Source organism: Clupea harengus, chromosome 9 (assembly GCF_900700415.2).
Source record: "Clupea harengus chromosome 9, Ch_v2.0.2, whole genome shotgun sequence".
NCBI lineage: Eukaryota > Metazoa > Chordata > Actinopteri > Clupeiformes > Clupeidae > Clupea > Clupea harengus.
The window spans coordinates 6675331-6792990 of record NC_045160.1 but is presented as its reverse complement, the minus strand read 5'-3'; the positions used below and the strand labels follow the sequence as shown (position 1 = coordinate 6792990).

The following is a 117660-nucleotide window of genomic DNA, read 5'->3' as shown; positions in this document are numbered from 1 at the left end:
AATTAAAAAAGGTGATACGTATGTGTCCATGTCTAGGGGTACATAACTGTGTATATGTGAATGGGTTTTGGTGTCTGTGTGTGTAAATGTGTGTTTGTGTTTTGTGTATCCCTAATCAGGAGAAGGCATGGGACGCACCATGGATGAAGCTAGAGAAGATGGCTAACACGCTCACGCTAAACTACTGCCAGTGTTTACTGCGAACGGAGGAATACTATGAGGTCATTGAGCATACCAGCGACATCATCAACCAACACCCAGGTATGTCTAAGCTATCTGATGCATTTCTGTGTGCAGTCATATTAAATTTGAATTCAAAATTGTTCTGAGGGTCCAGACGGTCCCAATTGAAGTGATGCAGAGTCCAGATCCAGAAAGTCAAGATCCTCCTTCAGAAATTCCGGTAAACCACTTGGATTCATCAATTAGCATAGTTATTGTAATATGAGGTCAAACAGGGCTGGCTTAAGCTCAGCTCAGCAACATTTCTGGGCACAGTGCATGGATTCATTCAATTCAATTCAATTCGATGCAAAATCATTTATATAGTGCCAATAACAAGGCACTTAACAGAGCCAAGAGCCTGAACCCCCTAGAGCACGCACTAAGGCGACGGGGGGAAGGAAAAACTCCCTTTTAACAGGGAGAAACCTTGAGGAGAACCTCAGCTCACTTTCTGAGACTTTTTCTGAAGATTGCTGGCCCCTGTAATCTCGTGGGTCACTGTCTTCAGCCACGTTGATGTTTGCATGAACAAATTATACAAGGGGGATAATACCTGTATACTCCTGTGTACTGTGAGCTGTGCAGCTGTCATAGCAGATTGACATACCATCAACTGCTGTGTTTCCACAGGCGTTATGAAGGCCTTCTACTTGCGGGGCAAGGCACACATCGAGGTGTGGAACGAGGCTGAGGCCCGGGCGGACCTCGAGCGGGTTCTGGACCTGGAGCCGGGCATGAAGAAAGCCGTGACGAAGGACCTGGGAGTGCTGAGCATGAGGATGGAGGAGAAGAATGAAGAGGATCGCAAAAAGTACAAGGGCATGTTCTGAACCACCTGAGAAAGACACACACACACACACACATACACACACACACACACACACACACACACACACACACACACACACACACACACACACACACACAGACACACACACACACACACACACAGACACACACACACACACACACACACACACACACACACACACACACAGTCAGACACACACATGCACACACACACACTCACACACACATGCATACACACACACACACACACACACACACACACACACACACACACACACACACACACACACACACACATACACACACACACACTCACACACACATGCATACACACACACACACACACACACACACACACACACACACACACACAGCGTACAGTCTGATGGACTAAACAAACACTGACTGGAGAATCTGAAGTACAAGGGCATGTTTTGAGAGATCTGAGAAAGATCCGACACAGACACACACACACACACACAGCATACATTCTGATGGACTAAACAAACACTGACTGGAGAATCTGAACTACAAGGGCATGTTTTGAGAGATCTGAGAAAGATCTAACGCAGACGGACACGCAGCACACAGTCTGACTGGAGAATCTGAAGTGCTTAACACAAGCCAGAGAGGAAGGTTACCCTTCACTGTGTGTGATGAAGGAAAAAGAGATGAGGACTTTCAGTGGTGTGTGTGCTGAATGTAATGGTGTTAGAAATCGGTAGTTGGATGTTGTATGTTCTATAAGAAAGCATTGTAGATACACTAAGAGATTGCTTACATTTTAGGGAATATATAGATAATATAGTCTGGGTAGCAAGAAGGTGTAATTGATACAATTTAGTGAGCATTGGGAGATTATGAACTATAGTATGCAATATTACTGAAGAGTTTTTAGTGCTGAAATCAGGATTTATGTTAATTAATTACCTAAATAATGAAAAGAGTCTTGATAATTTACACAGTTCATTAGTTAACAAGAACAAATTAGACCACGAACCTCTGCATTTAACATTAGTTATGGCTTATTAATATTGAATCCATGGATTGACTATGTTAAACAATGCATTACTAGATGAGTTAAAAGAACCTTAATCCATCATTAGATATTGCATGTGTAAATAGAGAGTATGAATGCATCTGGCATACCCCAATGTCTCAGAGACAGATTATCCTGCTGTCTGTAACCACTCCCCATTACAGATGATCAAACACTGCAATGCTCCAGTTTTATATCATCTCAAGATGTAATACAATTACAAGGCATGTTGTTTTGCTTTGAAAGTGACTGAAGTAAACACAAATAAACACAATGTATGTGTGTAATCTTTCCTCCATGTGTCCGTTATCATTTGCAGATGATAAAATTAAACAGAATTATAAAAGTCTTTGAAAACAAGATATGTTATTTAAAGGCTTAATCTCACGTAGGGGAAGATAGCGGATGATCTTCTAATCAAATGATGCCATATATATTAAATGATATCTTAATTTTAATTTAGGAACAGATCACTTTGGTGACCATATTCAGTTGACTGATGTACCTGTCACTATGGTGCTGAAGTTCCACCACATCAGCCTGTAATACTTTACTCAAACATTGTCAGGTATGGATTGTAGTGTTGGTTGTGAGTAGGCTGTGAGCGATGAACCTTTATCTTCATCTCTATTAGTGTGATTGCAAAGCAATGCTGTGCGATTGTGTGATTTTTATTAAAAAAAAATGTATCAGAGATTTTTCGGTATATGACATATCATGGAAATACAGTCCTGATGGTATAGTGGATAGTATTGTTGCTTTCCAAGCAGTAGACCTAGGTTTAACATCCAGCCAAAGCAGGATGCTTTTCTAAGTCGCTTTGGACATAAATGTCTGGCTTGTGTTAAATACCTGACCTTTACCATTTGAATGGGACAGACTGTCTATTTTCTTTGGCGAGCAGGAAAAGGAGCAATCCAAACATATTACTGCTAATCTGCTGTAATTTAAATAAGGAGTAACGACAGTCTATATTTCAGATGATGTTTTGCTCGTTTCAAATCAAATGGACAAGGTAACTTAATATCTAAGATAACTAAGATAGCCACTCAACTAGCTCCAGCCAACAGTTAACGGGGGTTAACATAATTTAGCCGATAGCCAGATGGGGCACTATCATTTATTAATGTTCACATTTTAACCCATGTCAGGAACTCTCATCTGCTGTATTTTTTAAATAAATGAAAAATCCACCAACACTGTGGATTATTTACAGCCTACATTACAGCTGACGTTGTGCTTGTGTTATGTTAAATTTAAAGTGACAAGGTAATGTCTGCGATAAGAGAGACCACTCGTCAACTAGCTAGTAATTATTACTCAGTGCCAGCCAACAGCTAACATTAACTAACTTAGCCAAAACCAAATGGAGATAGGGCACTAACGTTAGTTTGTGTCCTGCAGAGTCCTAAAATCCCTAAAATGTATTTTGTGCGCACAGGTTATTACCTAGTGGGAACAAGTTATTGTGTACAGAAGAATATGATCTTGAGGGAACAAGATAATTAACTTATCTTAAAATGTCTTGTGCACAGAAAATAATTACTTGCTCCCACAAGAAAATAAAGTTGTGCGCACAAGAAAAAGTATCACCTTTTGAGTCTTTGGGGCTCTGTAGTGTCCACATATCTAAGCATTATTTGCCTTGGACGGAAACCCATATAGTCATACATATGAGTCTGGAATCTTAAAATGGTTCCGTCTGCCATTGGCTTAGAAATCTCATTGGCTTGTAGTCGGCAGACGCAGGTAAGATTGTGATGAAAATTACAGCACAATGGGAAAGACACTTACAAATATTTAAGTATCGTGGTTACATGCCCTTTGGCAGGCATGATATTTGAGTAACCTTTTAACAGGAACTGTTAACAAGAGAGAATCAATAGTTACTGTAAATACAAGTACTGTATATAGTCTATACTGACATGTTTAGACTCGATAACAAATTAATAAAGGTACAATGGGAGATGTCTTTAAGAAAAAGTGTGTCATACCACAATACAAAATAATTCAACTAAGAAGAGCTATGTCCTTGCTTTCAAGGACAACTAGTGAAAGGGTTCACCCATCACAAAGCATTTGTGCCAGGAAAAGGCAGATTCTGAAAATGAATAGGATGCTTCTGGCTGTATATTTGATCACTATATCTTCCAGTCTACTTATTGAACACTACACAACATTTTCAGTATGTGCTTGTGTTACTGTAGGTTGCAAAACTGAAGGATATGATTCTTCCGAGCAATACGGGAATATCCCGGAAAACCACATGACTCTTTGTGTGTGTGTGTGTCTTGTGTGTGTATGTGTGTGTGTGTTTCTGTGTTATCAGGGAGCCGAGGATGACTAATGCCCCAGAGCTTTGAAAACAGCTGACTACATTAAAGGACATGAGAAGGGGGACGCAGGCTGGTCAATGTCATTACATCATATGGAGCTTATTTTCATCCTGAGGGAATTCCTTCCACTGCGATGCTGAGCGAGACACTAGACACACACCTTGGGGTGCTGATAGGAGACAACACAGTGGCATCAGTGCAGCTAATTAGCTGTTTCTCCATCAGATGTGTTTTAAATGAACCTTCTCCCTCCTTTCATCTGTCAGGATTAGTGTGCAATAAAGAACAGAGCAGGGAAAGGCAGAGGGAAGAAGGCTACATTTGACCCTTCACACTTCACTAACACTTCACCGCCACAAAAATGGGAAACATGTTCATATCACATGCAGCTATATGACTTTAACGAAATAATCACCTAACCACAAATAAATAAATAATCTTATATGAGATCTTACTTAAGGTAATAAGACGAGTCGCGCATTGCATCGCATGCCATCGTTGGGCCAAAATTTCCTATTTATACTATAACATTGAATAAATTATGACTTTATTTGTAAGTGTGCCCGTAGCTCTCAGAGAATCACATCAAGATTGAACAGCAACAAAATATGTGACGACAGAAACCTCCCTGATCAAATCTTCTAATGCTGGACGGTATTGCAGCATCCCCCCGGGGGGGTTCTGGAGCGATGATAGCGCAGCAGCGAAAAATCCGCCCCTCACGCCGTCCGCTCTTGGCGCTCCTCTACCACAGCGGTGCTGAAGCTGAGGGTGCTGTGTGCTGCTCTGCTACAAGTTCAGCCAGTCACTCTTGTTGCTGCAGCGTGGAGAGAGCAAGCCTTTTACGGCGCGGTACCGCTGCGGAAACACACAGCGCGCTCTTTGTTTGTATACAACACTGCACAGAAAGTGACTTTGATAACACATATATTTAGTGTTTACATCTTAGACGCAGGCACGTCGTTTTCACAAGGATGCAACGGGGAGAGAGCGTGTGACAAGAGGCTTTTGAGTGATTTGGTCCTGTGTGGAGTTTTTTGTCGTTGTGGATGGATAAGGCGCGTGCACGTCCAGAAGGAGATGGTTTTCTGATGACTGTGGATTGAATGGAGCTGCGGAATTGAAGTAAATTCATCACAGTTGATTCAGCAGGAGAGATGCCCAAATATCCTAACGGAAAAGCAATACAGGAGTTTTGTTTTTTCTAATTGCTCTGAAGGCTCTCGTTCATAACTCGACGAACTGTAACGAGGAGACAACATCTCAAGCTTCTAACAAATTAAGATATTATTTTTTTTAATTAAGAATTGAATAGCGAGTAAAATGGTGAGAAATATTTGTAATGCATGGATGGGAATTTAGCATAATCACAACTTATCGATTACACAAGACATTTTCTTGAAGACCCGGTGTTTTTTCATAGATAAGTCGGTTTTTGCTTGAAGAATGGCGGTTAATACAGATCCCGAGTTTGAGAAAGCCGCTTTGGGAGAGAGTGCCGCCGCGCAGGCCCCCGAGTCCCACGAGACAGAGAAACTTCTTAGCGCCACCACCACCGAGCCCGGGGGCAATGGGATGAAGATGTCAAGCTCCTTCACCGTAAATATGGGCAGCGACAAAGCCTTGGATGCTGACCAAAACGGTCACAGTGTGCCACTGAGGTCTGGGTCCGCAGGGCACATAGGGGGGGCTCCGTTGTCCCCGTCCCGAGTCAGTTTAAGTCGCACTTCCTCCGCCGGGAATGCAGCGCCAGAGCCACAGCAGCCCAAAGACTATCTTATATTGGTTATTTTGTCGTGCTTTTGCCCCGTCTGGCCCGTCAGCATCGTTGCACTGGTATATTCAATTATGGTAAGTACACGTCTGAGGGAAAGTTTCATTTGAACACTCATTACCATGTCCTATACCTAGAGAACAAAATGTGTATATCGTGCAAACAACACGAGTATGACAAGGAAGATTATGATTGAATGAATATAATAAAATCAACAATGGACACTAGTGTTCCACAAGGGAAGGTAGAGTTTAAACGTACGACTTGGCGTTCAAACACTTATCTACACCGATGCACCCATTCATACTTTTGGTCTGGAAGAAATACACACAGAACATCTGTCCGATTTCAGCCACAGGCAAATGTGAGCTCCCGTCACTTTAACTGAATGATCAACACAAGAAACAGGATAATTAGGCTAGGTAAATGTCAGATTACGAAATGAATTGTTAAATTCATTTTCATTACTAATATCTCAAAATCGCCTTTAACAAGGAAAGAACAATGACACAACTGAGCATATATAGATATATAAAATATATAAAAATACATGAAAAGTCAAAAGAGCCCTGATGTTTGGATCATGCATTGATCCTACGAAAGTAGAATAAAGTAAGAATTTCAGACACGTTATAACGGACAGGATCAATATCCCTTCATCACACTTTCTGGCCTTTACATCGCATATATTTTTGAAGACGAACGGGGCATTTTAGTACATTTAAAGTGGCCTAAATATTGACGTTAGTCTTCTGTAAATACCAGATATTAGGTGGTGTTGCCCAAGTCATGCAATTTGCTCAGAGGCAGCGTTTCGCATACAGGGTGTGGCGCCATTCAGTAGTTCCATTCAATTGGTTTGTGTACCAGTAGAGTGGGTCATTTTGTACAACCGAAATGATGTAAATGCAAAATACTGTCCGGAAACGGAAGATTGTGTGAGTCATCGTTTTCTACCACCGTGGTAAACCTGAGATATTGGTTATAAAATGGCCATGGTGCGTTCAGGTTTGCCCGGTGAAAGGGGTAGTCGCCTGGTGCACAGTGAACACTGCAACGCGAGCTCAAAGGCGTCTTGAAATCTTTTGCGAGGGAAATGTCAGTGCGCATGTACATTCGTGCTTGTATGTTTTGTCGGTGCGTTTCATCTAAACTTTCTAGATTAGTATCTTCTCTCTGGAGAAGCTTTTTTAAATCGAGGTGTACAGATATGTATGATGTTCGGGCTGAAGGCATAGTTAGGTGGTGCGTTCACTGAATATCAGAAGATAGATTAGGCTGGCAGTCAGTGAGGCATGACCCGGTGTGCAGTATTACTGACCTAGGGTTAGAGTGCAGTATCACCACAACATGCATCAGCGATTACTTTACACTTTTGAGGAGTTAACATGTCAGATTACAACCAAGTAAATGGTTTCTTGAAATGTCAAATTACAGTTGAGTTTATGATAACCTACTTATCAGACTTTCACTAAAACATCTATCACAGACATAGTTTCACTAAACAGCTATCAGGGATTTAAATCTGGATTTTACATTAATATTTCGATGAATGTACTTAATTATTGAAGGGTGAAAAGTTAATTTTCTGCTATTTTATTAATCCTTTGGGTTTAAACTTTTCCCTCAGAAGTAAATTCCAAAAAGTATGGATAATGAAACTTCAAAATTAAGTAACGAATCAATAATTTAGGATCCTTAGTGTTTCATCTTTTAAAAATATACAGGTCTGCAGCCCTGAACTGCAGATTCATCAAAATATTTTTGTCTTTACACCAGCCTTACAGTGTTCTATAATTAATGATGTCTTGGCTGGATATACGGAATTCTACACCCATTTTAATTATAACCTTGTAAATGAGCCAGCTTGGAATTTGAGTGCAAACTTCCTGATAGGTCTATCTTCCTGATGGGCAGTGTGACTGACTCCTCTAAACAATAACTTAGCTTTAAGATGGCAAAGTGGCAAAGTAACTCACACATATGCGTGCTCAGCAGAGGTAGAATGGAATGGAGACCTTGCCACTAGTGACAGTGAGGCAAACGAATGTGTGCCTCTTGTCAGTCCAGATGTGTATATGTGTGTACAATGCCTCTACCTCCTTTCCCACACTCCCCCTTTATTGGAGAAGTCCAAGGAAAAGAGAAAGGGTTAAAAGAAAGAGAGAGAGGAAATAAGAGCTGACATCTAACTCAATACAAGGTGAGAGGAGTCAATTAGCTGCTCCTGCAGAGGGAAACTTGCAGCAGTTATCCAGACACCTCCCAGATAAACAGCCTCTCTGAGCCCCCCCCCCCCCTCCCCTCCCCCACACACACATACACATATACACATATACACACATGGGCACAGCCAATTCATCGTGTGGGCAGGCAGATGAGTCAGGTGGCCTTGGTCAGACCAGAGGTCCGTGAGAAAAGAGATTTAAAAGGAGGGGTGATGCATTTGTTAGTTGCTGTTCACAGATGCAGAAAAACATGAGTCAATTATGGGGAGTGGAAGGATGGAGTAATTGGCTTTTATTGCACTGACCCAGCTCTCTGTTTAGTGCAGGCAGGATGCAGGAAACATGCGACTGCCGCTGTCGCTGCTGCGGCCTCTGCAGTGCACGCTCAGCAGATTTACATGTGAAATACGGGCCAGTGTGTGTGTGTGTGTGTGTGTGTGCTGCGTCTGCAGCCGTTTGTGTGAACATATGGGTGCATGTGCAGGATGGCTCTGCCCTAGTTTGTGTACCGTGTGCACAATTTTCTCAGGTGCGTTTATGTGTGCGTTAGACGTGCGTTGTTTGGAAAACTTGACTAAACTGATTCTTTGGATTAACTGAAGAGAGGGAAAGTTCAAAGAGGGCTCAGAGCTCTTTCACGCCTGCATTGTGCAAAGCATATGGCCTAAAGCTCATTTAATAACTTTGCAGAAAATTATTTCATAACGTGAACAATATTCTAAGCGCAAACCTGGGTGGGTCAGTGCAATACTGGGGTGTGTGTGTAAAAGTACTGGTTTGGTCCCTCTGACTGATATATTATTATCTATGATATCATTCGATTCTTGACACTGAGACATCAGTGTGTAAGCTGCATGTTATAATGGTAGCTGCTGGAGGTGGCGCTAGTTTAAATTGTTTTATATACAGGGATACGAGAAAAACCTGAGGGGTAGTGAGAAGATGAATGGGAGAGGAAAGAAGAAAAACAAAGTTCTTTTCCTTTAATTATTGATTTTTAGTGAGATATTAGATCAATTGAACATCTATTGAAGTTTAGAGGGGGGAAAAATCACTATTTGGTGAAGCTCATTGACATAAAATGTGACCCTGACTATACTGCTTTTGTAAGATGTCAGAAGCCAAAAAGATTGGAAACCACTGGTTTAATCTTTAACTATATGTAAAAGCCTGTTATATTATCCATAGTGTAAAATCTTCATATTAATTGTAAAAGCTAAAGCTAAAGCTGTCAACAAAATTTAGACATAAAAATGTAGAATAAAGTAGCATAAAATGGAAAGTCTCAAGTAATATACAAGTACAAACACTGAAATAAAGTACAAGTACAAAATTGTACTTAAGTACAGTACTTGAGTAAATGTACTTAGTAACATTTCACCAGTCATATTAACCATTCCACTTTTGAGAGGTTTACATGGATAAGGCTTTTGTTTTTATGAGCCTAAATGCTAAACTACAAGCCAAAACACTACATGATTCTCAAAATATCCACTGTATAGTCTCAATCTTGAAATATCTGTTTGAATTTGTGTTCAGGTACAAGACTGGTCAAACGTTTAGCTGAAGGATTGAGTTCGTTTGAGAACCTACTCGACATGCCCATCACTATATATCCTATAGTTGGCCTTGTTCCATTTGTTGAGTGCTGAGTGTGTTGTTATGTGCTGCATAGTATGGAAGGGCTCATGTTTCCCACTGAGCTGTTCACACACCAACAACTGAGCGCTCTGTCCCTGCTTCACACACCAACAACTGAGCGCTCTCTCCCTGCTTCACGGCTCTTAGCAGGAGCTGATTGGTTGTGGAGGGTGAGGCAACCAGGAGATGGATTCTGTGTGGCTTTGCGTTTAGCAGGTTTACCGCCTGCTTTTTACAGTCACCATAACAGGCACTAAACCCTCCCCCCCCCCCCCCCATCCTCCCGTGTGCCTTCCCCTTGGCTGCTGGCAGGCCGGGCAGCTCTCTGTATTATTAATGACTAAGGCTTGTGAGAGAGCACTTAGGGCTCTGTCTTTTCCCTTCCCTTTCCCTCTCTCTTCCTCTCTCTTTGTCTGCAGTAGGAGATACTGTGGGTGGGGGGATTTACCGGGGGTGGTGGTTATGATAGTGGTGGTATGGCAAGAGGAATGCCTGTAGGATTGACAGGAACGTGTATTGGCTATCGATGAGATGCACTGGTGGAGGAGGAGGAGGAGGAGGAGGAGGTGGAGGTGGAGGAGTCTCACATTCATAAGAAAAATACAGGCATCCCCGCCTTCCAGGCAAATCAATACGTCCATTTATCAGGACCGGGCCCACTCCCCCCTCACCTCCTCTATGTTTCACCCTCTGCTCCTCCACTCCTCCACTCCTCGCCTTGGAAAAGCCACCCTGAGACTGGCTCCATCCCACCGCCCCTCTCCATTACTCTCTGAGTGACATTAAAGCGAAATGAAATCTCCTCGGAAAGGACACGGTTCCTGCCTGGAGCGTTTGGGGGTTTGAAATGACAGCCATTTGGCTCATTTAAAACATTTCCGGAACAATGATACCAAAAAATTGGTCTTGCTGTGTAACTTCCAGAGGCATTGCAGAGAGCCGCAGAGAAAGGAGAAAGTTACGGGAGTGTAAGTGCACCTCGAGCGGACGGCTCTGTCATCGTGCTCTTGTTTTTAAGGGCCTCCATTGATTGGAGGCGCTGATGCGGCTTTTCGCTGTGATTGGACTTTGGATCAATAGAGCTTTGCTGCCCTGGCCACATATTATACCTCTGCTAAGATATCAGGGCCCGTCTGCAGTATTTGAACCGAGACTGGGGAACGTGCCGAGAAGGGGTGTATAGCCAACCTTTTGATGAAACCACGGAAAGCAAACCCCCTCTGCTTGGAGAGCAGGGCATGGCTGTGGTCCTGATCTGAACCGCGGCCAGAGAAAGATGTCAGAGAGGGGGACTCACAGGCAGGAGGGAGTTAGCCTGCAGACCCCGCCTGCAACTGCAGCTCCAAGCGGTGGAGTTTAGCAGTGTGAGTCTCAGCAGCCTTGCCGAGACACTGTGGAGACATAGAAGTCCACAGGGAAGGGGGGATGGGGAGCATGGGGGGAGAGAGAGAGAGAGAGAGAGAGAGAGAGAGAGAGAGAGAGAGAGAGAGAGAGAGAGAGAAAGAGAGGCTAGGCTACAATACCGTGACAGCTGTAATCCTGTCCTTTATTGTAAATCTTCCTGCCCTAAGCAAACACATATCAAAGCTGTGAGCACGGATAGGCCATTAGCATAAAGATTCATACGTGCTAACACAAAGGGAACTGGCAGGATAGGGTTTCATGAAAGGCTTACACTGAATGGTGCAGTGAGGTCATTGCAAACTAGTGAGTGATTGCAGGTGTTTTTAGAAAATGAAGGCTGCCTTTATTATAGTCATTTTCATATGTATACATTACTGGCAGGTTTAATGGTATCTGATTGCTTTGAATGGAGATCTTGTAAATTAAGATGAATGATGAACAACATCATAAAGTAAGATTAAACACGTTAAACAGAATTTAGAAGGCTCCCGTTGTGTAAAACAACTTCTGTCAAGATTTTCATTGATAGAAGGTGAAACATCACCTGCAAGGATATTTTAAGGAGGTTTGAGGACTTTTAAAGGACTACTTCAGAACCAGTGATATGATTTTGCCAGCACCAGGTACAGCACTACTGTCTTATTTTGCAAACCATCCCAATTCTTTCCCATCTCCTTGTAGATTTTACTCCTGTTTAATTTCAATGAGAATAGCTCTTGCAGTAAATGCCACTCCACCTGCAAATATAAATGTTCTGTCAGACTTGCTATATTTCTACACAGTGGAATACACTAAGCTTATACAACTCTCCCACCTTCCCCAACAAAAATACTTGCATAACACATGCATTATTCAGAGGTGGAGCAGGAGTGGCGTTTCAAAAATGGTGGACATGTTGGTTGGACAGTGAACTCTAAGTCACCAGCAGGTTATAATCAGAACCATGAACAGCAAACCCCTGAGGGGCAGTACAGTTAACAGGGTTACTTTAGTCAGTACAGTTAATAGGGTTACTTTAGTCAGTAAAGTAAACAAGGTTACTTTAGTCAGTACAGTTAATAGGGTTACTTTAGTCAGTAAACAAGGTTACTTTAGTCAGTACAGTTAATAGGGTTACTTTCGTCAGTAAAGTAAACAAGGTTACTTTAGTCAGTACAGTTAATAGGGTTACTTTCGTCAGTACAGTTAATAGGGTTACTTTAGTCAGTAAAGTAAACAAGGTTACTTTAGTCAGTACAGTTAATAGGGTTACTTTAGTCAGTAAACAAGGTTACTTTAGTCAGTACAGTTAATAGGGTTACTTTCGTCAGTAAAGTAAACAAGGTTACTTTAGTCAGTACAGTTAATAGGGTTACTTTAGTCAGTAAAGTAAACAAGGTTACTTTAGTCAGTACAGTTAATAGGGTTACTTTCGTCAGTAAAGTAAACAAGGTTACTTTAGTCAGTACAGTTAATAGGGTTACTTTCGTCAGTACAGTTAATAGGGTTACTTTAGTCAGTAAAGTAAACAAGGTTACTTTAGTCAGTCCGCTCTTACTCTAAAATACCAGATAAATGTGGAACCAAAATAAGTAATGCAATAAGGACACAAGAATGTCATGATAATGTGCAAATATGCATTGGGGGATATGTTACTGAGGGTTTAGAGGTTGGCCACTGTAGCTACAGTGTGTGGGTTTGGCGTGGTTCCGGAGAGTACTGTAGTTAGTATTGATTAATTTAATTTAGTCTGCTGGAGGGACACCCCCTTGGGTGCAGTGAGGGTTAATGGGAAGATGTGGTAAAGGGCTGCCAGTAGTGAGAACACAATGCCATCAGTCAGGGTCCTCTTGTTGTCCCACAGTCCCCTCTGACCTCCAGAGCCATGGAGGAGATGCTCTCTTCAACCAGGTCTGGAAGAGTCAAAGTCATTACCTTACAAGCACTGGTATAGGCCATCACTCTGTGAAACTATTTAGTTCAGCTTCTCCCTCCATACATTTGTGGATGTTTATTTCTCTATGCACAGTCTCTGCCATAGGGCTTTTCTATGTCTATCAGTGGTCTGGTGTAGCATAGCTCTTCATCCAAAATGGTTTAGTTTCATCTGTTCCACTATCGAGCAGTTTGTCTATCCTTCCAATCATTTCAGACTTCCTTCACCTTGCTAAATGAACCTGATTCAACAAGTCATAAGTAACAGCAATTAGACTTGAATTTCTTCACAGCAGTTTCTTCACAACTCTTTAACATACCTGTCGATGGTACACAGCTGAAAGACAGCTGCACTGGCAGAACACAAGTACTGGGTACACAACCCATACCCCCCATACTGCCTTATTAATAGTTTCCCATGAAAACTTTACCTTTTGGCTTAGGCAGTCACTCTCCCTGTAGCATTTGTACATAGCGTGTTTGTGTTTCACCTGCTTCTTTGTCAAAGGCTATCTGGTAGAGATCATTGCCTAATAACGATGCCTGCAAAGCTTCTTCTATGAGGCTGTGAATGACTCATCTCAAAGTGAGGTCTTCCTCTGTTCAACATCTTTGGGTGATTAAATTGTATAACTCAGCCACATACTGGTCAGGGGTGAGCTATTCCCCAATCCGTGGCAGTTTAGCAACAGTTAGTTGCCCTTACCTGCTTGAGGGGAGTAAGGCGGTGGAGGGACTCTCATGTGTTGGCTAATGGCAGCTCATTCATATTTGAAGAGGATGCACTCAGTGTGGTGGGTTTCACTGTGGTCTCATGCTATGTTCCTGCCCTGTGTGGTGTGTGTGTGTGTGTGTGTGTGTGTGTGTGTGTGTGTCCTCAGTCCAGAAACAGTCTGCAGCAGGGTGACGTGGATGGTGCACAGAGACTGGGACGTCTAGCTCGCCTCCTCAGTGTCGTCTCCATCATCCTGGGCGTGCTGATCATCGTCGTCTACGTGGTAGTTACAGGTACGCAAGAAACAGGCCGCCTTTCCCTATTTCTGCCAGCAATATGACAATATGACAGACTTAGACCTTTCATCACATAGGATATTAGTGAATATGAATCTTTTCGTTTTCTCAGAATATCTGATTGATGTAGTTTATACAGGTTTAGAGTTTGTTTTCCGAGGCATACCGTAATACAGACAGGACTAACCCTTTTCATTGTTGTCTTCTCTCTTTCCCAGTCACAAGCAGTAAAGAAAAACAGTAAAGACATGGAGCAGGGCGAGCCTCACTTCAGATGAAACGAAAACTCATCAACAGCAGCAAAAAAAGTAGAAAAAATGCAAAGCCACGTATAATTAGACAATACCTCCTCCTCAGCAGCAATCAAAAAAGGGGAAAAAAGGAAAAAAAAAACAGATGCAAACACGAGGAAATTCATAGATGCAAGTAATGCATGCTTTAGGGTTACAATATGCTTGACGAAAAATAAAAATAAAACCTGATATACTCTCCAACGTGTCAAAAAGTAATTAGTGGTTATGACTTGCATTCAGTAAATAAGCCACAACAGAGGAAAAAGCTGAAAGATGTTTCTCAGCTGAATAAGGAAAAGCAATGGACCTGATAGGAACCTGATAGGAACCAATGGTCTTTGCATTCTAACCATTTTATAGCCCCAGCTGACTGAAATATATGAATATATTTGCAGCATACATATTATATATATATACACATGAATATATATTGATGTACATTTTTAAAGAGATTTGTATGCAGTGGTTGATCTGGCTACAGGCATCTGCCTTGGTGACAGATACACTGCTGCTGCTCCTGCTAACTGTAGGATTCACACAGTCGGGCAAGATGGATGGGGAAAGGGAAAGCATGAAGATGGGGAGTGGTTTTTATTTTGGCCAATTCTTTTGTAGCATTTCATTCCAAATAGACCATATGCATGTCTCTCTCAAGCACAGCAAGCCTAAGGCCAATTTCCTTATTCAAAGGGAAACTGACTTGATGGAGATTGTTATTTACGTCTTCTGTGCCGACGGAAGAGGGTGAGGCCCCAATGATCAGTGGATAATGTACATACGGGTGAGATCAGTGCTAGTTACCCCCAATTCCACGTCTTCACGTTGTCTTTGCCTTGCTGTGCGAGGGGCTCGCCTATATCGATAGCGCATGCCGAGCCTGTATGAGCCTGATCCGCCCCAGATGCCCCCCGTGCATGGGTGCAAGACAGGAGGCATGAAGACCCCCCCCCCCCACCCTCGCCCCAGACCCAGACCCAGTCAGGCCTTCCCTACTCACAACCTGTATTTGTACGATATATATATATATATGTATATTTATATATCCACATTTATGTATTCGCACAATATATAGGCATGCTTTGAGCAAACAGTACACCATCACTCGAAAAAATCCCTGTTGCAGGTGGGCCTTCTAGCATCTGCAGGGCGGTCCCACTGGGCCTGGAGACACTATATGGTCTTAATAGTGCTGCAGTGAGCACTCCAATCTGTCACATCGTTTAAAAAGAAACCCATTTGGTTTTTTTCAACTCACGGCCAAAAAATCTCCACACCGACCCCAGCGAGAAGATTTTGTTCTATTGAAAAGGTGAATGGGGGTCTTTAATAGAGTTTGGTCAGCATGATAAATATCGCTCAGTCCTGGTTTGGATGTATAAGAACACATGAACAGCAAACACACCGATTACACTTAAGGCAGTAGCTCTCTTACTGTAGGCACTTATGTGGTGTTTGGAATGAAATTGGAGAAATATTTCCTGGGTTTATGTCTTTGAGGTCACATCTGCTGAGTCGAGCAGAGGACTCCCCATTCAAAGATCCCTGGAGATGAAGAGCCTCGGGTGTACTGATCGAATTCCTTCTCTGCCCCAAGTATAGATGACAAAGCACTTGATACTCGCTGAACATCCCCCATCCATCGAATGTCACTGGAAATGGTAGCTAAAAGACCTCAGTCACGCCACACTTTTTTGGACCAAAAAGGCACCTTCACCATGTTGTTATTCATCACTCTTCTATCTGTGAACCTCAGACATTTTCAATGTCTTGTTTTCCGGCACCAGATATTTTAGTGACCTGTATTTATCAAAGGCCTTTCCATCCTCGTCTAAAGAGCGTGAGCTGGTGAGCTGTAGTGGAATTGGAGTGAGAAATCTAAAAGTAACTGCAAAATCAACAACCTGTCAGAACCACACATTTCATTGATAGTGCATACTAATAGTTATTTTTTTTTTTTAAGACAAGGGCCAGAATAAAATGTAAGAAAATGTCAATGACGTCCAAATCATTACTATGTTTTTCCACTGAAGAGAATGATTTTGCATACTGTCTTGTACATTGCACATATCTTCGAAGACTGTTCTTGCCAATTCTTAGTCATTCACTGCTAATACCTTGAATTAAATGCATCAAGTACGTGCTGTTCAGTGTCTGTAAAACAGTGACTTTATATCCAAGTATCTTTTTAGCAGTTTAGTTCTCTTTTGGACATGTATGTTTTTCAGACCTTTATTGTGTACCTTTTGCATGTATGGAATAAACGTTAACATGCATGGTCAATGGTGAGTCTTACTTGTGTAGTTACTGTTTTAAGTACATCAAACCATCCCGTTTCCACAACATTGAGCTGATTGCTGTTATATATTAAAAATGTTGCTTTTTTTCAAGATTTCACATAATTGGCATTCCTTTGTGGCTTCCATCACAAAAGAAGATTCTCTGAGGAAATAAAAACCTCCTGAACAGTTTGAGACTGCCCAAGGTTCTGTAATCAGCTATTTACGGGGGCAGCTGTGGCTTACAGGTTAGAGAATCAGGCTTGTTACCGGTAATGCTCCCCCCTTGCTCAGCATCCACGGATGAAGTGCCCTTCAGCAGGGCACCGTACTCCCAATTTCTCCCTGGGCACTGCTGCCCACTGCTCCTAGTGTGTGCGTACCACCCCCAATGTGTGTGTGGTCAGTCACTGCTCCTGCATATTGGATAGAATGTAACTGAAAGTGTGTGAAACATAAAGAGAACCAAACTTAACAGAAGGCATTGGTGATGTATACAATACATACGGAGATCCTGGTGGAAGTTGGCAAGAAATGCTTTAAATAATGATTAACCTAAAACCCAAACTGTGCCTGGTCATTCTACATCAGCTGGGTTTACCCGTGTTTCATGTCAGGCATTATGTCAGCTTCGTGGCCCTGAGCAATGTGTTGCCCAAAAATCATTCTATTTGAACGCGTCAGAAGGTGAACCTTGCGCCCTCTCTTCAAAACCCACCTCCGTACACCAGCCTCCATATTTAATGGTCCTGACTGAAGAGGGGCTGAATAATGCATGACTTAGGAAACGGCACAAGATCTACAGCCTGGTTGGGCACTTCAGTCCACAACGCTTTTGTGATTCCTCAGAATTGCCTTACACCATCTGTTTGCACATGCACACTTACAACACGCACACTCTCACGGCAATATGGGCTCTTACAAACAGAGCCTGGATTACTGGTTTAATTTTTTATTAATAATAATCATATATAGTAGCATCACAATAAAAATGAATTACATTTTACATGGGCAGAAGCCTAAACAACCAACAGTCAGAATTTCAGACAACTCATTCCACCATTTGTTTATCCTCATAAAAGAAAAAATGAAAGCTTCATGGTAAGGACACCAACCTGTTCAGCAAAATGAAGTACTGTTAATCCAGGGCCAGCGCACACTTGAAAAAAACGAGTGAAAAGTGTTAAAATGACCAACGGAACCATATCATTTGATTGTCACTCTCATCGCACATGTTTAGAAGAATCAGTAACTAATTCGTCCTTCAGGCTCTGTTTTGGCTGGACTGTGTGCTACATCACAGGAGGGTCAGCAGCCTGTCACACTTTGCACACGTCTGCTCTTTCAGAGGTCACAGTGAGAGGGGCTTCATTATTCTCACAGTACACAGTTTTCCATTACGCTCCAGTAAGCAACATATTAGACAAAAGGCCCTTAAATATTCACAAGCTCCACACTGCCATAGCTCAGGAGCTCCAGGCAAGCAGAATATGGTCCTGGTCCTATGCTGAAGGTTGCCAATGCAGTCACTGCCACACACACAGCCACACACACAGCCACACAAGGGCTGATTACGGCAAGAATGCTAACAAACAGAATAAAATGGTCTATTGAGCAAGGGCCACCCAAACACTGGTTGCACTTTAAAAAAGGTCTTTCACAAGCACAAAGTACAATTCAATTGCTGAAGTGATGTTTCCTTGCTTCCTTGGCATTGGTTACAAATTGTTGCCTACTTCATTTCCTTGAAACATCATTCCTGGCTTACAAGAGCCAACAAACGTTTGGCTGCACTGGAGAAAAAAAGCTGGAAGTTCAGCCGGGGACATGGCGTCCATGTTGTCAGAAGTGTCTGGTTGGTAAATGTTACAGGTGTGCGATGGGGCATTATTCAGACAGGACCGGGTAAAGGCGGACTGCTTGCAGAGAGCTACTGGTGACGGATGACAGCCTCCTGTGGGGAATGGAGTGCTGCCCCCGCCCCCCTACAGGCAGGAGCGCCATCATGTCCACTGCACCACGGCCATCCCCCCCTCCCTCTCTATCTCTCTAGCATCCCATCTAATCTCCCTCTGTAGCCATCTTATTATTTATCTCATCATTATGATCATTTTGCTGTGTGCTATGACAGCTATTTACTGAGCCAATGGTCCATAGCTTGAAATCTGAGTTTTAGAAATGTCAGTAAGAGCATTCTCCCACTAACAGCCCCATTACTCACTCAAAGGGACTTCATTTCCAGAAAATATCAGATGAGCAGATACACAAATATGGACGCAGGAAGATGGAACAGATTTCTGTTCACTGATAAGTGTGCTGAAACACCAAGCCTTCAAGTCATCCCATCCATATGAAAGCCATTTGGTTATGGTCTGGTCTGGTCTGATCCGCTCTGCCTACATACAATTGCACCACTACCTAAATTACTTGAAACAGAGCTGCTGAGCGTATAATTATATCCATGTACATTATTTACAGAAAAGGGGAGGTCATTCTGCAGACTTCCATATGCTGACTGTGTGAAGACAACGCCTGAGATAAAAAAAAATCTTCAGAAAAAAAAAAACAATCAGAGGATGAAGCTCACTTTCAATTATACTTCAATTAGAACTAAACACCAAGGGAGACCCGACTGTAAAACCGCACACGAAGGGAGAGTATTATTTTTCTGAAGAATGGATTCAGATGAGCCTGTGGGTCCAGAAGGTCATGAAAGAAACATTCATGTCTAGTGTTTCCACTAACAGGCAGCAGTGAGATCCTTGGCCAGCGCTGATGCTCTAACAAGGAGAGAGAATGATGACAGGCCCTTCCATGGGCAGGACCACGGTGACAGAGCCATCAGACATGGATGGCACTCATGAACCCAGTGCCTTCAGCCTGCTGCCTCAGCAAAGGAGAACTGTCTGATGTGTAGGAAGCCTCGTTTATCAGGAGTCCACCACCAAACACAATGGAACCAAAGGGGTAGGAGGGGGACCAAATGGCAGTGTATATGGTGTGGCTTGTGATGAACGGTGCTATCTAGACTTCCACCGCCACTTGGCAGCTTCTCCTGCGGCGGCTAGTGCTACGGGTTTATGTGACAGCCTCGCTGTACATGTGCTTCTTTCCTTCCTTCCTTCCTTCCTTCCTTCTCTCTCTCACTCTCTCTTCTCTTGAAACCATTGATTTTCAGCTTGCATATTCTTCAAGGAGAGAGCACTGACCTGCTTCCACGATCACGCTCCAGTTCTTTAAAATGCCTTCTGCGGCTTCCTGAGAAGCAGGCAGAGACATGCGTACATGAGGATTCAGGATTGGCCATTAACACTCTTCCTACAGGGACCACCGAGGGAGACTCCTGTCCTAGTTACACTTAGAGCCTCCTCCTCAAACAGAACAGTTTCAGATCGGTCAGCAATGCATTGTATTTGGATTAATGTATGGGTTATAAATCCCAGATATGGGGTTAAATGGCAAATCTTAAAAAGGTGGATGAAAGCTTTTTGGATGCCTACTATCACACATTTTTTAACATTTATATGAATAATTTATTAATGAACAGGTTACATAACATGATGGACATCCTCCTCCACTAAAAGGACCATGACATCAAAATGTCTTCCGGAAAGGAAAGAAAAGAAAAAATAAAATCACCATGGATGGCACAATTTCTTGTTGCTCTGTCCTCTGTATTGTTACATTTTGCTCGTTTAAAAACAGAAATTCCAGATTAGTCAGTCCCATCCCCATCTTATTTGGTCTCTGTTCCCCTCTCCTTGCCCCACAGTAGAAGTGTTTGTGGGGGAAAGGATAACCCAAAAAATGTTGCTGGACTGCACCAAACTACCACCCCTCCCACTGATAAATACAAATAAGGAAGTCCATGCTGGCCACAATCAATGCCATTATCTGATTAGGCCAAGTGGACGTTTGCTTGGCAGCCTCCTGGGTCCTCCTATCGCTAAGTCCATGCTTCCAGGTTCTACCACAACTCGCAGTATGCCAGAGGAAAAAAAAAGCAATTGGTCAGAGTCCATGTCCATCAGTGAAATGCGTAAAGCAGCAAGAGAATGGTGCAAACGCCAATGACTCCGCCCAAAATTAATGAGTCCCGCCTCTTCCTCAAGTTGATTCGCTGAATAAGGCTATTGATGGCTGGAAAACGATCTGAAAATTCGGTTAAGGAAAAGAAATAACACAACCCTAAACCCCATTGCCCCTGATCATTCAACAGCCTCTGATACCCTCGTGTCTTGTACTCACCACAACTGGGCATTGAAGCTGCATTGAAGCTGCATTGAAGCCTCTTATCTAGTTGGCACACAGAGGGTCACTAAACAAAGGTTTTCTTGGGTGAGAGTTTGAGGTTGAGGCTCAGCTCCACACTAAAAAAGTAGCCCGTCACTAGCAGCCCTTCTGCCGTAAACAGGTCCATCAGGGTGTGTGTGGGGGTATGAGGGAGAGAGAATCATCTGGGTGTATGTGTGGGGGTATGAGGGAGAGAGAATCATCTGGGTGTGTGTGTGGGGGTATGAGGGAGAGAGAATCATCTGGGTGTGTGTGTGGGGGTATGAGGGAGAGAGAATCATCTGCTTGACTCTGTGGACAGCTGGATCTGCTCTAGGTGTATGTGTGGGGGTATGAGGGAGAGAGAATCATCTGCTTGACTCTGTGGACAGCTGGATCTGCTCTAGGTGCAGCTGAGTCAGCACTTATGGGGACGAAAATAAACTGCTTTTGATTCACAACAACTTACCTGCAGTGATCTGACATAATTAAGAATTTAAAGTTTTTTTTACTTCAAAATGAGAACAATTTTAATAATGTATCACTCATTATGAAAAAGAAAAAGGCTTGCTTAGTCTGAAAAAAGTTCATTAGTTCTTCACATTCAAGTTCTAAATACACCATATCGGTTGAGTTTAGTTTAACATCAAAAATGAAGAAAAAAAAAACAAACACTAAAAACTACAATAGATGATGTAGTAAATGAGGTCTACAATATCAGCATGCATGGGACATGTTAGGGGGTGTGGATATAGCAATAGACAAACTTGAATTTGACAGGTTAAATAGTGAAGGGTGCTGAGCCCATTAGATAGGGCTCAAGATGCCTCTATGGGCATGGTCCCTTAACGACACCAGTAAAACAGTTCAAATAACAGCTGGGCAGAACATGGAGATTTCCATTAGTGACAAACGGCACTGCGGCAGATATGCAAGCTTGTGCAACTGATTCACACTCTCGCGGTCACGCACACTCACAGAGAGCAAAGGATACTGGCCAAAGTGTTGACCCTGCTCTGTATGGACTTCAAAAACCCCCGCTGCGAGGTCATGTTCTCCTTAGTTGCCATGGCAATGCTAGAGAGAAGAGAGAAAAATGGGTACAACAACAAAACAGGTTTAGGTGACGAGGAGCGACCTTGGTACCACACGCATGGTGGACAAGTCAAGTGCAGCAACCTTCACCATAACGGATTTTGTGTGTGTGTGTGTGTGGCAGGTTGGTTGGTTGGTTGGGTGGTGGACGTAACTGTGGAGTTACTCTGAACACACACAGGAAGGGTGGATCAGCATTAACATTATACTGAAGACCCAGGGGACATTACCAGAACACAGGCTCAAAGCACACAATCAGAATGTCTCCGGAAAAATCATCCTCTAATACAGATTGATATCCCAAGACAAAGCAGGCAGAAGACAAAAAAGGCAGGCAGAGCAAAAATGATTTCCATTAGAGCGTGCATACAAATGTGTCTGTCCCTTGGGATTGTACGAGCCACTTGGAGAAGTTTGAGAGATCCAAGAGTGTTTATTTGCCATTTGTAAGAAGTCTGACATTTCTAAGAGGCCACTCACGTACTGAGGGAGACTGATCTGAAGACACCTTGAGCTAGTAGGAACAGAAGCTTGCCCTTCTTGAGGCCTTTGAGCTGACTCAGGCTTTCTTGTTGTGGGTTGGAAGGGGATTACATTTCTCAGTGACGCCGTAGATCACTCAAGCCTGAGCTCAGCAGCTTTGGGAGGTGTAACATATAGCCTGGCACTGCCTGCCTATTCCCCATCCTCCCAAAGGTACCGCAGGCTGCAGCCCATCCACTGCCAGACCCCAACTCTACCTGCGCTGTTAGACCTGTCTGAATCGTTAAGACAGGGCTCTGCGCAGGAAAACAACCCAGGCTGAGAGGACTTGTTTGGCTGCTGCTGTACACTAGAGCAATTGCCCTGTGCACTGACCACATCACAGTCTGCACATAATGATGATGACTCCCAATGAGGCTGGTCCATGGCGTGGCATGGCGTGACTGCTGCCTGCTTTCATGTTATGGAAACTAACAAAAAGCGAACGTCAAACAAAAGGGAATGAGGGACAAAGGACAAGAGAGTGTTTGATAATAGGCAGGTAGAAAACAAGAGCCCACGCTGTCCTCTGAGGACAAGCAAGAGACTCTGGGGACGTGGCCCAAAGGTGCCTCCAGTCATAAACAACCCAACCTCTGCCCCCGGTGGAGTTTCATGGCTAGCCCCTCCAGGGTCCGGGGAGATACATCATATGGGTGAGTGGCTGTGTGTGTGTGTGTGTGTGTGTGTGTGTGTGTGTGTGTGTGACCATAATGAAGTAAGTGCGTGTGTTTGTATGTGTGTGTGTGTGTGTACGTGTGAGCTTGTCTAGATGTGTGTGTGTGTGTGACCATACTGAAGTAGGTGCGTGCGTGTGTGTGTGTGAGCTTGTCTAGATGTGTGTGTGTGTGTGTGAGCATATTGGAGTGTGTGTGTGTGTGTGTGTGTGTGTGTGTGTGTGTGTGTGTGTGTACGTGTGAGCTTGTCTAGATGTGTGTGTGTGTGTGACCATACTGAAGTAGGTGCGTGCGTGTGTGTATGTGTGAGCTTGTCTAGATGTGTGTGTGTGTGTGAGCATACTGAAGTGTGTGTGTGTGTGTGTGTGTGTGTGTGTGTGTGTGTGTGTGTGTACACGTGTGAGCTTGTCTAGATGTGCATGTGTGAGCATATTGGAGTGTGTGTGTATTGATTTCCAACATGATGCTTAGGGTGAAAAGGGAAGCAGAGTGAGCAGTCATCTTTGCCACATGAAGCCCTTTTACTTCATATACAGAAATGATTCCAGAGAGGGAATGAAAGGTCCATTGGGAATGAAAGTTCCCCATCGGATTGACCAGTCTGCATTAATCATGACGATGGTACTCCAGTGTCGTAAATAACATACCACAGCAGTAAGGACTTTGCTTGTAATGCTCATAGCATAGTATTCACACTGTATCCACAACGCACCATATGCAATCTGTGAATTCACTCAAGTCAAGTGCTAAGAACAACATGAAGAACAACAGGAAACTGCGTGACTGTATTGCGCCCCAGCCAAGCTATTCTGACACAGCTTTTTGCATCTTTTCTGGCATCTTCGCTCAGTAAAGGGCCAGTCAATTTGGGAGTTCATCTAAAGTTGCTCCTTGGCATCTCGCATGAAAAGACAGATGCACAAAGTAAACATGCCCCTTGTGACTCCCCAGAGTAGGGTGTGATGAAAGTTTAAACGCCCTAATCCTACGCACACTCTGCTGTGCCGAGGAAAAACGCAGAAAGGGCCCGTAATGATGCAGGCTGGTTGCTGTTGGGCAATTTTCTGCTTGGCCGAGGAGGAGGAGAAGGAGGAGGAGGGGGAGGACGAGGACGAGGAGGAGGACGAGGAGGAAGAGGAGACAGCATTGCTGCACGGCCCACAGGTCTCCTTAATTAAACACCTGTGCTTGCTGGCGCCCGCAGGCTTCCACATCAGTGCCCCAAAGAGAGGAAGACGAGGGGGAAGAAAGAGATGGGGAGGGGGAGAAGAAGGAGAAGAAAGGAGAGTGGAAGAAGAGGAGGAAGAGGAGTGCTCTGGCGAAAGGCAGTGGGGGAAGAGAAATGAAACGTGCAGAACTGAGCAGAGAGTAGATAAGAGGGTGGGGTGGAGTGGGGGGTTCCAGTGTGCAGTGCACATCCCCAGCAGGCAGCACCTTTTTTTTCTCTTTGAAGGTGAGGAACTCTTTTCTGGGCCAATATGACCTGACTGAGAGGGCTTAAAAGGAGTTCCACAGGAGGCAACAACTCAGCTTCCCTGTTCTCTCACTTTCATAGATAAGAAGAAGAAAAAAATAAAAACCCTAGCTGCCAAGAAAGCTTTTCTGCCAGCTCCACTCAGGAGAACAGATCTGCTTTCAGTGCAATCAAGAGAGAGAGAGAGAGAGAGAGAGAGAGAGAGAGAGATCATCTAATGGGATTAGAGAATGGACAAGTAATGGGTCAGTGGCTTCATGCTGCCCATTGATTGAGGTCTCTCTCTACACAGAAGTGGAAGTGTCGCTGGGGGTTTGAAGCGTAGCTTGTGGGGATTAGAGAGAAACCCCTGACAGAGAGATGGCACTGGCCGCAGGCCTGGACCAAACGCGATGTGGTAATACACACAGCTGCATCCCCAACCAGCCCAACACTGACTGTGGATGAAGGAGGGGGGCAAGCAGGGTCAGGGGTCACACATGGGTGGCACACTTAACCAAAAGTCAAATGAGAAAAGTTTGCTTGATGACATGATAAGTGAAAGTAAACTGACAACTTAATGAATGTAGGGAGTCAGAAGTACTTCAGTGGATTTCAACCCAATCACTTGTAAATACTAGTACAAATCAATTGATGTATGCTAGAACATTCTTTAGGCAGGCAAAATACAATCTAAAATTGTGTAGGTATACATACAGTACATACGTGTGTGTGTGTGTGTGTGTGTGTGTGTGTGTGTGTGTGTGTGTGTGTGTGTGTAGTGCGTCCCACTCACCTTATAGTGTCTTCCATCAGTCTGTCTGAGCTGTGGGGAGACGGGGAGAGAAGAGAAGAGAAGAGAAGAGAGTGATTGATTAGAGGGGCTGGGTAACGGAGTGCAAACAGGCTCTCCTGAATGACTGGAGCTGTCCCTTCTCTCCTCTCAGGGGGGAGTCAGGGTCAGCGCAGAGGTGATCCACACCCTGCTGCTGTGAATCCTGATCACTCACTTGCACACACGCACGCACACACACACACGCGCACAACTCTCTCCCTCACACACACACAAACACACACACACACAACTCTCTCCCTCACACACACACACATAACTCTCTCCCTCACACACAAACAAACACACACACACATACACACACACACACAACTCTCTTGCTCACACACACACACACATAACTCTCTCCCTCCCTCACACACACACACACACACACACACACACACACACACACACAGAGAGAGTCTCTTCCTGTTGCTGCAAATGCTGCTGTGCTTGGCTGAGTCTCCAATCTCACAGGCTCCCCCCCCCTCCACAGCCACTATGGGCTCCCTGTTCCAGCACCAACTCTTCAAATGTTCAGAATACAAAAACTCAGACATTACCGCACACACAAACAGACGTATTAACACACACATTTGAGGGCAATCTCACACACACGCACAAAGGCTCAAGCCCCTCATCCTTCTCAGAAGCGTTAGGGGATATCACTGCAGTAATGATGCTCAGCAATCCTTGGTGAAATGTGAGTGGATGAGCGATGAGTGTTTCATTCATTGCAGTTAAACCAAAATAGCCTTGAAAGAAATTGCCAGGCTGGGTTGTAGTTAGACTGAAAAAATTCCCTTTTTGTCTAGTATTACCAGGGCACGGCAAACTGGAGTCATGGTGCTATTGTATGCAAAAACAACACAAATTCATTTAAAAATGCTTTTTGACTGTACATTGGTCTTTTCTGTTATTTTTCAGCATGCTTTAATCCAAGGCCAAGCTGCTGACATTAGTCTGTCTTTGCGGCTGTAATTACGAGTCTCTCAAGCAGTAAACGCAGGCAACACGGCTCCCTGAGCGTGCCTGCCGCTGTGGCACTGAATGCAGAACTCTCAGGGTTACTACGTGAGGGATGAGAGGGCCGACAGCTGACAAGTTTCCCATTTCCTTTTGAGTGACAGGTGTCACACGGGAGAAATCCTGTTTGATGGTGTCTGGATGAGAGCGAAACACGAGACTCTGGTTTCTGTTTCTACTTCCACTGAGAGGATCTTCTCTCCTCTCTCCCTTCCCTGTCTGGGTGTGCGGATCCTGAAGAATGGGCTGCTCCGTGGAGAGAGAGCTGCGAGGCCCAAACAGATGATGGGAAATGGAGTCTAATGGGCCATATGCTGCATTCTAAACCACTGCTGTACCATCATACTCGCTTTTGTTCTCTCCCTCTCTCACACACACACACACACACACACACACACACACACACACACACACACACACACACACACACACACACACACACACACACACACACACACACACACACACACACACACACACACACACACACACACACAGCTAATGAGAAGAAAATTACAGAATTTCTCTTGTTCTAGTTTGTGCTCAAGAATCAAACTTTGCCTAAATATTTGCAAAAGTTGTTAGACAGACCTCTTGCATTTAAGAGCACACTAATCTCACTAAATGAGTCAGGACTTCCCGAACCCCTCGGACGCATCTATGCCTTCTGAGATAGTAAGGCCACACCATAAGCACGAGAGAGGGTCGATCCATTACCTCAGTGGCCAAGAGACATTAACCTTGTGAGGGCAGAACACATCCTGGAGTCTAATGATCACTAATGAGCTCTGGGGTTTTCCCCATTATTCAGCCGTTCCTAACAGACACCAAAATGGAGCACAATGCAGCCAGAGTACTGGGATTGCACAGGGAGTCCCAGGCACAGGTGCCTTGAGCGGCTGGCGAGCTGCTCCGAGCTGAAAATAGGAAATTAAGTGCGGCTCTGCCCCACTCATTTATCTAAATCTAGTGGCGATGACAACAGGGAGCCACCCTCTCTCTGGCACGGAGCAGCCTTGTCCTCGTACACATGAGTAAGAGTCAAAACACGGGAGCCAAAAAGGAAGCAGGTCCAGGAGAGCTGCTTCCAAAATGCCACCATTAATGTACCTGAAAGGGCAAATGCAGCTGTAGGAAAAAGCTGTCAGAGGACCTTGATGCCTACACTCCATCATTTCAAAGGGGAAAACACATGCATACCTCCAACTAGCCCGACAAAGACGAAAATGTGGGTCATTTGACTCAGAGACTAGCAAAGCCCAAAAGCCCAATGCATATAACCCAATTCTACACCGCATGAATAGCCTTCAGGTGCCCCGAGCAGCATTTGAACCCAATGTCCTTGTAAACGTATTAACACACAATAATGAATTGCCAGATGCTGGTCTGGGGAAGCAGGGGTTGGGAGTAAGGGATGAAGGGGAGTGTAGCGCTACAGCACCAGACTGCTGGGGCTTTCCCTTGTGAGATCACTCACTGCGAACGCCACCCCGCCCCTGCAGGCCTTGTGTTTAAAACAGCCGCTGGCCAGGACTTAAGCACTCTGGTGATGGATGCATTAGTTCAATTACATTAACAAACAGCACCGCACACTACTGAGAGCCTGGTAATGATGGGAAGACATCAGGGAGGGGTCGCTTAAAACAGATGCGTAAAAGCACAAAAGGGAAGACCTGACTTGAGTGAGCAAGTCATATGTATAACGGAAACACTGCTCAGCATTTCAAGGGCTGTTAAATGACTTGGCATTTGACGTTGGCATTCATTTTATTGAATTTATTCAAGGCACAATAGGCTACTTTTCTTTTTCCAATGCTTCCATACAATCACAGGCACAGGCCAAGCCATTTCTTCAGACTGATCCACAAAAGAGGCTTTGGACACATTTTGAACTTTTCTTGACACATCTTCTGCTTTAAAAGATATTTAGTAACCAGTCAATGAAGCCACAGATTTCCAGTAACATAAAAATGTCAGACAGTAGCTCCACCAAAAAGTGAAAACTTCAGCCGTGTTAAATGTGCTGAAGATAAAGGGCTACAGAACACATTGCGCCTCATGATCCAAGCTGTCCAATCTCCTGTGTTTGGACACAGCCCTTGCTCAAAATATATTAGCTTGAAACGAGCCATAAACCATGGCAGCCAATCAACACGGTACTTTCGGAGCATGGGAGGGAGGGGTGTAATTTCATTAGCTGGTGAGCTCAAAAATCAACAACCTTTCGAGAAACTGAATCATGGACTCGCCCTTTAAAGAAGCATTATGTAGTTTTGGTCTAAGACTAGCAAGCTACCTACCTAAAAGCATGCAGAAACCTTGCAAACACCACTAACAGCCCAGTTGGCACTGATGAAAGCTTGCGATATTGTTGGCGATGTCGTGCTGTGAACCCTTTTAGACCTGAACCGAAGAACTACACAGCCTGGGCGACTAGTGGGAACTACAAGTGTGATAAAAAACAGTTAATCATAAAAAAAAATGAAAACAAAAAAAAAAGTGGCAAATTGTTGCACAGTGCCTTTAATTAACAAGCTCGTCTGTCACTCTACTGACAGCCAAGATATCTGCTCTGTCATGACATTGCGTACTTCCGATCCCTCAGCCTCAACATCCCATCCACCCACATCTTGTTTTTCTGATGGAAACAGCTGCCCATGGTGCTTGAAATTGAGAGCGAACAGGCAGCAGTTGATATATACCTTTGGGTGGCACACTTTAAGGCCAATCCTGCAGGTGCCTAACAATCTGTAACACGCAGCAAGCCACTTGTCACTGCGAGCACAGACTGTTTTGGAGGGGGAGACTGATGCGGTCATGTCTCTGGAGGTGTGAGCTGCACGATCAGCAGAAGCAGCAGGTAGGACAGATGAGAGGGATCACCTGACTAAAAGCATGATAGGAATACAACCAAGCAGGACCTGCGCTCTTAGAGCCTCTGTTTTTGGCTCCCACAAAGGCCAAGTTTATTTCCATCAGACAAACTGAATGCAGAGTAGTTAAATCCTCAGAGAGAAGACTGGCACACTCGGTAGACAGCTGACATCAGTTATATCTCCTAGTTAAGCTGACTGGCAGATTGGGAAGATTGACACAAAATGATGGGGCACATTCCCTCTCTGACATTGTTGCATACTTGATTCTGACTCACTGGTTTCCTTGCTTAAGGTAAAGCAGCAGATAAAATGTAGACTTATCAACAGACTGGAATAGGTTGAAATGGAATGCATGATTCAAAGCTCTGTTGAATTTTTTAGTTATACACATGCTAAATTCCTCGTGCTATTGGTAAGGGACTTCCCAAAGCAGCCTCTCACACAGTCATATGCAAGCACTCTTACCCAACAACCTAGCCTATGTATTATTACAACAGGCTGCACTACAACCATCATACCGACACCTAACAACACTCAACAACAACAACAACGATACCTTTGCAAGCATTTTACAACTATAAACCTGATAAGTAGTCAGCTAGACTCCACTTATGTCAATAACGTATCTATATGACCACCAATGTTTGCACTGCAAGCCAGTAAAACGCAAAATGTAACACCTTCATGGACAGGCCATTATTATTTAACACCTTCACTTTAAACACCTGGCATGGACAGGCCATTATTATTTTAATGGCCATAATAGAGCTAGGCCATGGACAAAAAATCGAATTGCTATTTTTAGGCTGAATGGCAAAACATGATATGCACTTTTATAAAAACAGACAGCGATAACTGCAAAGTCAGGTTTCCTTCTGAGTATGCTCCTTCAGCTATTTTCAACAGTAACAGACTGATCAAAATAGAGTACAATTACAGGTTTTCTTCTACTGCCTAACCCCATAGACCCCAGTACAATTCTAGAACACTGCTTCCCATTCCTGGGAATTTTGAGAAAATTAAGGGAACATTTAATTACTTAAAGCAATATTATGTAACAATTTTAATATTAAATAATAGCTTCAAAACCATTTTGGTGCTACAGCGACTTGTAATACGGAGAATGACGTCTGTGCCACAGCACGCCTGTAACTTTGTTACTTGTACGCATGTAACTTTGAAGGACAGGGCATGACACCTCTTACGAGAACTATGTAATGCAACTAGACCCTTCTGCTAGCTATAAGAAGAGGCTAGCGCAGTATTCTCTCTATGGACTTATCATGGCAGAGGCGACGAAAGAAACTGAGGTAGACGTTGTCGGAGGAAGCAAGGAAGAGAGGGAAGTAAGCCGAGCAAGAGAGTGGACAAGAGTCAGTCTCAGACAAGCTTTTGCTTGTTGGCACAGGCTAAGAGAGACAAAAGGATGCAAGTCAGATGCCAACCTGTTCTTCTTCCTGTTGGACTAGTCAGTAATAACTTACTAGGGGTCTTGCTATGTCTTATGTTGCGCTTGCTTGGTGTTTGGCGGTCTTAGGAAGGTTGTCGACTCGCTAGTTTTATCATAAACATCCCTGCCAATGTTATTCATAAAAAAGAATGCAACGTAGGCTGTAGCGTTTATTGGTGTAATCCCTGTCTCACAGAGATTTGTAGTTTTTCCAGATGCCCAAAGTCATCGACCTCAGTCCTGTCTGTATCCATATCCATATAAATTAACCTCATGCCAAAAAGTTGTATCAGTCTCCATCAATCTCACTCAATCAATTTCCAATAGCATTTAAGTGCACATCAACAGTCCTTGAAGATATATATATATATATAAAAATAAAATGACAGCACTACAATCACCAGATTGTTTTTGTTTTGTGCTAAGATATTATGCTAGCACTAAACCATATTGCTTTCAATAAACACCACTACATTTGCCTTGGATGAAACCAATCATAAAGACATCCTAGCAGGTAGTGTAATTCTCTTCTGTCTTTCGGAAAAGTACGTTCATTTAGAAAGGTCTGCGGCTAACTTACTCTGTTGTAACGTTAGAAATGTGAGTTGTGCAGCTCCTGAATGAAGTACAGTTAGCTAATTAAACCTGTTGATGGTGCCTAAATTGACAATTAAGTTTTTAGCTATATTTTACCAAAGTTAATGTTATAACTCACATAGTGTCCGTTCCACCTTTCTACTCACTTTATTGACAAGGGTCTAAAGTAGTCTTCAGGTGTATACATTTAAGTCCTGAGTACGGTTTTAAAACTCTTTAGATTCAAGGAAACATGCAGGCCATTGGCAGCCATTACAGTGAAATATAGAACTGCTGTCGCGGGCTGCTATGGGGTCTAGAGGGACCTCTGCAGACGCAGAGAGAGAGTGGGGGCTGGGGTTGTGTGTGCGAGGAGAGATAAAAAAACAGTGGCACGGCTTTACAGAGGAAACAGGTTATGCAACACAACATCAAATTAAATCGATATAAATGATACACTCTCATCTTTTATCTCGTTTGATAATATATTGATATTCCTTAAAAAGCCCATAAATCGAACTGCTCTAGGACCGTCTCCATACTCCCTAAAACATGTTGGTGCTCTCTACGGTAAGCCTCTCATGCTGTGCTCCCACACTACACTCTCTGAACACATCCTTGTCTTCTGAGTAGATGCTGGTCCTAGTGACAGCTGGCTACATCTGCAGAGCACCTGTGCTGGACCAGGAGAGCCAGCTGCAGGGCCTGGGCCAGTCTGGAGGCTAGGCGGGTTTGCGCCATCTGTCTTTGGGAGCGCTGCTCAGTAAATCCTCCCGGTGTGGAGGGGGCCATGGCGTAAAACGAGCGTTGGGGAGTAGGGAGCAGGGAGAGGGGGTTCAGCTGGCTGATTCATGCTGTTTTTATTGGCGCAGATGAGACGAGTTTGAAGGATTTACCATTGCCTCTATCAGGCTGCAGCGCACACAGTTTACGGGGAGGGGTGGGGAAAACACTGGCGTGAAGTGCCTGAATGTGTGTGTGTGGTACATGTATGTGCTTGATCAGCTTGATTGTGAGTGTTTGTTGGTGCTGGTGCATGATGCATATACGTGTGTGACGTCTGAGTATGTGTGGTAAGGATTAGGGCGATGCATCAACGCAATCGATTATGTCGATTGTGTGCAAGTTATTAGCAGTTTGTTTATGTGCATATACGATCATAAGTTTACATACCCTGGCAGAATTTGTGAAATATTGGCCATTTGTTTTGAAAATACGACTAATCATGCCAAAAACATTTATTTTATTTAGGGATAGTGGACAGGTGAAGCCATTTGCTATCACATAATTGTGTTTGCCCTTTTTAAAAATGAAAATCACCCAAACAGCCCTGATCAAAAGTGTACCTACCCTTGATGTTTGGTCTCACAATAGCCACACAGGTTGACACACACACACACAGGTTTAAATGGCTGTTAAGGGTAAGTTCTACACCCATGACTTGTTTGATTTTTAATTAATTAATTAATAAGTCTCTTAGTAACTACAGTGTATAAATAGTCCATGAGTTTCTTGAGACCCCTGCACTACCTGTGCTTGATACTGAGATAAAAGATATCCAAAGATTAGAAAATACCAATCAGTGGTGTTTAAACTCGATAAAGAAGTGGAAAATAAGGCTTTCTGTTGATACCAAGCCACGGTCAGGTAGACCAACAAAGATTTCAGCCACAACTGCCAGGAAAATTGGCTGGGTGGCAAAGAAAAATCCCCAAGCAACTTCAGCTGAAATACAGGATTGTCTTGCAAATAAATGGTGTGGCTGTTTCAAGATGCACAATAAGGAGGTACGGAGGAACACAAATGAGTCATGGGTCATGTTGCCAGAAAAAAAGTAATTAAAACACAAAACAGCCAATTTACAATATGCCAAACAGCCCCTAGATAAGCCTGAACATTTCTGGTACAAAGTCATTTTGAGTGATGAGACAAACATTGTACTAGCCATTGAGGTAAGTCAGTCATACTCAACACTATCTACAGTAATTAATGGCATGCTATAGTAAACAACACCTTTCCTAATTAGGCCTACACGGCAGAAATACAAAAAATGATGTAAAGTAAAGGTTGCAATGGTTCCTTCGTTCACAGATTTGATGTTAAAATATGTCACTGATCTGGTTTTGGGTGTCTTTTAGATTTTTTCCATGAAAAGAATGTCGGTGAATGCACGCCCCACATGGGCACTGGCGCCTCGCATAGCATTCTCAACATGACTGAGGAGATATGAGACCCCTTTTCTATTGTGGAGAGGCAGGGCTTCCGTGAGATGATCAACACATTTTGCCCAGGGTACACACTTCCCTCCAGGGCCCACCTCACTACGCTGATGAAGAGGAAATATGACGAGACTCCCGAGAGAGTGAAGGTGTCACTCAAAGGTCAAAACAAAATTCACTCACCACTGAGACATACTCTGGCGTCACCTGCCAGTTTATTAATGAAGACTGGGGGCAGATTTCCTATTACCTCATCACAATGTCACTTGAAGAGCGACATACAGCTGAAAGTATTGAAATTTGGTCTATCCATGACTAAAAGAATGGTTGTTGTACATGACAATGCTGCTAATGTTGCTGCTGCTATAGGGATGTTGGAGAAGAAGCATATGATTTCTTCTCTCAGGTGCGCTGGCCATAACCTACAGTAAGTCATCAACCACACTCTGAAGGATGCCCAGATCAGCGAGGCACTCAGGGTTGCAAGATGCCTTGTTACACATTTCAAGAAAAGTGAGCAGGCCAGCATCAAGCTGAAAGCAAAGCAGCATTGAAAAAATAATCAATAGATTAATCGATAAAAAAATCATTGCTAGTTTCAGCCTTAGTAAGAATGTGCGAGCGTGTGTCTAGTGGCCGTGGCGCGCATGTCTCTGCCCTGCTCCTCACGCAGTGGCACCCGATGCTGCCGCAGTTATTAAAGTGTTCAACAGCACAGACATAATTCCCTCCCTTGTGTAAATCGGAGTTCACACAAGGGGCGTCTGATTTTACTCCCTCTCCTCCACCTCCTTTTCTCTCTCTCTCTCCCACCCTCCCTCCCCCTCCTCCCATTTTCTCTCCATCCCCTGCCAGCATCATACTTTCAAGGATTTATACGAGCCAATCTCTGCTCCAGCTACAGCCACATTAAGTCAGTCAAAAAAAAAAAAAGAACACAAAAATAAAAGACAAAAGTATCTGAACAATATTACATCAGCCTTTCTGTTCCTCCTGCAAGGTAAACTGTAGCTGCTTGTTTCAGGATTACAGCAGTGATTCATTCTTCATGCATTCCTGCCAAGCATCTCTTGGGATGCCAGGGAAGGCTGGTGTACAGAGCCCCATCTGTGGGAAACAGACAGGGGGGCAGGGGGCATGGTACTGGGGCGCTGGCATGGTGGCACTGGGTGAGTACCTGGCTGCCCTCCTGCCCAGAAAACTAGACATCTGTTTCCATTCAGACTCTTAAGAGGGGCAGCCAAACTCTGGACTGTGGACGAACAAAATGTCAGCTCTAGGGAGGGAGACCAGGCCACCGGACCCTGTGCCATTCAGCTCTAGGGAGGGAGACCAGGCCACCGGACCCTGTGCCATTCAGCTCTAGGGAGGGAGACCAGGCCACCGGACCCTGTGCCATTCAGCTCTAGGGAGGGAGACCAGGCCACCGGACCCTGTGCCATTCAGCAGGGGCTCTGGGTGCAGCCGGTCAGGCAGGTCTTCTCTAGCCAGCTGCCACCTGTCTGGTCTGGACAGCCTTGAATGCACCCTCTCCTACGGCGCGTACATTCCACAAATGCTCACGTGCTCATCCTCCTCCAGGCAAAAACTGTTTGGAGTGCTGCTGATACAAATACGAAAACTGTTTAAGAGCATCAGAGATTTCCCTAAGTGCAGTTGTTGAAAGCAGGTGGTAGTAATGACAGCTTGCCTTTTCAAATATCGGAATGTAAAATATGTCTGACTGGAAACTAACATTAAGAGCAGGGTGCGTTGTCAATGAGGCCCAAGCTACATCTGTTTCCTATCTCAAATCGAGGTCTTTAGTATTAAATATGAGCAGGGATGTCCCTATGAGTTCTGTTCAGCATGCAGCTGCGAGAGCCGAGAGAAACAAAGAGTACCTGCAGAGAAAGGGGCTGTCAACATCCTTTAGGGAAACCTACTGCAGCGGGGGACACAACTCAAGAATAAACGCAGCCCGCTGGATGATAAATCCAACAGACAGCTCTAATGTTCCCTCACAAAGCAGCAGGTTTTTGAGCTGCCGCATATTGGACCTCTAGTGCCAGTGCAATACAGCAGGAGAGATTGGACTCGGTCACATGACCAAGTCATTAAGATTTGCTGCTTGCCGTGGTGAACCAACCCCCTCTCTCTCCCTCTCCCTCTCCCTCTCAAGATGGATTGACTGCATCATCAGGTGGATGCTAGCATTCTTCTTGTACAAGACACACTCTTAAAAATGACAGCAGCACTGAGTTATAGGCGGTAAGTGTGCCTCAAATTCTATTGAAAAATAATCCAAAAAATAAATAAATATACAAAATATACTGCTATGGCTGCACCGGCTCCATGTGTGACATGTGAATTGGATCCTTGATCAGCTTGTCTGAGGTGGAGGCAGGTAGATGTGTGGAGTGCAGTGGCAGAGTGCTACAGCAGGACGAGCTGTCACAGCTCATTCCCCCAAGCAGCCGGGCGGCCATTAGCCTGCTGCAGCTAGAGGGGCTGGCAACTACACACACCAAAGCCAGGACATTACACATTAAAACATGCAACCAGCTAACCCTACACACACACACACACATATGCTGAATCCTGTACATCACACACACACACACACACACACACACACACACACACATATATGCTGAATCCTGTACATCACACACACACAAATTGAAGATAGGACACTTTGTAAAAACACACCCATTTACATACTAGCTACTAAACACACACTCATTGCAGCCTCGACAATGCACACACTAATCACAGCCAGGCCTCTACACACATAAACAGACATACAATTCAGTCATTATAGCCTAGCCCTTGCAGACAATCACAGTGATGATAACCTGACCACTGCATGCATACATAAGCACACTAATATTCATCAGCGTCTGGCTACCGCACACCACTTCCAACATGAGAACAGATGTACACACACACTCCAAACATATTCTCCGGTCTGATGGACCATTCTCTGTGAGTGACATTGCCAATCAATGCAAAGCTCATCGTGCAGATAGATCGGAGCATCCCTGATAGGAGAAAAGAATGAGTTTTACTGTGAAGCTTATGATTCTAATGAGTTTTTTAGAACACCACATTAATGTACTGCAACAGTGTAACTTGCTCCTGATGTAGGACCTTGCATTCAGCCACACAGACTTGACAAGCACATAAAAACACACCACCAGCCTCTCCAAACACAAATCACTTCTCTCACAAATAAAACACACAGTCATCTGCCAACATCCTACACAAACACACTTCCTCATGCAAGCATTCATCACTCACAAGACAACCCCACAAAAACACACTTACGGCCACACTCAAACACACACACACACAAACGGCCGATCCCCACCCCGCCATCAACCACGTTCTGCTGCCCTTTTCTGGTGCAGGGGGGCCGAATGCAGCCAGCTCATCAGAATCACTGTCTGTGGCTTATAGGCTGGGCTCTGAGAGGGGCTGGCCAACACTACAGCGCTCTCTGCTCTCTGCTGCACTGGGGAGAGATTTATGTTCCCGCTTCAGAGAACTGACAGCAATAAAGAAAGAAGGAGGGGAGCGAGATGGAGGAGAGACGGAGAAGGAGAGGGAGAAATAGTGAAAGTGGGAGAACCTGGAAATAGATGGATGGACAGAGGAGGAGGGGGAAACTGAAAAGAAGAGAGAGAAAGAAAGAAAGAAAGAAAGAAAGAAAGAGAGAAAGAAAGAGAGAAAGAAAGAAAGAAAGAAAGAAAGAAAGAAACTAATTAAATCTAGAGAGAACTGGTGAAGAAAAGTGTGGCAGCAGATGAATGAGGAATAGTACACTGGACGATGTAAAAGGGGGACAAATTCCCCACAAAAGTGTTTCACTTAAAGACAGAGGGAAAGGGTAACAGAAAAAGAGCGGTCAAAAGACAGAAATCAGTAGGGAAAAAAGGAGAGAGCGAGAGAGAGAGAGAGCGAGAGAGGGAGAGGGAGAGAGCGAGTGTGAGTGCGAGCGAAAGAGGGAGAGACAGGAAGAGCGAGTGTGAGTGTGTGTGTGAGCAAGAAAGAGAGAGAGAGAGACAATGAGAACGAGTGTGAGTGTGTGTGAGCGAGAGACAGAGATACAGAGAGAGCGAGTCTGAGTGCGTGTGCGTGTGTGTGAGAGAGGGAGAGAGAGGAGAGAGAGGAGAGAGAGACAGAAAGAGCGAGTGTGAGCGAGAGAGAGATGGAGTGTGTGTGTGTGTGTGTGTGTGTGTGTGAGCGAGTGACAGAAAGAGAGTGTGAGTGTGAGTGTGTGTGTGTGTGTGTGTGTGTGTGTGTGTGTGTGAGCGAGCGACAGAGAGAGTGTGAGTGAGAGAGAGAGAGAGAGCGAGAGCGAGTGTGCGAGTGTGTGTGTGTGTGTGTGAGAGAGAGAGACAGAAAGAGAGTGTGAGTGTGAGTGTGTGTGAGCGAGCAAGCGAGCGAGAGACACAGAGAGCAGGAGAGGGTGCAGTGAGTCCCCGCTGCTGCTGTGCTCCATCTGCTGCTCTGAGAGCCAAACTCGTCTGCCCTCTCCTGAACTCTCATTCTGCTGCTCCACTCCACTCCCGTCCGCTCTCGTCTCCTAACCTCTTTCCTCCGCTTCCATCGGTGAGGGCACGGGGGACAAGTTAACCTCTCTTTAGAAGACATGTTGATGACACAAGACGCAAAATCACAAGGTTGTCCACGACCTTCCAAAGTTAAAGAGTCCGATCTCCCCTCCTTCGCTGTGAGCTCTACCCCCACCCCACCCCCCAACACTTCCTTTTTTTAACGCACCAATCCACTGCCTCCTTGTTCTGGTCCTGTTACTATGTACTTAAACATGAAGTCACATGACAACCAGATCGCTGCTCAGCAACTCCAAAAGAGGACATACTCTGATAATTCCCTTCACTACACTACTCATGTGTTACTTGCGAAGATTAACATCAGAAAATGAAATGAGTCATTGACATTAACTCATTCACAGTATAAAAATACAGTCTTATCTGCAATCCCTTTAGCCTGTTAGCGCAAAGGGGTATCTTTTGACAATTTTCACCTAATACTTTTGGTGATCATTTCTGTAGTACAGCTCCCTTGAAGCACCTTTAAAAGCTTATGAAATGACCTGGGCAATCGTTACTTAATTCCAACTCTGCCATATTTCAACCTAGAACAGAATGTCGGGGTGGGTTGAGTCAATGGAATTGATCATTTGGATTAGCTAATGGCATTCAATATTCATCCTGTAGTGAAAACGTAATTGACCACCACAACTTGCTTGCAAAATTGGCAAAATTCTCCATGCATCACTCTTTTCATTCTGTTGGATGACTGTGAACATAGTTTGTACTTTGTAACTCAAATATTGAAAGAGAACAAATCTCTGTATCCTGTTTAAATATACCAGTACCAGATACTTGAATCTCACTGCATGTTTGAGGAGCCATGTGAGAGACTGAGCCAAAGGACCCTTTCCCCAGTGAGTGGGGAGGTCTGCCCCAGCACTGGCTTCATTCGTTGGGGCAGACTAGCCTGTGGATGAGAGGAGCTCTTCTCTGACATTGCTCCCCCATCCCCCATCCCTCCTCATCCTCATCCTCTCCTCTCCTCTGCCCATCTTGGCACAGAGGCCGGGGGCATGCAGAGCAGAGCCTGTGAGCTGGCTAATGAAAAAGCGCAGGATACGGGCACAGATACACAGAGGCTCTGGCATTCTGCTGGAGCGCTCATTCCACAGCACAGAGACACCATGATGGGCCTGCTTCACGATGAGCAAGGGGGGAGGGGGGGGGACAAACCCAAGGTCATTTCTGGAGCCTCCGTGGGACAACGATGATGGTTTCGTAAGGCCCTGTGCTTGCCTGCTCTGCCATGAGAGTCGGTTTGTTTTTATCTCCAAAGCCACACATGCGGCTGCTTTTTGTACTGAGCAGAGGCTGCAGGGTGGATTTGGCCCTTTGGCAGTGGTTGGTCAGATGTTCCATCAATAGTTTTACAATCAAAATCACAGAGCAAAAATGAGGACATTTTGCATAGAATAATTTCACAAAACAGAAATGCTGAGCCCATGGAATACATGTTACTCTTGGTTTGTTGTACAGAAAACCTTAAGAGAGGCCTTGCCAATCACTTGCTACACCATGCTGCCCTTTGCATCTGACAACTCTCCTACCAAAAACTGTAAGGTGAAGAGGACTGTTCAGAGACTGGTCCCGCAGTGAGGCCATGCAGTGATGTCAGACCCCACTGAACGCCCATCACAGAGCCATTTGAAGGTTGAAGGTGGTATCGGACATGACAGCTGGGCAGATCTGATCTGGCAGACATCCAGTCCAGTCCTCTGACAAGTTTCAATCTCTAGTCAAAAACTACCTTCTCTGGAAAGCCCTGACTCGTACAGTAACACATCTGAAGAGAGACAAGCGAGGAATCCTTGTAAAAGGATGTGTGGCTCAGAGCATGATCGGAGATGTAAGGAGACAAGTACAGTCAGGCTGCTCGTGGTAGAACAGCTGACGGATGAAAAGAAATGCGCTCAGCACAACCTAAATTAGGGGCTGCACAAACAGGAGAACAACAGAGGCCCCCTGGGGAACCAAGAGCAGATAACTGGTAAATGAAGAAGAATTGCCTCCATCAACAAAACTGCGTATCTAATGGGAATTTAAAGGTTTACATATAATTTCTAATGACCAAAAAATAGGGTAATTATCAGTTAAAACAATTAAAATCTGTCTAAATACCCTAAATGTTATTACTTAAGGAGCATCTGTGATCATTTGCATGTGCAAATCATTGTAAACAGGATGTAGCAAACATAGAGTCTCTGTTGCCGTGGAAACATGTACTTGATCATATTTGGGTGCCAAGGGTTCAGGTTTGAACTGGACTTGCTTTTACTGAGACCGACTGGAGCCTAGAGATCGATTAGTCCTCATCTGCCTCCAATCGGTATTTTGGTAATGAAGAACAAGGGTGGTGCTGCAGGCCTGCCCAACTGAACCCTGATTCTGCAGTAAGGCAGGAAAAGTATGCCTCCCCAACTACACACACACACACACACACACACACACACACACACACACACACACACACACACACACACACACACACACACACACACACACACACACACACACACACACACACACACACACACACACACACACACACACACACACACACACACACACACACACACACACACACTCCTCTCCGCGCTCATTGTGATTACATTAGCATATTCGCGGCCACGGGCGGAGATCCAGCTACAGGATGAGCATTCTTGCAGCCAGCACTGGTAAAACTCAGGAGACTCCTTCTCCATATGGCCGCCTAGGCGAGCCATGATGGGCATCCGCTCGCTCGCTCGCTGGCTGGCCTGCCTGCAACCTTTACGGAAGCTCTGCTTCCTCACGCACACTCTGCCACTTCCCACTCATTTAGCTATTTTTATTTATTTATCTTTAATGTATAATGTATGCTTTTTTGCCTTTACTCCCTACTGAAGAAAATTTGATTGTGATTTTATCCCACTAACAAATGATTTCCTAATTTATTTTAAATGGGATAACATTGCAACATTGTAAGGAGTTATGCAAAGCTTAGTAGGCGCTTTGCTCTCTTCCCCAACTCTTATAGCTGACAGACAAAAAGCCTGATGTAAATGGCTTCTTACACCATGCTCTCCCACAACCAGACATGAGACCACACACCCTGATTCAAACTACTTAGAAGGTCAGAGAGGGCTGGTTCGTGAGGTACAAAAGAAAAATGCTTGAATTTAAACACCAAAAACAACGTTAAATGGGCGTACTGTGTGTGTGTGCGTGCTCATGGCCATGTACACAGACATCAGACACGACGCATCACCTTTAACAGGAAACACTAATCATCCCACCATGTCCATTAATGCAAAAATGGTCTGTCTGTCTGTCTGTCTGTCTGTCTGTCTGTCTGTCTGTCTGTCTGTCTGTCTGTCTGTCTGTCTGTCTGTCTGTCTGTCTGTCTGTCTGTCTGTGTGTGTCTCTGTGTGTGACACACATGACAGATGTTGAAAATCTGTGAGTCTCAAGGATAAAACATGAGACTTGACAGGTATGACAATGACTGGCATGAATTATTGCTCTATTTTAGTCACTATACTAGAAATATTTGCTGGCAGTGCTGGCTGTCTTTAGTCTCACGGATGTTTGCACTCCCTATTCCACAGCATGCTGTTTTACGTGGGAATGAGGACACATAGAACTTTGCTGTGACTGACGATTGAGTGAGAATTGTAATTCGTTATTGATTACGGACTGATTTTATCTGACACATTAACGGATTTCGTATGCGAAAGGGGCTTTAGAGTGTGAGGAATCTGGAAAGGTTGCGGGTGTTTTTTTTTTTGGGCTCCGTCTCTCGTTCATCATTAGCTGGGTGTGGAACAGAGAGAGCACTCGAGGCAGCTTGCTCAACGGGGAATACAAATACATTCCAAGCCTCTCTGAAGGGGAACAGCTCTTAGCAGAGAACTAAATGTCAGCTGATGTGTGTCCTCCCTGGGCTTCCCTGGACACACACACACACACACACACACACACACACACACACACACACACACACACACACACTGTCCACAAAAAATATTCCACCATTCCACTGCGGTCTGAAATATGAGGAGAGCTGATAAGTATCCGTTGAGTCACATCCTCCTAAATAAATGAATCCACTTGTGGTGAGGCACATAGAGGCTTGGATTATAACAAACCCACTGGAGCGTGGCTGGGAGAGAGGGACAAATGTCCTAGTTTGACCACTGTCCCTTTCAAAAGAGATCTACATCAGACACATCCTCTGTTGAATTAGCCATTAGTGAATCCTGTTCCTTGCCAAACTGATAGCCAGGTTTCACAGAAATCCATCCTGCCCTCAAAAATCAAAGTATGACCAGAGGCATTTTGGGAAAGTGGATGGTTGACAGTGGAGCCCTAGCCCAACATCATTAGATGGGGTCTTTCTGAGGTTTTCCTCTCTGCCCATGAAGTCAGGGTTGGCCTGAGAAAACTTTGGCTTTGTGAAGGCATGCCTTATGTGTTTGGGGAATCGATGGGCGGAGAAACAGCCACGGGCGTGCCTTTAAATTAGCACCCCCCGCAGTCATCTTGGATCTTTGATATTCTCCCTTTCATTTCAGCAATTGGGAAATAACGGACTAAACATCTGCCGAGTGAAGTGTCTTTCTCTCTCTCTCCAGCTCAGCCTCCTCTTTCCCCCTCCCCACACTCTGGCCCCGTGTGGAATTGGCATCTGATGCAGCACCCGGCGCTTAATGGCTTTAAATGGGATTCCTGATGGCGTCGGCTTCCATTATTGTTTGCACTTGCATGGGCTGGGTTACTAATATCACTGGCTGCTTCCTCTGAGTCTGTCAGAAATGGGACGAGATGAGATGAGATTAGACGATACGGAATCTGAAGAGTGGAGTCTTTCGTCTCTTCAACCTTGCATGGTTTAAACACACAAGCACAGGAGGGGGGGTGGCGGGGGGGGGGGGGGTCTGTCAGTGGAACAGCTGTGTGGTTAGGGGGGGGGGGGGATGCTGCAGGATGAGGAAGCGTTGTGTTAACTCCATGGAGAGGGACGCCAATGGAAACAGCTGAGCTGGGAACAACAGCGAGGGTGTCAGCAACGACACAGCTGGTGGAGGAGAGGGAACCTGGAGGGGGTTTGACCGACAGAACCACATCAGGCCTAATACTAATAGTGGGAGTTGATAATGTAGAGAGAGGATGACAGGAGAGAAGATAGATAAAGGCTGTGATGGTGGGAGACAAGGAGATTGAAAAAAAAGGAGGGTGGAAAGGTGGGAATAAAATGGGAGAGGAAATTGGTGAGCAAAAAAGAAAGAGTGCAAGAAACAAAGAGAGAGAGAGAGGGACAGAGAGAAAGAACAAGAGAGGGTGAGTAAGTGAGAGAGACAGAGAGAACATGCAGTGCTGCTCGAAAAACAAAGCAGGCAGCCGGCCAGTTCTGTCACACTCTGCTGCAGAGAGAGAGAGAGAGAGAAAGAGTGAGAAAGAGAGAGAACAAGCTAGGGAGTGAGAGGAAGAGAGAGAGGCGCCTACTGAGCTTCAGCGCGATTAATTAACAAACACTGGCCACAAGGCTGCCGGCTCAGGCTTGTCTCCCAACGCCCCCTTCCCTCCAGTCTGGCCGAGTTCAGCGGCTAATTGGAGGAAGAGGCTTTACTGGAAACCCACGTGTATTAGACCAGTGCCCCTCTTCAGCCCCTCACACCAGGGCGGTGGGGCAACCAGAGAGAGAGACAAGTGTGAATATACTGTATGTCTCTGTGTGTGTGTGTGTGTGTGTGTGTGTCTGCGCGCCCAAACTGAGATGCTGACTCCAAGCTGTACGCATTTCTCCGCCTCCTCTGACAGATAAACTCCAGCCTTGGGAGGAAAACAAACGGTGGACAGCAAACGGACTGCCACACCAGCCCTGCCAATCAACCACGCTCTCTTGTGCATGACACCCAACCCTCCTGCAGCATCCCTTCTACACAACACAAATTCAAATCCTACGCAGCAGTTTCCCCAGCTCAGCACATCCTGTGTAATCTATATGGTGATGAATAGCACTTGAAAAACACACACACACACACTGATACCCAAGCTGGCGTGCGATGACTGGGCGGATATCAGTCATCCATCATGTCAGGGGTGGAGGTGCGATCAACAGCCTTCTGTAGGGACTGATGGATAAGTTGAGAGACCAGTGGAGGTAACTTCTCTGGCAGTGGGACAGCTTAAGACTGTCTATGGAGAGTATGGGTGTCTACAGGGTTTGTGAATTCACCCATACTGTGTGTGTGTGTGTGTGTGTCTACAGAGGCATGCAACGCAGAGTCGAACATTCAAGGAGTAGAAAACTTTGGGATTGGAGGATTGGCCCACTGATTAGTCCTTGGATTTTTTTTTTTCATGTGTGTACATGTGTATCTGTGGGGAATTTGAGTGCCCAGAAGACACCATGTCACAGGGTGATGTTTAGTTGCACACAGCACCGAGGGAGGGCTTTCCACCAGGTACTTGGAGCCGTGTGTGAGGTGGATGTCATCATGCCGCCTCTGCTCCCATATGACACTATGCATCTTAAACCCTCTGGATCAAGCTTATACACACTTCCAGTTCTCCTGTAAGGAAATGTTGCTTTTCAACCACTAACTTTTCAACTCACTAAAAAGTGAAATGTATATGGAGCAATAACAGAAGAGCATGTGCACTCCTGTAACATTAGGTCCAGTCCTGTAGGAGAGCATGGCATGCTCCACAGAAAGGGCCCGGGGAACACGCTGAACACGTAACATCCTGTTGTGTCTGGTGGAGACAGACAGCCAACGGTGGCCATGAATGAGATCAACACAGATGGGCTGCCCTCAGCTGCCCAGACAGGATCTCTCCTGCCCCCTGCTGCCTGGGGGAGGCACTGTCTCTAAGGGCTGACTAACGTTTTTGACCTACACCCTCATTAATTCAGAGTTTCTAAATTATGTAGCTGAGTGATGGGCCTGAGCCATGACAAATTAATGTGTGTGAATGTGTGTGTGTAGTGTGTGTGTGTGTGTAGTTCATGACCATGTGTGTATACACACACACACGTGTCTTATCTAATAAATATGAGACTTTGACCTTTAGGAATTTTACAGCCATCTCTCATTGCAGGCTGATATATGGTGTGAGAAATTGCATATATATGAGTTATGGGTTCCACCTTAATTGAGTTTTCAAGCTAAGATAATTAGCCTTAATTACCCTCCACCTCAAAGGCTCGAGATGTTCTCCCCCCCTCCCCCTAGCCTCAGGATTTGATTGCAATTCAAAGGGTAACAATTTGATTAGGAAACAATTCTCAATGCATCACAATGCAGCTTGCTTGGAATGATTTGTTTACATTAACTGTATTTGAGACCCTAAGGAACATGTAAAGTTACACAAAGTGTCTATTGCCAGTGTTATCTGTAAATTCACTTTTCAGTCATCATTACACCTGCACAACAACAATCATAGTGAAATGGGTTTGGGAGAGTTGTTTAAATTCATTATGCTCGCTTGCATATTATTTAATTATGTTGTTTAAAAATATATATTATTCCTTTTTTCCTGCATCAATGCAAAATATTCCATGTTAGCATCACAATGCATTGATGCGAAGACGACTTTCCCCAGCCCCCGCTAAAAAAAAAAAAAAAAGAAAGAAAAGGATCCATCTCAAAATATCGACCATCTGTCCAATGTGGAAAGTGCTTCACCTGCAATTGTTTTTGGAGGCAAACAGCAGGCGCTCATTTGAGATGGTGATGCAGCCACATGAAATGATCTGTGGCTTTCATTAGATTGGGATCTGTGGGCATTGCTAATGCTAATTGCTAAACCCAGGCAATCTTGGAGGGGAGGGTGAGGTGAGGGGAGAGAAGGGAGGGGCTTACTTTCTGAGGTGCTCATGCTCCTTCAGAAACAGCTCTGTCCTTCTGTTGTTCACTCCGGAACCACTCTTGTATGTCCTGCAGGGAGAAGAGAAGAAGCAAGCCAATTTAGATACATGGAAGGAAATATGTGTGTATACACACACACACACACACACACACACACACACACACACACACACACACACACACACACACACACCTCTCTCTCTTGAGCTTGGGGATAAAGATTTCTCCTTCATTGAAATGCTTGTGCGGGCTGAGAAAGCAAGGAGCTTTATAAGATCCCCTGTTCAGTCATTTTGAATCAAACCAGCGGCAGTCTCATTCCATTTAAACTATCTCTCTGTATCTCACTCACACTCAACAAGAGGATAAAGAATATATATATATATATATATATATATATATATATATAAATAAAAAAATAAAATAAAGGACATTCTCCCATAAACAGCCCCATCCGGTAAAATAGTACAACAGAAACAAAGTGAACAACTCTTTTTCGGAGGCAGTTAGTGGAACGACGCAAGGGGCTTAGTTTTGCTGTATTTGCCTGGCTGCTCTCTGTGGGAAGAGCGGCTTCTCTCTCTGTGTGTGTGTGTGTGTGTGTCTGTGTGTGTGTGTGTGTGTGTGTGCGCAGGGGTTGGGCTTGCCACAGAAAAGCATTTTCCTGTGAATAATGAATGAGTGCTGCGAATGGGAAAAGCTTAGCCCTTCTGCAGGAGTTAATCAGGGGACGACAGACGAAAGCAACCCCCCACTGCGTTTACCAGCAAGTCCATCAGAGAACATCTCCAGACAGACGGACGGTTTTAATGTCACCTAGATGTTCATTTGTGTGTGTGTTGGTGGGTGAGGGCAGAGGACGACTAGTATGGTGCCACTGTGTTGGAATCCACTGTGTGCGTGTGTGTGTGTGTGTGTGTGTGTGTGTGTAATAATAATAATAATAATTTATTTTATTTGTAATGCACTCTTCATTCAAAAGAATCTCAGAGTGCCAGTGTGTGTGTGTGTATGTGTATGTGTGTGTGTGTGTGTGTGTGTGTGTGTGTGTGTGTGTGGTGACGGCAGAGGACGACTAGTATGGTGCAACTGTGTTGGAATCCACTGTGTGTGTGTGTGTGTGTGTGTGCGCGTGCGTGTGTGCGTGCGTGCGTGCGTGCGTGCGCGCGCGCGCATGTACATTTGTAGCCTTTATCTGGAGAGGGTATGCTTGCTTGGCTCCCAGGTCTAATCAGCCATCTGGAGGCTCTAAACTGAAATGACAGCTGACCTCCTCATCTTAACCATCCCTCTAAAGGGCACAGCTCTGCATCACCTGTGTGTGTGTGTGTGTGTGGGGGGGGGGGGGGGGGGGGGTCAGGCAGCACTGCAAAGTGGCATTTTCAGGTGCGGAACACGCACTGCTGTGATCTGTTAGTTCCGTTTGGGGTGGCAGGACAGGCAGGCGTGTGTGCGTGCGGGCATGAGTGCCACAGGAAGCCTGGGAGTGTCCCGTGGAACTGTGCCCACGAACGCCTCTGCCTCTGAATGGGAGCTGTGCATGCTGTATGTAAAATGCCACATGTAACGGGAAGGGCGTCTGAGAATGAGAGGCCATGCAGACGGACTCTAGTTTGTCTGAACCCGGTGAACCCCGAGTCCGGATAGCCCTATCGTGCAGACAAACGCACTGTATCCGCACTCCCTCGAATCGGGGGTCCAAAGTGAGTAACCTCCGAATCCGATTTGCTGTTGGTGTTCGTCTGCACGCTATCCGCATACCTAATCGGATTGCCCCACGTGATTGCATCATTAGACCAGCCAGAACAACGGACACAACCGGCATTATTTAATAACGGAATGGGTTGCCATAGCGCAGTGAGTTTGGCAGCCAGTTATAACAGCTCTCCAGTTTAAAAAAAAAAATTCTTCCTATTACCTTGCTCCTTTTCCACGTGAATTTCCCTAACGGGATTAATACAAATGTATCTATCTATCTGTTGTTAGGAAAGGGATGACATTAACAAGCCACACTTTAATCTATCACTGTTTAATCTATTTGCATCAGACCATTTTTCAAAAACCAGTTTTTAAAAGTGTCAGCAATAGCCTATATGAGCAAATCTGACTTGAAAAGATTTTTTTATTATAGACGGAAGTTTCAAAACAGATGAATGCTACGTTAGCTTTAGTCCTGTCAGACAACGATAGCGATAGCTACTAGCTAGCGTTAACGTTACTTCAGAGGTAGCCAACAGTACGTGAAGGACAAAGCCCTCAACAATAGCCTACATTTGTTGTTAGTAATAAAACCATGAAATTAGAAGCAATTGTAAACCATGAAACATCCAGGATCCACAGCACTTGCATTGTGGTCTCTCGTGCTCAAGCTCAGCATCTCCATAAAGCACAGGCATTTAAACAACTCAGACATGTCATGTTGCACTGTTCTAAACTCTTTATTATCAATAACAAATACAATTATTTTTCGCTTAGCCTACAGTCTGCTCTTACCACTGATTTTATAAACCACCATAATGTGTTACTGTGCAGATCAAATGTAGGCTATGCGGCTAAGCTAAACGTTGCTAGTTGGAGCTCAACTACTGTCATATGTTATTTTGATAGCATGCTCCTGTCTTCTTCTCCGTTTTCTTCAGTTGTCTGTAGCACCAAAGCGCCACCAACAGGCGTGGGGGATGTACTACAGCTGAGTCAATCGGATTCGCTGGGTTCATGTGCACGCGATGTAAAAAGTGGGTAGGTGTGAAATAGGTGTGAAAAATGAACCCGGGTTCAGGCAAACTAGAGTCCGTCTGCATGGGGTCTGAAGTTACAAGCAGTGGAGCTTCAACAATGAAGCGACACACCAAAGAGTGACCTAAAAAGAAAGGTGTTATAGTGACACCTAGTGGTATAGGAGAGGAACAACGAGGGACATTTCTGTCGCATTTTCATATGGATCTTTCTCTGAAGCATGCCTAGGGGCAATGCTTTTGGTCAAACAAAGATCAAATGCTGTTAAATTGAGGACAAAAACAACAGGGTGAAAAACTACCACTCAGAATACAGCCTACTGGCAAAGACATAAAGCCAACAAATTATCAAGATGGCCTTGTGATTACTATCTAAACTAAATGTGACTTAGTTGTCCAACATAATTAGACAACTAGCACTCACTGTCTGGTAAACAACAGAAGCACACACACACACACACACACACACACACACACACACACACATAAACAGGCCAAACCAGAGTGTTGGCGTGTCAATCACTGATCAGGGACCTGACATTAGTACACATTAGTAGAGACCAGGGAGAGAACACTGAGCCACGTACATAAGGCAAAGATCAATAGCGCTCAGACGTAAGCTTAGGTACACTTACGTCTATGTAGGTATTTAATTAGGGCAAGCGGTCGGCCCCACAGGCCTTCATTCCATAACAAAAGCAACAAAGACCTATGCCTGAATTCCATATGCCAATGGATCCACTCTCTACTAATTAGTAGGAAAGATCCAAATGAGTCATTAGTGTCATTACTGTTATGTTGGGAAGTGGATGGATCAATACCAGCACAATTTCAACTCCTGATGCTGGTTTAGATTAGGACCAACATGCCAATGCCTTCCATGACATGTGCCTGTAACACATCCCCCTCACTCGCTGACATGAGGAGTTTTAACGCTCAACACACAGCCATTTCTGATTGGTTTGTCTGTGCAGGGAGCTTCCACAGCAACAGACACACAGTGAAGGACTCCTCTGAAGGACACACTGAAGGACACTTTGTACTTGCCACCAAACTGGAGCAAAATAGACAAAGGGGACCTGGAGAGAGAGAGAAGGTGTACTGCACTGTAAACAACACAAGGTTCCTGAAAACAGTGAAAAAGAGAAGCTCAAAGAAAATATTATGAGCGACCACAGAAACAAATATTTACAGAAAGTAGTGATGGCTTTTAAAACAAACAAACAAACAAAACAAAAAAACAGTAAACATCTTAATATGAGACTGAAGGTGCAGTATGTTGTTTGTGTGCTTATCACACAGGGCAAAGAATATGTTGTGTTAACAAGGTAACCTGTATGAAGCGGCAATAAAATGAAATCTGATGGTGTGATAGTACAGCATGTACGGACTGAAATGAGCTCTCTACCAGCACAAGTGACATAACAAAATTGCATTTTGTCTGTTAATATAGCATTTTGGTCCTACTTTTACATTTATGTAAAGCCAAAAAATATGCAGATACTCAGTTAGATCTACAGGTAAAAAAATGATCAGCATGCAAGCCAAAATATTCTAGCAGTCTTCCACATCAGAGGCCATTTGAGATCCTGTCTGGGTAAGTGTGCTAAAGTGTGACGTCTGATTTATACTACCTTCTTTTTACAGTGGGTCGTATGAAAGAAGGGCATGGCAACTTGGCCGAGGACAAGGAATGTGTTCAGGCAAGCTTTTGGAATCAGCCCAAACAAGTGCCACAAAGATGTTTACAGTTACTGGGGGGTGGGGGGGGGAGTATGCCGCTACAGCAAGCAGTGAGGATTTCATCTGGGGGAAATGCTGTGATTTACAGCAACAGTGTAGAGGGCAGTTTGGAATCACGGTGCTCAAATAATCAAAAAGTGAAGTAATTATTCACAAACAACACTGTGGATTTCTGCCAGGGTGCTTTGGTGATGCATCTGGGATTAAGTAGTCGTTAACAACCAGAGCAGTCATGGTCTGGCACCCTTTCCTGATCTTACATTTCTTTCTGGGAGTGACTCACACTCTCAAATTCTTTCCATATCAGATATTCCTGTGTGTCTTATCATCACTCTTCTCCAGCATCTGATGCCTGGATGACAGCAAATTAATAAAAGCAATACTCCACAAGGTGTGAAAACAGTAGAAGGGGTCTCTCACCATCAAGTGACACACACGTATGACCAATGACTAATCAAGAAGAAGGCTCAATACCTTATTGCAGAAGAAGGTTCAATACATTACAGGCTGGTGGTGAGTGCGTCACTCAATCCACTAACTTCAAGCATGACTGCCATACCTCATTGATATTGACTGCTTTTACGTCATGCCCTGCCCTGCCCTGCCCCTCTGAATAAAACAAGGATGATTTCCTGTACTAATTAGTTCAAAGGGTTAGTCATTGTGGAAGGTATTGGTCTGGAGACCTAGATTTTCTCTAGGGCCCGGTCTGTGAGATGTGGGGGTTGGTGTAGGTCATAACATCAACAAGGGCTTGATGTTAATTGAGGACAATGTCCATTTCCATCACCACTAACCCAAAGACAATCTAACAATCACCAATGCATAATGATCGCCGTGAAATTTGTGAAAAGGACACATCAGGCTACTGCCTTATGCCTTATATACCAACATTTCTAAGAGAGGCCATTTGATTTAGACAGGAATTTGTGCCATGTTCCTCTAACAACAATGTTCATCAGCAGCATATGTTCTCAAACAAGGTCAAATATTCAGGCTCGAATAATCCTTAGGAAGAAGGTACTAGTTGACAAACAAAAACATTTAATTGAGTAGCAACAGAATATAGCTGACAACTGTTTAGTCTGACCTCAACTGTATTGACTGGGATGTCCGTGTATATGTCGAGGTACTATGTAAAGCTTAAAGTCCAGGTTTCCCTTGAGCTTTGAGGTTTCCTGACTATCAATAGAAAGATTCTTGATGACAAAAACCTCAACAGCGTTCACTGCCACCAACAGAATAACATTTCAAGATTCAGGGTACCTCACCTGTATAAATCACTGCTTGTGAACACTGTAAGCTGATGTCAACACAATTAAGATGATTTCAGATACTCACTCAATGTCCTTTCTGACAGATCCCAGTAGATCCTCCCTTTCTCTGATCGCCAGAAAGTTGGATTTAGTTTTGTGAAATTCATGAGTGTAATCCTAGAAAACCCAGACAAGGGAGAGTCATGGTCTTTTCCCATAGTAAAAGAAAACACAGACTGCAATCCAGCACCATCCTTCAGTGTTCATGGCTTCATGGTTCGCTACTTTGGTGGGATGCCTACTAATTCTCCCTAACAAGGATAACATTATGTGGTGGAAACAGCAAAAGGAAACTTCTAATGCCCATATTTTTTTAATGTTCAATGAACTTCATAAGTTATCAATTACAATGAGTCCCCGTGTCTGGATCAGGTCCTCTATACATACCATTACTATTAGAGAAATGTATAGCACTGAACCCAACAATTTCATTTCCATTTCACACAGATTCCACAGAGCTGTGTCAAACCTTCAGTCAAGTTCTACATCTCTGTATTATGTGGACCCTGGTATTTTGACCAGAACTGCTACAGTGCTCAAAGGGATCCAGTAGTCTGAGAGAGGCGGGCAGCGAAGAAGCCTCTGAGAGGGGGGGTCCACCTCACCTGATGGATGTCTCTGTGCCGCTGGAGCGTGTGCATCAGGGCAGCATTGTGGGATGTGACGCCTGGCGTGCTGCTGTACTCCGCCATCTTATCATTTATACCCGTGAGCTGGGAAAGAGTAGGAAGGTCAGAAGACAAAATGGAAACAGCGGTGTGAAATAAATGCTGGCAGCAAAAAGGCCTAGGTGACTAGAGTTATAGGTGAATGGGATGCAGGAATCTTACTTTTGCTAGTAGCTGCTCAATCTCTACAGACATGGCCTCAAACATCCTATCCTGGGTGGAGTTGTTGAGGAGTGGAGTTGTGTCCGAACTTAACGCAGAGAGAAAAATAATGGCCTAAGTTAAAACATTAAAAGTCATTCATGTTTAAGACACAGGGGACAGTCTCATAACTACATGAAAATAAAGTGTTGCACACAACATGGGTGGCTGAGGTCTCATTGAGAGAATGCACACAAGCCTACCTGTCTCCTCCTCGCCGCCCATCCCTGGAGCTGCTATAACTGGTGCACAGCTTACTGAAGGAGACCAGTTTCAGATCAAGCTCGTTCTCCAGCTGTCGGGCCTGCTTTCGCAGATCTGAAACACATCAGCATAATCTTCTCTGACTACAAGGAGTACACAATTGACCAGTTCTCAACATACAATGCAAAAGCTATGAACACACGAACACATTCTAATCTATTTAGAGTATACTATTGTGCAATACATCGTTGTTGTGACATAAAATCATTTTTGCATAAAGGGAACATCTATTTAAAATTGAACATGAAACGTTCACTAGAAGCCAAAAACGTACTTAGTGATGTAACTTTAGTAACTTTAAGTGATGTGTGTATCAGGTAAGGGAGTTCCTGAGGTGAAGTAATATTCTTAATGATAGCAAGAAATTATGTCAAGACAGCAGCAGACATAAACAGGACAGACTGAGAAAAATCACTCAAAGAAAGTAACACGTTACCATTCAACATTAGCAGCTACCTGTCATCATTAAATAAGTTTAACTCGGAATATTAAGACTTAAGTGAATCAGTCACATTTGCTTGCTATATTAGCCACTGAAGTTGCGTAACGTTATCCGATCTACTTAGCTAGGATAGCTAGAAAATTTGACTAACGTTACGGTTTCAAAAATACCTTCATTACTGGCTAACGTTAACTAACGTCACCCGGTTACTTCACAAAGCACTTCGTTAGCTACACAGCCAACACACATAAAAACATACAGTGCAGTGACAGCTAAAGACAGGGTGAATATGGTTAGTAACATAAACTGTCAAAACATTTAATAAAACACCTGTCTCACATTACTACTTTCGCTAAAGCTAGATGGCATTCGCTTACGTTACATCGGCTGCTGCTGTTGCTAACTGAGCCAATGCTAGCTTGCTAGCCTCCAGTGTCGGGCTAACTAGCTCTTAGCATAGTCATCTAGCGCTGCTTAGCTTGAAATGCCTAGACAGATAGGATAGATAGCTAGCCAACTAGCTAGCCTACGACTGAAATTAAGCGACAGGCTGGAGTTACATTTTGTTCGTTCAGAAATGCAAATGTCCTCAAACAACAACAACCAAGAGAGATAACATGAACTAAAATAGCTCGTAACTTCACTATGTCATCCCTCGCAACGAAGTTTAATCTCTTTGCCACCTCACCTTCCCAGTAATTGCTGTTTCCCCCTGCCATCTTTGTTGTTCAACGTCACCGGCAGCGTGGAACACGGAAAAAAGGTTACAGCCATTCATCAGATTTGCCATGTGATACACAGCACCATCTTGCGTCTCGGAAGATAATGTCAATGTGGTGACTAGAAATTATCTGCGGTCTCCAGTATGTATAGTATATATGTACAGGTGCATCTCAAAAAATTAGAATATCGTGGAAAAGTGGAAATTGACACCCTTATATATTCTAGAATCATTATACATAAAGCGGCATGTTTCAAGCCTTTTTTGTTTTAATCTTGATGATTACGGCTCACAGCTCATGGAAATCAAAAATCCAGTATCTCAAAATATTACAATAAATAATTACAAATACGGACATGTCAACCTGAGAAGACTTCTAATAAGCTACTTAACTCAAAATACCTGCAAAGGTTTCCTGAGCCTTCAATGTCTCAGTCTGGTGCCTGAGCCTTCAATGTCTCAGTCTGGTGGGGCGACAGTGGTACAGGAGGTAGAGAAGTCGGTTAGTAATCAGAAGGTTGCTAGTTCGATTCCCTGTCGAAGCGTCCTTGAGCAAGACACTGAACCCCTAATTGCTCCTGATGTGCAGTGTGCCATCAATGTAAAATGTGTAAACATTGTAAGTCGCTTTGGATAAAAGCGTCTGCTAAATGACTAAATGTAAATGTAAATGTAGTACACACAACCACAATCATGGGAAAGACTGCTGACTTGACAGTTGTCCAGAATACACTCATTGACACCCTCCATGAGGAGGGTAAGCCACAGAAAGTCATTGCTGAAAAGGCTGACTCTTCACAGAGTGCTGTATTCATTCCTGGACACATCTGTGAGTCGTGACTCTTGATGCACTGACTCCAGCCTCAGTCCACTCTTGTGAAGTTCCCCCAAATTCTTGAATTGGCTTTGCTTGACAATCCTCTCAAGGCTACAAGTGTCGCATTAGTGTCAAGCCACTCCTGAACCAGAGACAATGTCAGAAGCGTCTTACCTGAGCAAAGGAGAAAAAGAACGAGACAGTTGCTCTGCGGAAATTTTGCATTTCATTTGGAAATCAAGGTCCCAGAGTCTGGAGGAAGAGTGGAGAGGCACAGAATCCAAGTTGCTTGAAGTGCAGTGTGAAGTTTCCACAGTCAGTGATGATTTGGGGTGCCATGTCATCTGCTGGGGTTGGTCCACTGTGTTTTATCAAGTCCAGAGTCAATGCAGCCGTCTACCAGGAGATTTAAGAGCACTTCATGCTTCCATCTGCTGACAAGCTTTATGGAAATGCTGATTTCCTTTTCTAGCAGGATTTGGCACCTGCCCACAGTGCCAAAACGACTGGTAACTGGTTTTCTGCCCATGGTATTACTGTGCTTGATTGGCCAGCCAACTGGACTGACCTGAACCCCAGAGGAAAATGAGATCCACCAGACCCAACAATACAGACGAGCTGAAGGCCGCTATCAAAGCAACCTGGGCTTCCATAACACCTCAGCAGTGTCACAGGCTGATTGCCTCCCTCCCTGTCACACCGCATTGATGCAGTCATTTGTGCAAAAGGAGCCACTTTATGTGTAATGATTCTAGAATATATGAAGGTGTCACTTTTTGAATTAAATTACGGGAAAACATTTACTTTTCCACGATATTCAATTTTTTTAGATGCACCTGTTTATGTATAGATTAGATTAGATTCAACTTTATTGTCATTGCACAGAGTACAGGTACTGAGGCAACGAAATGCAGTTAGCATCTAACCAGAAGTGCAAAGTAGAAGAGTGCAGAGTATGTGCAAATGGTTATATAAATATAGATAAATATGGTATATACAGTATGACATAAGATATAAGTGGTATGAGCAGTAAGAACATGAGCAGCAATAAAGGTGATTAGTGCAGATGTGATATAGATATGTGTAAAGTGCAGATGAAGTACAGGTGAAGGTGGCAGTAGAGGTTATAAGTTATAAATGAGGGTACATACTTGTCCTGAGTGATGTTAGGATGGATTCTATATCCCATTCTGAGCACCGAATATGTGCAGCTGCTTGTGTTCAAGTTGTATGCATACACTACATTCAAGACCGCTCATTCTTGTGCTATGCAGTCCCTCCATGATTTTTGCGATCTTGTGATTCACAAATTCTTGAAAAAGGATTTCCTGGTTTGCGGTTGCAATTTTCTCTTATTACCACGTCATTTCTCCAAACCGAACAAACGAACCGGAGAATGTATGCTGCAGGGAGATACCACAGGTATAATTCTTTGTTAATTACAATTATGCAGTCTGATGCATCTGATTTATATTCCATGTCACTTACACTTTCAATATTCAAGGTTACAAGAAGACTACTGCAGCTTCAGAACCAACCAATGTGCATGGTCGATCATCCGGGCCTTGAACCTGTGTGCTTGAATGTGTTCTCACTACAGAATGCATTCAACATCTATAGGGCAGACTATGGGCCTTTACGTCTAAGAAAAATAGAGCAGTAAGTTTTTTTTTTTTTATGCATGAGTCATCAGTCATTTCTGCAATACAAATATGACTGAGGAAGAAAATACAATAACTTACTTTGCTTACTGCTCATCTTACATGTGTCAATTGTTGACATGTTACATATCAAACACTAAAAGCACACAAAACTGTTTCTATAGACTTTTATTGTCAGAACGATTGCTAGAAAGAATGCCACAGAGCTTTTTAAACATAGTTATTAAATGTACTGGCTGGTACATAGGTAATAAATACAAAAAATACCAAGTATAATAAAAACATTGATTACAAAATTACACTTTGTGCCATCAGTAGCCATACTGTAAAAAAAGGAACACTTTGTTTGACCGCACCATTTATTCTCTAAATACAATGTAAACTTTGCTCAGCCGTTACAGGTATTTGGCGTACAGAAGCTTTGTTAGCTGGTGTTGGGGCTATCTGGGCCGGAGGATCAGGGTGGTCCTGCCCTCCTGCGTGGTGCTCCAGATACGCAGAGTGTTCCCTGATGCTCAAGGAAGGTATACAGGGTTCAGACCTGCTCTTGATTGAACCTCGACACATAGCTCGTTATAACTTCCCACTTGTCAGGTTTCGCATACTTGGCAGAGAGATCCTCGGGTATTGGGATCTTCAGCACCTCATTCACATATGGGGCCGGGTCCTGAAAAACCTTCTGAAAGATGAGGTCCAACAGGTTGTCCACGTAGTCTGTAATCCCCCCCCCCCAAAAAAAGATTGTAGTTTTTTTTAATAATCCAACCCTGAAACAATGTTGCACTTTTTTGTATTTATATTATTTTCTTTTTATAATTATATTATTCTATTTATTATGAAGACCATTTAGACAGCAGTTAATTTATGTTATTTATGTTTCACATACTGTTTGTACATTGTTTGACTTTGTGGAATTTTAAATAAAGCCTGTGACACTCACGGAAAGTTGGATCTACTTTCACCGGCTTTGCTGTGCACTCGCCCTTCTTATATTTTGGGAAGTTCACTCTAAATAGCGGCTCACCAGCTGAACTTGTTGCTTGGGGACGCCCAGCATTTTCATTGAAATGCAGGGCTGCCAGGTAGAGTCTTTGGGGGGGGGGGGGGGATAATACTAATAAGAGCATGTGTGTATGTGTGTATAATTGTTTGTAAAATAAATAATAGGTATACATTTCTTTCAAAAAAATGATCGTATTGTTACCTGCATAACATTCCAAGAAAAGGAAAGACACCATTTTTGGGCGCAAAACGCAGAATGACGCTGTGGAAAGACTCTAACGATGAGGTCTGGTAGTGAGGGCTCAGCTTCTCCACATCTTTCAGAACCTTCTTGCTACTCAACACCTTCTCTAATCTGCAGAAGGCTGGTGTCCCTGTAAAAAAGGGGGAAAAACATAACCATTGATTCAAAGTGATTATGGCATTTGTTGTTTGGTTTTACATATACATATATTGTATATGTATATAAACACAAACCTTACATTTACAAAGCAAATTGGCTGAACATACCTGCTGTCAACCATTTGCTCTTGTCCCTTGAAGTGCGTCGCGGATGCAAACACTGGGGGAAAACAGGGTCTTCATGGGAGTGGATGTCTTGGACATGGTTAAGGATGGAGGTCCACTTTGCCACTCTCTCTGGCCCTGATGTTGACGTAGCGGCTGTCCAGTAGATGTGGTTTTTTATGCTGCAAAGCCACTTCTTCAGTTTCTCACATTCTTTGTTCTGTGAAGTCTTCTCCAGTTTCTTGGACAGTCCTAAAAAAAAAAAAAAAAAAAATCATGCAGACATGTATTGAATAAAAAATGAACACCCACATAAATAATATTCCAAACAGGGCATGCCTTCAATGTAATGTGTGAATGAGTGAATTCATTACAAAATTGCTAATTATGCAATCTTTCTGCTCTGATTATAGAATAAGGAAATCACCAGTCTGTGATAATTATTGAGGTGCTCCATGACTTTGATAATGAACAAAAGTGCTGTGCGGAGTTTTCACATGTGAACAGGGACTTTCTTAGCCACCTGGCACACAGACACAGGAAATAATACCTTTTTCCATGTGCAAGACATCGTAGTAGTGTGTGATGTTGGCCTCCCTCAGGAATTTCTGGATTTGAGGGTGGCGGTCTGTGACAATGCTATCCAGAGTCACACCACGTGCCTCCAAGAGAGCAAGGCTCCTTTTCAGACCCTCTTTCTCCATGTGGTAACTCCCTCCAACTTCATTGCTCTGATTATAAAGCAATGGTTGACCATCTTTATTTCTGTACTTTGTTGAGACAGACTCCTGTGGATAATCTTTTATGTCATTGTTTAGATGTGCTTATTCTGTAGCCCTGTAACTAGTTATAGGTTCTGTTAGCTAGTGCTGTGTTGTACATTTCCAAGAACATCATGTTGAAGCAACATTGCTATGCACCTTCTGCTGAATGCACTAACCTACTGAGACTTTCTAAAGTTGGCAGTTCTGTATAAACAGATTCTCTTCACCAGTCTTAATGAGTTCCATGCCTACTCTATCAGTACAATCATCTAATTCGGGTTGAACCAAGACATACTGCTTTTCCATCCGGAATTTGCCATGGAAATATGACACATTTTCAATAACTTAGTTCAGTTTACAGATTGGAGTTTATGTTACTCACCTGAACCAGCTGCAGATCAATAACAGTGTTGGTCGTCAGGTCCATCACCGTGTAACTGCCAAACTTGGCACAATGGCCTTCAAAAATACATGTAAATCTTTTACTTTGTCATTTCGCATGTCATTGTATGATATGTTGTTTTCTTAGTAACCCGTTGTCTAAACAAAGACATTTTCGTAAAAAAGTAACCGTCAGTATTACGTACCTGGCGAGTCAGCCCTCAAGTCACCACCTAGGATGACTTTCTGTTGCTGACATAGCTGGTCCAACATGCCATCCTGTGCTGTTTTCCAGCTGTGCACGATTGCAGGCTCTATGTACAACCGGGCGTGCCTTCGAAATGTGTCATAATGAAACATCCTCAACTGCATTGCACGGAAGATCTGAGGTCAGAAAAGACACAGGACTCTTTTCTTTAGTACTGCTTTTCGGAATATATATATATGTGTGTGTGTGTGTGTGTGTGTGTGTGTGTGTGTGTGTGTGTGTGTGTGTGTGGGTGTGTGTGTAATTTCTCTCCACAAATTCTGATGATAATATTCTATGTTCAAATAATTACTACAAGTTAATTAAGTTGTGAATTAAGTCAATTAACAATTACCTTCTCAAGTTTGAAGAAAGAGGCACCAGTGGCATACACTGCAGCTGAGAGTTGGATGTTCCCAACAGGAGTGCTACCAAGAATAGGCTGACTATTCCATTTTCTGTAGAACTCACAGTGTGGGCACTTCTGTTCTACAGAGAGGAATGTGCCAACCCTTCTTGTTTGCACATCTGTCACCTGCCGACACACAGGGCACACCTCAAACAGCTCCAGGAGGCAGTTTTCATAGACAATATATGTGGGTGTCTTATGAAAAGGGTTGGAAGATTCCATTCTATTAGAAAGACAAAGATTTCACACAAAAATCAACTTCCATGCTGCTACAGCTAAAATAAGCGTAGGAATGTAATCCATCTGATTATTAAAATGTTTAGATTAAATATTGAGTCACTCACGTCACATCTGCTGACTCAGTCAAGACTGTGACCGAGTCATCAGGATCATAGGTAGCATCCTGTGGCTCTCCGAAGTCCATACTTGAACTTCCGTCAAAAGGGCTGTCCTCTTCCTCCTCCAAGCGAGGTCTCTTACTTGGCCACTTTATTGGTGCAGATGTTAGGAATGGCTGTGATGCTTTGAAGGCCACAGCTGAGGTTCCAACACCGACATCAGTGCAGGGCACAGTTTTCTGTGTGCCTATGATAAAACAGACATTCAGTATCCTTGGAGTCACAACAAATAAAAAAAATGAGATGCTGTAACAACTTTAACACAGAGACACATTCATTGACATGACGAATTAACTGAGGATAAACAAACCTGTACTTTTGTAGTGAGGTCGCTGTGTTTTCACAGAAAGCTGCGTGCCAACAGTGCACATCTTTGGTGGGTCCGTCTGGCAGGCCACGTGATGTACCCTAGCACCCTGAACAGATGTGCTTGCCTAAACACCAAAAGCAGCAATGTTATTCATGTTTGTACTACTGTCATGCATACGAGGTGAACAAAAAGCAAATAAAACATGTAAAGAAATGTAGTAACCCATTTCACCTAATATCATTTTCACAACACAGAAGTGTAGGTGAAAATAACATTGTCATACGTGAATTTCTCAGAAATCATTATGAAATAATCATAAAGTGAATAGTATTTTACCTTGTGCTGTACACAAAACGCTAAAATGCACCACAGTGACAAACTGCAGGTGAGTATCTAAGTTCTTGAGTATGCTCTACCCCCCCAAAAGCTGCTAATCACGTCGTTCAGGAATAAATAAGTGCCCATTTCACATGTGTGACCCCGTCATTGTAGTGTCGAAAGGTGTCAATAGGAGGACTAATTGCTTTGAATCATGCAGGGCAGGGGCACTATTAGCACTTCTCTCCACCCCAACACAAAGCTTTTTCACAGGGGAATGTTTTTTTTATAAAATAACTATTTCACATATGCTAGGCACTATGTACGTATACGTGCAAACGTAAATTCCTACACTACAGTCCATGAACATCCACACGAACTACTCTGCAAGTAGGCATCATGTTGTTTGCGGTAGGCACTATTATACCTATGTGAAAGTAAATTATGACACAAACTACAGTATATAAACATCCACACGACGTAGGCATCGTGTTGTTTGCGGGAGGCACTATGCAAACGTTCAATTATGTACAAGTAATCATACATCCAATACGCTAGCCTAGGGTTCATACAGGCAACAGAGAAACATTAGCGAATGCATGGCTGCAGTTATATACACCAGTTGGCTCCGAGGCCAGGCCTCGTACACTAATGTACATACCCACTCAGCGCATAAAAGTAATTGTTCGCGAAATTACAGACAAGGACTAATTTCCCCCCACCACTACATGCTAGCCCCTCATCCCCTCACACACACACACGACATAGCATGCTGACGTTGCTAACCTCCACACAAAATGTCTAAAAGAAGCAAATACCAGAATTATTTAAAAAAAAAAAATACTTACATTTCCCTCGTCTTCAGTCCTGCGACGGATAGATGGCAACGACCCCCCTTTCAATATCAACCTTCCAGCGAGTCCAGCGGTATATTGGCCCAGGTTGATAAAACAGTCCGATTCAAAGTGGTTAGAGCACACTAACAGATATTTGCCAACTCTTGAGGGGACGTTGCCTTCAAATATGAAATAAATCCATTTCTCTCTTGTGTCTTCTGAAGCTGGAGTCACGTGAAGGCATTTGTGCTGATCTGTGCAGCCGACCACTGAGCATCTTGGTTGTCGAATTCGCTTCATGCTGCTAGCTAGCTTATCCAAGTCTATCCAAGACTTGCAAGAATAAATTGGCGGTAGTTTGCAGATTTCGTATCTATAACGTGGGTGGGTCGAGTGGTGCTGGGGGGCGGTCCAAGACCATGTACAGAGACTCCATGGCAATGGTTGGTTAATGACGTACTTTTTTGCCATAATCCCATTGGACGCAGTCAAACGTATCGTTTCTGACATATAGGAAACATAACAAACCGCGCGAGTTGTTTTTTCCCCTGCGTTTTTCAGTTGGTAGACATGCCAGATACCCAAATTAACGCGTCGAAGCACTTAAAAAGTCGAATTTTCATACTATGTCCCATTAAAAGTAGGTCTGTCAAGGAATTAAAATATGCTCTCCCAATGAAGGGAGGGGGGAAAAAAGACACCAACAAAAAACCCCACTTAAAAACTTGACAAAAATGTATACACTTGCACATATGGGATACACAAGAGAGGGAGGCAAACAGAATTGGTTCAGTTTCAGTTTTATTTCACCTGCATGTTTGATTATCACAATACCAACATAGAGATGACGGATTTTATATGCTCTTTTGTGTAAATTCATTTTTAAAATAAATTGCACTTGTTTTTATCATTCACACACAATTGGCAACGTCATTATCTACAATCAATTATTTTGATATAAAAAAAATATTATACATCAAAGCCGACACATACAACGACCATTACAAGTCATTTCAAAATATACAATCCAACTAAAATCAGCATGACACGCTTTATTGAACAGAAACTTTCAGCGGCAATAGGCCATCACTGAAAAAGAAAAATGACCTGTCTCAATCAACCCACAGAACAACTTTAACTTTTTTTACCAGGATTTTGTATCACTCATTTATGAACTCTGAATATGAACCAAGTTACAAACTGTTACATATAAAAACAGTCATCAGTCCAACATACAGAAATGTACTTAGGCTGTCTGAACTTCATCATTGCGGACTAATTGGAGTGGTAGAAGAAAGTTAATTTTGTGTTGTATGATGTATAAGAGAACACTGGTATACAACCATGTTACTCAACCCGCTTATAAATATTGAATTATAACTGATACACTGAGATACATATAGTTCAAGATCTCGGTAACTTTCACCTGCTTTGCTCTTGGAACAGTGTACTGTCATTTTGTTTGATGATTAGATTAGGGCTTGTCGAGATGAAGGTTGAGAATAGTGTTTCTTGGTATTAGGAGTGGATGAAGAAGGCCAAAAATTTTCGATGAATTTGTCATCATCACTTGGTGTAAAGATCCTAGTTCCTCCACATAGGCGCACACACATACACACAATCTTGAAATCATTGAAAACATAAATAATTTTAGGCATATCATATCTCTTTGTGTAGACAATGGTTTGCCTACAACATATCATATGTTGACAGGTGACAGGGGACAATGGACTGGAGTTGATTGAGCAGTCCACCCATTTGCCCAATGGACGGGAAAAGTGCAACATAACCTTCAGGACAGAATTGTACAGGGTGTCTTTACGTGTCTGTGTCAGCAGATGGAACCGCTGACACAGTCTGCACCTCTTCCATACTTACACATCACACATCTCTCTCATTTGTGAAGCTTGAGGATTCCTGTGGCATAAAATTGGTCAGGAATTCTTGTGCTTGATACAAGTATCCTTGCAAGTGTGAATGTAATTTTGGACAGAAACGAGGGGGGTTTATAGTTTGTAATGCTGGTATTGAATGTATGCCCTCACAGTCATTCTCATTGAGCCTACTGCTCAGAGGCAAAGTCATATTTACACAATCATTTCCATGTACCACACAATGTGATAGCCAAGGTGCGTTTGGTGTGCAAATACTGATGCACAGATTAACGTAACTTTACTTGGATATGATTTTGTATAATTTGGACAGCAAAACCCTCTTGGCTGATCAACTACACTTGTGGTATATGGAAACATTTTAATCATGCCATTCATGTCCAAATCACTACTATGAAGTTCCTAAATACAAAACCAGCTTTTTTGTGAATTTAAACATGGCTGAACATTCCTCACAAAGGACTGAGAGATACACCTATTAAATGAGGCTCGAAAATCAAAAGCCTGCTAGTGTTCCACTCTTCGTCACTCAATCCGTATCTGTGCTGCATCAAAACTCGGCTGAGGGAACCAGAGTCGACCGCTTTCTATTCTGCGCTCTTTCCCACTCCGCTAACTCATCTAGCTTAGCACACAACTCATGCTGCAGTGGCAGCAGGAAGGCAGCGTAGTCCCCGACTGCCATCGCTCAAGGCACTGTGTTTCATGAAATCACTCGGAGGGTTCATTCACACGGACAAGAAGTTGCGTCAACTGGTGCCTACTAGGGAAGGGTGGGCTAGCTCTAAGGGTCTAAGGATGTACAAGAGGACAGGCTAAAGGAAATGCTTGGTGAATAGTTGCATCCATTTTTGACTGTGTTTGTGTTTGCGAGCGACATCTACTGGTTGAATACACCGGGGGCAACTGTGGTGCACCCATTGTGGTAATCTGTGTGAGCACTGGGGCAGGAGGAGGGGATGGTATGACCGCCCAATGCTGTCTCTTCTAGGGTAGGGCCACATTGCCTGGTCTGGGCCATTGGACTAAGGCAGGATGGGGGGGAAATTATGGCCTTTTATTGTTCTCAGAGTCCCCAGCAGGGCAGCGCAACGGGCGGTGCACAGGAGGAGGGGGAGCCAGGGGGCACGTTAGATTTTGTTGGCGTAGAGCGTGTCCTCTTCGCTCTCGCTGTCATCCTGGAACTCGTGGCTCAGCAGCGATTTCTTCGAGCCCATGGAGGTGAGGTGGATCTCGTCGTCGTAGTCGTCGCGGTGCTGCCGTAACCGGTGGAAACCGTCCTTTTGGCGGTTGGACTTGGCTGAGCAGACACACCAGATGATGCAGGCCGTGACAATGAGAGCCGTCATGGAGGCAGCTGGTAGATAGAGAAAGCAGTCAGGTAACAGGTTGCGTGACAGCCACAAACATCCAACACTAGCATCTGGCTGCTTATTGCCGGTCAGTACAATTTTAGAGATACTAAGGCTATAGGCATTTAATACTCTTCACATGAGAAAGGACATAGCCCTTAAGCACATGAGCTGTTTACCTGCAGTTGCCACCACAAACTCCCTGGGCAGACCAAATATGTGGTTATCCATGTCAAACTCAATGATAATTGAGCTGGCAGCTTGAAATGAGGACACCAGCACCTGAAACACAGAGCATATATTTACACACAAAATATATACATATACACTCTACATTATTTATTCTCATTTATATAACTACCCTTTATATTATCTATAATTAAGCTTTATTTGGAATGGATTGTTCATACGAGTATGATTTTAGAAGTAATAGTAGTTGATGGAGATAATTTCCAAGCACTGTTAATTACTTAGGAATATATGAATCAAGGGCCTTGTATTAATATATTCCTTGTATGAATCATGGGATTTTCTGTGTTTCTGTGTGTGTGTGTAACTTAGATTATTAGGTGCCACTTAGTCTGCAAATGTACAAGAGCATGTTTAGACCAGAGGTGATAAGAAGGGTCGAATTGTGCTTCTTCCGACCTTGTGCAAAACTTCCATCCTTGCCTCGGACGTCAGAAATCCACCACGTGGTTTTCCCTGCTGAACGCTAAACTTCTGTCTATATAAACCTTGTGTGATGTGTTAAATATTGCTTCACTTTCAGCCTTGTGCTGGGAGTAAGCCCAATTGCAATTGTTGTTTGTCTAATAAATATACTTATATGCAGCTCCGGAGTCCTGAGGTAACTAGGGTGAATTTTCACCTAACAGTAGTGTTCTTCTCTGACCTTTTGTCGTTGTTGCTGGTAACCCTCAGCGACTGCCTCGATGTTGTGGGAGCCTGGGGCTAGGAGGGCGTGGAAGTAGCCCCCTTCACTGGTGAAGACCCGCACTCCGCCATTCAGCACGATCATGGCACCCACAATGGGCTTCCGACTCTTGTCCCTCACCACCCCACGCACGCCTTTATGCACCTGGGAGAGGAGGACCAGCTTCAGTTAACACTTCCGTTAGCACAAGACAAGAAGAGGAAACTACTGACTGTAGATTGTAGACTGTAGATATAATTTTCTAGAGTTTCTTTACAGTTATTGAGGTACACAGACACAAGTCTATCTCTGTAAGGATCATTGGCAGACATTAATAACATTATGAGCCCGTCAGTGGCAAAACCATGCAGCTTTGAGTATGCTTGCCTCATAGGATTACATTGTATAGCCGAGAGAGAGAGAGAGAGAGAGAGAGAGAGAGACACTCACCTCCACCAGCATGCTGAGCAGTGACTTCCTGTTCTCAGCCCACAGCGAAGCCAGCTGGTCAGCAGGGGGAAAGATACAGCAGCTGGTGTAGACGGTGATCTCTGGGCAATGGCCGAAGTCCACGCTGAAATCCTGCAGCGCACAAACACAAAGGTCTCCCTCATCCACTCACCTCAGAAAGAAAGCTCTAATATCCGTGTGATGGAGGGGAGTCTCATGATGAGACCAGGAGGTGGAGACACATACCTTCATGCTGCCCATGTGACTGTGCCTCTCTGCAGCCCGAAGGACACCATTGACCACCACTGTTCACCAGGTAGATGGAACATGTCAGAAATTGCAAGTGAAGCACCATAATAAAACGTGGTAATCTTTAGTAACAATTAATGTAGTAATATAGCAATCTTTTGTAATAATGTGGTAGCCTAGCAATTGAAATCTTTGGTTTACGATTCTATGGGGCCAACATGAATATTAGCTCAAATTTTTTGTAGCTTTGTAATTGGTATTATTCCTGACTGGCTTCATTTTTGGCTTGGCACTCTGAAACTGTCACATAAAGGCAAGGACACGGCCTGAAGAAATGTCATACTACACATACCCTGACTTTCACTGGGACATCCAGGGTTTCCCAGATGCATTGTGGGATGGTTCTCAGAATACACCGTTGCCAAATACTTAAGTGTGTCTTCATTTTCAACTAAAACAGAAAAAGAAATTCTGTAAATCTAAATGTGCAAACACATAACCTTCCATTCATATAAAAAGTAATTTGCATCGCTAAAGCATTACATGGGACACATCAAGACCTAAAAAATGTTTATAACAATATCTGTTGTGTGTGTAAAACCTCTAGGCGCTCCACTACCTGACTGCACAGGTTTATCATAGGGGTACGTAGCCAGAAGTGATCCTCCATCCAGCGCCACTGAGAGAGAGTAGCCCCTCTCCAGAATGAGGTCCATCACAGCACGCGTCTCTGGCTGGGCCTCCACAACACGCTGGGACGCATTTCCTTTTGTGGCACAGATATAACATTTTGTATTAGCAGAACAGAGCAACTTTGTATGATCACTGCTAAAATTATAATAATATAATTTATCTAACAGATTCAGTTAAATATACTAACTTAAACAGATTCATCTTAAGCAACACAGAGAGTCAAGATATGCAAGTCTGTCTGACTGGACCGGGTTTGACTTATTAGCACTATTAGCAAACGGTCTGCCAGAGCCCTTTGTAAAACTGGACATTGGACCAAGCATACAAGACAACATGCTGAGACTGACCGAAGAAGTCAGTGTCCAGGTCTTTGCCATTGGCGTTGGTCCTGCCTGCAGTGGAGTTGCACTGGCGCTCTTTGGCCTGCTCACGCCCATCTGGGTTGATTGAAGGCAGGATGACTATACGGGTCTCATTGATGAGCTGCGGAGGTAGATGGACAGGAAGTAATGAGATGCTAAGGGGAGAAGTGTTCCTGTGTTCTTGTGTTCCTGTGTGGGTGTGTGGGTAGTTTCTGGCTTCAAAATGTGGTGCTTCGGGTACAGGAAAGGGTTCTGTCGACTAACTTTGTGGATTCATTCGAGTAGTTTCATTTTAAGATTTGAAATCTATTGCAGTACAACACACATCTGTGAATGAGTTTTCTAGTACATATTTGAAGGTGGTGTCTGTAAAGTTTCTCATAGATGGAGTGGACTCTCTCACCCTGGTGATGGCCGGGTTCTTGCCGTAGTTGATGCACAGATAGGCTGCAAACTCTAGCAGCAGCTCTGTGCCCACTGGTGCGTTTCCATGGATCCCCGCCACAAATCGGATCTTGGGCTCAGATGGTTCCGGCACATCAGGGTTGTTGGAGATCTCCAGAGCCCAGATGGTCCTGACCTCCGAACTCTGTCCCAGACTAAATTCAGAGAGCAGAGAGAGAGCCACCGCATTAACCACAGGAAGGAAATCTAGTCACACAGTATACAGTTCATGACATTAGGCCCCGGTGCTGTTAGTGCAGAGAAGTCTGATACTGATGACATCCTGCATATAAAAACCACAAAAGCCAACATAGCAACACAGAAGTACTTAAAGTCTCAAATGTAAATACTCTATAACGTTTATACAGGATGTCAATATATATCCTGTGTCAACAACATATGCAATGTGGGCATTTTTAGCAGACGGTCTGTCCCGCTTAACAAACAGCATCATTCTCCACAGCCTGGTGACAAACAATGCATGACAGAGGAGCGTTTGAGCAGCACTTGACAAATCATTCTTTCGTAACCGGGGCAAACAACATGTGATAAGGACACAGGTTGCCTTTAGGCTCAAAGTGTACTGTGACTCATTTGAATAGAAGTAGAGAGAAAGACCATGGGGAATCAGTACTAAACAAGGCTGAGACTAAGATGGTAACAAAAGGGGTAAGAAGTCCAAAGCCACTTCAGAAAAGGTGCCCTTTAGTTGTCTGACTTGTTTCCTGAGAAGCCTCCAATCTGTTTTTGCCAATCTATTTTTGACCTCAGGGACATTTAGAAAACAAATGGCTCTGTGTGGGAAAGTTTCACAGAGTCCAGACAAAAAGCACTCATCTTATCTAAACCCACGTCTAAGACTGTGTTACTAACTATATAGCTGAACAATAGCCATGAGTCATGTTGGACAAAAACACCAGCTGACTGGCTGTAAATACAAAGGCATGTACATGACTGAAAGTGAATGCAAATATTGGCTCTCTCTCTCAACACTAACCAATGGCCGGGGTTGTCTGAGCATGGAGCTCCTCTCGTACCATATTACCATTGCAACAACACACCATCGGTAAGGTAAAGCCAACCTGTCTCACGACAGACTAACGTGCTGCTCGGGTGTTCCTCATCCTTACCTGTGGAGTGACACTATCTTGGGGAAGTTGAGGTGGAGGCCGCGCAGGAACTCGGACAGCTCCTTGTAGTTGCTGTAGCGCAGGCGGCGCTCGGTGGCCGTGCTCTGGATGAGCTGGTCCAGGCCCGAGCCGATGGACAGCCCTTTGATGAAACTTTGGAACTCCTCCTCGCTGGGGTCCTGCACAGACTCCGCAGCGCCCTTCGCCGTCTGGCCCGCCCCCTCACCCCGCAGCCGTGGCAGACGGAAGTTGACCTCTTTCGCCCCCCTGGCGGGAACGGTGACCGTGACCCTCACTGCGGAGTATCTGCACGTGCACAGCATGGAAGGGGGTATACTGTCATCGACTGTGTCAAAAGTAGCACCATAGATTTAAAACAACACTGACATGAGTCAACTGTGAGCGGACCATCATTAGACACCTTCAAGAGAGCAGTGCATACAGAATACCTCTATTATTGAGGAATTGCTATAGTTGGGACAGAGAAACCTTTCCTACAACCTTGAGTGAAAAAAATGACCATTTCTTTCACTCAAGTACTTGCAGTGTAGTTGCTGTTTTCTGCTGCTGTAGTTGCTGAGGGCAGAGGACAAGCCATGGATAAACACAGCCGGCGTTAAAAGCATTCCACCGAACACGATTGCGTGTTTACAGGATGTGACCAACACCTGTATCTTAGCAGACTGAGTAAGCGGAACTGAGCAAGCTTTCGCTGACGTGGTGTTCAAGTGTTGAACTCTGCCTCCACTCAACCCTGTAAAAATAAACCTTTCCATAATGCCTCTATTCATCCCTTAAGGAAACCTCCCTCTCCCTCTCCCTCTCCCTCTCCCTCTCCCTCTCCCTCTGCATGTGCTCTTGCTCACCCTTGCGCAGTGGCAGTAAGGTTGTAGACTCCAGGAACCAGGAGCCTCCAGTAGTCCCCAGACCGGTAGGTCCTCACGGGGTGGTCAATGTCCTCCACAGTGATGGTGGCATTTGGGATTCCAGTGCCATCCTTGAGATCAATGACCATTCCTTTCACTCCTTTGTGGACCTAAAGGGACAAGAGAAAAAATATGACCTTGAGGCAAATCAGACCATCAAGCATAGCACTGCAACAAAGAAGACGACACATAAGCACTCCAATTTCCCACGGTATTAACAGCAAAGAGCAGACACAAGACAGTAAGTACATCAGGGCCAAAAGAAAGGACAGAGAGAGGGACACCATGACTATGACTAGTGGTGGTTAAAGGACAGAGAGAGACTCCATGACTATGACTAGTGGTGGTTAAAGGACAGAGAGAGACTCCATGACTATGACTAGTGGTGGTTAAAGGACAGAGAGAGACTCCATGACTATGACTAGTGGTGGTTAAAGGACAGAGAGAGACTCCATGACTATGACTAGTGGTGGTTAAAGGACAGAGAGAGACTCCATGACTATGACTAGTGGTGGTTAAAGGACAAAGAGAGACTCCATGACTATGACTAGTGGTGGTTAAAGGACAGAGAGAGACTCCATGACTATGACTAGTGGTGGTTAAAGGACAAAGAGAGACTCAGGGTTGTCTGTCTATAGCTCAGACCTGGTGCATGTACTCCAGCAGGGCCCGGCGGTTCTGCTCCCAGTAGCTGCGCAGCTCGCTGGCCCGGGGGTACTTCACACAGCCCAGCTCGATGGTCACCTCAAAGCAGTTAGTGTTCAGGTAATTCCAGTCCTGCATGCCCCCTAGAGAGAGAGAGAGAGGGCAAAGAGTGCAATTCCATTTTTTCGAAGGGGGCAGTAAGCGATTCAGTACAGTCGTCTCTCTGTACATGAGAATATGCAATCTCAGTAAAGCCTGCAGCCAAGACCGTATAGTCTTTTGAACTCTGCAACAGTTTGCTGTACTTGCATTTTAACATTAATTAATACAATTTACACTTCTAAACACAGACTGTGTCTGGTATACATTACAGTATTTGCTGGAGACCTGTTGATGGAGATAATTACCAAACACTGTTAATGACTTTAGAATATATGAATCAAGTGCCTTGTATTAATAATAATCTTATATGCTTATGTTAACAGGAACATGGCTTTTCTGTGTATATGTGTAACTTTGATTAACTGGCGCTACTTATTGTTTTCTCGACCCTGAGAAGATACAAGAAGCTCAGTCGAGAACTTTATTTTGACTATAATGTTAAACACTTACTGCGTCAGCATTAGATAAATCTAAGTATATAAACCCTGTGGTTTGTGAGTGAGCCCGATTGCAATTGTTCTTGTTGAATAAATATACTGATTGACAACTCCAGAGTCCTGAAGTAACTAGGGTGAATTTTCACCTATGCTCACCTGGGACATTGTACCACTCTGCTCCATTGGTGATGCCATCTTTGAAGTACTCCTCTGGGTAAAGTTTCTCACACGGGTGTCCTTTGTGCATGAGAGGGTTCTCCTACAGGATTGAACAATGATTGAACACAAAGAATATCAATATAAAGTGTATAATTGGTAAACTATCCACTTCTGTCAAACGAGAGGAAGGGTAGTACACTCACCTGGGAGTAGGCACGAGAAACCATTTTAAAAACCTCGTCGTCTGGTGCCTTGCTGTATTCTGTGCGTCCCTCAGGATCGTCATCATAAGGGTAATTCACCACCAGGGACCCTACATGCACAGAGTTCAAGGTTAAAACACTCCGCTGAGGGCCTCCGCTGGTCACCACAACAACAAACAGACCATTGGGTTTCAGTGGAGCATGACGCTTCAGGGGTACTTGCCTCCGTGAAGGTTGGCAGACAGGACAAACGGGTAACTCCTACACCAGTTCATCACTGCAATGGTCTCAGGCTGCCTGGGGTCTGTGACGGAAGCGTACTGGTCTGGAAAGTTCCGGTTCAGATCATAGTTGCGGCTGTTGTTCCGCCCCAGGTACCCACGGACGTCTCCTGCAGAGAAATGGTTAGGGAGGAAAAAAGTAAGATGTCTGGGAATGTTCTTTTACCCTAGTACACATCAAGTCATTCCTATTACTTCCACATAACTTGTTCTGTAAATAATTCCAAACACAGAAAAAATGTATGAAGCAGGGAGAGGTCTGTTTGCACCACGCAACATGGTTACATGCTAGAACTCATTTCTAAGGCTTTGTGGCTCTGAATACGCCTCACCTTCCCTGCCCCTCTCATAACCGTCAGGGTTCATAGTGGGCATGATGTGGATGCGGGTGGTGTCAACGAGCTGCGTGACCTCGGGGTCAACGCCATAGTTACGACACAGGTACTCAATGAGGTTGAGCAGCAGTTCGCGGCCCACCACTTCGTTGCCGTGCATGTTGCCGATGTACTTAAACTCAGGTTCACCTGTCAAGGAGAGAGAGAGAGAGGTATGTGAGCAGTGCACCCATACAGAATGACGTTACATTATTTAGCACATAGGCATCTCACACTCGTTCAATTAGTGAAAGCAAGGTTGAACTAGCACCATCATTAAATGAGAGAGAGACAAGAGATCATTCTGAATACTCTCTCCCTCTCCATAGTTACCATAGTGGTTGCTCAATGACACCTGTGGGAAATGCAAACCAGAGTGTTGTAGTACCTGGCTCATGAACACCGGGGTTGTCTGAGACCTCCATGACGTAGAGCTCGCGGCCGTCCGCCGACTTGCCGACGGAATAGAGGCGCGTGATGGAGGGGTACTCGGTGTTGTACTTGCGCAGGAACAGCATCATGTCCGCGTCGTGGTGGTGCCGGAAGTCCTGCGGCTGGAGCGGCTCGCGCTGGGCTGAAGAACTGGAGCTCGACGAGGAGCTGGACTCAGCAGTAACGTCGGAGCCTGAGGTCTCGGCACTGGTACCGTCACTGCCGGTGGGGGCTGAGGAGGAAGGAGTGCTTGCGGTGGCGGTGGTGGCGGTGTCAGTCATAGGGACAGAGGTCACAGCATTAGCCGCCTCATCCGTCAGGGGCGCCAGGGTGAAGTTGAGCTCTGTGGCCTTGTCCTCCACCACCCGCACATTGGTAACAGTCATGGGGGTGTATCTGGAGTGTACAAATGAATGTCCTGTGCTTAGGAGTACATTCAATATTACCTACATTTCACAGCAAACATGTACCGCAAACATGTACAGTTAAAATGGGTAAAACATTTTATTATCAACTTAGCTGTTTCACAAAATCAATTCCCTGTAAGAATGTTTTCAATGCACTTTACACAACTAAGAAAGCTGACAGGGAGAAGTATTAGCAGGAGACTGAACTGGGCTAAGAAAAAAAGAAACAGCGTGACCACCCATGTGATAGTTTTACTCTCTTGCCAGAGCCGCTTCAAAGGCCCGGGGAGGAAGGGAGACATTACACCGGGTCTCTGAAAGCAGTACCCACCCAGCAGCCGTGGCTGTGATGCTGTAGTTGCCCGGCAGCAGCAGACGGTAATAGTCTCCGAAGCGCCCTGTAGTTATGTTGTGATTGATGCCCGCCACTAAAATTCTGACTTCTGGCAAGGCCACTCCATGCTTGGCTTCCTTCACAAACCCTTGTACTCCGATGTGGACCTACAGCACAACAAACAAGGAAACAGCTGAAACCTTTGTGAAGTTGAATGGTTGAAGATCGCAGACATTTCTCTAAAAAAGTATTATAAAATAAAGCATTTTCCTCATTTGTTTTTCGAGGAGCAGATGATATGTTTCTGCTGCTGAGGATCTGACCTGCTCCATGTAGGCCAGGAGGGCTTGGCGGTTGTTCTCCCACTCCCGGAGCAGTTGGGAGGCAGGGGGGTACTTGCAGCAGCTCAGCTCCATCGTGACCTCCAGGCAGTTTCCATGCACATAGTTGAAGTCCTGCATGCCACCTTTGAAGAAATTAATTTAAAGATTGAATCGATTCATTAAACGATCATTTATTTGGTTCAAACTAATCTTGTCAAGAGCTCTCTACAACGCGGATGATATCATGGCAGACTTGTGAATATCTTGACCATGAGATAAAGTGGGGGGTGAGACCCTGGTTACACAGATCACAAATCTCCATGGCCAGGACCATTTAATAGTTCTTGGAAAAAGGAAATCTTTTACCGCGTATACAAAATATAAATGATACTTTATAAAATAAAAGAATTACTCATACAGGCTAAAAAGAGTACACTGGGGGCCAGTGTCTGCAGACCTCGGTGGCTGAGTATGTTTGCAGTGACTTGGTGCCACTGGGGTACACACACACACACACACACACACACACACACACACACACACACACACACACACACACACACACACACACACACACACACACACACACACACAGGAGTAAACTGACCAGCTGTGTCGCGCTCCTCTAGAGGCACTGTGCACTGGTGCCAGGGAGGCCCACACCACTGGGAGGGGATGGAACCAGAAAGCAGACACTGCTCAAAGGCAAGGCACCGCACACAGCCTCTCCCTCGCTAGTTTCCCATCTCTACAAGCAGAAGTCACCGGGGAAACCCAACCAATGTCAGATGCATGAAGAGAAGAGTTGGAGAGTATTCCAGGTTGTAAAGAAGCACAGATTCGAACACACGCAAGACTAATCACCCGTAGACAGTGGGTCGAGTCAGTTCACCAAAGGTCAGCGCAAGAGCAAGTTAACAGTACAGATTTGGACTTGGCAGGAGCTGATTAACTGGTTATGCAACTCATGAAGAGACTAAACAGGAAGTTTCATACTACTATCAAAATTCATAACCTATGTATGACCTGTTAGGCTCACTTTAAGTGCTACAAAGTTTTATGAACTCACAACTGCACAGGTGAATGAATTTTAGCAACTGGGTCACAAATCCACACACACACACACACACACCAGCAGTTAGGGGAAAGGGAGCGGAGTGCATGCTGTACGTGCAGGACACGGACCGCCCGTGAGCCGTGAGCAGTAATCACAGATAAAAACGCAACCCCGATTAAGGCGGGGCTAATCCCCCCCCGGGCTTATGCACGCCCTCACCCGGCCCTCGCACAGGAGCAGCGATGACAGCATCGGGGGACAGAGCAAACCACGCAAACAAACAACAGAGCAGACGGCAGTCTGGGGGAGGGCCGTGGCTGTTCGGTGTGTTTTCACAGATGCTTTGGCTTTTTCACCACACCCACTGGAAATCAGCATGCCTGTTTTGTCTATGCCGTTCCTTTTACCCCGTGAGTGAGGCAGTTGTTTTGAAAAACTGAGCTGTTGAGAAATGGTGGTGATTTCATGAAGTGGTGTTTCAACATGCAACACGCTATCCAACCAAGGGAGCTCCAAGAGGAGTGCTGTGGCAAAGATGAGCAGATGCGAGACAGGACTAAACACTGGGTTGGGTCAGACGATGAGGGAGCAGGTTTACGTCCAAAATCAACACACGCCACACTGGATGTTAATTCATTATTTGCAGATAAGCGGGCCAACGCCCCAAGTCACATGCCGGGAGGGAGAGAGGACTGAAAGTCATTATGCCATGAAGTTTTTGCCCCCCCAAACACCCCCCACCCACCGACCCACACAAACACACCCAGAGAGAGGCACAGAGCCATGAGCAAACAGAGGGAACTGGGACAAAGCCGATCCCATCCGACAACCTCCGCCTCAATGCCAGCAGCCCAGCGCAAAACACCCAGGAGGCCTAAAGCCCAAATGCACACACACACACACACACACACACACACACACACACACACACACACACACACACACACACACACACACACACACACACACACACACACACACACACACACACACACACACACACACACACACAGAGAGAGAGTCCTAGCGTATCCCTTCGGAGAAAGGTAGCCAACTGAGGTCTAGGTGCCAAAACACCCAAGAGTTCTGAGGCTCCGTGTCCAGGGAAGTCAGATCAATTCCCTCCTGACAAGGAAGGCAACATGAAATGTGAGCAGACTACACTTGTATGTTTTCCCACTGTCTGACACACACCTGTTTCCATCTTGCCTTCAGCTTTAAACAGAGGTGGTATCACAACAACACGAGTAGACATGAGTACATTAGTGCTGGGATGAGTACATGAAATCACTATTCACTCAACACAATCCTCAAAATCAACAGAAAAACACCTCCAGGATAGCTAATTGTGCAATTGTCAGGTCGTAAATTTGAAGTTCATGTGTGCTGGAAATAAGCCTGTGTTAGTGGGTAATCGTTTTCTGCATGCTTCAATACACAGCAAGCTTCTGCTATGCAAGGCATGTCGTGCATTTAGCTCTGCAACTGTAATTAAAGCTATGCAGCGTGTGGCTGTTTTTTTTTTTTGTTTTTTTTTTCCAGAAATATTCAGTGCACTGGGCTGAACTTACTAGGGGTTTCTCTTGTGTGTCTTACACACACACACACACACACACACACACACACACACACACACACACACACACACACACACACACACACACACACACACACACACACACACACACACACACACACACACACACACACACACACACACAGAGAGAGAGAGAGAGAGAGAGAGAAAGAGAGAAAGAGATGCTCTCACACCTGATAAGTTGCTAAGACCCTCCTGCTGAGGAGCATGAAGTTGCACACACCTAGCAGCACATTCCTCACCATGACCAGGTTCACTAACCCTAACCCATGACCAGGTTCACTAACCCTAACCCATGACCAGGTTTACTAACCCTAACCCATGACCAGGTTCACTTTCACAAAACATACTCAGGCAAACTACCAACAGCAACAAACTGGCACCTTCAAAAGCTGATTTTGAACACAATTGCCTCGTTATCTCCCCATTCAAATCAGGCGTCACGTACTCTCACACAGAACAACCTGATAAGGTCAAACTTGCATCTCCTATGCAAATACTTTCCCATTGCAATGCGAGTTGTAGCATGTACTTTTCATTAGTCCTTTTGAGAGAGATCCCGCTATACTACCATTAAGAAGAGCCCTCATTACACCCCCTTGCTTGTTTACACTGAACCAAACAGAGGTGGCACACAACGGACAAGAAAAAAGTACATCATTATTGATAAGAAGGTAGAAAGAAAGCAGCGTGGGCTGGCTCTCTCAAGCTGAGCACATTTATAGCCATGTTCAGACTCGAGCAAAGTTGGGGTGCATCATGTACTACATGTTAATGCTCATCATGTTGGATGTGTGTGTTCTGACAACGAAGTAGTCTTACTTCATTTTGTTTAGCTGCTAGGCTGCATCACGCCCCTATCCTGCCATGCCGGGTTTGCCTTTTACACTGCAAAAATTTGATTCTTAGTAAGATTAAATATCTTAAATCAAGGCAATATATGCTTGTTTTTTGTCAAGATATTCCTTCTTACCGGGTATTTTATGTTAGAGCATTCCACTTGCTTCAAGCGTTTCAGTCCTTAATTATCTTAATATGGTATTATATATTACTGGTTCTGAGCAAGTTAATGCTTGAGTACAAAACTGCTTTGTCAAAGTCAGAATCAAGACAAATGTACTTGATTTTAGTCTGGCCACACTAGTTGTAAGATATATTTGGGTTATTTAAAAAAAAAAATCTGGGTAAGTCAATTTTTCTGTTCTGTTGGCAGATAATTTTGCTTATTTTAAGCAATATATCGCCAATTTTATTACTTTTATTTCCTTGTTTTTGAAAGCTGAATTCTTGCAGTGTACACAGATGTCGATTCGGAATGAAGGTGCAATATTTCTGTGTTGAATAGGCAGTATAAAAAGCCCTATTGAAAGACCAAATGTGTGGTTGTGACCTGCCATTGGCAGTAGGATACACACCTTTCATCTGGGCAAAATGGACATATCATTACAAGCCTGTAAACCAGAGAGTAATTAAAGTGAATTATTTAAAAAGGATGTGATGGCAGTTTGAGCATTATCCTGGAAACCTTGTTACTAATCTGCTGATCATCAACCATGTCGACTTTACACTGACCCTATTCAGGATCCTGTGTGGGCTTCACTTAAAACAACATGCATCAGTGGGCATTAATCTACCTCCTTATCTTAAAACACCAACTGCCATGTTAGCCTTTGTTGTGCAAGCCATGCGGTCAGAAAAATCTAAACCTAATGTCTTTTGATAGACACCCACGGCATATCCTTCAAACAACAAAGAATCAAAGGAATAGCTCACTAAGGAAGATGAATATCCACACACAATGGTGAAGGCCTCTTGAGAGCACTGCATATGACTTTCTCATTACAACAGTGTACGTATAGACTAACATCAGGCAGTCTTCAAACAAAGGCTCTCTTCCTATTACAATGACTGCAAGGTTCCTAATTTAGCCTCAGCTTGTAAAAAGTCTGTCACCTTTAACTGCAACATCGGTCTTCCTTTAACACTGCCACCAGCACACTGGACAGTGGACGCAAATGAGGCTGACACACAGCATGGTGTGGGGACAGCGGTTACCAAAAACGACCTTTTCAACCTTTTCCAAGAACTAATTTGGTTAGAGGGCTAGGAAGAAAAAGACAACTGAAAGGATGGGATTTAAAAAAAGGCCCTGTTTCCACAGTACAAGAAAGTCTCTGTCATTTTGTCGTTTGCTAACTGGTTTAATCTCATTTGTAAATCAGTGACAATATCAAGACACTGGTCTTAAGTGTAGCTGAGGTCCTGCTCTACCTGGACAACCACCTCCCTTTACAAGTTCCACACACACACACACACACACACACACACACACACACACACACACACACACACACACACACACACACACACACACACACACACACACACACACACACACACACACACACACACACACACAATACACACAATACACACAATACACACACACACACACACACACACACACACACACACACACACACACACACAAACACACACACAAACACACACACAAACAGTGTTCTTGTCAGATTGTGAGCTGATGGAAAGCAGAGAGGGGGTCAGTCCGTCTGCTCTCAACAGTTTCCGATTACATGGCGTACAGCGTTGCCATAAACCTCAGGGCACACACTGGAGATCAGGTTCCTGTCTGGCACTGATGCTTGTCCATCTGACCAGGAAGGAAGGAGTGGTGAAACACGAGGAAGTCAGAAAACTAAAAAACCCTGAAACAAGAAGCCTTGGGCTTCTGAAAAATAGAAAATGGATAGAGAGCATGTCTTGGATGTATGGTTTTACAGTGTGAATTACAGTATGGTCTTACAGCTGAGGCTACAGTGTGAATTACAGTATGGTCTTACAGCTGAGGCTATGATGGACTTCTACATACACCACCACAACAACAGAGAACACAATAATGCCACTGTTTTAAGTGCTTGAGGTCACAACCCTGAGATGTTGAGCAACATAGGTTGCAAAAGATCTGGCTAAATGGGGTTAAATATTTATGTGCAAAAGTCTATAGCTTCCACATAAACATCATTCGTGTGTAAGTTTAATGAGGCCTGCTGTAAACTTGACACCGGTCAATTATTAAGGAATGTGTGCCAAATCCCCTCAGAAAAGGCTGCCGAAATACAAACCCAAGACGGGCTTTGTCACCTTGGCAACTGAGAGCTTGCGTACAACATGCATGGTTGTGCAGTCACTGTGAGATGGAGAGATCCACGGAACACCTTTCTTACCAGACACATCATACCACTTGGCGCCGTTTGTGATGCCGTCTTTGAAGCGCTCATTGGGGTCGTCCTCACACTTGGGGTTGCCTTTGTCCATGGCGGGGTTGTTGGCTGCGTAGACCCGAGCCAGGTGCCTGAAGAGAGAGTCGTCTGACGACCGGCTATACTGCCCCTCTTTCTTATGGGAAGCAGAATCATCAAACGGGTAGCTGGCCACCACTGTGCCTCCATGGAGGTTCCCAGACAGGACAAACCTATGTGTGAGATGCACAGGTATTATCTGAGGGTGTACGGACATATGCAGACAGCAGTGTTGTGGTCCAAAATGTTGGGGACCACAGGAAGGGTAAACAGAAGTTAGCCATATAGTTTATGCAGTCATGACCAGCCTGTACTGGTAGCTTACACACAGCTGTCGTTTGGTGGTGTGGCAAGTCAAGGCAAACATCTTACACACTGAAGTAATTTATTTGTGCACTGCAGGACCAGAAATGTATGTGTGTTGAGGAATCGATCATTTTACAGATGAAGAACATACAATGTGAGAACAGTTTGTAGGATAATTCTACATGGTTTAGCTACTTTCACATTCTTATAGAGGTTTATATGTTCAGATTTATCGGTTAACTGAATTCTTTGTGATGACTGATGACTACTTCATGAAAAGTAATCATAAGGTTAGACAAAAACCCTCACAAATTTTAAAGATTAACACTAACAACCACTTGCCCACATTACTGTTTGGTGCAATGGGACTTTTTAATAATTTAAAGAGGACATAACAGAACAAAGTGGGTACATTACTTGTTATCTATGATCCATTTGATTACAGCGTTGACCTCAGGGATGTCTTCATTAGGGACATCTATGGTATCGAACTGGTCTGGAAAACTTCTGTTGAGGTCAAGGTTATTGGCATTCTCACGACCATGATGGTTACCGCCGCAGTCTCCCTCCATAGACTTCTCAAAGCCATCGGGATTCATGCTTGGCATAATGTAAATATCCGTGCTGTTGATCAACTCCGTCACCCGCGGATCAGAGCCATATCGGTCAAGTAAATACTCCACCAGGTACACTAAAACCTGTCTAGAAATAGTTTCATCTCCGTGCATGTTTCCCACGTATTTGACTTTAGGTTTCCCGGGGAGATCAGCATTAGGGTCTTTTGTGATTCTCATTACCCAAAGCTCTCGGCCCAACACAGACTGGCCAATGCTGGATAGATTAGCAATATGAGGATATTTTATCGCCAGAGATTTGAGCAGTCGGGTAAGATCCTCATAGTTGTAATATTTGCTGTATGATTCCCCTTCATCTGGAGTGGTGCCTTTCAGAACCCTCGGCGTAGCGACAGCAGAGACGGCGTTGAGAGAGGTGATGGAAACAACAACGAGAGCGCAAAGTGAAATGCATAGTCCAGCATGGAATTGTAGCCGCGATTCTTTCAGTCGCGCCATGTCCCCGAGAGCCTACTTTATAAACCATTCAACTGCGTAATAATAATAAAAAATGATACGCCCAAAATGGAAACGTCGATTCCCTTCTCTGTATCCAACGTCTTCCTTCTGTTTTCAACTTATAACTTCCTGTTAACCTTTCAAGGGGAGGGGTTTGATCAGATGTCACCATCCGGGAGGCGGCGCTTGCTATTTATGATCGTGACGTATGCACTGGTGTTGATCTCGTAGAGCTGACCTGATTCCGATGCGTAGAACAGTGGGCCCAATCAACTAACCGCTAATAAAATAATAGCGTAATGGAAAAAACATTAGTTTGCTTGCATATAATCACATCTAAATACACGATAACGAATGTATGGTATTTATGTGTCATTTTAGGAATTAGTTAACATCAATGGGGCAACATCGTAGGCATAGGCTATTTACTAAGTAAACTAAGTCAAAAGCCTTCGTGAACATGGCAGTGAATAATTGCTCAACAAGTGATGTTATTCTTTATCTTAAAAACAAGCATGGCTTATTTTGTGGATTATGCTATAAATGCTTTCAGACAAAGTAATTCGACTAATTTTGCAAATCACCCATATCCAATGCAAAAATAACTACCCATCAGTGTGGAGACACTTTCATAACAAAACATAAGACCCTGCAGGTGAGGGTAAAGTAAGAATCAGGGTTATGGCTACCCACATGCCTTTCTCTGAACCAATATGTGTATATAGGCTTATTATGGCCACAATTTTAAGAATAATAATCCTGTGACCGTAGAGAGACGTATTACCTCTGTATTCCTACTCTTGTAAGGATAGACATGATACTCATAATATAAGAGTAGGCGGGGCAGGACCTTGAAGTTCGGGCCCGGTGCACAGTATGCCAGTCTCTCTTTTGCTCCCCTTTCTTGCAGATGGGGCTGACTTCACCGGCACACAGTTGGAACAAGGGATTTCAATGACCGCCCTGATTTCTCAACCCCATCACCCCATATATGTCTCATGACTGCAATATCTGTTCTGTCCTGCAGGAGGCAGTGTGTAAATGAGTAACAGAAGAGCCTGCCTGCAGCATATTGCAATTTGGTGACTTATGGCACAGCAGCATCTGCCAGGAACTTCACAGGAACTGAAATGTACCGTGCACATAACAACTAAAGTTGTGGTTTTGATCAGTATTATCACTTCTCAGAAACTGAGAGCATCAAGATGATAGATGCACATCTCGCACACACTCACGGACAAATGCACAAACACAGACACACACACACACACACACATACACACACAAATACAAATACACAGTGGAGTGGTTTACATGCTCATACTCTTTATTGATCACTTTTGCACATATTGCAGTGACGGTGATAAGGAGCAAAGCCTGAGTCGCATCGCTGGCCAAACACAGATCGTGTCTGCTGGGCCACTTTTCTCTTGCATGGTGGAAATAAAAGTGCTGTAAACTCAAGTTGGATAGCACCAGGTTGTCAGCCTGTGATCTTTGAGGTCTAACAAGCTTGGATTGGAATGCTAGGGCGTAGAGGCAGAAGAGGCACAGAAGGAGAGGAGGAAGAGGAGGATGAGGGAGGAGGAAGACGGCTGTCCCTCTCACTGCTGGATCCGGCGCAGAGACTGGATCTGGAAAGTCTGAGCGTGGGAGCCCCACTCTCTGTAGTGTTTGTACTCGCCGCCATGGCGATCACACTCCATGATGTACTGGTAACCACGGTATCCAGGGTACTGGTAGCAAACCCAGCTGAGGGAGGGGAAAATTAGGGATTTAATAGGACAGAATGAGCAACGTTTGCAATCATCACTGCATGGTCAGTGGAAAGAATGCATAGTAGGTATTCCAGAATTTCAATGCAATTTTTTCCTATCTTTCTCAAACACATGTGCCATAATAACCGCTTAAAATAAACTCTCCATACCACCCACTTTCAGTGTTTTTGCCAACATTTCTCCCTACCCTAGAAGAAGTATACTCACGCTCCACTCTGGACCTGCATGGATCCAATCTCATTATTGGGCCAGCCCATAGCCTGAAGAGAGGGGTAGTCATCGTTCATCTCCCACTTGTTCCCAATGAAGTTCTCCCCCTCAAAGACACAGATCTTGGACTCCTTGTGGTTCTGCTCAGGGGACAGAAAGACAAGAGATGTTTTGACAGGTAGTTCTGCTGTTGTTTCTTTAAAAGACCACGGGAAAACTGGAGCATCTTGGTACATTCTTCAGCCCCAAAAGCTTCAAAAGAAGACGGACTCACAGCAGAGCAGACTGGGCGGAAGGACATCATCCTCTCAATGTGGTAGGCATTACTTCCACTCCAGGATTCCCAGCGAGGATAGTCACCTCTTTCCAAGACAAACTGTTGCCCACAGAAACTGGAATGCTCATAGCCCACCCAGCTGCAGATACAGACAGATACAGATATACCAGGATGTGTACACAAAAGCAAACTTGTACATTTACTAAATGTACTATTTTTAAATTGAACTGAAATGTAACGCTCTGTGTGAGGTGTGTTTGGTCTTTGTTTGAAAGCTAGAAATGCACACGCAGGACTTTATGGGTTCTGTGAGGAATCAAATCAAATCTATAGCAAAATGTATTTAAAATATCTCTGCATATCTTATACTGTGTAGTTTATCGTCCAATGATGAAATGTATATCTACTGTAGACAGTGAATTAGGGAATACAACTGTGTATGTAACTCTAGTTTTATACAATCACACTGAATCTAGCTGTGAAGGGTTTGGTTGTGCAAAAGTGTTATAGAGAAACCTTCCGACTCACGCTCCACACTCCACCTTCAATGACCGGATGTTATCATAGCCACACTCCATAATGTTCTGGCAGGATGAGGTGAACTCCATGCGTTTCCCCTGGAAGTTCTCCTGATCATAGACTGTGATCTGAATGGTGACGCAAACACATAGGCACATATGGAGCAATCATATCTGATGTTGTGCAGAGGAGCAAGGAAAGTCTCTTGGTGAAGGTGAAGTAATTTGTGCCTATCTGGGTGTACTCGGTTCCTTTCTGACTCACCTTCCATGGTCCCATTGGCATGGGATTAGTCAAAGCCATTCTGTCCAATTTCTCAATGCTGATTGACCTGTGCATCAGACACATAAATATACACACAAACATAAAGCATAGGCCACGGATATGTGCATGTGTGTGCCGCTCCTAAAGACACAAACTACAACATAGTGATCCACACAAAACCGTTTGCTACTGTTGCAAGAGAACACAGCTAAAAACTCAAAATGATGTACTGAATGAAAACAGCCCCTGAAGTGCAAGCCCTTATTTTGAAGCTACATTTAAATATACTTTGTTATGAATTATCTGAATTGTCGTAAGAAAAATGTAGAACACAGAAATGCAGAAGCACACTCTGTGGACATCAATGCAAAACCAAAACAGAGCTAGTTACATGAGAATGGAATAAGATCTTTGGTGGAGTTGTGTTTTGGTGAGGAGAAAGCGATAAAGGACCCTCCAGTGTATTGTTGGCACGCTTCTGTCCCCAAATGATTTTTGTGCGTCAGCAAAATGCGAAATGGAAAATGTCAGCAATGCCTAAAACAACTGAGGTGGCGGGCTTACCTGACCTACCCAAAAATAGCTGTGTGCATTCGGGGGGCTCCACACAACGGTCTCTTGACCCCCAGCGCATGGGTCTATTTATACATGGCCTGGCTGAATGGACTCCAGCGCCACAGGCCGGGCAGGAGTCAGCACATTGCGAGCAGCGGCATTGTTCCAGGCTGAGCCACTGGCTTTAGTCTCCCCGCACAAAGCGGGCAGCGGTGTGGCACCAAGAGTGGAGGGCACGGTGCCCACTGCCAGAGTGGCATAAGTCTGGATCCCATGATGACTGCCACAATACATGCTTGAGAGGGAGGGAAAAAAGGTCATGTAATGACCAGAAAAAAAGGAAGGTGGTGTGTCTGGTCAGACATAGGGCACGGGTAGTTTATAGAAGTTCAAAATAATCAGTGTTGTAATAAAAAAGAATCCAATCTGTACCCTGCAAAGCACTTGACCTGCCCTGATGTTAGTCCAAACCATTAATGGAGCCTTATTCAAATCATGGCTAACAACAAGCCCTGAAGCGACCAATCAGTCTAAGCACATGCAAGTCCGCTCTCACCAAAACCTCTCGCCATCCACCTCAACTGACCCCCCCACCCCCCCCCCCCCCCCCCCTCCCCTCCCATTCTTACACGTGTGCCCGCCCACACACATGCATGCGCTCACACATACACACGTACATGCACGCCCGTTCACCATCCATGCTCGGCCCACTCCTTTCACGCTATGCAAAGCATCCTATTCATGCCCTGAGACAAGGTCATTGTGAGTCAAGCTGAATGAGCCGCTTGTGAGGGGTGGGCTTAGAGGACACCTATTCAAGACTGCCTCTCATGGACAGTATGTACTATGAATTATGACTACTCAATATAATCCATGCTCACGGTGATAATAAGCCTTCAGGTGCACTCAACCAACCAACCAACGCAAGTTCAGGAATATCACATACAGTGACACACATGCACTTTCGCCCATTCCACTGCAAGTGAACATTTCCCTGACCATACTTGATTATTCCTAACCTGGACACCAGAACAGAAAATAGCTAAATAATCAGTTCAGGAGCACAGTTAAGCAGGGGAGCACAATGTAAGATGAGGGCCAAATTGTCATGTTCTGGTGCATTGGATGCTAGCCCATCACTGCTGCTACTCTCAGGCTCTGATTGAAGCCAAGCAGGGGGAACAAACCCCAGTGGTTCGCTGGCCAGGCTGTGGACACAATGGACGGCAGTGTACAAAACAATAACAGTGATGCTTCCTGCACAAAAGAGGGGATGGTGGCTAACCTCCTGAGGTCAGCAAAACGCCTGCTCAAGCCACACACAGGGAAGAGAGAGGGATAGAGAGGGGGACAGAGAGAGACAGAGAGGTGGAATGGGACAGAGGCAGGGACAAAATGGTTGGACATAGAAAATGATGGAAAGAGGGAGAAACAATGAGAGAGAGAGAGAGAGCGAGAAAGAGAGAGAGAGAGAGAGAGAAAGAGAGAGAGGGAAAACAAACAGAGAGGGAGAGTGCTTTACTGCTGATAGAGATACGCGCGCAGTGGAGGCCGGGAACAAAGCAACACGCCGAGTCAGCAGGGTTGGGCAGATGAGCGCTGCTCTCCACGCCCCCCCCACCCTCCAGAACATCCATCCAATGACGCAGTGGGGCAGCCATGTTCGCTCTGAAAAAGGCTCTGGATATATATGTATATATAACCCCCACGCTGGCCCAGGTGCACACTTCTCTTGGGCCTCTCCATCCCCTCCTCTGCCTCCACTCGTCCTCTTACATTCCAGTTCTCTGTACCTGACTGCAACCTGTTCGGTGAGACTCGTGCTCTGGGATTTTTTCACGCGAGGGAGGGAGGGGTGAATCTGACCGCAGGAGGGCCAGGGACCCAGGGACTGCCAAAAAGGGACACCCCCCTTGCTATACTTTGACTGGATATTAACTTCTCATTGCTCAGGAAAGTGGGGGGGTGGGTTAGGGTTGATGAGATAATGAATTGGTTATTGGTAATTCGCAACAGAGACCGGTGGCCAGAGATTCTGTGGTGTTGTTTTGTGTGGTGCACAGCAACTTGCAAATAGGACTGACAAAGTTATAACATACATTTTCTTGGCTGGTGTTCTGAACTGTATACGCAATGATGGAAGAGGAACTAGCAGGCAATAACAGTTATACCCCTGCATTGTTTCAGGTGTCCGTCCGCAATTATGTGTTGTCATATTGTTGCTTCAATTTTGAATGTTCCACTGAAGTGCAAGATAGGTGGAAGTCACTGGTATTGTGTTTAGTGATTGTCATTTTTTACAGATATGACCATAAAACTTCATTCACTGTTTGAAGTCTAATGGCAATTATGCAGTCAGTTTTAGGCCACACTAACAATGCTGCAAATAAATAGGTCAATCATTCGATTTTAGATGCAGTTTTTAATCACAGTAGAGGAAATACAAGTAAATATGAGGATTTTTACTATTTACTCTTTTTACTCGTTTTACTCTCTCTCTCTCTCTCTGTAAGTTTGCTTTCTTTGACCATTGAATTCTCTCTGTTTGGCCACAGCTTCAGCCATGTCTCACTCTGCGGTCCAAGGTAGCATTGGGAGCCACTCGGCCACCGGGTTCCGCAGCCACAAAGTAGGCCAACTGTCTCAAAACAGTCCCCACAAACACACACAGGCATATTTCCACAAACATCAAACAAATACACACACACACACACACACACACACACATTGTGCGAACATACATGTTTCGTATATGTTATAATATTGTTATAATATTTTTCATTCATATTTGGATCTCCAGTACATTTTAGATAGAAGAGCCTTAAACTGATTGTTTTCAGGTGAAGAAGGAAAGTCTATAAGAATGCAAGTTGTGCCGTTTGTTATCTTTATTATCAGATTTACCTCTACGAATTTGAGAATTTCCAAGGGCGCAGGATGGAGCTCAGTGCTGAGTGCCGTAACCTGTGTGAGAAAGGCTTTGACAAAATCGGCTCCATCAGAGTGGAGTGTGGCCCGTAAGTCTTCGACAGTTTCATTCCAGAGAACAGAAATAAATACACTGCTATTTTATATGTACCACATATTGTATCTCTGACCAGTGCCGGAAATTCTCTGGCGCAATTCATTACATCACCTGCACTCATGGGAATTAGAGCTGTAGAGTTAAATGTATAAAAATGTGCCTTTCTGCTTTAGTGAGCATGCTGTGTTAGATATATTTTTCTGAATATGAATCCATTTTGGGAAAAGGAGCTGTATTTTGATGGTGCCTTGTCTCTTGCAGTTGGGTGGGCTATGAGCAGCAGAACCTGAGTGGTGAAATGTTCATGCTGGAGAAGGGAGAGTATCCCCGCTGGGACACCTGGTCCAACAGCTACAGGTGTGATCGCCTCATGTCCGTCAGACCCGTCCGCATGGTGGGTGCAGCATCCATCTATCAAGATGATCAAAACTTCCTTTGCCGTGCAAATACCCTGCCCATCAAAATTGCAAATGAATAATCCCAAGGAAACTGATTTTTGGAGCTACAATATCCAAACAGTGTCCAAAGGTCCACGTTTCAGTTCATAACATTGCTGTTGATGCTCCTCTTATTGCAGGACGTGCAAGATCATAAGATCTGCCTGTTTGAATGCATGAACTTTGAGGGTCGTAAAATGGAGGTCTGTGATGAGGACATCCCCAGTCTGTGGTCTTACGGCTTCCAGGATAGAGTCGCTAGCATCCAGGTCCTCGGTGGAACGTAAGTCCTCCTATTTTCAATGTATAGTTCAAAACCAAAGATGCCGATGCTACTGAGGAAGCAGCATACCAGATCAGTGGTCATTTTCATGTTCATTATCAGTATCATTATAGCATGACTAAAGATCCCTCTTAACCCAATCAATTGTTCTGGTTGATCTCTGTGCAGGTGGGTCGGATACCAGTACCCTGGTTATCGCGGTTACCAGTACGTGTTTGAGTGTGGACCCTTCAAGCACTGGAACGACTGGGGCGCTCACCACCCCCAGATTCAGTCGATACGCAGAGTGAGGGACATGCAGACACACCGTCGCGGCTGTTTTGAGATGACTGCATAGGAGGGGTCATGGCCGCATGCAGCTGGGACGGAGGGACAAGGCCCTTTAGGAGACGACCCAGGAAGACCTCCAGTCTTCTCAAGAGGCCCACTCATCTGGAGCTGTGTCACTCAAAGTCTTTTAAAAAGTGCCCCTCTATCGCTTTCACCAGTACTATATTAAAGGGATTTTGGGAATCAGTCATAATGCTGCCATAAAGGTAGTAGTAACTGATTAACACCAGGAGACTTAAAACATACTGGTAATAGTGATGGTAAATGTTCTTTGTTGCAGCCCTAGAATTATATTATGGGAAACAGATTTGATATTTACCACAATATTACAACTCTTATAACCGAAGATAGTAGATCTTCTTTAGTTTTGTTTACAACTTTGTTCATATTTCAGCAGCCCCTTCCTTCAACTTTTATACACTTTTTTCTCTTTTATGTTTTTTAGCTATATTCTAATTTATTTGATTATCTCAATTAAATGAAACGCTTTCCAAAGCATTTATGTCATAGGGGTTTTGGCCCATTTTCGAGCCAATGTAAATCTTCTCAAAGCAGGCCTCGCTGCCCTGAAGGGATCACTGTAGTGAGCAAAATAACCCAAAAGGGGGCACTGTTCTCCCGCTCTGTCTTCAGTGGCGCAGATTTACCCCAAGGTCACATTTGCCACTTTATAAAACCCTGAATGAGAAATTACTTCTTGAAGTTTGCACCATCAGATGCGTTCCACCAGGTTCGTGTGGAACATATATGAGGTTCGCCACATACACTCATAATGATCTCATATGTCTACAACTGGGGATATCTGTGAATGCCACCTTCAGTGGGATGGTCGCCGGATGGTGGTGTGTGTTTTACCGTGGACAGACTTTACACTCCCCTGTGACTGGCTGATCCTGCAGTCATGTTACACTGTATCTTTCTCAGGGATGCTGGCATCTGGAAAGCAATTTTCCTAAACGATAATAAAGATTTCAAACCTCAGAATTGAAAACATCCCATACCCTTGTAGCATATTTGTTCTATCAACAACTTTAATCTTTCCATTTATGTAGACATAGCCTCGCAAAAAGTTTTTCTCTTCAAGGTAGATCTTCAACATCAGTAGGTTCACATAGTTCAAACCAACAGATACGTTCTGCCCGAATAGGACCTTCGCAGTTATCCTATTAATGGTCAAATTAAATTAACCTATCATGTTAATCAACCTAAATAGTCGCCAATAGCCTGACAGAAGTAGCGTATGCGTGATGTACTATGCTTAAATGTTAGTTTTGGTCCATCCTTCGGTGGAGCACCAACGCCTGCTTCCTTCCTTCCATCACAACAACACTGCCAGTGCAGAGCTTAGCTTGACACCGCCAAACGCACTAGAGAAGAGCAACGAGTAGCCGACGGTTTAAAGGACGGAGGATTTAAATTAAATACTGTGTGAAGCAACCGCTGATCCTTCGTGGGAGGGGGTAGACTGCTCGGTATCCTTAGCAGCCTGAGAGGGGGAGGAGGTGCAGAGAATGAGCTATTCTTGTACCAGCAGAGAGGCTGTATGTAATAGCCAGGACGCATCAAACGGCAGTGTTTCGTTAAACGGTCATAGTAGTTGCAGTGTGAGTGGAGGTATCGACAGCAACATTACCATCTTCAACAGTCCGTTGGAACCGGACGCCGAGTCGCAAGCGGCAATGAAAGTGAAGACAGGGTGCAACACAACAGACGCGGGGGTCCCGGTTACAACAGAGGAAGAATTGGTCAAAAATAGTGTCGTAACCCCGGAGGATGTACTGGGATTACAGAACATCACAACGAGTAAGTGTCGCCTGCCTGTAAAATGTCATAATTGAAGGCGCTTTCTAATAGTTTAACGACCTGCACACCAAAAGTGCTTTACCTGGTCATATCAATGACACACGTAGTGCCCAGAGGGGGATTTTCTGTTTAATATTAGTGCATTTTATTGTCATAAATCTATCATGAATATCCACACAACCCACGAGGAACTGAGCAACATATTGGTGTTGTGGAGTGATGGAGAAGGAGATTAGTGAAGGACTAGAGAACCAGTAGTTGTGTTATGCAGATGGTTGTCTGACCTTTTAACTATTTGCGTAGATTGTAGCACATTGATATTTAGCTTACGTGTTTTATATGTCTTGGCAGTAGATTGAATATTTAGTATGACCTTTTTAAAGTTATGGTACTTGAGTTTGTTCGTGTGTATGTCGGTGCAAGAGTCTTGTCTGTGAAGTTTCCCAGACATGGTTGGGTAACAGGTATCTTCTGCAACTACCAAGAATCTATTGAGGCGTCCTCATTAAGCCAGGCACTTAACACAGCTTTTAAATGTACCATAAGGCCTTACTGCCAACTCATTAACCTGTTGATAATTTTCCTTTGTAGATGGGTCTGATTGTGCTCATATAGCATGTCCAACACCCCAGACAATACCCAATATCCAAGCATTGCATTAACAGCCTAATTCACCTGTCCTGTATCAAAGGCCCTGCAAAAAAAACAGTATATAGTCAACCTTTGGAAAGCTCAGTGACTTTGTCATTGGTCTTCCAAGTGAAGCAAAGAGATTCTGCTTAATTGGCCATGAATAAAGAGACTCCCTGAAGAGGAATGAACAGTACTATGGCCGTATAGGCTATTTGTAATGGCTTAACCTGAATAATGGCATTCATTCAGCAACAGTTGATCTCTCACAGACCTTATATAATTTGACATAGATTCATCCAGCAGTCATAACATCTCATTATGTGTGTAATTGTTTCCCTGTCCCTTAAATTATTATTCCTGGGGCAGAACACGAAGGAAGTTAAGTGAGGGAATGCCGTCATCGCAAAGAAAACAATGCAGCCATCTCCCCTCCACTTCCTGCCAATTGTGCTCAATTTGATTTAGTTTTGCTCTGCCACACAGAGTAAGGTGCCACATAAAAAAAGCATGTATTTTTTACAGCATCTTCATGTGCGACAGCAAAGGTTACTCTTATTCCTGAGCCTTATGGGGGAGAGTATGTCACATTAAGGGTTATGCCCATAAGCCCGTTATGAAACTGACAGAAATGATATTGGAGTGCTTCGAGGGGGCCAGGGCAGCATGTCTCTGTGTGAGAAAGAGGCAGCAGACATTGTGTCACAGAGACGATAAAGCTGTTGCTTGTTATGAAGCCAGAGAGAACCTAGAGAGGACAGTATTTTGAAGCCACAAAGCTTTCTCTCTCTCTCTCCTGTGACAACTTGGCATTCCTGACGAATGAAAAGCCGCACTGAAGCCTACCTGTAGATTGTATACAGATCAAAGACATGGCAAGCAGACAGACAGACAGGAATTGAGATGGCTATGTAAGGTGATGGTACTATATTTAGAATAGGTTATATATGCAGCTTACATGTTCTACTATGCAGGTCTTGAAAAATAATAGCTATTATTTTTAATTCCACTACGGAAGGTGGAATACGTATCCAAACATTAGGAAAGCAACATCATAAAGGCAAATGTAATTTGTCTGTGTGAAATGTCAATAGATTGAAGCACTATGACAATTCCAGTACACCTTGAATAGGCTGTAGCTCATTGCTTGCAATTTTGCTCACTCATTAAAAACTGGTACTTTCACTAGTCAAATGAATTAAATTGTGAAAGCGAATTTAAAAATGTAATTAAGCTTATGGACACGTGGAGAGAAGGGCCCGTTTGTGAATATGTATATCCCTAACACAGTGAACGGACTGAATATATAACTCCCCCAACACAGTGAACGGTAGAAGAGATACCGGTATTTCAATTTTCTAGGACTAATGCTGATATGTATCGAATCAGATGAGAGCTGTCTTCAGCCGCATCCTGCCTCAGCTCAGAAGTTTCAAAGCGCTTGATTCATTTCAGGCAGCAGTGGTCATAACCTCATAGCCTCTTGTAGCTGAGAGCTGACCTGAGTTCCCCTGACGCACACACACACACACACACACACACACACACACACACACACACACACACACACACACACACACACACACACACACACACACACACACACACACACACACACACATTTTCAGTTCAAGGGCAGCTGCACTCTGTGTGTATGCCGAGGGCTAGCATCCATTTGTTTGACCATGTTCATGACTCTCTCCTCTCCCCTGTCTGTGTCGTATGCTTTAACACCTGCAGTAGACTGTCTACATTTGTAAAATGTACTTTTATTTTCATGGAACGGAAATACGCCTAGTTACATCCACGTAATGGTGTCTGACCTACATCAAGCAACTACAAATATGGTAGATGTATACCTTAGCCGATGTTACCACCATTGGGTTAAAGAATATTGTTTACCCTTAAACTAGTGCATAGGATGTTCATGCTGCTCCACAATGTTGGCTTTCATCATTCTCCCCACTAAGATTCCCCCACATTAACACCCAAGCAATATCAGTCCTCAGGGAGACATTTTTATTTCACAGCGCAGGGATCATCTTTTTTTAACTGAACTCGAGCGAGGCTCAGACACACCCTGACACCAGTGCCAGAGCTCACTGTGTGCATCCGGTGTGACTTGGTGAGAAAAAGAAAACATTTAACCCATTTCTTTCACACAAAGTATTGCGAGATAATGGCTGCAGTGGCCACTAGTTTGAAAAGAGAAGGCCAGGTGGTTCATTGGCCCGGTTGGGAATAGATCCCAAGGAGTATAAATGGCTCTTTTAGCATTGGCCACTCAGTGTACACTGTAGGAAATGGAAGAGAGCTCTTAGTTCCGCCATACTTGAGAACACAGCTGAGTGTTCAACAGGATGAGTCATTTCAATAGCACTGCGATATCCTTATCAGTGGGGATGACATATCAGGGTGACATCACTCACGTCTACCTTCATATTGCAAACACCATCCACAGCATTTGCATTGTAACGATAATTCGAGCAATGGTAGGTTCATTTTACTCATTTGCCATTATCATTCTGTGTAAGCTACACTTTCCTTTTGGCTCACATTGTGTCAGATTCACATGGTGTGACTCTAAACCCACTTGAAAGACCCTTTGCCTTTCTCTGGGTGATGGTTTAACCCAGAGGAAGCAGTGGAGTGGTGAATTGTTTTGCTACGGGCCGCCTGTCAGGGAGATAACGCTCTTGCAGTCCACAGAAATGCCACTTGTCTGGCCTGGGGGGGGCTTTGCCTTGGCTCTGCTCACCATGCCCCTAAAACATCCAACTCGTTCGCTCTCACCCTTTCTCTGTTTCCTGACTGTGTCTATGGCTGAATGACTGAGTGGAATAAATAGTTGCTATGCCGCCATCCCTTCATCCCTAGTCAGTACAGTAGATTTCTTCCCATGAATAGTTTCCTATATACTAGTGACACTTTCCCCTTGAGGAAACAATCAGTTATTCTACCACCACCGCGTGACTTCAGATTGAACCAGTTGTCAAATTGTCTACAGACTACAAATCAAACTACCCCTCTTGCAATAATAAATTCACTTGTCATGTGATTCACAAAAGTAGCCTATGCTGTGTGAGCCAGACTCAGTGTCCTAAAGATGAAGCCTTGTATAAGTCAAAGGGGAATCATTTGTTAAAGAGAACTAAAATAATATGTGTGTCTGAAGGGAAAGGAAGTTGCTTCTAGGTAGGAACTTTCATCACACCAATAGCTCGGCTGAGAAACAAGCTGCTTGCCTTTAATGGAGTCTTCGATGCTGAGAAGCCACAGATGTATCTCTCTATTTAGTGACTGTAAAGTGTCGTGGTTTTTTTAAACATGAAGACCTTGCTGTATTTTCATTTTCTCAACCACACCCTCGTCTCACAGAGGACATGTAGTGTGACCTTTCTCACGACAGCAGCAGAGGCCACACACCACACGGCTAGCGCTGAAATTAGTGCTTGGTCTGCAGCAGATGCACGATGCCTCCAACCACCAGCTGACTCATCGAGTCGTTTCTGTGTGAAAGAAGAAGCAGAGGTCTGAGACAGTAACTCTTCCTGACAAACAGGAAATGCATTCTTCTCTTGCATGCACAAGAACGTCATGACTTAAGTTATTCAATAAAAGGTGCAATTAGCCATCACAGAATTTGTATTTGCAGTGTGAAAACTAGAGATATCCCCCTCCCCGCACACACACACAAACACATACATATTGCCATTACTGTAGATACTTGTAGGTACTAACAAGGATACTTGTAGGTATCCTTAAAACGTGTGTGTGACTGAGCTACCTCTGTGTATAAAGAAAGCCTATGGCTGAGGCTCTAACTCCTGATAATCACCTGGATTATAGTCTATAAATGGCTTCTGCTCTTGATTAAGGCCACCCTCAGTTCATTTTGTCACCAGATGGATCCCCTGTGTGGATGGCAAGGTTCAATTGTTCTCCTGTGTCTTCACAACCAGACGTCTGGAGAACTGAAATACCTTTTGCATTTTGCATCAATTCTGCTGATTCAGTTGAATCAGGATTGTCTTCCTCTTTCGTATTTTTATTAACATTATCTTCCTCTTATTATTCTAGGTGTCAAAAATAGAGCCTCGTTTTACGTAATTGCAGCCTTTTTTTGTTTGTTTACCTCAATAGGGCAGGTGGTGAGGGAAAGCAGGCAGATATTCTGGCTTGGTATCAGAAGGCATGTTGCTAGGTGACGGTGTTAGAGGAAGTGAAGTGTGGCAGCACTCCGATTCTGAATATGAGCCAGATCAACGATTACACTTCAACCGTCACTTCAACTTCAGCTGTCAACTAGCACACTGTAATATGCAGGCCCACTTCATCCACTATACAAAAAGGGCAAGTGGCTGGTGTCAGGGTGAGATACAAAAACCATCAGCATGTTCGTCAAATAATGCATGGCACTCAGAGACTGTGGGTTGGCAAGTCAATGGTTTTCTCTTGGTTGTGTATTCGGCGCTGTTGTGTGGTTTTAGCGGTTGCAGTCAGGTTTCACTGGAATTATTGTCCATGGAAATGCCCTTTGATATTTAAAATGTCACCACCATATCAAATGCAATCCAGAATCTGGTTATTTATACATCTACTTTGAGCTCATTACCACTGATGAATCATCTCTTACCCTTAGAGGCAAAACAATATTTGCCTTATTTGAAAGAAGATGACATGTTTTAATGTTGTTGTTCATGACAACCATGCTCTATTCAGACTTGAAGTATAAAACCTTTGAAAACATTTGGAATATAAAAATATAGTGAGGTATATCTCTGTACCAGTAGGTTACTCCCCATTACTCTTTGAACAGATAGGATTGGTGGTTTTCGGGACATCAGCTAGAAACCATTTCACATTCCATTTGTTCACCTCTAGAATGTGTTCCATATAATGTTATTCCTCCACTTCTTCCACACAATGGGGATTGTTATTATCAGCCGCCGCAGCTTCAGCCAATACCCTATTTGATCGTATTTTATTACGAGATTCATTTCGGGGTTAGAGGAGGATCTGGATTTATTGTGTGATGGTAAAGCCTGGTCTTCAGGGGGCATCCAGGCAGAAACAGCTCCACTCAGTAGCTCCGTTCCACAGCCACTCCAGCACCCCAGGGTTTCTTCAGATCAGGCCGACGAGAATGTCATCATTAGCCTGGGCTTCTCACCAATGCTTGGTTGATTACTGAGAATCAAGGGATTGTCAGCGTAAGAGCATTATATGATGTAACTTCAGATGTCTCTTTTAGATGTATTGACATCCCCTCCTGAACACATTGATGTGATCTTTGTCTTCATTTCCTTTTTATCACAAAGGGCAATAATGAAAAAAAAAAACATTTCAGTATTCAAGCTTTATTTCAGAAGCTGAGCTTTGCTGCTGGTACTTCCTTGATTTCAATACTTATAGTTCAGTGTCACGTTGGAATTTTTTTATTTTATTTTCTATTACATCAGTTTAATTCTTTATCTTTTACTGCCTTTGTGGCATAAAAAAGTATTGTATATATGTTTTAGCACACATGAGTTGGGATGCCAGTATGAGCAGGTTGGCAGGTGCAGGTAATTCATTCCTGTCATAGCTAATAGATTGTTCTGGAGACATGATGACTGAGACTCCTTGACTGCTGTATGATCATATTGCCATGGCGACAGGAAATGCCACGAGAACCAAGAGCCCCAAGCAGGGGATACTTAGTGCTGAAGTATTACCTCAAGTGTGAGGACGTTTGAGCAATCTCATCCAAGGCCCCTGTAGTGACAGTTCAATAAGCAGCCTTGGGCTTCAGAGAATCATGGCTGACCATTAACCACCGCTGTAGAAATGGGTATTTGTATCTATGGACACCACCAGTAGTTAAAGCTGGACCTGCTCTCAGCCTTCTCTTCTATTTGTTACTGTGTGTTTGTTACTTAGTAGCGCCAGTGGGTTATACAGTTGGTTTTGTACTCTCACTTCAGCTTAATGATACTCAATCAATCTTCAAGTCTTCTGTTTTAAGAGTCCTGTGAAGTAAACCGTAAAATGCTCATAAGATACCTGTATGCTGTGGTGTACAGGATGCTTTGAAGGTGTTTTCAGCTCAGCACAAGAGCAATTATCACAATGTTTGTTGTCATTTAAGCGGAAGAGCTACTTACATTTATAAATCTCTTCACTGGCATTCCAGCTAGCATGTGATGGCTTGCCTTCTCACAGCCTCATTCTATACTTACCCAGACTTGCCCTTGCCACACAGACACACACACACACAGAAAGAGAGAGAAGGAGAGAGGGAGAGAGGGAGAGAGAGAGAGAGAGAGAGAGAGAGAGAGAGACATTACATGCATAGTGTTATCTAATGGGTATTTTGTTGTCCTCTAAAGCTTTTGGAAGCTGGCTGCCAAAAGACATCTGCTGTGAGGGAGTGAGGTAGTGAGTTTCCCAAAAAACGAAACAACACATGAACGAAACAACAACGACCAAATAGGAGATGTACAGAAACTAGGTCTGTACATGTAAAGGGGGCTTGAATGTACATCCGGGGCTTGCAGTCAACCTCCTAAAATGGCCATTGAGAATGCAGCTGAGTACAGCTGAAATGAAATGAAATGAAATTATTTCTGTTTTTAATATTAATAAGAAAAGCTTGAAACTCTGAAAATGACAGAGCCACTATTCCTTCACGAAATACCGCTGGATTGGCCCTCAACAAAAACAGAGCAATTTCATTAATGCATCACACAGAAGAGCCTTGGAAGCCTTGAAAGCACACAAAAAGCATGCAGACTTTAGCAGATGTGTGTCCTGTGACTAGCCTTCTCCACATGGCAGGAATAGGCATCAGGAAGGCTAAAAATACACAGAGTGATTGGCTAGAGCCAGTTTAGCCCATCTGTTCATTAACTTCAAGGAAGATAAAGATGGGCAGGTGTTTGTGATCTAAGCAGATCCAGCTTTTAACACAGCAGAGCTGGGCAACTTTAGTTCCACTGCACTGAAGGCCCACTATGGGCCAGGGACAACCTCATTATCATCGCCATCCTCATCCTCATCAGGGACAGTCGGTACATGAGTATGATAATGGCGTAGAGAGGGATATGTCGAAACCCTGGGGTTTCCTCAAATCCCCTTAGCATCTTCCAATCTGTACCATGTGACGGTGAAACAATGTAAGCCTCTTAGGTGTAATCCAGCCACAGGAAGGAGAGCGTTGTGGGCAGCCATCACTTCACACAGCGCCACTGACAACCAGGGACAGGAAGCCAGCTGTCCACCCCGGTGAAAAGGGCCTTTCGCCCTCTGACCTCTCCCCTTTACTGCAACTGCATGCCCAGGGTTTCCTATGCACTGCCCAACATAGTGAGGGACACCGAGCTTGGCTGATATTCATACAAGTTGAGAAATTCATTGGAAGTGTTATTCAGTTCCTTTGGAAGTGTTGTTCAGTATTAATTTGACAAGCACTCTTTGGTAACCGTAGATACACTGTAACTGTAAAGTTTTAGTTTTGAAGTCATAAGGTGCTAGTTAGTTTTAGGGCTAGGGTTGGGGTTTATATGAGGTGAAGGGTAGAGTTAGAGTATGGTTAGCTATAATTGCTGTATTTATTTATGTCTTTGATAGACAATTTATATAAAGTTTGTAAAATGTTGAGTAGTTGCTCAGCACAGACAGGGTAAAGTGAAATGAAAATGTATTGTGCTTATATAATGTGCTATCCTCACTTTTGCATAGTGTGCTTTTCTGTGTTACTTCTGTTCCTGTGTGAACTGTTGAGGTAACTGGCCGGGGTTGTCATAAATGTGTGGGACATTTTGCAACACTGAGTTGCAAAATGTGTTGCAATGTGTTGTGTATCAGATGGTTTCTCAAGCTCTAAAATGTGTTCTTCAAAACATCAAAGACTCCATTCTGCTCGAAACATTTGACCTTTTCCCAGCCTAAGAACTGTCCTGAATGCTGGGGTTTAGGGTGATTCTAACCTAACCCTTTCATATTTTCCAGTCATTTCCCTGTGTTGTTCTGACCCTTACAATTACTCGCATACATTAAAGTATCATATGTGGAAACAAAACAATTGTCGGCATGTCATCCTCACAGAGAGGAGGTGAACCCTATCTGATTTTACGAGGAAGGAGTAACTCAGAGCTGTTATTGTTTGTTTGTTTCAGATTATTTATGTGGACCAGAAAATAATGTACACAACATTGACTTCACGCGGTTCAAGATTCGGGACATGGAGACCGGCATGGTTCTCTTTGAGATAACAAAACCTCCTGTTCCAGGTGAGTCCAAGGTCTCTTCTCTCCTTCTCCATTTTGACTAGCTCGTCCCCTCCCCTGTTCACATCTCCACCTGACAGATTACTTGTTGGGGTTAAAATGGCCAGTGTACTTCACCGGATTTAGTAACACCCTGATTACCATTTCAATGGAGGCGGGTGGGGGGGTGGTATGTAAGAGCACTTCAAAAGCACGGCGGGGTTTCCGTGCCGTTTCCTTTTGTGTGACACAGAGAGCGCCAGGGACAAGAGGGACCTGGACCCCAACGCCGGGCGCTTTGTTCGCTACCAGTTCACGCCTGCCTTCCTGAGGCTACGTCAGGTTGGAGCCACGTAAGTGACAGCAAACACGCAAGCCACAGACAGCCACAGACAGCCACAGACACGCCACAGACAGTTTCAGCTTTGATCGTTCGTATAGCATCATCAACAGTGAACGCTGTCTTAAAGCACTTCACTGAACCCTCCGGAGACTTTCGTGTTTTACTTTCTGTCACCAAGAAGATCCCTTTAGTAGAGCCAAGCTCAGGGGAGTGGTGGCAGCGGGCACCTGCCTGTGGCCTGTGGCAGCGGTAGAATGATGAGTTGAGGAGTGCAAGGCCTGAGGGAGCCAAGAAGAAAGGGAGGAAGAAGAAGGGGAGGAAAGGAGGTGTGAAAGGTGGTGTGATCACAACTGGTTCATAAACACGTTTAGCAGAAATACAGCACTGTGAAAGCTGTTATGTAACTGCAACTGCAAGAATCCACTATAGGTATGCACCTGATTGCAGTTATGTAAAAACAGTCTTGGTTATCATTAGTCTCGTGACAAATTTGTTTTGAGACTAATATTTGACTGTGTGTATCATTGAGGGTGTAGGGGGAGTGTGTATCATTGAGTGGGTATCATTGAGTGTGTAGGGGGAGTGTGTATCATTGAGTGGGTATCATTGAGTGTGTATCATTGAGTGTGTAGGGCGAGTGTGTATCATTGAGTGTGTAGGGCGAGTGTGTATCATTTAGTGTGTATCATTGAGTGTGTATCATTGAGTGTGTAGGGCGAGTGGGTATCATTGAGTGTGTAGGGCGAGTGGGTATCATTGAGGGTGTAGGGGGAGTGTGTATCATTGAGTGTGTATCATTGAGTGTGTATCTTTGAGTGTGTAGGGGGAGTGTGTATCATTGAGTGTGTAGGGCGAGTGTGTATCATTGAGTGGGTATCATTGAGTGTGTATCATTGAGTGTGTAGGGGGAGTGTGTATCATTGAGTGTGTAGGGCGAGTGTGTATCATTGAGTGGGTATCATTGAGTGTGAAGGGGGAGTGGGTAGGTGACTCTGACTGTCCTCTTATTTTGCAGATTTTTTGCTATTCTGCCACCTCCTGCTTATTACTCACACAAGCACACACAAACACACACACACACACACACACACACACACACACACACGCAGACACACACACACACACATATATACAAATGCACATGAAGCACATTGCCAAGCGATTTTACTGAGATGCTGCTTGGTCATCCTGTTAGTATAATTGCCTGCTGTATTTCAAATGAGCAGATGGATGAGAAGGGGTTCTTGCGTGATTCTTAGAGAGTGAGCGTGAGCCAGAGTGGGGATGGTGAGCCAATGACAGACTCTGAATGTATGATTCAGTCGTCAGCCGCCCAGACGTGCTTCATGGATCATATGACACTGACACAACTGACACAACTGACCTCTGACCAGCCTCTTGCACCTCATTTATGTCCTATTCCATACAGAGAAGAGCCCCAATCTCACTGAGCATGTTAATGTACTGACTGCCCTGTGGTTTATTGCTGCACGCAGTGTGGAGTTCACCGTTGGTGACATTCCCATCAACAACTTCCGGATGATCGAGAGGCACTACTTCCGTGGGCAGCTCCTGAAGAGCTTCGACTTTGAGTTTGGCTTCTGCATCCCCAGCAGCAAGAACACCTGCGAGCACATCTACGAGCTCCCACCCCTCTCCGATGAGATCAGTGCGTATTCCTATTGTGCATTCTGTCATTAAACACGTGGAGGACATTCTATTAGTTTTTAGTTCATTTTATTTGGATAGAGTCCATCATAAATGGACTTGTTTTGTAGCTGTAGATAGTGGCATGAACCCTGTGATTATGTTTCTCCTGATTCCCGAGTCATTTCACTGCATCCAGAGAAAGTGTGTGTGTGTAACGTTGTAGTTCATGTGTTTGGGATGAGTGTGTAGAGTGAATTACCCTCCTCACTCCCCTAGACACACTCTCAGCTATTTCACCCAGGCATTATGTTAGACCAGCACATCTAGCACCCACAGAAAATACCCAGCCGAAAAAACAGAGAGCATCTAAACCCAATTACATGCTGCCACTGATGCACTGGCTTCACAAATGTACTTATCTTGCACAGAGAAATGAAATTCTTCATTTTGGCTGATTCAAGCAAGTACAACTGGTACAGCCCGTGGGTCCAATAATATGCTTCTCTATCCATGATATCCAGCAGCTACATTGTGCCTAGTGTGGACGAGGCCAACACCTTTTCTTTTGTTTCACCCCTCAGTGCAGCTGATGATCCTCTTCCCCTACGAGACCCAGTCTGACAGTTTCTACTTCGTGGATAACCAGCTGGTGATGCACAACAAGGCAGATTACTCCTACAATGGGGGGACCTAGGCCTCGTGCCTCGTGCCGTCCAGTGGACAGACAGACAGACAGACACAGTAGAAGGAGGAGTCCCAAGCAAGCATTCTGGAGGATTCACAAAGACGCAGTGGCCTCAGCCCCCGTCCACCGGCCCACCACCCCACTGTATAACCCCTCCGCAGTCCGCAGCACCAACGCCATCTGCGGAGGGCATGATTCCATCAGCGCAATCACGCCTTACTCAGAACACCCTCCAACCTCCTCCTCCCTCATATGCCACTTCAGCCCTCTACACACACAATGTGATCACACAGACCTAATGCACCTGCAGAAATTCCTGGCAATCTACTTGGCCAAGTTGTAATTTGAGATGTCATATTCACAGTGGATCAAAATAAGATTTCACTGCTTCCAGAAACAAAAATATGTTACAATTTCCCCAGGATGGGGATTCACAGATGAAAGCAGGAATACATTTAGATTTAAGATGTCACTCACCTTATCCTCTGCGCTTTTGGCTATTTCTGGCCTCTGTCTCTCTTTGCTTGATCTCATGGATTTGATGGTATCTTTCCACGTGAACACCTTTCCTGGTTGTCTACAGCTTCTCACAAGAATCAGCTTCAGACTAAATTAAATTAAATTAAATTTTCTGAAAAAAATAAATGTCTTTATAAATGGCATGGTCAAAATGCCTTCCAAAGAAAGCGAAAGAAGCACTGTTGGGTAGTCCAATAGAATATGAAACAGATTAGGCATTCCAGCATCCTGTTCTTGTTTTGTTTTGTAGCAGAGGGACTACAGTATTTGAAAGAAGTGTCAGTGTCGAATGGGTGTTTATGAAATACCCTTCAACACACACTCACACACCAAACACACACAGACATCCACACACACAACACATACTCACACACTCACACACAGACATCCACACACACAACACATACTCACACTCACATACAGACATCCACACACACAACACATACTCACTCACATACTCACACACAGACATCCAGACACACAACACATACTCACTCACACATATGCAGGCTCACACAGACATGCACATTTACACACAATTATCCTCAGGCATAATGCATTGGAATGCCTTTGTGGTGAATATTGTCATTCATCAGCTGAAGCTCTGTGGCAGAATACTGCCACCTTGTGGTGTAGTCTGGTTTGTACAGGCATGGTCAGTTCTGACTGATATTGAAAAGCAGACTGACAAAACCATCCTTAAAAAGAGAACTGGGTCGTAGTCTTTTTGTTTTTCAAATGCAGTTTAAAATGTAGATTTCCAGCAAGCCTCTTGGTGTAATATGACAGGGGCTCCCATTTTATGTACACTTGTTTAATTTACACTTTTTCTTTCAGTGGTTATCTTATATTCGATAGACTTCATTCTTTAGCCTAACTTTAACCCCATTAGTGAAGACACAAGACAATAGACCTGCAGGCCGAGAGACTCTTTTCATGTGAATGTGTTGTATTTATACAATATATACATATATATGTCTTGTTCCATGTCAGAAATATTTTTACATAGCCTCTATGCTCAAAGTACAATATAGACAAATCAGATGCTTGTTTTGATATACATTTTGTTTAGTCTTAAAGGTGTGATAGCTATATTTTATGTGATGTTTGTTGAATAGAAAATAATATATACTGTATGCACTTGGGGACTTTACATGGCATTCTGGAAATAAATATACTTTATGTGGTTTTCTGTATAATTTATTGTACTGAGCATTTCCTAAACATTCTTCTAAAGATACAAAAACGAATTATTATTATACCCAAAAGCTAAAGGGTGTCATATCATATCTCAGCCAATTACAAATTGTAGAATGACAAAAACACCAAATGCACCAGCCTTGAAGTAAAACTAATTGTATAACCAGCAATGTCCACAAGGCTTTGGGGTTCACACAGTTTGATAATACTAGTTGTTACACAGGCCTGCATACTTGGGTCAAGTCAAACAGTCGTGACGTCAGAGTTGAACGCAGAGTGGCTTTTCACCGCCACCCAGTGGAATAATGCAGCAGTCCTGTCTACACATTTTCCTGACAGGTTCAAGGCAATGTCAGCTCGTTTCATGAGAACAGATAAGTGATTAACACCTCAACACACCTATGCATAAGATAGACTTCTATTTATCTCCTTGGGAAAACTGGTTTTGCAGTATACTGTTGAAAGTATTCACATAAAAGCATCCTTTAGGCTAGTTTTTGAGGTTGAGAACCAGATACCAGATTGGAGTTGAATTATGAGCGTAAATTGTAAGAATTTCACCCAACTAGATAAATAATAGAATAAAATATAGTATGTAAGGGATAATTTATAATCCGACAGTCATTCTTGAAAAATAAATCCCAACAGGATGAACAGATCCATTAGACACTCTTCCTTTTCCACCAATTCAAAAAAATAAACTGAGGGGGTTGTTCAAATTAAAGTTGTTCAAAAATTTAAAAAGGCTTTTTTTAGGAAAAGATGAAAAAGGTCTCTGAATATATTACTACGGCATTAGAAGGAAGAAAACAGGCATCTGTCTGTGGCTTTTCCTAACAAGACATGTCTTGTATACCTACCTAACATAGAGATGCAGGTATACAATTATCTATTATAGTGATAATTCTTTTTTTCATCGTTTCTCACACCATCTGGAAAACAACTCCCAATGTGTAGCATATGAAGACAGGGTGGAGGCCATCCTGGTCCCTTGAATAGTCGCACCTGCTGAGAAACCATGTTTCTCTAAATGGATCCTTTCAGGAGCCAGACCATTAAGTGCCGCCCCTAGCACCGGAGGTGTCCTGATTATACGTCTCACTTGCGTGAGGGCCCAATCCACCACGGATCCGTTATTGCGAGTCAAACCAGGAAACATTTATGTTGAGAGTGGATAAGTATATGAATGCATGTAAATATATTTGTTCAGAAGGAGGCGCTGTTGTGCCTCATATGGCATGAAGTCACGTGTGACTGATGACACCACTACCTTATAAGGGGGATGTCCACCCTGTTTTTCTCTGTTACCTGCCTCTCACGGAGAGCAGCATGTTGTGCACAGTTTTTTAATAAACAATGCCACGCATTGATGGCTGAAGAGACAAACGTCTGAACGTCCGTTCATTCCTCTGAATTATTATTCCGCTGTGCAGGTCGGCAGAAGGTATAAGCCTACCTTATTTGATCTATTTTAATCTATTTTATTTTAATCTCTTCTGTTTTGCACAGTCTAGGGAGTTGGACCAGGTTTACGTTTCACAACAAGTTGTGTATTGTTTATGTAAGGGATAATGTATAGTCCGGCGGTCATCGGGACGAACAGGACACCGACGCGCAGCGGAGGGGTTTTGTTTCGTCCTGAAGGGATTTATTTTACTCTTTTGTTTATTTTACTCTTTACTTATTTTACTCATTATACGATTACTTGCCAAAACCATAGAAGACATTCTTCTTTAATGATTCTGTTGTCGTTTCGTGGTTTCCGCTAAGAAAAAAATAGTTCTGCACACAAATAGAACTTTAAAGTTTCAGGTGTTCCTGACTTCAAGTTACAATGATTTCCGTTACGTTAAATGACCGGACTACTTGCGGAATGATATGAAAGATGTGAGTTAGAAGCACAAAACCCGTTGCCAATGCGGTCATTAAGTTTTCGCAGCGCAAAAGTTTCTCTGAAGCAAATTTCAAAATGAGCGAAAGCATCAGTCTGAGTTTTACTATCCAGACGAAACTGAAAACATCAACAGCCATGAGGAAATTCAGAAGAAGAAGATTTGTTATTGGAAGTGATAATGAAGACTATAAACTATAGTTTGAATCACTTGAGTTGTTACTTTAAATTAAAGCCATTTTAGCTGAGCCGTGTTGTCTGTTTTCTATTGATTGTTGTAACTTGAAGTTAGCAAGTAATTGGTTGCTACGCAACACCTGAAACACATTGTGTCGTATGAAGACTTGAGAGCTCAACAAAACGGCATGTATTCCTTTTGAGGCAATATGACAGTTATTACGAATTCAAACTCTACTTCACCCCAACACCACACATACAAAACTCTCCACAAAACCACCTCTCCACCTTTTGGAACATTCTGAGGAGCCGTATAATAAAATTGTTTAAGGACTATACATTATCCCTTAAGTATGTGACAAATAAAGCTCATGAATTGAACTGAATAATGTATGCCCACCCTTCTGAGGTTTATTAAGACAGTAGCCTACATACCATACCTGCTTCTTAATCATCTCTGATCTCTAGATGGCAGTCTTGGTACACAATTACTGATTAGATCACAATCTTGAATAAATGAATTCGGTGACGACATCACTCATATTAAATGTATTCTGTTATTAGAAAAGTATTTTATACAATACAAATGTAAGAGTGTGAGCTCTCAGTGGAGACGAGAACATCACTGAAATCAACCCCTATCACACAAGGGGGATGGAGAAATCACCAAAGGTTGGCTGGTTGGTTGACATGCTATCCATGTTAGCGAATGTGGTGGAGTAGTGTGCTGTGATGCTCAGGTGTAACAGTCCTCCTGGGTCCCCTTCCCCAGGCCTGGGGCCACTCACATCTGCCCCGGCTAAGCCGAGGCTCCGCAGGCTCTCGTCTCTCGGTCGGGGGCTGGACAGGTTAGAGGAAGGGGAGACAGAGGTGGTCGTCACAGGGTCTGGAGCCAGGCTGTCGTCTTTCAGCTCTTCCCACAAATTTCCTGCACAGACAGAGAGAGAGAGAGTGAGAAGGGTAGGCGCAAAATGAATCAAACTGAAGCCTGTGTGAGCTAAGTTCATCTGTGGTATTCCAGAGCTAGGCTCTCAGTATGCCCTGAGTGTCCTTTATTTACCGTGCAGCTGCAGGTCTGTGAGACTCGGGTTGAGCGTGTCGATGTCGGTGCTGAGGTCCCCCTCCAGCAGCAGCTCCTGCATGCTCCTAGAGACGCCGCGAGTGGCCTGCAGGGCGGCGCTGTAGCTGGGTGGGGTCTGTGCGAGCAGGGGGGACTCCAGAGTTCCTGTGTTGGGAGGAAGGATGGTGCAAGGTTGCTGTGTAACTGGGCATTGGAAGGAGAATGCAGTAGGATTGTGGGATAGGTAAGGAGGTTGCTGGCTGGAGGCAGGTGAAGGATAGCTGTACAGGGGCTGTCTGTGAGACTGGGGGTTGTGTTCCCTTGGCTGGGGTGGGGCGTAGGGTGAGACTGTGTCATATCCTTGTGTCCTCACTGTTGGGTAAGTCTGTCGGGGGTTTAAAAACGTGGACATGGTTTTCATCTTGTCAGATCTGTCCTCAAGGAGGTGATCCAGCTCATCTGAAGAAAATACAAACATTTGGCATGGGTTAGAGACCAGACGAACAGGCCACTAATGCCCCCTTTGTACAGAACAGGAGATAGTTCCAGTTCTTGAACAGATAGTCTGTTATGCTGTTTACCTTTTGTATTTTCAGGTTCCACAGAAGGAGAAATACAGAAGTCAAAACAGGTCACATTGATGTATATAGCACATTTGAAGACAACAGGAGTTGTACCACAGTGCTTTCCAGTCATAGTAAATCAATTGACAATACAAAAAAACAAGGATAAAAACATATAAAACATATTGGACAAAATCAAGTGAAAGAATAAAAGGCCAAATAACAAAGTCAAAACAAAAGAACGAGAGATAAATGAGCAAAAGCTAAAACTAATATCTATATAAGTAAAAGAAGTAAGAATATTTTTAAAGCCCTTGATGGAACAAAGGGTGTCAGTAGACTTGAAATATAGGCCTTAAAGTGGCATTATGCAGCAATTGTCCTTCAGGATTAGGGTTAGGATAAGCAGTTTTCCCTTAAAATAACAGCTTTAAAAAAATTGGGGCGCTACAATGGAGAATCGCCTCCATGCCATTGCCATACCAGGGTCCGTAGGCAAATTACTAGGTTATGTAGGTTTGCCTGAAGCCGCCCGGTTTTTACTGTCTGCCGAACTAGTAATTAGCTTATTTGTCGTCTTGCTCTGTCTTGTGTTGCACTTGCTTGATGTTTGACTGTGTTAGGACAGTTGTTGACTAACTAGTTTGTCATAATGTCAAAGTCAGCACATTTCAAGAGATTTCGTTAGTTTTAGCCGCTAGCATATCGTTAGCGATTAGCAATTGTTCCGTTATGCTACTTTAACATTCACAGCCTTAAAAACAAACAGTCAAATCTTAACCTATCCTGAATCTCACAGGGAGCCAGTGCAGCTAAAACAGATGACATGTGCTCAAACTTTTTTGTCCTAGTTAAGTTAAGTCTGGCTACCGCATTTTGGATTACTTGTAGCTTGGAGAGTGATGCCTGGCTAATGCCTGAGCAGAGTGCATTACAATTGTCCGGTCTGGAAGATATGAAAGCATAAACCACCTTATCAGTCTTTTGGGGACAGGAAATTCCGCACCACAGAATGTATCTCTTTATCAAATTTCGAAGAGTCGAAAAGCACCCCAAAGTTCTTTACAACAGGATTTTTGTATGGTGTGCGAGGACCAACACTAGCAGTTGGGGAACCAAACTTTTTAAAAAGACGATGTCCTGGCAGATCGCATTGATACTGTCGCTACCTGATGGTAGTCCTCTACCCGATGGTAGTCCGCATGCGCACTACCCGATCAGTCGCCACTTTGCGACACTGTAGACAGCGGAATACAATCGCTGGCTAAAGCTGATGGAAGTTCGCGAAAGACGGTATACTTTAAGAAGTTTGGTCATTGTATACAGCTGTAAGTTCTTAATGTTTGTATAATAAAGAAGTAAAGAAGTTAAAGATATACTGGACATCCTCTTTTGTTCTCCCTGTCAAGTTCTATTGGCTAGCACATCAATGCTTTATTTGTTTTACCTACTGCTATATTTTCTCACTTCTTCATTATACAAACTATTTGCCTTTTACCCTTACTCCGTCTCCACACTTTTAATAATTCAATATTACATTAAATATACCCACATTATGCGTTAAGACAGCCCCATTGTCGCTACACGATGGTAGTCCTTTAGGGGATAGTAGTCCCTCACATTGCACATGCGTCATTTTGCGACACTGTCGACTGCTGTCGACAGCGAAGCCGCGCGCGCGCATGCGTCACAACGACAGATCCGTTTTCAATCATGGAGAAAAGCGACGAAAGCCAGTTTTTTGAAAACATGAATATTTATTTAAAAACAAAGAAGATGTTGTCACAGTGGACAAAACAGATGAGGTGGAGGATCAAAAAGTCTCTCCCCAGTTTCGTTTCATATGTTGACGTAGAGCCTTATGCTGTTAGCCGTTTACAACATAATTAAATATAACATTAAATATACCCACATTATGCGTTAAGACAAGCCCCATATGTTGACGTTTAAACCGTTTACAACATTATTAAATATTAAGTTAAATAAACCTACATTATGCGTTAAGACAAGCCAGATATGTTGATGTTGATGTTGAGCCTTATGCTGTAAACCGTTTTGTTGTCTGAGCATGCGCGATTATGTTGAGCCTTATGCCGTAAACCGTTTGTGTCTGAGCATGCGCAATGTGAGGGACTACTATCCCCCAAAGGACTACCATCGTGTAGCGACACCCATATCTTGACGTTGAGCCTTCTGCCGTAAACCGTTTGTGTCTGAGCATGCGCGATTTGCGGGACTACTATCGGGTAGAGGACTACCATCGGGTAGCGACAAATACATCCATCAGCTCCAAAAAAAATTTGACTCACCGAATCGTAGTGTATTTTCAGCCTGGTGTCGCCCTCGCACATTAAAAATGCCTGGGTTTACTGAGTCGGCTGACTCGTCGTGACCACGCAGACCCAGTTCGCACTCCCTACAGAGCTTTATGCACGATATCAGCCTCCCCAACAGCGTCATCTGGATCTGGTGGGGCAGTGCCCCACCTGCCCCTAATGTAGAAACGCCACTGCCCATATTCAAAACCAGAGTAGGCTAAGTTAACAAATAGGCTATTCCCTAGAAAAAGTTATATGCGTGATAGCCCGGTGAGCGTCTCCGCTCCGCTGTGCAAACTAAATGCTGTGTGTGTTTTGTGCCACTTAAAATATTTCTAAATTATGCCAGATTTTTCGGAATATCGGGCTTTCGGAACACTGGGCCGTCCCCGTCAGAAAGGGGCTATAACTCATCATAACCAGAACTCGTTGGTAGATAAATCTGAGTGTTATTTGCGTAGCAGTAACAAAAAAAAATGTAATCTTAATAACTTCAGTATCTGATCACCACTGTGGGTCATTTCAATGGCTGTTCCTCTGGTGTGTCACCTCGGGGTCAGGTCCACGTGAGTATACCTTTAGGAGAAATGTTCAAAAGTGGACCTACCTGGCCGGGCCATGCTCTTGCGGATAGTGAGCGGGTCCTTGCGTTGCCATTTTTGCAGCTCGTCCCGCATCTTCTCCACCTTGGCTGGGTTCAGGGCCCAGAGGCAGCCTTTCCGCGAAGCACTGCCACCTTTGTTGTCCACTTTCTGGAAGCACTTGTTGAGCGACAGGTTATGGCGGACAGAGTTCTTCCAGCCATCAGGAGCTGTCTGATGAAGTGAGAGGAAATAAGACCCTGAAACCAGCTGGTAATACAACTAAACAGATGCACAAATAGTTTTTTAATTGAATACAAATTTCTGTAAGCATTGGGTGACAAAACATCATGAGGCCAAATTGTAACCTGTGGCCAATTGATGACCAGTGTTCGACAAAATGATCAATAAATAGTTCATAAAGTATCAAAAAGCTACTATTATCTTGAAGTTAAAAATAAAAACAAGCATTGTAGGATGACAAGGATGTGCGGTTAATCCTTTGGTGTCTCTTATTAAAGGTACAGGCTGTGGTTTGGTTTCGTGAAAGGATGTTGATATTTGAGCTTAGCAGTCAATCAAATTACACCCCTCCCCTCTGTGTTCCTGAAGCACTGTATTGATTGGCTGGGATTGTTTATGGCTCGGTCAGGCCATTATTTTTGCTTCCCACGTACAAAGCCAGGACTGTGTACGAACACCAGTGTTTTTGAGTGTGAACACTGAATGTACAGCTAGTGGACTCAGGAGAAATTCGCCGCTGTATGTATGGGATTAGAATCACGGACTGTACCTTTATACCTTTGCGAGCTGTAAGAGGTGTTTCAACTTGAAAAAGTTCCTACATATTAGAGCTACAACAACATTTTCCATAAAACCCAGATGCACCAATAAAGTCAGGCGATATTCCACCCAAACCCTAAAATCCAGACAGGAGGATCTCATATAAGCACACACACACACACACAATAAAAAGAGATGCCTTCTCAGCCTTTAACTATAACCTGGACGTAGCCTAATACACACACCACTCAATCAATTCTAAAAATGAAAGGAATCTAAAGAAAGTGATGCTATAGTCAGGACATTTGATTAGATAATATTGATTTTTGACAAAAAACTGATATAATTTCACTATATTAGTGATGTATTACATTTGATGTAATATATTACCTTTTACCTTCCTGCAAATGTAATGATCATTACGTTTGTGGTAAATGAGTCATTACGTTTGTGGCAGAAAACAGTTATTACGTTTGTGGTAGAAAACAGTTATTACGTTTGTGGTAGAAAACAGTTATTACGTTTGTGGGAAGTTATTAGGTTTGTGGGTGTGACTTTTCTTGTGCTCTTTTCATTCACTTTTGTTAACGTCTTAAGTTGATAAGTATTGAAGTATTGGTGTTGCTGTCCCCCCTCTACCATTAATATAAAGTACTAGTGCCATTAAAATTGACGTTGTCCCAAGGCACTCAACCCCTAGTTAGTAAAAGATTGTATTTTTCCACAATGCAATTGTGGGATACACAGTACTTTACAGGACTTTACTTCAACAGTAAGATACTGTTTCATTTATGTACAATTTTCCATTATGCAATTGTGATTTACAGTAATGCACTACAAAGCAGTTCTACAATATACTACACAAATCACAATAAAAAAGAGCAGATTTTACTAGCAGTGTACATATACTGAATAACCTGGGAACCTGGTGAGTGCAGGTGTATTCATCTCTCCATGACCATTTATCATTAAATTAATTTGAAGATGTAATTAAAACCTAGCTACTTAGGAAAACATACACCCATAAGAAACGCGGAAATCCTGCATCATTTTGCCATAAGAAAATAAAACTAGTCTCAGTATTACTACTAGGCCTACACAGTGTATGAGAGCGACTGGCTTCTTCTCCCCACCAGAATACTGTTCTGTAAGTAATGCAAACATGATTTACATTAGGAGACAATGGTTGATTGCATGACCTGAGGATACACCCACTTTTCCATCTGTTTATTTTTAATAATGTCTTATTTTAAATTGACAGCCAGAAATGCCTTGAATTAAGGCAGCGTTTCTCACAGTTGTTCCCTATCCCACAAGACGAGTATTTGTTTGATGTCAAAGTAAAAGTCTGTCACCAGAAACAAATACAATACTGTGTGCGTGTAGGGATGGATTACTGAACTGGTCTACAGGGCCCAGGCCCATGAGCTCAGGGGGCCCCTAAACCAGAGCCTCTGCGTGAAGTCGCTGTTATAAACTTTGCTTGCTGTCAATTATTTTTAGACTTTGTTTTTGTTAATATTAGATGTGGCTTAAATGTATCTCTTTTTTGTGTTTGGAAGCGGTGTATTTTGTTACACGCCCAGGACCAGGGGCCCATGGTTTCATAATCCGTCCATGTGTGCGTGTCCATAACAACAATACACTACAACATGAACATGAAATCACTCCAAGCAATATACATTTGCTGACCTAAAAAAGATGCTATTTGTTATTACTTGAGATTATCTCAGTAATTTTGACAATTTTAAGCTTGGCCTAACATTTCATGGGAGCGATGAGGGACAGGTGGGGCTTGAAAAGGCCCCCTTGTTCAAAGTGGGGAATGACAGAAAAAGTTTGAGAACCACTGAATTAAGGTGAGTTTACCTTGAAGTATGGGAAATGTTCAGTCATGAAGCTGTAGATCTCACTGACTGGCAAGCTTCCAGTGTTACTGCTCCTCAGGGCCATGAAGATGAGGATGCTGCCAAGAGGGGTTAGGTGTTACTGTTTGGATCACATCAACCATGCTGAGTCTCAGTAGTGAAAGGGATGCAAAAGATGACTTTTCTCAGAAATTGGGAATAGTGTTTTTCCTTTTCCTTCTAACCTTCTCAAATTGGATCGAGTCTGAAATACTACCAGGAAAGGCGGTGCTAAAGGACTGGGGGCATGGAGAGATCATTCACACCTGCAAGCCTCCGAGCAAACATTTAAATCCACATTCTTGATATTATCACATTTTTTTATTAATTACAAATTCAGTCATAATTTCAGCATCGTAAAATATGTGCCATAGCAGAACACCCCATTATTGCATATTTGTTAGGGTACAGTGGGGTCATACCTATATGAATAGATGGGTTTGTTAGAGTACAGTTGGGTGTTCTCTATATAAATATATTGGTTTGTTAGGGTACAGTTGGATGTTCTCTATATGAATAGATGGGTTTGTTAGGGTACAGTGGGGTCATACCTATATGAATATATTGGTTTGTTAGGGTACAGTTGGGTGTTCTCTATATAAATAGATGGGTTTGTTAGAGTACAGTTGGGTGTTCTCTATATGAATAGATGGGTTTGTTAGGGTACAGTGGGGTCTTACCTATATGAATAGATGGGTTTGGGGTACAGCAACTCTGCAGTGTTCAGTTGACTGGTTTTGGTGGAAAGTCTGTCATAGGAGTAATGGGAACTTTGAGTCTGTTCTCCACTTGTGAATACATCTGAAAACTGGAACTGAACCCCACACACACACACACACACACACACACACACACACACACACACACACACACACACACACACACACACACATACACACACAAGGGGCGGGGGGGGGGGGATACAATGTCAATGATTACTAATACTGACAGATGAGTATTTAGAGTAAAGAGTGTAAATTGTTCATCAAATTGTTTGGCACAAGAAAACTACACAATATCTTACAAAGACCATTAGAATGTCCAAGGCACACGTGATAAAAATAGACATTATCAGAAGGATCAATCTAAGCTCACCTGCTCGAGGGAGTCAAAAGTGCCCCGGGTCTGGGAGGAGTAACTGGGAGGATTCTCAGTAGTGCCCTGTCAGAGAGAGAGAGACACACACACACACACACACACACACACACACACACACACACACACATACGTAAGTTGGGTGGTGATTTATGGCAAAGCTCATTCATCTGAACATCTGTCTGGCAAGCCTTGCTGTACATAGAGTGCATGCCCCTGGCCGTGGTATGAATCAATGAAAACGATAAGCCCCAGCAGGAACCTCCAGGAGCAGCTCTCTGCCTGGGGGGCACGATGATGCTCGCCTCCCCGTGCGGCAGTCATCAGACCAGTCAACCCATCTCACGTCTCTCCAGACATCATAAACCTCAGCCAGCGACCAACGGCAGAATACCAAAGCCATACATCAATGGCAAACTAACCATGAACAAGGAAGCCTGAGGAGTCAGACTGTAAGGTGGCCATGGGCCTCGCTCCCCCTCATGATCTGCCCCTGGTGAGGGCGTTGGGTTGCTTGTCTCGGGCATCTCTACCTCCTGGAAGCAAGCGAAGGGGGATGAGCAGAGTGTCGGGCAGCCGACTGGGCTGCCCTCGCTGTACTGGCGGCAGTAGGGGTGAAAGCGCTGCTCCTTGCCCCCCTGCGCCAACTCCTGGGCAATGCCCGTCCCATCTGTGCTGCGTCTGCGAAAGACCGCTGGCTTCTGTCTGTAGGTGACCACCTCCCTCTGTGGAATGAACACAGACGAGGCAACCAATCGAGTCAATGCTTCTTTCACATATTATAAAGTTAGTTATTTAGAATTGTGTTATTCAGAATGAGTTGATATTAGTTTAGTTACTAGTTATTATAGCATGCAAAGCTGTATGAAGCACATTGCTGTGCAGATTGGAAGATTGCATTGACTGTTATTGGTGTTTGGGGTTTGGGCAATGTTGCACAGATAAACGGCTCTGAACAAGCTGTTGACCTTGGAGTGCCACAGGTGTCCTTAACCCAAAAATCAACATGTATCATTAAACTGTGGCTTACCTTCAAGAAAAAAAAATGAATTCACATGTTCTAACATGCTAAAACACCCCAGGACAGTGATCCATATCATTTATTTGAGTAACGGCAAGATTAAAGAGATGTGCTGCGGGGATAATGTCCTTAAAATATATCTGTTCTGAGAAATTCTTGCCATTGGCGAGCCATTAAACTTGTTTAAAAAGATTTCAGGCCATTTCTGACTTGTGACAGAGAGGTTGTTTCTCATGGTTAAGGGGAGGTGACAGGAAATTAATACAGACAGATGGGTAGGAAAATATAAAAAATAGAGATAAGAGAGAGAGAGAGATTAGAGCAAATTACTTTCTTGGATGTAAAGGGCTCCTGACCCAGACCCATCTGTAGATGAGGTGAGTTGAGTGCCCCCAGACTGAGGGTGAAGCCAGGTGGAAGACGTGATCCGGCGGTAGTGGCTGAACACACTGAGAGGCATGGTAGCTCTGTGGACATGATCCCAGCCACCCTGCACCTGCACCAGGGAGACACAGCAGGAGGGGTTTCTCATCAGATATACAGTATCGTGCAAATGATTGAGGCTGGTTTGAAACAAGTGAGGTTGCTTTCAAAATGACGAGTAGTTTCTACTAACAAAAAATACACAACAAAATCATTTTCACTCTTTTTAAAAAGACTGTTCTTTTAGAAAATCTAAATGTGACACTTTGTATTGACACACTAATGCAGTAGATGGGAAAGACAAAAGCCTAAAAGGTTTGCACAATACTGCATATATCTGTACCTTTCAGCAATAACCCTTTGTGGCAGTCTCTCTGAAACTTTCTGATTGCTCAACTCACCAATATGCTAAAATGAAAGAGCAAATGGTCGAGGGGTTCCACGTCCGTTTTTTTATGTGATCAGCATTTTGTAATTAGATGATTTTTTGTGGATTTAGTAATATTTTAGTAATACCCTAGACAGTGACTAATGTGTGTTCCATTAGGAGTGGCGGGGCTGAAGAGGACACTTTTCATTCATCTTTCCTCCCCTCTGTGTATCTGCTGACCAGATGTGAGACAATGGGGTTCCTGGGGGAAGCAGCCCGTAACTATCTTCAGCTTCCTCAAACTGCACTGTCATCCTCAAAGCTTATTAAAATCGCCAAGCAAACCATGAAAAGTTAGGTCACACAAAGCCAGATCTTGCAGAAAAGGGGTGGGGGTGGGGGTTAACACCCAGAAACCAAGACCGCTGTGTTTCGCCTGGTCCCTGCGCTTCTGGGCACTCACTTGAGGAGAAAGATGAGATGGCCTTTGTGCTGTTTACGTGACTCAATTGATCCCCCTGGCTGAAGACCTTAAACCCAGGTCCCTACCCCTTTCAGGTGAGAGTGCAGAAAGGAAAATAGCTGAGCACGGGCTCTGAGTCAGGGCGCTTCAGGCAAGAGATGAATGGTTGAGCGGTTCAGTGCACTCCTTGGTATCTCCTATCGCTCGGGTTCTATCATATTTTGCTTTGTCTTGCTCCACACACTAGCAGTATTTCCTTACTCATCATTCATATCAGTCTTGAGATACGTACAGAAATAAGATCCTGCCTGTGAAAGAAAAAAAACGAAAAACAACAAAAGCAGCTTTTGTCCGCACACAGACAGTTAATTGAGTGTTCAACTTGTCCCTTCCAACTGTTTTGTCAGCACAAAACACCCTTAAAATTCTAAAAGAAAGAGAGGGGAAAAAGAATGAGCAAAAAGACTAAATGTCCTCTCATCGCCCTCAGTTATCTCTCTGGAATAAGAGGATGAAACTTGGCAACAGAGCTCTCAGTTTGGCGCGCACACACACACACACACACACACACACACACACAC

General features: G+C 43.9%; 9 protein-coding genes across 11 annotated transcripts in view; 4 read left to right on the top strand and 5 right to left on the bottom strand.

Moving 5' to 3' along the window:
• Positions 1 to 1061, top strand: part of aipl1 (aryl hydrocarbon receptor interacting protein-like 1) — a 4493-nt gene extending 3432 nt beyond the window's left edge. Inside the window, exons 5-6 of the mRNA XM_031573189.2 lie at positions 120 to 261; positions 856 to 1061. Coding sequence (XP_031429049.1) covers positions 120 to 261; positions 856 to 1055 — 342 coding nt within the window. The 3' untranslated portion in view covers positions 1056 to 1061. The remainder of the gene's footprint in view (positions 1 to 119; positions 262 to 855) is intronic.
• A 4008-nt stretch (positions 1062 to 5069) lies between these two features.
• trarg1a (trafficking regulator of GLUT4 (SLC2A4) 1a) lies at positions 5070 to 16955 on the top strand. The gene is made up of 3 exons (XM_031573188.2): positions 5070 to 6261; positions 14253 to 14379; positions 14601 to 16955. Exons 1-3 carry the CDS (start codon positions 5857 to 5859, stop codon positions 14624 to 14626), a joined length of 558 nt encoding a protein of 185 aa, XP_031429048.1. The 5' UTR covers positions 5070 to 5856; the 3' UTR covers positions 14627 to 16955.
• A 3505-nt stretch (positions 16956 to 20460) lies between these two features.
• Positions 20461 to 54574, bottom strand: gosr1 (golgi SNAP receptor complex member 1). The gene is made up of 9 exons (XM_012825240.3): positions 54464 to 54574; positions 53273 to 53387; positions 53031 to 53118; positions 52806 to 52913; positions 52226 to 52317; positions 46401 to 46475; positions 25767 to 25796; positions 22218 to 22300; positions 20461 to 21103 (listed from the first exon to the last, which is right to left on the bottom strand). Exons 1-9 carry the CDS (start codon positions 54492 to 54494, stop codon positions 20979 to 20981), a joined length of 747 nt encoding a protein of 248 aa, XP_012680694.1. The 5' UTR covers positions 54495 to 54574; the 3' UTR covers positions 20461 to 20978.
• A 2665-nt stretch (positions 54575 to 57239) lies between these two features.
• On the bottom strand, positions 57240 to 62565 carry LOC105898184. 2 transcript variants are annotated; one of them, XM_031573185.2, is made up of 11 exons: positions 62159 to 62565; positions 60993 to 61116; positions 60629 to 60869; positions 60231 to 60507; positions 59835 to 60012; positions 59630 to 59706; positions 59034 to 59271; positions 58487 to 58735; positions 58179 to 58350; positions 57915 to 58063; positions 57240 to 57688 (listed from the first exon to the last, which is right to left on the bottom strand). In XM_031573185.2, exons 1-11 carry the CDS (start codon positions 62444 to 62446, stop codon positions 57510 to 57512), a joined length of 2172 nt encoding a protein of 723 aa, XP_031429045.1. In that variant the 5' UTR covers positions 62447 to 62565; the 3' UTR covers positions 57240 to 57509. The 2 variants fall into 2 exon arrangements, with proteins under 2 accessions (XP_031429045.1, XP_031429046.1); XM_031573186.2 differs by having other exon boundaries at positions 59034 to 59214.
• A 365-nt stretch (positions 62566 to 62930) lies between these two features.
• On the bottom strand, positions 62931 to 81800 carry cpda (carboxypeptidase D, a). Its single transcript, XM_012825238.3, has 21 exons — positions 81015 to 81800; positions 80217 to 80464; positions 74318 to 74460; positions 73992 to 74161; positions 73210 to 73649; positions 72780 to 72971; positions 72390 to 72557; positions 72167 to 72276; positions 71961 to 72063; positions 71206 to 71348; positions 70501 to 70670; positions 69635 to 69940; positions 68464 to 68659; positions 68046 to 68181; positions 67625 to 67771; positions 67358 to 67456; positions 67003 to 67061; positions 66757 to 66888; positions 66286 to 66471; positions 65570 to 65672; positions 62931 to 65395 (listed from the first exon to the last, which is right to left on the bottom strand). Exons 1-21 carry the CDS (start codon positions 81668 to 81670, stop codon positions 65169 to 65171), a joined length of 4134 nt encoding a protein of 1377 aa, XP_012680692.1. The 5' UTR covers positions 81671 to 81800; the 3' UTR covers positions 62931 to 65168.
• A 1176-nt stretch (positions 81801 to 82976) lies between these two features.
• Positions 82977 to 85356, bottom strand: cryba1a (crystallin, beta A1a). Of its 2 annotated transcripts, none has more exons than XM_031574156.2 (6): positions 85292 to 85356; positions 84719 to 84785; positions 84464 to 84582; positions 83933 to 84074; positions 83656 to 83798; positions 82977 to 83422 (listed from the first exon to the last, which is right to left on the bottom strand). In XM_031574156.2, exons 1-6 carry the CDS (start codon positions 85309 to 85311, stop codon positions 83275 to 83277), a joined length of 639 nt encoding a protein of 212 aa, XP_031430016.1. In that variant the 5' UTR covers positions 85312 to 85356; the 3' UTR covers positions 82977 to 83274. The 2 variants fall into 2 exon arrangements, with proteins under 2 accessions (XP_031430016.1, XP_012680672.1); XM_012825218.2 differs by having other exon boundaries at positions 85283 to 85335.
• A 1110-nt stretch (positions 85357 to 86466) lies between these two features.
• Positions 86467 to 90339, top strand: crybb1l3 (crystallin, beta B1, like 3). Its single transcript, XM_012825216.3, has 6 exons — positions 86467 to 87084; positions 87829 to 87902; positions 88172 to 88290; positions 88560 to 88692; positions 88876 to 89018; positions 89187 to 90339. The coding sequence occupies exons 2-6, from the start codon at positions 87837 to 87839 to the stop codon at positions 89353 to 89355; spliced, it is 630 nt and encodes a 209-aa protein (XP_012680670.1). The 5' UTR covers positions 86467 to 87084; positions 87829 to 87836; the 3' UTR covers positions 89356 to 90339.
• A 388-nt stretch (positions 90340 to 90727) lies between these two features.
• On the top strand, positions 90728 to 103301 carry unc119a (unc-119 homolog a (C. elegans)). Its single transcript, XM_012825198.3, has 5 exons — positions 90728 to 91151; positions 99941 to 100054; positions 100284 to 100383; positions 101870 to 102042; positions 102605 to 103301. The coding sequence occupies exons 1-5, from the start codon at positions 90860 to 90862 to the stop codon at positions 102715 to 102717; spliced, it is 792 nt and encodes a 263-aa protein (XP_012680652.2). The 5' UTR covers positions 90728 to 90859; the 3' UTR covers positions 102718 to 103301.
• A 3596-nt stretch (positions 103302 to 106897) lies between these two features.
• Positions 106898 to 116302, bottom strand: foxn1 (forkhead box N1). Its single transcript, XM_031574139.2, has 7 exons — positions 116154 to 116302; positions 115336 to 115527; positions 114388 to 114485; positions 113670 to 113766; positions 111044 to 111251; positions 107556 to 108014; positions 106898 to 107423 (listed from the first exon to the last, which is right to left on the bottom strand). Exons 1-7 carry the CDS (start codon positions 116298 to 116300, stop codon positions 107137 to 107139), a joined length of 1488 nt encoding a protein of 495 aa, XP_031429999.1. The 5' UTR covers positions 116301 to 116302; the 3' UTR covers positions 106898 to 107136.
• Between the last annotated feature and the right edge of the window lie 1358 nt (positions 116303 to 117660).

Bases quoted from the DNA above. Each gene is read 5' to 3' on its own strand.
- trarg1a (XM_031573188.2), top strand. From the start codon at position 5,857: ATGGCGGTTAATACAGATCCCGAGTTTGAGAAAGCCGCTTTGGGAGAG. The intron at 6,262-14,252 runs GTAAGTACACGT...GTGTGTCCTCAG, and splicing joins CACTGGTATATTCAATTATG to TCCAGAAACAGTCTGCAGCA. The intron at 14,380-14,600 runs GTACGCAAGAAA...TCTCTTTCCCAG, and splicing joins CGTCTACGTGGTAGTTACAG to TCACAAGCAGTAAAGAAAAA.
- gosr1 (XM_012825240.3), bottom strand. From the start codon at position 54,494: ATGGCAGGGGGAAACAGCAATTACTGGGAAG. The intron at 53,388-54,463 runs GTGAGGTGGCAA...GATGTGTTTCAG, and splicing joins AAACAGCAATTACTGGGAAG to ATCTGCGAAAGCAGGCCCGA. The intron at 46,476-52,225 runs GTGAGTATCTGA...TTCTCCCTGCAG, and splicing joins TCTGTCAGAAAGGACATTGA to GACATACAAGAGTGGTTCCG.
- LOC105898184 (XM_031573185.2), bottom strand. From the start codon at position 62,446: ATGAAGCGAATTCGACAACCAAGATGCTCAGTGGTCGGCTGCACAGAT. The intron at 59,272-59,629 runs GTGAGTAACATA...GATTATCCACAG, and splicing joins TTGATCTGCAGCTGGTTCAG to GAGTCTGTCTCAACAAAGTA. The intron at 58,064-58,178 runs GTAACAATACGA...CCCCCCCCAAAG, and splicing joins TTTCTTGGAATGTTATGCAG to ACTCTACCTGGCAGCCCTGC.
- cpda (XM_012825238.3), bottom strand. From the start codon at position 81,670: ATGGCGCGACTGAAAGAATCGCGGCTACAATTCCATGCTGGACTATGC. The intron at 74,162-74,317 runs GTCAGATCCTCA...GTTGTGCTGTAG, and splicing joins TCCTGGCCTACATGGAGCAG to GTCCACATCGGAGTACAAGG. The intron at 65,396-65,569 runs GTAAACAGCTCA...TCTATCTACCAG, and splicing joins GTTTGTGGTGGCAACTGCAG to CTGCCTCCATGACGGCTCTC.
- cryba1a (XM_031574156.2), bottom strand. From the start codon at position 85,311: ATGCACACAGCTATTTTTGG. The intron at 83,799-83,932 runs GTGAGTCCGTCT...TCCCCTGAGCAG, and splicing joins TCCGCCCAGTCTGCTCTGCT to AACCACAAGGAGTCCAAGAT. The intron at 83,423-83,655 runs GTGAGTATACTT...CCCCTCCCTCAG, and splicing joins ATGCAGGTCCAGAGTGGAGC to CTGGGTTTGCTACCAGTACC.
- crybb1l3 (XM_012825216.3), top strand. From the start codon at position 87,837: ATGTCTCACTCTGCGGTCCAAGGTAGCATTGGGAGCCACTCGGCCACC. The intron at 88,291-88,559 runs GTAAGTCTTCGA...TGTCTCTTGCAG, and splicing joins ATCAGAGTGGAGTGTGGCCC to TTGGGTGGGCTATGAGCAGC. The intron at 88,693-88,875 runs GTGGGTGCAGCA...CTCTTATTGCAG, and splicing joins CCGTCAGACCCGTCCGCATG to GACGTGCAAGATCATAAGAT.
- unc119a (XM_012825198.3), top strand. From the start codon at position 90,860: ATGAGCTATTCTTGTACCAGCAGAGAGGCTGTATGTAATAGCCAGGAC. The intron at 100,055-100,283 runs GTGAGTCCAAGG...TGTGTGACACAG, and splicing joins AACAAAACCTCCTGTTCCAG to AGAGCGCCAGGGACAAGAGG. The intron at 102,043-102,604 runs GTGCGTATTCCT...TTCACCCCTCAG, and splicing joins ACCCCTCTCCGATGAGATCA to TGCAGCTGATGATCCTCTTC.
- foxn1 (XM_031574139.2), bottom strand. From the start codon at position 116,300: ATGTCCACAGAGCTACCATGCCTCTCAGTGTGTTCAGCCACTACCGCC. The intron at 111,252-113,669 runs GTAAACTCACCT...TCACTTCATCAG, and splicing joins AACATTTCCCATACTTCAAG to ACAGCTCCTGATGGCTGGAA. The intron at 108,015-111,043 runs GTAGGTCCACTT...TATTTTCTTCAG, and splicing joins CAAGAGCATGGCCCGGCCAG to ATGAGCTGGATCACCTCCTT.